Here is a 116,456-nt window from a genome sequence, read left to right as displayed (position 1 = left end):
GATATGTAGGTTAGGTGGATTGGCCATGCAAAATTGTCCCTTAGTGTCCCAAAGATGCGCAGGTTAGGTGGGATTGGCCATCTAAATTGTCCCTTAGTGTCCCAAAGATGTGCAGGTTAGGTGGATTGGCCATGCTAAATTGTCCCTTCGTGTCCCAAAGATTCACAGGTTAGGTGGGATTGGCCATGCTAAATTGCCCCTTAGTGTCCAAAGATGCACAGGTTAGGTGGGATTGGCCATGCTAAATTGCCCCTTAGTGTCCAAAGATGCACAGGTTAGGTGGGATTGGCCATGCTAAATTGCCCCTTCGTGTCCCAAAGATGTGTTGATTAGATGGATTGGCCATGCTAAATTGTCCCTTAGTGTCCCAAAGATGTGCAGGTTAGGTGGATTGGCCATGCTAAATTGCTCCTTAGTGTCCAAAGATGTGCAGGTTAGGTGGATTGGCCATGCTAAATTGCCCCTTAGTGTCCCAAAGATGTGCGGGTTAGGTGGATTGGCCCTGCTAAACTGTCCCTTAGTGTCAGGGAGATTAGTAGGATAAATATGTGAGGTTATGGGGATAGAGCCTGGGTGGGATTGTTGTCGGTGCAGACTCGATGGGCTGAATGGCCTCCTTCTGCACTGTAGGGATTCTTCAGTGAGCCGGCATGAACTGAGTGGGCTGTCCTCCTGGGACAGAGAGTGATGGGCTAGGATGGGGTATATGCCAGGGGGGTACGGGCTGGTCAGGCTGGAGGGGGATGGCTTGTGGAATCGGGGAATGACATCAGATGAGGGGGATGTTAAGCAGCTTTTGTTCAGATTATAAATGGAATCACTTATTTTCATGCAAGTCTCGACAAGCTGAAGTGGCTGACTTGGCAGGTGTTCATTTTCCCCGTGGGTGCTTGGTTGGAATATCAATGCCTCCTCCATTCCATTCATTATTTCCTCTCAAAGCGTGTTGAAAAGTCTTGCGAAAGTAGCTCAGAGCGCAATTTCCTCCCTGCCTTACAAGAAGGAAGTGGATGCTTACCGTAATAAAGCCTCGCTCTTTGTCACACAGTGCATGAAGCTGCCATTCACTATGAAACTGCGTCTTCTCGTCTCTGTTAAATCCTGTTCCATGCTGAGATTAACTGTTGGTGAGACCAATACAGAGAAATTCAACCCCCCCTGGACTAGAGGGGGGAGACAAATTAGCCTTGTGAGTGTGCGTACACGGTTAGCACTGCTGCCTCACAGCACCAGGGAACTGGGTTCGATTCCCGGCTTGGGTCACTGTCTGCGTGGAGTTTGCACGTTCTCCCAGTGTCTGCGTGGGTTTCCTCCGGGTGTTCCAGTTTCCCCCCACAGTCCAAAGATGTGCAGGTTAGGTGGATTGGCCATGCTAAATTGCCCCTTAGTGTCCAAAGATGTGTAGGTTAGGCGGATTGGCCAAGCTAAATTGCCCCTTACTGTCCAAAGATGTGTAGGTTAAGTGGATTGGCCATACCAAATTGTCCCTTGGTGTCCAAAGATGTGTAGGTTAGGTGGATTGGCCATGTTAAATTGCCCCTTAGTGTCCAAAGATGTGCAGGTTAGGTGGATTGGCCATGCTAAATTGCCCCTTAGTGTCCAAAGATGTGCAGGTTAGGTGGATTGGCCATGCTAAATTGCCCCTTAGTGTCCAAAGATGTGTAGGTTAAGTGGATTGGCCATGCTAAATTGCCCCTTGGTGTCCAAAGATGTATAGGTTAGGTGGATTGGCCATGCTAAATTGCCCCTTAGTGTCCAAAGATGTGTAGGTTCGGTGGATTGGCCATACTAAATTGTCCCTTGGTGTCCAAAGATGTGTAGGTTAGGTGTCACGCAAACACACACACACACACTCACTTCCCAGTAGAAGGTGTCACAGTCCCTCCCTAACAAAGGCACTGGAGTCACGGACGTCACGCAGGCTCGGAGCTGTGCCGGGAATCACAATGGAACACTGATGCTGAAACTTGCCCTATTTTGATGTTAAAGCCTGGAGTCAGAGTATAGCTCTGCAATCTTCATGGTGGAATGTCTGGGACAGGCTCCCCACAGATCAGTAACGAACCAGTATTTACCTGAGTAACTTCAGAGCCCTTTCAGAGCCCCCTCACTGTGCACATTCAGTGTTCTGTTAGTCAGGGAGCCATTCAGAACACCACAGGCACACTTTCCACATCTACCAGATTCATGACTAAGGTTTCTCATCACAACTTTGACTTTTGCTCCTCCAAGCCACTCACCATCCTGACGTGGAAATACATCGACCGTTCCTTCACTGTCGCTGGGTCAAACTTCCCCTCCACAGCACTGTGGGTGTACCGACACCACATGGATTGCAGTGGGTACAAGATGGCGGCTCACCCACCATCTTCCCAAGGAACAATTAAGAATGGGCAATAAATGCTGGCCTAGCCAGTGATGCCAACATCCCAGGAATGAATGATTTTGTAAAAAAAACCAAACCAATGAAATTGACTTGAGTTTAGGTGGATTGGCCATGCTAAGTTCCCTTAGTGTCTAAAAGTGTGCAGGTTAGGTAGATTGGCCATGCTAAATTGCCCCATATTGTCCAAAGATGTGTAAGTCAGTTGGATTGGCCATGTTAAATTGCCCATTAGTGTCCAAAGATGTGTAGGTTAGGGGGATTGGCCATGCTAAATTGCCCCTTAATAGAACATAGAACATAGAAAGCCACAGCACAAACAGGCCCTTCGGCCCACAAGTTGCGCCGATCACATCCCCACCTCTAGGCCTATCTATAGCCCTCAATCCCATTAAATCCCATGTACTCATCCAGAAGTCTCTTAAAAGACCCCAACGAGTTTGCCTCCACCACCACCGACGTCAGCCGATTCCACTCACCCACCACCCTCTGAGTGAAAAACTTACCCCTGACATCTCCTCTGTACCTACCCCCCAGCACCTTAAACCTGTGTCCTCTCGTAGCAACCATTTCAGCCCTTGGAAATAGCCTCTGAGAGTCTACCCTATCCAGACCTCTCAACATCTTGTAAACCTCTATCAGGTCACCTCTCATCCTTCGTCTCTCCAGGGAGAAGAGACCAAGCTCCCTCAACCTATCCTCATAAGGCATGCCCCCCAATCCAGGCAACATCCTTGTAAATCTCCTCTGCACCCTTTCAATGGCTTCAACATCTTTCCTGTAATGAGGTGACCAGAACTGCGCGCAGTACTCCAAGTGGGGTCTAACCAGGGTCCTATAAAGCTGCAGCATTATCTCCCGACTCCTAAACTCAATCCCTCGATTAATGAAGGCCAGTACGCCGTACGCCTTCTTGACCGCATCCTCCACCTGCGAGGCCGATTTAAGAGTCCTATGGACCCGGACCCCAAGGTCCTTCTGATCCTCTACACTGCTAAGAATGGTACCCTTCATATTATACTGCTGCTTCATCCCATTGGATCTGCCAAAATGGATCACCACACACTTATCCGGGTTGAAGTCCATCTGCCACTTCTCCGCCCAGTCTTGCATTCTATCTATGTCTCGCTGCAACTTCTGACATCCCTCCAAACTATCCACAACACCACCTACCTTGGTGTTGTCAGCAAACTTACCAACCCATCCCTCCACTTCCTCATCCAGGTCATTTATGAAAATGACAAACAGCAAGGGTCCCAGAACAGATCCCTGGGGCACTCCACTGGTCACTGACCTCCATGCAGAGAAAGACCCCTCCACAGCCACTCTCTGCCTTCTGCAGGCAAGCCAGTTCTGGATCCACAAGGCAACAGCCCCTTGGATCCCATGCCCTCTCACTTTCTCAAGAAGTCTTGCATGGGGGACCTTATCGAACGCCTTGCTGAAGTCCATATAGACCACATCCACCGCTCTTCCTTCGTCAATGTGTTTGGTCACATTTTCAAAGAACTCAACCAGGCTCGTAAGGCACGACCTGCCCTTGACCAAGCCATGCTGACTACTTTTGATCATACTAAACTTCTCTAGATGATCATAAATCCTGTCTCTCAGGATCCTCTCCATCAACTTACCAACCACTGAGGTTAGACTCACCGGTCGGTAATTTCCCGGGCTGTCCCTGTTCCCTTTCTTGAATATAGGGACCACATCTGCAATCCTCCAATCCTCCGGAACCTCTCCCGTCTCCATCGACGATGCAAAGATCATCGCCAAAGGCTCCGCAATCTCCTCCCTCGCCTCCCACAGTAACCTGGGGTACATCCCATCCGGTCCCGGCGACTTACCAACCTTGATGCCATTCAATAGTTCCAACACATCCTCTTTCTTTATGTCCACATGCTCGATCCTTTCTGTCCACCGCAAACCAGCAGTACAACCACCCAGATCCCTTTCCACCGTGAATACCGAGGTAAAGTATTCATTAAGCAGCTCCGCCATTTCTAACGGTTCCGCACAAACTTTTCCCCCTTCACCTTTTAAGGGTCCTATGCCTTCACATCTCATCCTTTTACTCTTGACATATTTGTAGAAAGCCTTGGGATTCTCCTTAATCTTACCCGCCAAGGCCTTCTCATGACCCCTTCTCGCTCTCCTAATTTCCTTCTTAAGCTCCTTCCTACATCCCGTATACTCCTCTAAATCCTTAACACCTCCTAGCTCTCTGAACCTTCTGTACGCCTCTCTTTTCTTATTCACCAGGTTCATCACAACCTTCGTGCACCACGGTTCCCGTACCCTACCAACACCCCCCTGTCTCATCGGAACGTTGTCATGCAGAGCTCCAGACAAACATTCCTTGAAAATCCTCCACTTTCCTTCGGTACTTTTCCCCAAGAATGCCTCCTTCCAATTTACCTGTCTAATTTCCTCCCTGATGACACTGTATTTCCCTTTACTCCAGAGAAACACTTTCCTAGCCTGCCTGATCCTATCTCTTTCCAATGCTATCGTGAAGGAGATAGAATTATGATTGCTATCCCCAAGATGCTCACCCACCGAGAGATCCTCCACCTGTCCAGGTTCATTAGCCAGCACCAGATCAAGTACAGCCTCTCCTCTAGTAGGCTTGTCCACATACTGTGTCAGGAAACTCTCCTGGACACACCTAACAAACTCCTCTCCATCCAAACCCCTAGCCCTAGGGATATTCCAATCTATGTTTGGGAAATTAAAATCTCCCATCACGACAACTCTGTTATTCCTACATCTCTCCAGGATCTGTTTCCCCATCTGCTCCTCAACATCTCTGTTACTATTGGGCGGCCTATAGAAAACACCCAGCAACGTTACCGACCCCTTCCTGTTCCTAACCTCCACCCACAGAGACTCCGTAGTCAATCCCTCCACGGCGTCCACCTTCTCTACAGCCGTGACACTATCCCTGATCAACAGTGCCACTCCCCCCCCTCTCTTGCCTCCCTCCCTGTCCTTCCTGAAACATCTAAAACCCGGCACCTGAAGCACCCAGTCCTGTCCCTGAGACATCCAAGTCTCCGTAATGGCCACCACATCACAATTCGAAGCAGCAATCCACGCTCTAAGCTCATCCACTTTATTCACTACACTCCTGGCATTAAAATAGACACATCTCAGACCTTCAGCCTGAGCACTTCCCTTCTCCATCACTCGTCTAACCTCCCTCTTACCCTGTTTACATTCCTTATCTATTTGCGAGCTAACCTCCTCGCTCTCAGTCCCCTCATTTCGATTCCCTCCCCCCAACCTTTCTAGTTTAAAGTCTCTCCAGTAGCCTTAGCCAACCTTCCCGCCAGGATATTGGTCCCCCTGGGATTCAAGTGCCACCCGTCTTTTTTAAACAGGTCACACCTGCCCCTAAAGAGGTCCCAATGATCCAAGTACCCAAATCCTTGTCCCTTGCTCCAGTCCCTCAGCCACGCATTCATTCTCCACCGATTCCTGTTCTCACTCTCCCGCGGCACAGGCAGCAATCCCGAGATTACTACCTTTGCATTCCTCTTTCTCAGCTGTCCAAAGATATGCAGGCTAGGTGGATAGGCCGTGCCAAATTGCCCCTAAGTGTCCAAAGATGTGTGGGTTAGGTGGATTGGCCATGCTAAATTGTCCCTTAGTGTCCAAAGATGTGTGGGTTGGGTGGATTGGCCATGCTAAATTGTCCCTTAGTGTCCAAAGATGTGTGGGTTAGGTGGATTGGCCATGCTAAATTGTCCCTTAGTGTCCAAAGATGTGTGGGTTAGGTGGATTGGCCATGCTAAATTGTCCCTTAGTGTCCAAAGATGTGTGGGTTAGCTGGATTGGCCATGCTAAATTGTCCCTTGGTGTCCAAAGATGTACAGGTTAGGTGGATTGGCCATGCTAAATTGTCCCCTGGTATCCAAAGATGTGCAGGTTAGGGGGATGGGCCATGCTTTATTGCCCCATAGTGTACAAATGTGTGTAGGTCAGGTTATTTGCCAGGGTAAATTGCCCCTTAGTGTCCAAAAATATGTGGGTTAGGTGGATTGGACAGGTGTGTGGCATTACAGGATGGGCGTGGGGGGGAGAGGACCTGGAGATGATATTGTGTCAGGGAGTCGATGCAGGCATGATCGGCCAAATGGCCTCTCCTGCACTGCAGGGATTCGGTGCTTCTATTCTATGAGTTGCTGAACCCAGAACATAGAACATAGAACATAGAACATTACAGCGCAGAACAGGCCCTTCGGCCCACGACGCTGCACCGACCAGTTAAAAAAAAACTGTGACCCTCCAACCTAAACCAATTTCTTTTCGTCCATGAACCTATCTACGGATCTCTTAAACGCCCCCAAACTAGGCGCATTTACTACTGATGCTGGCAGGGCATTCCAATCCCTCACCACCCTCTGGGTAAAGAACCCACCCCTGACATCGGTTCTATAACTACCCCCCCTCAATTTAAAGCCATGCCCCCTCGTGCTGGATTTCTCCATCAGAGGAAAAAGGCTATCACTATCCACCCTATCTAAACCTCTAATCATCTTATATGTTTCAATAAGATCCCCTCTTAGCCGCCGCCTTTCCAGCGAAAACAATCCCAAATCCCTCAGCCTCTCCTCATAGGATCTCCCCTCCATACCAGGCAACATCCTGGTAAACCTCCTCTGCACCCTCTCCAAAGCCTCCACATCCTTCCTGTAATGTGGGGACCAGAACTGCACACAGTACTCCAAGTGCGGCCGCACCAGAGTTGTGTACAGTTGCAACATAACGCTACGACTCCTAAATTCAATCCCCCTACCAATAAACGCCAAGACACCATATGCCTTCTTAACAACCTTATCTACTTGATTCCCAACTTTCAGGGATCTATGCACACATACACCTAGATCCCTCTGCTCCTCCACACTATTCAAAGTCCTCCCGTTAGCCCTATACTCAACACATCTGTTATTCCTACCAAAGTGAATTACCTCACACTTCTCCGCATTAAACTCCATCCGCCACCTCTCGGCCCAACTTTGCAACCTGTCTAAGTCTTCCTGCAAACTACGACACCCTTCCTCACTGTCTACCACACCACCGACTTTGGTGTCATCAGCAAATTTGCTAATCCACCCAACTATACCCTCATCCAGATCATTAATAAATATTACAAACAGCAGTGGCCCCAAAACAGATCCCTGAGGTACACCACTTGTAACCGCACTCCATGATGAATATTTACTATCAACCACCACCCTCTGTTTCCTATCCGCTAGCCAATTCCTGATCCAATTTCCTAGATCACCCCCAATCCCATACATCTGCATTTTCTGCAGAAGCCTACCATGGTGAACCTTATCAAACGCCTTACTAAAATCCATATATACCACGTCCACTGCCTTGCCCCCATCCACCTCCTTGGTCACTTTCTCAAAAAACTCAATAAGGTTAGTAAGGCACGACCTACCTGCCACAAAACCATGCTGACTATCACCTATCAATTCATTACTCTCCAAATAACTATAAATCCTATCCCTTATAATTTTTTCCAACATCTTGCCGACAACAGAAGTGAGACTCACCGGTCTATAATTCCCGGGGAAGTCTCTGTTCCCCTTCTTAAACAATGGGACAACATTCGCTAACCTCCAATCTTCTGGTACTATACCAGAGGCCAACGACGACCTGAAGATCAGAGCCAGAGGCTCTGCAATCACTTCTCTTGCCTCCCAGAGAATCCTTGGATAAATCCCATCCGGACCAGGGGATTTATCTATTTTCAGACCCTCCAGAATATCCTGCACATCCTCCTTATCAACTGTAATACTGTCTATTCTACTCCCTTGCAACCCAGTGTCCTCCTCAGCTATATTCATGTCCCCTTGCGTGAACACCGAAGAGAAATATTGGTTCAATGCTTCACCAATCTCCTCCGGTTCCACACATAACTTCCCTCTGCCATCTATAACTGGCCCTAAACTTGCCCTAACCAACCTTCTGTTCTTGACATACCTATAGAACGCCTTAGGATTCTCTTTAACCCTATCCGCCAAAGTCTTCTCATGTCCCCTTTTAGCCCTTCTAAGCTCGCTCTTCAACTCCCTCTTAGCCAATCTAAAGCTTTCTAGTGCACTACCCGAGTGCTCACGTCTCATCCGAACATAAGCCTCCTTTTTCTTTTTAACCAACAAAGAAACTTTTTTGGTGCACCACGGTTCCCTAGAAGGAAAGAAATTACATTTACAATGTGCCTTTCTGTTCCTGGAAAGTGTCCCATAACATTTTCAACTGGCCTCTGAGGCGCAGTCACACACTGAATTGATGGGTGTCCCATTCTCAGACAACAATACTGATTGACCACAATCGCTACTAGTGTACATTACAGCTCATGACTCCCCCTGCTGGAGGTACAACCAATAAACGGACGGGAAAAGGTTCAAAGAATCAAAGAATCCCTAGTGCAGAAGGAGGCCATTTGGCCCATTGAGTCTGCACCGACCACAAACCCACCCAGGCCCTATCCCCATAATCCCACATATTTACCCGGCTAATCCCCTGACACTAATGGACAATTTAGCATGGCCAAACCCCCTAACCTGCACATCTGTGGACACTAAGGGGCTATTTAGCATGGCTAATTCACCTAACCTTCACATCTCTAGACACTAAGGGGCAATTTAGCGTGGCCAATCCACCTCACCTGCACATCTTTTGGACTGTAGGAGGAACGGGAGCACCCGGAGGAAACCCAAGCAGACACGGGGAGAACGTGCAGACTCTGCACAGGCAGTGACCTGAGCCGGGAATTGAACTCAGGCCCCTAGCGCTGTGAGGCAGCAGTGCTAACCACTGTGCCACCGTGCCGCCCCTAACACTGTGCCACCGTGCCGCCCCTAACACTGTGCCACCGGGCCGCACCATTCTGACATTGCTGTGTGGCACTTGCCCACGAATGACTGAAATCGGCCATCGAGGAAGACAAAATGACCATTGAACCATCCCTCCTGCAGGGGGGGCTCAACTCTCACAGGGCAGGAGGAAGTGCGCACATACTTCAGCAAGATTGCGGGGTGAAGGGGTGCAAAATAAAATTGACAACTTCCGTTACGAGGATAGATTGCAGAAGGTGGGATTGTTCTCCTTGGAGGAGAGAAGGTGGAGAGGAGATTCGATCGAGGTGTTCAAAACCCTGAGGGATTATGGGACAGGGTCGATAGGGAGAGACTGTTCCCATTGGTGGAGGAATCAAGAAGCAGAGAAGACACAGGTTTGAGGTGATTGGCTAAAGAACCAAAAGCAACATGAGGAAAAACTTTTTTTCACGCAGCAAGTGGTTCGGGAGGCACAGTGGCACAGTGGTTAGCACTGCTACTTCACAGCTACTTCACAGCGCCAGGGTCCTGGGTTCAATTCCAGCCTCGGCTCTGTGTTGAGTCTGCATGTTCTCCCCGTGTCTGCATGATTTTCCTCCAGGTGCTCCGGTTTCCTCCCACAGTCCAAAGATGTGCAGGTTAGGTGGATTGGCCATGCTAAATTGCCCCTTAGTGTCCAAAGATGTGTGAGTTAAGTGGATTGGCCATGCTAAATTGCCCCTTAGTGTCCAAAGATGTGCAGGTTAGGTGGATTGGCCATGCTAAATTGCCCCTTAGTGTCCAAAGATGTGTGAGTTAAGTGGATTGGCCATGCTAAATTGCCCCTTAGTATCCAAAGATGTGTGAGTTAAGTGGATTGGCCATGCTAAATTGTCCCTTAGTGTCCAAAGCTGTGTGAGTTAGGTGGATTGGCCATGCTAAATTGTCCCTTAGTGTCCAAAGCTGTGTGAGTTAGGTGGATTGGCCATGCTAAATTGTCCCTTAGTGTCCAAAGATGCATTGGTTAGGTGGATTAGCCATGCTAAATTGTCCCTTAGTGTCCAAAGATGCATTGGTTAGGTGGATTGGCCATGATGAATGCTGGAGAATAGGGGGATAGGGTGGTGGATGTCGAGTGCTACTTCGGAGAGTCTGTGCAGACTCAAATGGGCTGAATGGCCTCCTTCTGCACTGTAGGGATTCTATGTTAACCAGGAGCTGGGATGCTCTGGTTGAGGGTGTGATAGGAGCAGGTTCAATCTAGGCATTCGAAAGGGAATCGGATCGTTATCTGAAGAGAAATATGAATTGCAGGGCTCTGGGAAAAGGTTGGGGAGTGAGATGAGGTGGCATGTAGACAGACAAATACTTCTGTGCTGGAACCATTTAAATTCCAGAGAGGGAAGTATCCTACATTCTTAACGTACCAGTTCTTCACCCTCAATTGTGTCCAGCTGAGAGTTATCCAACTTAAAATGTTCTCTTGAATCATTTTCATAGTTTAATGGACAGACAGTTTTTTAAATTCACTCATGGGACATGGGCGTCGCTGGCTGGGCCAGCATTTATTGCCCATCCCTAGTTGCCTGAGGGCAGCTGAGAGTCAACCACATTGCTGTGGCTCTGGAGTCACATGTAGGCCAGACCGGGTAAGGACGGCAGACTCCCTTCCCGAAAGGAACTAGATGGGTTTTTCCAACAATCGACAATGGTTTCATGGTCATCAGTAGATTTTTAATTCCAGCTATTTTTTTATTGAATTCGAATTCCACCAGCTGCCGTGGTGGGATTTGAACCCGGGTCCCCAGAACATCTGGATTAATAGTCCAGCAATAATACCACTCGACCGTTACCTACCCATAATTGTACAAAGCTAACGAGCATTTCACCATGTCAGAAACACGCCAAAGATAGAATTAAGAAGCCAACTTTCTCTTTGTAAACGGGTGTAAGTGTGTGTGTGTGTGCGTGTAGTGTTTGTGTGTGTGTATAGTGTTGTTGTGTTTGTGTGTAGAGTCTTACTGTGTGTATAGAGTTATTGTGTGTATAGTGTTATTGTGTGTATAGTGTTATTTTGTGTATAGTGTTGTTGTGTGTGTGTGTAGTGTTATTGTGTGTATAGTGTTGTTTGTGTGTGTAGTGTTGTAGTGTGTGTGTATAGTGTTATTGTGTGTATTGTGTTGTTGTGTGTATAGTGTTGTTGTGTGTATAGTGTTTATTGTGTGTATAGTGTTGTGTGTATCGTGTTGTTGTGTGTATAGTGTTTATTGTGTGTATAGTGTTGTGTGTATAGTGTTGTTGTGTGTATAGTGTTGTTGTGTGTATAGTGTTTATTGTGTGTATAGTGTTGTGTGTATCGTGTTGTTGTGTGTATAGTGTTTATTGTGTGTATAGTGTTGTGTGTATAGTGTTATTGTGTGTATAGTGTTATTGTGTGTATAGTGTTGTTGTGTGTACAGTGTTATTGTGTGTATAGTGTTATTGTGTGTACGGTGTTAGTGTGTGTACAGTGTTATTGTGTGTATAGTGTTGTTGTGTGTATAGTGTTGTGTGTATAGTGTTGTTGTGTGTATAGTGTTGTGTGTATAGTGTTGTTGTGTGTATAGTGTTTATGGGTTCATAGAAACATGAGCTTTGAAAGAATTCTCCTGGCATTATTGGCTTTCAAACCTCACTCTGAGTGCCACAGATAAAATTTTAAACACGTACCAAGCAAGGGGGATGGTGGCACTGTGCTGTGGGATGTGATTAAGTGTGCAGTAAACTGGTCTGTGCTACAGTCGTCCTCTTTTAGCCTGCCAAGCCCTTCTCATGGTACAGAACGTACTTCCAAAGAAATAGGATGGAAACAAGCACTTGTACCTGGGTATGTTTAACACCCCGTCATGGGGAAGTTGTTCTTGAAGATAATGTTTCGTTAGGGTTGCGTGCTCATTATCAGCCCAGGTACAGGGCAGAGTTTTACATTTCACCTCCTGAGAATGTGTGACTTGGTTTTGGGGCAAACAGGAATGACAGAGAGGTGATCCCTGCCCAATCTTCCAAAAACCCACCATCCTCAAAACCCCTGGCCTCACTCTCCAAGAGACCAGAATTAGACAGATATCTTTGAGGTTGTGAGGTTGAGCCAGCATAATCAAGGACCCCACGCACCCCGGACATTCTCTCTTCCACCTTCTTCCGTCGGGAAAAGGATACAAAAGTCTGAGAACACGTACCAACCGACTCAAGAATAAGCTTCTTCCCTGCTGCCATCAGACTTTTGAATGGACCTACCTCGTATTAAGTTGATCTTTCTCTACACCCTAGCTTTGACTGTAACACTACATTCTGCACTCTCTCCTTTTCTTCTCCCCTATGTACTCTATGAACAGTATGCTTTGTATTGCGCACAAGAAACAATACTTTTCACTGTGTCCCGATACATGTGACAATAATAAATCAAACAATACTTTTCACTGTATCCCAGTACATGTGACAATAATAAATCAAACAATACTTTTCACTGTGTCCCAATACATGTGACAATAATAAATCAAACAATACTTTTCACTGTATCCCAATACATAAGAACATAAGAAATAGGAGCAGGAGTAGGCCATCTGGCCCCTCAAGCCTGCTCCGCCATTCAATAAGATCATGGCTGATCTGATCATGGGTTCAGTTCCACTTACCCGCCCGCTCCCCATAACCCTTAATTCCCCTCTGTCAACCGCACTCGTTATATCCTCAAACAATTCCAGTAAATTAGTCAAACATGACTTTCCCTTAATGAATCCATGCTGCGTCTGCTTGATTGAACCATTCTTTTCCAGGTGTCCTGCTATTTCTTCCTTAATGATGGATTCCAGCATTTTCCCAACTACGGATGTTAAGCTAACCGGCCTGTAGTAACCTGCCTTTTGTCTACCTCCCTTTTTAAACAGTGGCGTCACATTAGCTGTTTTCCAATCAGCCGGCACCTCCCCAGAGTCCAGTGAATTGTGATAAATTACAACTAATGCATTGATATTTCTTCTGCCGTTTCTTTTAGTACCCTGGGATGCATTCCATCCGGACCAGGGGACTTGTCTACCTTTAGTCCCATTAGCCTACCCAGCATTACCTCTTTAGTAATAGTGATCGTTTTAAGGTCCTCACCCCCTACAGTCCCATGACCGTCAATTTTCGGTAAGCTATTTGTGTCCTCCACTGTGAAGACCGACACAAAAAACTTGTTTAAGGCCTCGGCCATTTCCTCGTTTCCTATTATTAAATCCCCCTTCTCATCGTCTAAGGGACCAACATTTACTTTAGCCACTCTTTTCCGTTTTATATATTTGTAAAAACTTTTACTATCAGTTTTTATATTTTGTGCTAGTTTAGTTTCATAATCTATCTTTCCTTTCTTTAACGCTTTCTTAGCAGTTCTTTGTTGTTTTTTAAAGCCTTCCCAATCTTCTAGTTCCCCACTAATTTTGGCTACTCTGTATGCATTGTTTTTTAATTTGATACTCTCCTTTATCTCCTTAGTTATCCACGGCTGGTTATCCCTTTTCTTATATTCCTTCTTTTTCACTGGAATATATTTTTGCTGAGAACTGAGAAAAATCTCCTTAAAAATCCTCCACTGTTCCTCAACTGTCCCTCCAATTAGTCTGTGTGATGCGCGATTAATTCAGACGGGAGGCTAGGACGTACCCGGGAATAAAGGCTTTTATTCACAACAAGATTGGAGCACACTACTTAACAATATTATCCCAGACTAAGGGCTACTAGGAAGTAGCAGTGACCTTTATACTCCTGTAAGAAGGCGGAGCCGAACGGAGTGTACCACATAAACAATAATAACAGGTGGAACACCCAAACCCTAACCCCAACAGTAACAAGAGTAACATATGTACAAGTACCCATAGTGGTAACCATCTATGGTTCACCACATTCACCCCTCCTTTAAAAACAAAAGGCCGGTGGGGTAAGGAGACAATACGAACTGTCCATATGTTCACAAGTTCAGCCGTATCGGAGGTCCGCACCGTCTCTGCGACCTCCGCAGCACTGGCTCCAGTGCCGGTTCTGGTGACCGTGGTGACGACCCTCTCTCCGAGGTGGTGTCCAGTGACTCCTCCAGTTCCTCACACGCTTGTCGACCTCGAGGTGGCGACAATCTCCTGGACTCAGGCAAGCTGTACACGGGAGTAAGAGGATTAAGTTGAGGTCCCGATGCTGCCCGCGCCGTGTCAGGAGGGAAGAGAATGGGCAAAGGAATCCTAACCAGGGGTGCGGGAGTGACAGGGGTTTCCAGGTCCCCTGCAGGCGCTAGATCTCTGATAGAGACCGTGTCCTCTTGCCCGTCAGGATATGCCACATAGGCATATTGAGGGTTGGCATGGAGGAGATGGACCTGTTCGACCAAAGGGTCGGACTTGCGGGTCCTAACATGCCGCCGCAGGAGGACAGGTCCTGAGTACGTCAACCAAGACGGCAGTGAGGTCCCAGAGGAAGACTTCCGAGGGAAGGTAAACATCCGCTCATGTGGGGTAGCGTTGGTTGCCGTACACAGGAGGGACCGGATTGAATGGAGCGCATCAGAAAGTACCTCTTTCCAACAGGTGACTGGAAGACCCCTAGACATTAGCGCCAGTAAAACAGCCTTCCAGACTGTAGCATTTTCTCTCTCGACCTGCCCGTTACCCCTGGGGTTGTAACTCATAGTCCTACTTGAGGCAATTCCCTTAGAGAGCAGGTATTGCCTCAAGTCGTCGCTCATAAACGACGAACCCCTATCACTGTGGATATAACTGGGGTAGCCGAACAGGGTAAAAAGACTCCGCAGGGCTTTGATGACCGTGGCAGAGGACATGTCAGAACAGGGGATGGCAAAGGGGAATCGGGAGTATTCGTCAACCACGTTGAGGAAATACACATTCCGATCTGTCGAAGGAACGGGCCCCTTGAAGTCGACACTCAGTCATTCAAAAGGGCGAGTGGCCTTAATGAGGTGTGCCCTGTCAGGCCGGTAGAAGTGCGGCTTGCATTCAGCACATACCTGGCAGCTTCGAGTTATCGACCTGACATCCTCTATGGAGTAGGGCAGATTCCGAGCCTTTACAAAATGGAAGAGCCGAGTGATCCCCGGATGGCAGAGATCATTGTGGAGGGCCTGTAGCCGGTCCTCCTGCACACTGGCACATGTTCCACGTGACAGGGCATCTGAGGGTTCATTGAGCTTCCCCGGACGGTACATGATATCATAGTTGTAGGTGGAGAGTTCGATTCTCCACCTCAAGATTTTATCATTCTTAATTTTTCCCTTTAACGTGTTGTTGAACATGAAGGCCACGGACCGCTGGTCCGTGAGCAGGGTAAACCATTTGCCAGCCAAATAATGGCGCCAATGCCGTACGGCCTCCACAATGGCCTGAGCCTCTTTCTCCACAGAGGAGTGCTGAATTTCAGGGCCTTGGAGGGTGCGAGAGAAAAAGGCGACGGGCCTGCCCGCCTGGTTAAGTGTGGCGGCCAGGGCGAAATCAGATGCATCACTCTCCACTTGAAAAGAGATGGACTCATCGACAGCGTGCATTGTGGCTTTCGCAATGTTGGCTTTTATCCCTGCAAAGGCTAAGCGAGCCTCTGTTGTTAGGGGAAAGGAGGTAGACTTGATGAGCGGACGGGCTTTGTCCGCGTAATTGGGGACCCACTGTGCATAGTACGAGAAGAAGCCTAAACATCTTCTCAGTGCTTTGACGCTAGTGGGCAGGGGGAGTTCGAGGAGGGGACGCATACGGTCTGGATCGGGGCCGATGACCCCGTTTTCCACCACATATCCGAGGATTGCTAGGCGGTGCTTGCTAAATACACACTTCTCCTTGTTATAGGTCAGGTTCAGGAGAGCCGCAGTGCGTAAAAACTTCTGGAGGTTTGCGTCGTGGTCCTGCTGGTCATGGCCGCAGATAGTGACGTTGTCCAGGTACGGGAAGGTAGCCCGTAGCCCGTTTTGGTCCACCATTCGGTCCATCTCACGCTGGAAGACCGAGACCCCATTAATGACGCCGAAAGGGACTCTTAAAAAGTGGTAGAGATGGCCATCCGTCTCAAAGGCTGTGTATTTGCGGTCCCTGAGGAGCCGCTGAACCTCAGATCTAATAAAGATCCGATCCTCAGCGCTGTAACGCCTGCTCTTAGTCGCGATGGGCTTACAGCCTGGCACGAGATTTTGGAATAGGGAAGGCGGGGTAATTTTGAGTGTTGAGAGGCCGCATGTGGAGCGCGCTGGACAATTTGGAGGCTGCTGTTCTCCCACTGAAAGTGGAGGGAGTGGCCCATCGTACTGCAGGGTCACACTCTTCAGGTGGACCATAAAGTCTAGCCCCAGGAGTACCGGAGCGCAAAGGTGCGGTAACACGAGGAGCCTGAAGTTCTCGTAGACTGTGCCCTGCACCGTTAAGGTTACCACACAGCTCCCAAGAACGAGGACAGATCGGGACCTCGACGCCATGGAGATTATCTGCCTGACAGTTTGCACACGGAGAGCGCACCGTTTTACTGTATCCGGACGGATGAAACTCTCCGTGCTCCCGCTGTCAAACAGGCAATGCGCCAGGCGCCCGTTTACCTCTATGTCCATCATGGACTTGTCGAGTCTGTGAGGCTTGGCCTGGTCCAGGGTGATTGACGCCACTGTTGGATCCCGAGTGTAACTGCAGGCAGCTGAGATAGCCGACGATGAGGACCCCTGCTGGTCTTCTGCGGCTGGTGTCGACCAAAGTGGCTGCGCCCATGGATCGCACGTGGTCGATGATGTTGAAAACGGCGGCACTCGCAGGTCGCACGTGACTTGCGTCGTCATCATAGGAAATGGCGGTGCCCGTGGATCGCACGTGACTGAAGACATCGACGAGGCCGGAGACGAGGAGATGGATCCTGGGGAGTCACACGCAGCACTGCTGGGCTTGGAAGGGGTCTTTGCTCGGCACACTTTTGCATAGTGCCCTTTCTTTCCACAGGCGGAGCAAAACACCGTCCTGGCCGGACACCTCTGGTGAGGATGCTTCGCCAATCTGCAGAAATAGCACTGTGGGCCTCCAGGAGCTGCCGCAGCAGTCAGGTCTGAAGTTGGGAGCATTATCGCGCAGTTCCGAGGAGCCGCCGAGTACAGTTGAGGCGGTGGCTGTGCTTACCACACTGTTCCCACGAGGTCGGTAGGGTAGGTTTCGAGACTTCTGGAGGCCGTTTCCATTGCATCGGCCAATTCTACCGTCTTAGCCAGGTCCAGGTTACCCTGCTCTAGCAGCCTCAGGTGAATATAGGATGAGCCGATTCCCACCACGAACGTGTCCCGAATAAGACCGTTGGTGTACTGAGTAGCCAACACCTCCTTGCAGTTGCAGGCTCTGGCTAGCTGTTGAAGTTCGCGCAGGTACTGTCCCGTAGTTTCGCCGGGCTGCCGCCGTCGAGTGGCTAATAGGTGACGAGCATGAATTTCGTTCGGCTGTTTATGGTACAGCTTCTTGAGTAATTCGATGGCATCTTTATAATTTTGGGAATCGTGAATTGTTGCATACACAGTGTCGCTCACCCTGGCGTGGAGGACCCGCAATCTGTCGGCGTCGGACTGGACTGCTGTCGAGGCCTCAACGTAATCCTCGAAGCACTTCAACCAATGGTCGAAAGTATTCGACGCACCAGCGGCAGGCGGATCCAAGGTTAGCCGATCGGGCTTTAGCATCTGCTCCATTTTTTTTTCGAACAAAATTTTCAGTATTTTGTTGTGAATAAAATTGATGATAACCATCTATGGTTCACCACACTGTGTTCCCAGTCTACATTAGCCAACTCCACCCTCATCATATGACAATAATAAATCAAACAATACTTTTCACTGTATCCCAGTACATGTGACAATAATAAATCAAACAATACTTTTCACTGTATCCCAGTACATGTGACAATAATAAATCAAACAATACTTTTCACTGTATCCCAGTACATGTGACAATAATAAATCAAACAATACTTTTCACTGTATCCCAGTACATGTGACAATAATAAATCAAACAATACTTTTCACTGTATCCCAGTACATGTGACAATAATAAATCAAACAATACTTTTCACTGTATCCCAGTACATGTGACAATAATAAATCAAACAATACTTTTCACTGTATCCCAGTACATGTGACAATAATAAATCAAACAATACTTTTCACTGTATCCCAGTACATGTGACAATAATAAATCAAACAATACTTTTCACTGTATCCCAGTACATGTGACAATAATAAATCAAACAATACTTTTCACTGTATCCCAATACATGTGACAATAATAAATCAAACAATACTTTTCACTGTGTCCCAATACATGTGACAATAATAAATCAAACAATACTTTTCACTGTATCCCAGTACATGTGACAATAATAAATCAAACAATACTTTTCACTGTATCTCAGTACATGTGACAATAATAAATCAAACAATACTTTTCACTGTATCCCAATACATGTGATAATAATAAATCAAACAATACTTTTCACTGTATCCCAGTACATGTGACAATAATAAATCAAACAATACTTTTCACTGTATCCCAGTACATGTGACAATAATAAATCAAACAATACTTTTCACTGTATCCCAATACATGTGACAATAATAAATCAAACAATACTATTCACTGTATCCCAGTACATGTGACAATAATAAATCAAACAATACTTTTCACTGTATCCCAATACATGTGATAATAATAAATCAAACAATACTTTTCACTGTATCCCAATACATGTGACAATAATAAATCAAACAATACTTTTCACTGTATCCCAATACATGTGATAATAATAAATCAAACAATACTTTTCACTGTATCCCAATACATGTGACAATAATAAATCAAACAATACTATTCACTGTATCCCAGTACATGTGACAATAATAAATCAAACAATACTTTTCACTGTATCCCAATACATGTGATAATAATAAATCAAACAATACTTTTCACTGTATCCCAATACATGTGACAATAATAAATCAAACAATACTTTTCACTGTATCCCAATACATGTGATAATAATAAATCAAACAATACTTTTCACTGTATCCCAATACATGTGACAATAATAAATCAAACAATACTTTTCACTGTATCCCAATACATGTGACAATAATAAATCAAACAATACTTTTCACTGTATCCCAATACATGTGACAATAATAAATCAAACAATACTTTTCACTGTGTCCCAGTACATGTGACAATAATAAATCAAACAATACTTTTCACTGTATCCCAATACATGTGACAATAATAAATCAAATCAAATCAACTCAACGTGAGGCTGGAGGAGATGACACAGAGGTGGAGAGAGATGAGGCGATGGAGCAATTCGCAAACAAGGATCAGAATATTAAAATCAAGGCATTGCTTAACCAGGAAGTTTATTTTTTAGTTTATTTATTCGTGTCACAAGTTGCCTTATATTAACACCGCAGTTACTGTGAAAATCCCCTAGTCGCCACACTCTTGTTCGGGTTACACTGAGGGAGAATTTAGCACCCTAACCAGCACGTCTTTCAGACTGTGGGAGGAAACCGGAGCACCCGGAGGAAACCCACGCAGACACGGGGAGAACGTGCAGACTCCACACAGAGTGTGACCCGAGTGGGGAACGGAAGCTGGGTCCCTGGTGCTGTGAGGCAGCAGTGTGGAATATCTTGACATATTAAAAATCCAGTTGAATAATCACTTCTGCTCTGATCCACTGTTGAGTTGACTCCAGCTCAACAACCTCTGTTAAGCAATGCGATAGGGCGTTCAAATATTTGGAAAGCTTGTCTGTACCTATGTCAAAGTGTGCTGATGTTAAAATATAAGCTTACACAACAGGCAAGAGGAAGGACGAGGTCCATCTCACATGACAAACCGTTATTTCCACTCCCACTGCCTGCAGCCGCTTACTGCTGTGGTTACGTATCGGAAAACAGGCTGTCATGCAGAGAACACTGCGAACAGCCCATTTGCCCACCCCGGTTAACTCAGGAGAAGGATCGGGGAGAGGTAACGGGAGAACCAGTACAAATCTGAGGGAGCTGGCGGAATAGAATCATGGAACCCTTATAGTGCAGGCGGAGGCCATTCTACACCGATTCACTGACAGCGCTCCTTACCCAGGACCTCTCCCTCACCCCACACATTTGCCCCGCTAATCCCTCTAACCTACACATCTTGGGACATTAAGGGGCAATTTAGCATGGCTAATCCACACATCTTTGGACACAAAGGGGCAGTTTAGTATGGCCAATCTCCCTAACCGCCACATCTTTGGACTCTAAGAGGCAATTTAGCATGGCCAATCCACCTAACCTGCACATCTTTGGACACTAAGAGGCAATTTAGCATGGCCAATCCCCCTTACCTGCACATCTTTCGGAGGAAACCAGAGCACCCGGAGGAAACCCACGCAGACACACGGAGAACGTGCAGACTCTGCACAGTCAGTGACCCGAGGCTGGAATTGAACCTGGGTCCCTGGTGCTGTGAGGCAGCAGTGCTAACCACTGGGCCACGTTGCTGCCCCCACTCTGAGAGAATTAGCATCCCAAGTGAACGGTAGTTTTTCACCACAAAACACACCAGTTGACTGCACCCTACAAGTCAAAGGGGCTCGTGCAGCCGAACCAAGTAATAATGAGTAAGTTTTCCGGCTAGGAGACTGATGCGTGATTAATTCACTCGGGAGGCTGGATCGTACCCGGGAAATAAAGGCTTTTATTAGCAACAAGAATAGAGCATACTGCTTAACAATACAATCCCAGACTAAAGGGTCACTAGGCAGCGCAGTGACCTTTGTACTCCTATAGGAAGGCGGAGCCAACCGGAGTGTACCACAGAACAATGCTAACAGGTGGAACACCCCAACCCTAACCCCAACAGTAACAAGAGTAACATATGTACAAGTACCCATAGTGGTAACCATCTATGGTTCACCACAGAGACATGTTAGGGGGACGCGATGGCCTAGTGGTATTATCGCTAGACTGTTAATCCAGAAACTCAGCTAATGTTCTGGGGACCCAGGTTCGAATCCCACCACGGCAGCTGGTGGAACTTGAATTCACTTAAAGAAAGAATCTACTGATGACCATGAAACCATTGTTGGAAAGACCCATCCGGTTCATTAATGTCCTTCAGGGAAGGAAATCTGCCATCCTTACCCGGTCTGGCCTCCATGTGACTCCAGAGCCACAGCAATGTGGTTGACTCTCCACTGCCCTCGGGCAACTAGGGATGGGCAATAAATGCTGGCCCAGCCAGCGACGCCCATATCCCACAAATGAATATTTGATAGAGTTGAGTACTTCTGACTGGATCTGTAAATACTGATGAAGGGAAAGGTTCGCTTGCCTTGGTCCGAGGCGAGGCCACAGCTTTGCAGTGAGCAACCCACAGTAACAAGTGTGGTCACCGCGAGGAGTTTAATCTTTGAACTGCATCACAGTTAGCAGCCATCTGCTGCTATAGATAGAGTCATAGAGGTTTACAGCATGGAAACAGGCCCTTTGGCCCTTTGGCCCAACTTGTCCTAAACTCCTAAACTTATCCCAATTGCCCGCATTTGGCCCATATCCCTCTATACCCATCGTACCCTTGTAACTATCTAAATGCTTTTTAAAAGATAAAATTGTACCCGCCTCTACTACTACCTCTGGCAGCTCGTTCCAGACACTCACCACCCTCTGTGTGAAAAAATTGCCCCTCTGGACACTTTGTATCTCTCCCCTCTCACCTTAAACCTATGCCCTTTAGTTTTAGACTCCCCTACCTTTGGGAAAAGATATTGACTATCTAGCTGATCTGTGCCCCTCATTATTTTATAACCTCTATAAGGTCACCCCTCAGCCTCCTACGCTCCAGGGAAAAAAGTCCCAGTCTATTCAGCCTCTCCTTATAACTCAATCCATCAAGTCCCGGTAGCATCCTAGTAAATCTTTTCTGCACTCTTTCTAGTTTAATAATATCCTTTCTATAATAGGGAGACCAGAACTGTACACAGTATTCCAAGTGTGGCCTTACCAATGTTTTGTACAACTTCAACAAGACGTCCCAACTCCTGTATTCAATGTTCTGACCGATGAAACCAAGCATGCCGAATGCCTTCTTCACCACTCTGTCCACCTGTGACTCCACTTTCAAGGAGCTATGAACATGTACCTCTAGATCTCTTTGTTCTGTAAATCTCCCCAATGCCCTACCATTAACTGAGTAAGTCCTGCCCTGGTTCAATCTACCAAAATGCATTACCTCGCATTTGTCTAAATTAAACTCCATCTGCCATTCGTCAGCCCACTGGCCCAATTGATCAAGATCCCACTGCAATTGGAGATAACCTTCCTCACTGTCCACCATGCCACCAATCTTGGTGTCATCTGCAAACTTACTGACCATGCCTCCTATATTCTCATCCAAATCATTAATATAAATGACAAATAACAGTGGGCCCAGCACTGATCCCTGAGGCACACCGCTGGTCACAGGTCTCCAGTTTGAAAAACAACTCTCTACAACCACCCTCTGGCTTCTGTCAAGTAGCCAATTTTGCATCCATTTAGATACCTCACCCTGAATCCTGTGAGATTTAACCTTATGCAACAACCTACCATGTGGTACCTTGTCAAAGGCCTTGCTAAAGTCCATGTAGACAACATCGACTGCACTGCCCTTCTTGGTTACCCCTTCAAAAAACTCAATCAAATTTGTGAGACATGATTTTCCACTCACAAAGCCACGCTGACTGTCCCTAATCAGTCCTTGCATCTCTAAATGCCTGTAGATCCTAGGTTAGGTGGGAGAGTTGTCTGATAAGGCAGATCAACATGAAGAGTACAGCACAGAAACAGGCCCTTCGGCCAACCTTGTTGTACCCAACATGACGGCAAATTAAACTCATCCCTTCTGCCTGCCCTCTATCCCTTGTATATCCATGTGCTTATCTAAAAACCCCTTAAACCCCACCCCCTATCGTATCTGCCTCCACCACCAACCCGGCAGTGCGTTCCAGACACCTACCGCTCTCTGTGTAAAAAACCCTTTACTCTCTCTCTAACCCCGTGCTGTACCTGTCCTGGGAGTGTTTGATGGGGGACAGTGTAGAGGGAGCTTTACTCTGTATCTAACCCCGTGCTGTACCTGTCCTGGGAGTGTTTGATGGGGACAGTGTAGAGGGAGCTTTACTCTGTATCTAACCCCGTGCTGTACCTGTCCTGGGAGTGTTTGATGGGGACAGTGTAGAGGGAGCTTTACTCTGTATCTAACCCCGTGCTGTACCTGTCCTGGGAGTGTTTGATGGGGGACAGTATAGAGGGAGCTTTACTCTGTATCTAACCCCGTGCTGTACCTGTCCTGGGAGTGTTTGATGGGGGACAGTGTAGAGGGAGCTTTACTCTGTATCTAACCCCGTGATGTACCTGTCCTGGGAGTGTTTGTGGGGACAGTGTAGAGGGAGCTTTACTCTGTATCTAACCCCATGCTGTACCTGTCCTGGGAGTGTTTGATGGGGGACAGTGTAGAGTGAGCTTCACTCTGTATCTAACCCCGTGCTGTACCTGTCCTGGGAGTGTTTGATGGGGGACAGTGTAGAGGGAGCTTTACTCTGTATCTAACCCCGTGCTGTACCTGTCCTGGGAGTGTTTGATGGGGGACAGTGTAGAGGGAGCTTTACTCTATATCTAACCCCGTGATGTACCTGTCCTGGGAGTGTTTGTGGGGACAGTGTAGAGGGAGCTTTACTCTGTATCTAACCCCGTGCTGTACCTGTCCTGGGAGTGTTTGATGCGGGACAGTGCAGAGGGAGCTTTACTCTGTATCGAACCCCATGCTGTATCTGTCCTGGGAGTGTTTGATGGGGACAATGTCGAGGGAGCTTTACTCTGTATCTAACCCTGTGCTGTATCTGTCCTGGGAGTGTTTGATGGGGACAGTGTCGAGGGAGCTTTACTCTGTATCTAACCCTGTGCTGTACCTGTCCTGGGAGTGTTTGATGGGGGACAGTGTAGAGGGAGCTTTACTCTGTCTCTAACCATGTGCTGTCCTTTAGGGAAGGAAATCTGCCGTCCTTACCCGGTCTGGCCTCCATGTGACTCCAGAGCCACAGCAATGTGGTTGACTCTCAACTGCCCTCGGACAACCAGCGATTGGCAATAAATGCTGGCCCAGCCAGCGATGCCCATGTCCCATGAATGAATATTGGATAGAGTTGAGTACTTCTGACTGGATCTGTAAATACTAATGAAGGGAAAGGTTCGCTTGCCTTGGTCCGAGGCGAGGCCACAGCTTTGCAGTGAGCAACCCACAGTAACAAGTGTGGTCACCGCGAGGAGTTTAATCTTTGAACTGCATCACAGTTAGCAGCCATCTGCTGCGTTAATGTTAGGTGGGAGATTCGTCTGATAAAGCAGATCAACATGAACGGGTGGGTGGGAGTGCACTGGAGGTCAGAGAGAGTGAGGCAAAGGGGAAGGATACATAGAACATAGAACAGGACAGCACAGAAACAGGCCCTGCGGCCCACCATGTTGGACCCAACATGACTGCAAATTAAACTCATCCCTTCTGCCTGCTCATGCTCCATATCCCTCTATCCCTTGTATATCCATGTGCTTATCTAAAAACCCCTTAAACCCCACCCCCCTATCGTATCTGCTTCCACCACCACCCCGGCAGTGCGTTCCAGACACCTAGCGCTCCCTGGGTCAAAAACGTACCCTTTACTCTCTCTCTAACCCCGTGCTGTATCTGTCCTGGGAGTGTTTGATGGGGACAGTGTAGAGGGAGCTTTACTCTGTATCTAACCCCGTGCTGTACCTGTCCTGGGAGTGTTTGATGGGGACAGTGTAGAGGGAGCTTTACTCTGTATCTAACCCCGTGCTGTACCTGTCCTGGGAGTGTTTGATGGGGACAGTGTAGAGGGAGCTTTACTCTGTATCTAACCCTGTGCTGTACCTGTCCTGGGAGTGTTTGATGGGGACAGTGTAGAGGGAGCTTTACTCTGTATCTAACCCCGTGCTGTACCTGTCCTGAGAGTGTTTGATGGGGACAGTGTAGAGGGAGCTTTACTCTGTATCTAACCCTGTGCTGTACCTGTCCTGGGAGTGTTTGATGGGGAACAGTGTAGAGGGAGATTCACTCTGTATCTAACCCCGTGCTGTACCTGTCCTGGGAGTGTTTGATGGGGAACAGTGTAGAGGGAGATTCACTCTGTATCTAACCCCATGTTGTACCTGTCCTGGGAGTGTTTGATGGAAGTCATGATGTGGAGATGCCGGCGTTGGACTGGGGTAAACCCGGTAAGAGTTTTAACAACACCAGGTTAAAGTCCAACAGGTTTATTTGGCAGCAAATGCCATTAGCTTTCAGAACGCTGCTCCTTTGTCAGATGGAGTGGATATCTGCTCATAAACAAGGCACAAACAGAGACACAAACTCAAGTTACCGAATACTGATTAGAATGCGAATCTTTACAGCTAATCCAGTCTTAAAGGTACAGACTATGTGAGTGGAGAGAGCATTAGGCACAGGTTAAAGAGATGTGTATTGTCCCCAGACAGGACAGCCAGTGAGATTCTGCAGGTCCAGGCAAGCTGTGGGGGTTATCCAGCCTTCAGGAGAACAATGACCACGACACCACACAACCCTGCCACAGCAACCTCTGCAAGACGTGTTGGATCATCGACATGGATGCCATCATCTCACGTGAGAACAGCATCCACCAGGTACACGGTACATACTCTTGCAACTCGGCCAACGTTGTCTACCTGATACGCTGCAGGAAAGGATGTCGCGAGGCATGGTACATTGGGGAAACCATGCAGACGCTACGACAACGGATGAATGAACACCGCTCGACAATCACCAGGCAAGACTGTTCTCTTCCTGTGGGGGAGCACTTCAGCAGTCACGGGCATTCAGCCTCTGATATTCGGGTAAGCGTTCTCCAAGGCGGCCTTCACGGCACACGACAGCGCAGAGTCGCTGAGCAGAAACTGATAGCCAAATTCCGCACACATGAGGACGGCCTAAACCGGGATCTTGAGTTCATGTCACACTATTGGTAACCCCCACAGCTTGCCTGGACATGCAGAATCTCACTGGCTGTCCTGTCTGGAGACAATACACATCTCTTTAACCTGTGCCTCATGCTCTCTCCACTCACATTGTCTGTACCTTTAAGACTTGATTGGAAATAAAGATTCGCATTCTAATCAGTATTCTGTAAATTGAGTATGTGTCTCTGTAGGCCTTGTTTATGAGCAGATTTCCACTCCATCTGACGAAGGAGCAGCACTCTGAAAGCTAATGGCATCTGCCACCAAATAAACCTGTTGGACTTTAACCTGGTGTTGTTAAAACTCTTACAGTGTTTGATGGGGACAGTGTAGAGGGAGCTTTACTCTGTATCTAACCCTGTGCTGTACCTGTCCTGGGAGTGTTTGATGGGGACAGTGTAGAGGGAGCTTTACTCTGTACCTAACTCCATGCTGTACCTGTCCTCGGAGCGTTTGATGGAGACAGTGTAGAGAGAGCTTTGCTCTGTATCTAACCCCGTGCTGTACCTGTCCTGGGAGTGTTTGATGGAGACAGTGTAGAGAGAGCTTTGCTCTGTATCTAACTCCATGCTGTACCTGTCCTCGGAGCGTTTGATGGAGACAGTGTAGAGAGAGCTTTGCTCTGTATCTAACCCCGTGCTGTACCTGTCCTGGGAGTGTTTGATGGGGGACAGTGTAGAGGGAGCTTTACTCTGTATCTAACTCCGTGCTGTACCTGTCCTGGGAGTGTTTGATGGAGACAGTGTAGAGTGAGCTTTACTCTGTATCTAACCCCGTGCTGTACCTGTCCTGGGAGTGTTTGATGGGGGACAGTGTAGAGGGAGCTTTACTCTGTATCTAACCCTGTGCTGTACCTGTCCTGGGAGTGTTTGATGGAGACAGTGTAGAGGGAGCTTTACTCTGTATCTAACCCCGTGCTGTACCTGTCCTGGGAGTGCTTGATGCAAAGTATTCCATCTTCGAGCCTGGATGAGTTTAAAATTCACCAGAAAAAATATCCAGTCTTCCTAATATTTTATTGAATCAACATTTACATCAGTAAGTTTTTACAAGGGATTTTTTTGCAGGGTTGTGTACAGCGAAGGGGGTTTGCCCTGAAAATGTACAGCGCAGAATGGACAGGGTAACCGAGAGAGCCACAAAGAATAAAATACTTCCTCCATCCCCCACTCAAGACCACGGGTGAAGTGTAGAGGTTAGGTTGGGATGACTCCTGTAGCAATAAGAATGATAAATGTCAAGATGACAGCGACAATGACGACAAGCAAGATAATCATCTTGGTGTTCTTCCACCAGTACTTCCGGGCCACTTTCTGTGAGGTCGTCTTAAAGTTCTCCGACTGCAACAGAACAGGAAAGTAACATAATCAGGGGCTGTTGTACTGAAACAGGGGCTGTTGTTCTGAATCAGGGGCTGTTGTACTGAAACAGGGGCTGTTGTACTGAATCAGGGGCTGTTGTACTGAAACAGGGGCTGTTGTACTGAATCAGGGGCTGTTGTACTGAAACAGGGGCTGTTGTTCTGAATCAGGGGCTGTTGTACTGAAACAGGGGCTGTTGTACTGAATCAGGGGCTGTTGTACTGAAACAGGGGCTGTTGTACTGAATCAGGGGCTGTTGTACTGAATCAGGGGCTGTTGTACTGAATCAGGGGCTGTTGTACTGAAACAGGGGCTGTTGTACTGAAACAGGGGCTGTTGTACTGAAACAGGGGCTGTTGTACTGAATCAGGGGCTGTTGTAGTCACTCTCTTAACAATCACTCATACAGCCATAGAGCTTCACAGCATGGAAACAGGCCCTTCAGCCCAACTTGTCCATGCTGCCCCACCGTTTTATAACCACAGAGCTAGTCCCAATTGCCCACGTTTGGCCCATATCCGGGCCCATATCTGGGGGCGACACGGTGGCACAGTGGTTAGCACTTCCATCTCACAGCTCCAGGGACCCGGGTTCGATTCCCGGGTCACTGTCTGTGTGGAGTTTGCGCATTCTCCCCGTGTCTGCGTGGGTTTCCTCCGGGTGCTCCGGTTTCCTCCCACACTCCAAAGATGTGTAGGTTAGGTGGATTGGCCATGCTAAATTGTCCCTTAGTGTCAGGGGGACTAGCTAGGGTAGATATATGGGGTTATAGGGATAGGGCCTGGGTGAGATTGTGGTCGGTGCAGACTCGATGGGCCGAATAGCCTCCTTCTGCACTGTAGGATTCTATGATACTCTATGAATCCCTCTATACCCAGCGTACCCATGTAACTGTCTAACCGCTTTTTAAAAGACAAAATTGCACCCGCCTCTACTACAAACTCTGGCAGCTTGTTCCAGACACTCACCACCCTCTGAGTGAAACAATTGCCCCTCTGGACCCGTTTGTATCTCTCCCCTCTCACCTTAAACCTATGCCATCTAGTTTTAGGCTACTCTACCTTTGGGAAAAGATAGTGACTATCTCGCTGATCTGTGCCCCTCATTATTTTATAGACCTCTATAAGATCACCCCTCAGCCTCCTACGCTCCAAAGAAAAAAGTCCCAGTCTATCCAGCCTCTCCTTATAACTCAAACCATCAAGACCCATTCACTAACCCTCACACAATGGACAGGTACAGCACGGGGTTAGATACAGAGTAAAGCTCCCTCTACACTGTCCCCATCAAACACTCCCAGGACAGGTACAGCACGGGGTTAGATACAGAGTAAAGCTCCCTCTACTCTGTCCCCATCAAACACTCCCAGGACAGGTACAGCACGGGGTTAAATACAGAGTAAAGCTCCCTCGACACTGTCCCCATCAAACACACCCAGGACAGGTACAGCACGGGATTAGATACATAGTAAAGCTCCCTCTACACTGTCCCCATCAAACACTCCCAGGACAGGTACAGCACGGGGTTGGATACAGAGTAAAGCTCCCTCCACACTGTCCCCAACAAACACTCCCAGGACAGGTACAGCACGGGGTTAGATACAGAGTAAATCTCCCTCTACACTGTCCCCATCAAGCACTCCAAGGACAGGTACAGCATGGGGTTAGATACAGAGTAAAGCTCCCTCTACACTGTCCCCCATCAAACACTCCCAGGACAGGTGCAGCATGGGGTTAGATACAGAGTAAAGCTCCCTCTACACTGTCCCCATCAAACACTCCCAGGACAGGTACAGCATGGGGTTAGATACAGAGTAAAGCTCCCTCTACACTGTCCCCATCAAACACTCCCAGGTCAGGTACAGCACGGGGTTAGATACAGAGTAAAGCTCCCTCTACACTGTCCCCATCAAACACTCCCAGGACAGGTACAGCATGGGGTTAGATACAGAGTAAAGCTCCCTCTACACTGTCCCCATCAAACACTCCCAGGTCAGGTACAGCACGGGGTTAGATACAGAGTAAAGCTCCCTCTACACTGTCCCCATCAAACACTCCAAGGATAGGAACACTGGCAGGACGATGCCACAATCGTCTGTTGTGGTTTTCGGCAGAGGGTGAAATATTCTGGTACCTTGGGGGCAAGAAGGAGGCCATTCAACCCATTAGCTCCATGCTAAGCTTGAGTTCATTTATTGGTGTCACCAGTAGGATTACATTAACACTGCAATGAAGTTATTGTGAAAATCCCCTAGTCACCACACTCCGGCGCCTGTTCGGGTACACTGAGGGAGAGTTTAGCACCTAACCAGCACGTCTTTCGGACTGTGGGAGGAAACCGGAGCACCCGGAGGAAACCCACACAGACACGGGGAGAACGTGTAGACTCTGCACAGACAGTGACCCAAGCCGGGAATTGAACCTGAGTCCCTGGTGCTGTGATACAGCAGTGCTAACCACTTTACCGCCATGCCGCCCATTTGGCCATATTCAAGGCTGTGGGCCAAGTGAATGGGATTAGGTAGGAGGTTAGGCGTGCTGGTGCAGATACGATGGGCCAAAGGGCCTCTTGCATACAACATGATTCGTTGATCTAAGAGGGCCTGTTTAATAATCGCGAGCTTACACTGGCTTGTAGATCCTCGGTCGTTTTCATAAGGTCGTCCAATTTTTCTCCGCGAGCCAGGATACGGTCGACATTTTCAGACATGATGGTCTTTACTCCTTCTACGTCGCTCTGGAGGGACCTGACGCGGTCCGCCTTCACACACCCTTCCTCCTGGCAAGAGAGCACATTATCCATTAACCAGAGCACAGCCGAGCAAAAAACAAAACAGCGGCTACGCGAAGATGGGTTAAAAATGGCCGCCTGCTCTGACGTTCTGCAGTCAAGCACACCTTCTGACCCTGACATCTCAGTCCCTTGTTCACACTTTGACTTGACTTCCTCCCCTCAAGGAGGTCAGGTTAGAATCATTGAATCCACTCTCCGACAGGGCATCGTATCCAGGCCCTATCACAAGATATAGGAGCAGACTCACCTTGGCAAAGTGTGACCTGGAGAACATCTTCAGAGAAGAACCATGAGGGAAGATCTACATCGGGGAACAGCCCTGGCCAGTTCACTCAAAACCGGGTAGTATCTTTTTTCAGTTAAAAATTAAAGTAAGAGTTAAGTGCATTAACGTTAAATGAGTTAAAGTGTTGCAACTGTTGTGAGTTTTGATTGAAATATTGGTGCCTAAAGTGTGGAATAAAGAGAAACGATTCTGAGAAGTGAATTTGAGTCGACTCCTGTCCTTTGCTTTGTCATGCGAAGATAAGTATCTGGGAAGAGGGCTAGGTTTACAGTCGGATAACAGATGGACGGGCCAAAGGGCCTGTTTCTGAGGCTGTAAGTTTGGGGAATTGTAAGACCATAAGGTATAGAACCAGAATTAGCCCATTCGGCCCATCGTGTCTGCTCCACCTTCGATTATGGCTGGTAGGTTTTTCAACCCCATTCTCCTGCCTTTTCTCCATAACCTTTGACCCCCCCTTACCAATCAATAGCCTATCTATCTCTGTCTTAAATACACTCAATGACCCGGCCTCCACAGCCCTCTGTGGCAATGAGTTCCACAGATTCACCAAACCCTCTGGCTGAAGAAATTCCTCCTCATCTCAGTTCTAATCCCAGAAACCCCATGTATTTCCTCCACTAATCACCCTAACCTGCACATCTTTGGACACTAAGGGCAATTTAGCATGGCTAATCCCCCTAACCTACACATCTTTGGATGCTAAGGGGCAATTTAGCATGGCCAATCCACCTAACCCGCACATCTTTGGACACTAAGGGCAATTTAGCATGGCTAATCCCCCTAACCTACACATCTTTGGATGCTAAGGGGCAATTTAGCATGGCCAATCTACCTAACCTGCACATCTTTGGACACTAAGGGCAATTTAGCATGGCTAATCCCCCTAACCTACACATCTTTGGATGCTAAGGGGCAATTTAGCATGGCCAATCTACCTAACCTGCACATCTTTGGACACTAAGGGGCAAGTTAGCATGTCCAATCCACCTAATTTACACATCTTTGGACACTAAGGGGCAATTTATCATGGCCAATCCACCTAACCTGCACATCTTTGGACACTAAGGGGCAATTTAGCATGGCCAATCCGCCTAACCTGAACACGTCTTTGGACACTAAGGGGCAATTTAGCATGGCCAATCCCCCTAACCTACACAGCTTTGGACACTAAGGGGCAATTTAGCATGGCCAATCCCCCTAACCGGACATCTTTGGACACTAAGGGGCAATTTAGCATGGCCAATCCACCTAACCTGCACATCTTTGGACACTAAGGGGCAATTTAGCATGGCCAATCCGCCTAACCTGAACACATCTTTGGACACTAAGGAGCAATTTAGCATGGCCAATCCCCCTAACCTACACATCTTTGGACACTAAGGAGCAATATAGCATGGCCAATCTCCCTAACCCGCACATCTTTGGACACTAAGGGGCAATTTAGCATGGCCAATCCACCTAACCCGCACATCTTTGGACACTAAGGGGCAATTTAGCATGGCTTATCCGCTTAACCTGAACACATCTTTGGACACTCAGGGGCAATTTAGCATGGCCAATCCCCCTAACCTACACATCTTTGGACTCTAAGGGGTAATTTAGCAAGGCCAATCCACCTAACTCGCACATCTTTGGACACTAAGGGGCAATTTAGCATGGCCAATCCACCTAACCCGCACATCTTTGACACTAAGGGACAATTTAGCATGGCCAATCCATCTAACCCGCACATCTTTGGACACTAAGGGACAATTTAGCATGGCCAATCCACCTAACCTGCACATCTTTGGAGTGTGGGAGGAAACCGGAGCACCCGGAGGAAACCCACGCAGATACAGGGAGAACGTGCAAACATCACGCAGACAGTGACCCGAGCCGGGAATCGAACCCGGGTCCCTGGCGCTGTGAGGCTGCAGTGCTAACCACTGAGCCACCATGCAGCAACGTCAGAGGAAAATGCCACTTGGCAGCCTTCCTCAGCCTTGCCAATTCACCATCGGATGCCACAGGAAGTAAACGTGGAAACTGCAACGACATCCTGCATTTTCGTAGCGCCCCTTACCATGGAGAAATTTCCCAAGGGGCTTCACAGTAGAAAAATATATGCTGAATGTGTAGTGTTCAATTGTTCCATGTTTGATTATGTGAGTCTGGGAACTAATCCATGCTCACTGTGTCTGATTGGTTAAACCTGGGCATTTACTCAGAAGAAAGTACAGTAAGAAGTCTCACAACACCAGGTTAAAGTCCAACAGGTTTATGTGGACTCACGAGCTTTCAGAGCACTGCCCCTTCATCAGGTGAGTGGAAACCTGGGTTCACAAACACAGCATAGATAGGCAAAGATATAACTGCACGATAATGATTGGAATGTGAGTCTTTGCAGGTGATCACCCTTCGAGAACACCACCTATCAGGTATACTGTAGATTCTCATGTGACTCGGTCAATGCTTATCTCAGGCACTGCAGGAAAGGATGTCCCGAGGCGTGGTACATTGGCGAGACCATGTGGACGCCATGACAATGGGTGAACGGACACCACGCGACGATCACCAGGCAGGAGTTGTTCCCTTCTTGTCGGGGGAACACTTCAGCAGTCAGGGGCATTCAGCCTTCGATCTTCGGGTAAGCGTTCTCCGGGCGGCCTTCACGGCACACGACAGCGCAGAATCGCTGAGCAGAAACTGATAGCCAAGTTCCGCACACACGAGGACGGCCTCAACCGGGATCTTGGGTTCATGTCACACTGCGTGTAACCCCCACCATTTGGCCTGGAAAATCCTATTAACTGTCCCGGCTTAAGACAATACATACCTCCTTATCTATCTAACAGGAAGCAGAGAGTTGGAATAAATGGGTGCTTTTCTGGTTGGCAGTTGGTGACTAGTGGCGTGCCGCAGGGATCGGTGCTGGGGCCTCAACTGTTTACCATATACATAGACGATCTGGAGGAGGGGACTGAGTGTAGGGTAACAAAGTTTGCGGATGATACAAAGATGAGTGGGAAAGTGAATTGCGTGGAGGATGCGGAAAGTCTGCAGAGAGATTTGGATGGGCTAAGTGAGTGGGCGAGGATCTGGCAGATGGAGTATAACGTTGACAAGTGTGAGGTTATCCACTTTGGAAGGAATAATAGTAAAATGGACTGTTATTTAAATGGTGAAAAATTACAACATGCTGCTGTGCAGAGGGACCTGGGGGTCCTTGTGCATGAATCGCAAAAACTCAGTTTGCAGGTGCAGCAGGTGATCAAGAAGGCGAATGGAATGTTGGCCTTTATCGCGAAGGGGTTGGAGTATGAAAGCAGGGAGGTCTTGCTGCAATTGTACAAGGCACTGGTGAGGCCACAACTAGAGTACTGTGTGCAATTTTGGTCCCCTTATTTGCGGAAGGATATATTGGCCTTGGAGGAAGTACAGAGAAGGTTCACCAGGTTGATACCGGAGATGAGAGGGTTAGCTTATGAGGAGAGATTGAGTAGATTGGGCCTGTACTCGTTGGGAGTTTAGAAGGCTGAGGGGAGATCTTATAGAGACATATAAGATAATGAAGGGGCTCGACAGGGTAGAGGCAGAGAGATTCTTTCCACTTAGAAAGGAAACAAGAACTAGAGGGCACAGCCTCAAAATAAGGGGGAGTTAGTTTAGGACAGAGTTGAGGAGGAACTTCTTCTCTCAGAGGGTAGTGAATCTCTGGAATTCTCTGCTCATTGAAGCAGTGGAGGCTACCTCATTAAATATGTTTAAGTCACAGGTAGATAGATTTCTGATCAATAAGGGAATTGCGGGTTATGGGGATCAGGCGGGTAAGTGGAACTGATCCACTTCAGATCAGCCATGATCTATTTGAATGGCGGGGCAGGCTCGAGGGGCTAGATGGCCTACTCCTGCTCCTATTTCTTATGTTCTTAGCCTGTCATTATTCCTCTCTCCACTCGCACTGTCTGTACCTGGAAAGACTTGATTATCTGTAAAAACTCGCATTCCAACCATTATCCTGCAGTTGTGTCGTGGTCTATGTATGCCGTGTTTGTGAAACCTACCTCTCCAATCGCCGGATGAAGGAGCAGTGCTCCGAAAGCTCGTGATTCCAAATAAACTTTAACCTGGTGTTGTGAGATTTCTTACGGTGCCCAACCCAGTCCAACGCTGGTATCTCCACATCTGAGGAAAGTTAGCAGGCGAGCAGAGGTGAACCTTAGATGCAAGGGAACAAGGGTTTAAGGGATATGTTTAAAACTCTTTAAAGAAAGATCGCGTGCACTTAGAAACTGGTATCACTGCTCAGCGGAAAATCAAATACATAAAATTCGCAGTTAGACAGATGATCAAAAACTTTGTCAAAGAGATGTTGTGAAGTTGGAATGAAATGAAAATCAAAGAAAGGGTTATTAAAGAAGCAGATAGGGGTTTAGTTGCATTGAGGAATTCACACTTGCTGATTAGCCCAGTAGCAGGGTGAAACAGATACCTGATGAAGCAAAGTGGAGCCGAGCAGTCGAGAGAGCTAGATCATAGCCACACCCACTTGCAAAGCAGAGCTATCTCAGAGAGAATCAGGTTGAGGTGCAGGAAAGGAGTCTGTCTGTGTCATGAGTCCAAAGATGTGTGGGTTAGGTTGATTGGCAATGCTAAAATTGCCCCTCAGTGTCCTGAGATGCGTAGGTTAGAGGGATTAGTGGGTAAATGTGTAGGGATACGGGGGTAGAGTCTGGGTGGGATTGTGGTCGGTGCAGACTCGATGGGCCGAATAGCCTCTTTCTGCACTGTAGGGTTTCTGTGATTCTACTCGAATAAGGGTTCCTGAAGGAAAACTACAGGTCCTGTGTGGTAATTATTTGCTGCATTTGGCTCACATTGTCAAAACCTATGGGATGTTGTTTTGGGGAAGGTGGATCCTCGGAGTTCAGGTAAACAGATAGATTTGGATTCGAGATTGGGGCGGCACGGTGGCACAGTGGTCAGCACTGCTCACTCACAGCGCCAGGGACCCGGCTCGGGTCACTGTCTGTATGGGGTCTACACGTTCTTCCTCGTGTCTGCGTGGGTTTCCTCCGGGTGCTCCAGTTTCTTCCCACAGTCCAAAGATGTGCGGGTTAGGTGGATTTAGCATGGCCAATCCACCTAACCTGCACATCTTTGGACACTAAAAGGCAATTTAGCATGGCCAATCCCCCTAACCTACACATCTTTGGACACGAAGGGGCAATTTAGCATGGCCAATCCCCCTAACCTACACATCTTTGGACACAAAGGGGCAATTTAGCATGGCCAATCTCCCTAACCTACAGATCTTTGGACACGAGGGGGCAATTTATCATGGCCAATCCACCTAACATACACATCTTTGGACACTAAAAGGCAATTTAGCATGGCCAATCCCCCTAACCTACACATCTTTGGACACTAAGGGGTAATTCAGCATGGCCAATCCACCTAACCTGCACACATCTTTGGACACTGAGGGGCAATTTAGCACGGCCAATCCACCTAACCTGCAGAGCGTTGGACACTAAGGGGCAATTTAGCATGGCCAATCCACCTAACCTGCACACATCTTTGGACACTAAGGGGCAATTTAACATGGCCATTCCACTAACCTGCACATCTTTGGACACTAAGGGGCAATTTAGCATGGCCAATCCCCCTAACCTACACATCTTTGGACACGAAGGGGCAATTTAGCATGGCCAATCCCCCTAACCTACACATCTTTGGACACTAAGGGGTAATTCAGCATGGCCAATCCACCTAACCTGCACACATCTTTGGACACTGAGGGGCAATTTAGCACGGCCAATCCACCTAACCTGCAGAGCGTTGGACACTAAGGGGCAATTTAGCATGGCCATTCCACCTAACCTGCACATCTTTGGACACTAAGGGGCAATTTAACATGGCCAATCCACCTAACCTGCACATCTTTGGACACTAAGGGGCAATTTAGCATGGCCAATCCCCCTAACCTGCACATCTTTGGACACTAAGGGGCAATTTAGCATGGCCTCCTTCTGCACTGTCGGGATTTGATGGAACGTCCACCATCACGCGGAGTACTGCGGGTTTATCTGAGGTGCATAAACTGGTTTAACCAGAAATTGGTTTCTATCTATTCCAGGCAACAAACAACAAGGCACCATTGATGAAGGAAGATTACTGGGGGAGGTGGTTTCCATTCTTTTGCATGCCTCAGTATAGTAGTTTCCTTTAATAAGATGCCAATCAGGGTTGTACACAAGTGTTTTAACCAAGGTTTAATATATTCCCGTCCTCTAGAAATAAACCCCTGTGTTCGCTGTGCACTTTTTATCGACTTAATAATTTGTGTCACGACTTTTATTGACTTGTGTATTTGTACCCTTTTGTCCTGTATCCCATTTCAAGTCTTATTTTCAAAGTAACCCTGCAAGATTCCATAATGTGCAAACTCCTTTAATTCCGCCAACTTGTCATCCCTCAGATGTTTCTATGTCGCTACTCTTTTTGCCAATTGCGCTCCAGTTTTGCAAACTCACTAAACAAGGGATTAATAATCACGCAAGCTTAAAAATCTCAGTCACACAGTGAAAACTATGTGCAAACCACAGACCCTGATTAAAGCAGACCCAGATAAAAGTCACGGATCATTTAATTGAACGATGTGCAGCTGAAGTTCATGTTTGTCCATTAAAACAATGGAAAGGGAGGTTATAGAACATAGAACATAGAACAGTACAGCACAGAACGGGCCCTTCGGCCCACGATGTTGTGCCGAGCTTTATCTGAAACCAAGATCAAGCTATCCCACTCCCTATCATCCTGGTGTGCTCCATGTGCCTATCCAATAACCGCTTAAATGTTCCTAAAGTGTCTGACTCCACTATCACTGCAGGCAGTCCATTCCACACCCCAACCACTCTCTGCGTGAAGAACCTACCTCTGATAGCCTTCCTATATCTCCCACCACGAACCCTATAGTTATGCCCCTTGTAATAGCTCCATCCACCCGAGGAAATAGTCTTTGAACGTTCACTCTATCTATCCCCTTCATCATTTTATAAACCTCGATTAAGTCTCCCCTCAACCTCCTCCGCTCCAGAGAGAACAGCCCTAGCTCCCTCAACCTTTCCTCATAAGACGAACCCTCCAAACCAGGCAGCATCCTGGTAAATCTCCTCTGCACTCTTTCCAGCGCTTCCACATCCTTCTTATAGTGAGGTGACCAGAACTGCACACAATATTCCAAATGTGGTCTCACCAAGGTCCTGTACAGTTGCAGCATAATCACGCTACCTTGATGTCAAGGTTGATAAACCATTGGTTAGAGATGTAGTTATCATTGCTTGATGATATAACATGTACAAGTTATAAATGGACAACTATACCCTTATGTATGTATGACGTAACCTTAATCAATAACTGTGAGTGGATCGAGATATCTCCTATACTTTTATTGGTATATGTTAATCGAATTTGAAACGAAAATTGCTTGTGTATTTCTGAATTCAGCACTCTGGCTAGTTTGAATGGTTTAGTCAGAGTCCTGTAGCGCTGCAGTTGTCAATAACCCATCTTGCACCATTCTGTGACTTTGTCTGGCTTCCTGAGGGGAATAATAGTTTCAAATACAACAAGAAAAAACATTGCGACAGCCCCGAGACACTTATTAATACCTCCCTGCAGGCCTCCTCAGTACTCAATATCCTGCAACCGATTTGCGACCAGTGCAAGTTTAGAAACTGTTTTTAATTCCAAAGTCTGAATCATTAATGCAAATTGTGAAGGAGTTATAACGAACACAGTGCACCATCATAACCAGGACAAACACTGGCAAAACCACCACCAGAAAATGGCATAACGAACACCATGAGGACAGGGACATGTTTGGCCATGATTGATGCCATCTCGCTCTGTCCGGGTTCAATTTTGAAGGAAACCACTTGGGATGAGGGGGACAAGCAGGGTCTGCCGAGGAACACACGGCTGGGTTGCACGGAAAATCCCACCCTAGATCTGCACAAGCTGCTGAGCATGGATCTTTTACTATTATTATTCTCTTGCTAGCAGACTCCCTCTGTTGGTACAAGCACGTACAGTAGCTTCAAGCAGACAAAATGCACAGTGCAATTCTCAGTACACGACATGCGTGCCCCATTTATCGGCATCTTCCAGGGAGGAAGGGAACACACAGAGAGAGGGGTGGCATGGAGGAAATAAACAGTCAAGATGTTTTATGCAGCATAGAATAACTGAGAAGCAGGCCATTATTAAGGCTACTATGATTGATGTCAACTTCCCTGATCTCAAATGTCAACCCTGGCAAGTTTGTGGTGGTCTTTTCCTTTGATTCCAATGCTGGCAAATGATTGGAGCTCAGCAAAGTCTAGCTTTGCCTCGGAACGTGGTTCGCTTAACCTCAAGCTACTCAGATCATGATGCTTGACATGTTAGGATTGAGCATGTGTTTGCCATGTTAGGGTTGAGCACGTGTTTGACATGTTAGGGTTGAGCACGTGTTTGACATGTTAGGATTGATCACGTGTTTGACATGTTAGGATTGAGCACGTGTTTGACATGTTAGGATTGATCATGTGTTTGACATGTCAGGATTGATCACGTGTTTGACATGTAGGGAATGTTTGGCAGCAGGATGAGGGAGCGGGGAACCACTCACCTAGCTGACCAAATCAAACATGTCAACTGCTGATGAAAGGAGAGGCTGGATCTTTGCGAGAACGTGTCATGTTCTTCTTGGGACAGAAACAGTTCTCTGCTCAGCCAGGGATGTTTAGATTTAGTGCCGGAATTGGCCACGGGCCAATAGCAGGCCACTTCCTCTGCAGCGGAACATGCGGCTGGGGTTGCACAAAAAATCCCACCCCAGAACTGCACAAGCTGCTATTACTATTATTATTCTCTTGCTAGCAGACTCCCTCTGCTGGTACAAGTGTGGATGTAACTTCAAGCAGACAAAATGCGCAGTTCAATTTTCCATACACCACATAAATGACCCATTTTTCAGGCCATGGTGAAACAAAGGAGCAGGATGAGTTGTTAAAAATACTCTAAAATACCGGATTACATGCCCCTACCTCACACTGTCATTATTGTCCCACCCTCTCATCTCTGAGAGAAACGGGGTGGCATGTTCCAAAATTTCCCGCCACTCTCTACAGCCATCTCATAGAAACATAGAAACTAGAAGCAGGAGGAGGCCATTCGGCCCTTCGAGCCTGCTCCCCCATTCATTTTGATCATGGCTGATCATCAATTTCAATATCCTGATCCCCTCCTTCCCCTCCATATCCCTCGATCCCTTTAGCCCCAAGAGCGAAATCTAATTTCTTCTTGAAATCACACAACATTTTGGCCTCAACTACTTTCTGTGGGAGTGAATTCCACACATTCACCACCCTCTGGGTGAAGAAATTCCTCCTCACCTCAGTCCTAAAAGGTTTACCCCTTATCCTCAAACTATGACCCCCTAGTTCTGGACTCCCCCCACCATCGGGAACATTCTTTCTGAATCTACCCTGTCTAACCCTGTTAGAATTTTATAAGTTTCTATGAGATCCCCTCTCACTCTTCTAAACTCCAGTGAATATAATCCTAACCGACTTAGTCTCTCCTCATATGACAGACCTGCCATCCCAGGAATCAGCCTGGTAAACCTTCGCTGTACTCCCTCTATAGCAAGGACATCCTTCCTCAGATAAGGACACCAAAACTGCACACAATACTCCAGGTGTGGCCTCACCATGCCCTATACATCCCTATCCCTATACTCAATCCTCTCGCAATGAAGGCCAGCATACCATTTGCCTTCTTTACTGCCTGCTGCACCATGCTTACTTTCAGCGACTGATGCATGGTAAACCTTCACTGTACTCCCTCGACCGCAATACATGCCCCATAGAATCCACACAGTGCAGAAGGAGGCCATTCAGCCCATTGAGTCTGCACCCACCACAATCCCACCCAGGCCCTATCCCCGTAACCCCACATATTTATTCTGCTAATGCCCTGACACTAATGGTCAATTTTAGCATGGCCAATCAACCTAACCCACACATCTTTGGACTGTGGGAGGAAACCGGAGCACCCGGAGGAAACCCACGCAGACACGGGGAGAACATGCAGACTCCGCATGGACAGTCGCCCGAAGCCGGAATGGAACCGGGTCCCTGGTGCTGTGAAGCAGCAGTACTAACCACTTTGCCACCGTCCCACCCAAAAATGATAGAATCCTACAGTGCAGAAGGAGGCCATTCGGCCCATCGAGTCTGCACCAACCACAATCCCACCCAGGCCCTATCACCATAACCCCATGCATTTACCCTAGCTAGTCCCCCTGACACTAAGGGGTAATTTAGCAAGGCCAATCAAACTAACCCACACATCTTTGGACACTAAGGGGCAATTTAGCATGGCCAATCAAACTAACCCACACATCTTTGGACACTAAGGGACAATTTAGCATGGCCAATCCACCTAACCTACATATCTTTGGACACTAAGGGACAATTTAGCATGGTCAATCCCCCTAACCTACACATCTTTGGACACTAAGGGACAATTTAGCATGGCCAATCCACCTCACCCATACATCTTTGGACACTAAGGGGCAATTTAGCATGGCCAATCCACCTAACCTACACATCTTTGGACACTATGGGGCAATTTAGAAACCAGAGCACCCGGAGGAAACCCACAGACATGGGGAGGACGTGCAGACTCCGCACAGACAGTGACCCAAGCCGGGAATCGAACCCGGGTCCCTGGCACTCTGAGGCAGCAATGCTAACCCACTGTGCTACCACTCTTTTTTCAGACCATGATAAAACAGAGACACCTGCAGGAGCAGGATAACAATACTGAGAAATGCCCCCACCTCGCACTGGCATTATTGCCCCCCCTCTCGACCCTGAGAGAAACAGGGGCTGCATGTTCCAAAGTTGCCAGCCACACTCTGTGGCCAAGTCAATGGGACATTCCTCACAAGCCAGCCCAGGTCTCAAGCTATCTGACCATGAAGGCATCACAGCCGTGGGTGATTCCATCCTTGTTCTTGGCCCACGTGGGAAACCAGCCAGACAGAAGCAGTAGCTTCAGATGGTGCTATTGACCATTCCCATTGGTTGAAGGGTCAGGAATCAAAGGCAGACGATATCAGATGAGTGTCAAAAGGGATGACACAGTGGCACAGTGGTTAGCACTGCTGCCTCACAGCGTCAGGGACCCGGGTTCGATTCCTGGCTTGGGTCACTGTCTGTGTGGAGTCTGCACATTCTCCCCGTGTCTGCGTGGGTTTCCCCCGGGTGCTCCAGTTTCCTCCCACAGTCCAAAGATGTGCGGGTTAGGTGGATTGGCCATGCTAAATTGCCCCTTAGTGTCCAAAGATGTGCAGGTTAGGTGGATTGGCCATGCTAAATTACCCCTTAGTGTCTAAAGATGTGCAGGTTAGGGGAATTGGCCATACTAAATTGCCCCTTAGTGTCCCAAAGATGTGCAGGTTAGGGGAATTGGCCCTGCTAAATTGCCCCTTAGTGTCCCAAAGATGTGCAGGTTAGGGGAATTGGCCATGCTAAATTGCCCCTTAGTGTCCCAAAGATGTGCAGGTTAGGTGGATTGGCTGTGCTAAATTGTCCCTTAGTGTCCCAAAGATGTGCAGGTTAGGGGAATTAGCAGGGCAAATACGTGGGGTTACGGGGGTAGGATCTGTCGGAGAATCAGTGCAGACTCGATGGGCCGAACAGCCTCCTTCTGCACTGCAGGGATTCTATGAACTAACCCGTAAACCTTTAAGAAGTTCAGGACTCTGCTATCACCAACAAATTCCCCTTGGGGAACGTCAGTGGGTTTTGAGGTGAGGTTATTATTCATGCTTGCAAAGTGGCAGCTTCTGGCTGTTTATAAGGCGGTTAGGGCACCGTCTCGCGCTATTCTGATCTCCAAAAATGGCATCAAATTACCCGGAATATAGAGTGAGTGAAATGAATGTGTTCACGTCTCCCAGTCGCCACATAAACCCTGCAGACGCCTTTAATTCCTGGGGACCTGGGCTCAATCCCAGAATTAGCTCTCCTCGAGGAATGTGGCTAATATATATTTGGGAGAAGTTCAAGGGATGGACACAATGCAGAAAGTTAACATGCTGGTACAGCGGGCAATTACGTAAGCAATTGGCATCTCAACCTTTCGAAGCAAGCAGGTTGGAGCATAAGAATAAGGAAGTCTTTCTGCAATTTTGCAGGTACTTTTGTGCGGACACTCTTTGTACACTTTTGGTCTCCTTGCCTAAGGAAGGAGACTCGGACGAGGGTAAAGGTTTACTAGATTGGTTCCTGGGAGGACAGACATTAATCCTTGCATGATGCAATTGAGTCAAATTGAGCTACATTCTCCAGTGTTTACAGGACACGGTGGCACAGCGGTTAGCGCTGCTGCCTCACAGCACCAGGGACCTGGGTTCGATTCCAGCCTTGGGTGACTGTGTGGAGTCTGCATGTTCTCCCCGTGTCTGTGTGGGTTTCCTCCGGGTGCTCCAGTTTCCTCCCACACTCCAAAGATGTGCAGGTCAAAGGGATTGGCCACGCTAAATTGCCCCTTGGTGTCCAAAGATGTATAGATTAGATTGATTGACGACGGTAAAGTGTCCCTTAGTGTCCCAAGATGTGCAGGTTAGGTGGATTGGCCATGCTAAATTGTCCTTAGTGTCCAAAGATGTGTAGGTTAGGTGGATTGGCCATGCTAAATTGCCCCCTTAGTGTCCAAAGATGTGTAGGTTAGGTGGATTGGCCATGCTAAATTGTTCCTTAGTGTCCAAAGATGTGTAGGTTAGGTGGATTGGCCATGCTAAATTGCCCCCTTAGTGTCCAAAGATGTGTAGGTTAGGTGGATTGGCCATGCTAAATTGCCCCCTTAGTGTCCAAAGATGTGCAGGTTAGGTGGATTGGCCATGCTAAATTGTCCCTTAGTGTCCAAAGATGTGCGGGTTACGTGGATTGGCAGGGCAAATACATGGAGTTACGGGGGTAGGTAAGATGTTCTGTTGGAGAAACAGTGCAGACTCGATGGGCCGAATGGCCTCCTTCTGCACTGCAGGGATTCTATGAACTAACCCGTAAACCTTTAAGCAGTTCAGGACTCTGTTATCACCAACAAATTCCCCTTGGGGAACGTCAGTGGGTTCTGAGGTGAGGTTATTATTCATGCTTGCAAAGTGGCAGCTTCTGGCTGTTTATAAGGCGGTTAGGGCACCGTCTCGCGCTATTCTGATCTCCAAAAATGGCATCAAATTACCCGGAATATAGAGTGAGTGAAATGAATGTGTTCACGTCTCCCAGTCGCCACATAAACCCTGCAGACGCCTTTAATTCCTGGGGACCTGGGCTCAATCCCAGAATTAGCTCTCCTCGAGGAATGTGGCTAATATATATTTGGGAGAAGTTCAAGGGATGGACACAATGCAGAAAGTTAACATGCTGGTACAGCGGTCAATTACGTAAGCAATTGGCATCTCAACCTTTCAAAGCAAGCAGGTTGGAGCATAAGAATAAGGAAGTCTTTCTGCAATTTATGGACATAAGAACTAGGAGCAGGAGTAGGCCATCTTGAATCTGCTCCACCATTCAATAAGATCATGGCTGATCTTTTCGTGGACTCAGCTCCACTTACCCACCCGCTCACCATAACCCTTAATTCCTTCACTGTTCAAAAATCTATCTCTGCCTTAAAAACACTCAATGAGGTAGCCTCAACTGCTTCACTGGGCAGGGAATTCCACAGATTCACAACCCTTTGTGTGAAGAAGTTCCTCCTTAACTCAGTCCTAAATCTGCTTCCCCTTATTTTGAGGCCATGCCCCCTAGTTCTGGTTTCACCCGCCAGTGGAAACAACCTCCCTGCTTCTATCTCATCTATTCCCTTCATAATCTTATATGTTTCTATCAGATCTCCCCTCATTCTTCTGAATTCCAATGAGTATCGCCCCAGTCTACTCAGTCTCTCCTCATAAGCCAACCCTCTCAACTCCGGAATCAACCTAGTGAATCTCCTCTGCACCCCCTCCAGTGCCAGTATATCCTTTCTCAAGTAAGGAGACCAAAACTGTACACAGTACTCCAGATGTGGCCTCACCAGCACCTTATACAGCTGCAACATAACCTCGCTGTTTTTAAACTCCATCCCTCTCGCAATGAAGGACAAAATTCCATTTGCCTTCTTAATTACCTGCTGCACCTGCAAACCAACTCCTTGAGATTCCTGCACAAGGACACCCAGGTCCCTCTGCACAGCAGCATGCTGCAATTTTTACCATTTAAATAAAAATTAAAGTTAGAGTTTATTTATTTGTCACAAGTAGGCTTACATTAACACCGCAATGAAGTTACTGTGAAAATCCCCCAGTCGCCACACTCCAGCACCTGTTCGGGTACACCGAGGGGAATTTAGCACGACCAATCCATCTAAACTGCACATCTTTAGGTCAGCACTGTGGCACAGTGGTTAGCACTGCTGCCTCACAGCGCCAGGGACCGGGGTTCGAATCCCAGCCTCGGGTCACTGTCTGTGTGGAGTCTGCACATTCTCCCCGTGTCTGCGTGGGTTTCCCCCGGGTGCTCCGGTTTCCTCCCACAGTCCGAAAGACGTGCTGGTTAGGTGCTAAATTCTCCCTCAGTGTAACCCGAACAGGCGCCGGAGAGTGGCGACTGGGGGATTTTCACAGTAACTTCATTGCAGTGTTAATGTAAGACAAAATAAATAAACTTTGGAGCGTGGGAGGAAACCGGAGCACCCGGAGGAAACCCATGGGGGAGAATGTGCAGACTCCGCACAGACAGTGACCCAAGCCGGGAACCGGACCTGGGTCCCGGGCGCTGTGAGGCAGCAGTGCTAACCCACTGTGCTGCCATACCACCCGTTTTGTAGTCCATTTTGCTGTTATTCCTACCTAAATTTACCAAGATTGAAGTCCATCTGCCAGACCCCCGCCCACTCACTTCAACGTATCGATATCCCTCTGCAGACTTGCAGTGTTGCCACTGAAATGTATAAAATTCTTAATCAGGTTTTTCCTGTCTGGAGAGTTTAGGCTCGAGGCCACGGATGTCCCTCCATTCTGAGACTTAGGAATCTCTGGAATTCTCGACTTTCAAGCACAATAGTTGCCCAATCGTGACGTGAACCCGTTGACTGAGATTTTGAAAGATAGCGAGAGATGTAAGAGTTGAGGACAGGAAGTGCGTAGAAGATTTGGAAGAGTAGAAAGTGCCGGGGCCATCCTTGAACTCACTGATTGGTGGAGTAGACTCAGTAGACCGAATCACAGCATACTACAGTTCAAAAGAGGTCCTTCAGCCCATCGAGTCTGCACTGACGCAAAAAAGGCCCTGACTGGCCCACCTAATCCCACTTGCCAGCACTGGGCCCGTAGCCTTGAATGTTATGACGTGCCAAGTACTCATCCAGGTACTTTTTAAAGGATGTGAGGCATCCCGCCTCCACCCCCCTCCCAGGCAGCGCATTCCAGACCATCACCACCCTCTGGGTAAAGAATTGTTTCCTCAATTTCCCCTAACCCCCACCCCTCACTTTTAACTTGTGTCCCCTCATAACTGACCCTTCAACTAAGGGGAACAGCTGCTCCCTATCCACCCTGTCCATGCCCCTCATAATCTTGTACACCTCGATCAGGTCGCCCCTCAGTCTTCTCTGCTGCAACGAAAACAACCCAAGCCTATCCAACCTCTCTTCATAACTTAAATGCTCCGTCCCAGGCAGCATCCTGGTGAATCTCCTCTGCACCCTCTCCAGTGCGAACACATCCTTCCTATAATGTGGTGACCAGAACTGCACACAGTGCTCCAGCTGTGGCCTCACCAAAGTTCTATACAAGTCCATCATGACCTCTCTGCTTTTGTAATCTACACCCCGATTGATAAAGGCGAGTGTCCCAAAGGCCTTTTTCACCACCCTATTAACCGGCCTTTCCGCCTTCAGAGATCTGTGGACAAACTCGCCAAGGTCCCTTTGTTCTTTGGAACTTCCCAGTGTCAGACCTTTCACTGTATACTTCCTTGTCAAATTACTCCTTCCAAAGTGCATCACCTCACACTTTTCAGGATTAAATTCTATCTGCCACTTATCCACCATTTGGCCATCTTGTCTACATCTTCCTGAGCCCAAGACACTCAACCTCAAAGGCCTACTCCTGTTCTTAGACTGTCGCCAAGTCAGCATTCAGAGGAACTGGGTGTTATGGAAACGGTGTCATGCTTAACGAACTACTGAGGCACTTCTCTGTGTTGCTATGGCAGTGACACAAGATGGCCGCCTCGGAGAACAAAAGTGAACCTCCCAACCGAGCGAGTATCGAGCGCCGTAATCTTAGGCCCGTTTCAGGTCCTTATTCTGTACTGGCTCTTGCTGTGTAACCATGGATACGGACCACCCTCCCTCACCTTGGCCAATGGGATTCCCCCCGAGCGTCTGAATGAAAATTTACAGCAAATTGAGAATTATTTTTAGGAGCGCAGTCATTATGTTGACATCACAGCCAAATGTTAGCCTCACCCAACACACGAGAGAGCAGAAGCCTAGCCCTCTCTCCTGTGGGCATGGTATCACTGTGCTTTTTATTGATTCGTGGGACATGGGCATCGCTGGCTGGGCCAGCATTTATTGCCCATCCGTAGTTGCCCGAGGGCAGTTGAGAGTCAACCACATTGCTGTGGCTCTGGAGTCACATGTAGGCCAGACCGGGTAAGGGCAGCAGATTTCCTTCTCTAAAGGACATTAGTGAACCAGATGGGTTTTTCCGACAATCGGCAATGGTTTCACGGTCATCAGTAGATTCTTAAAATCATAGAGTCATAGAATCCCTACAGCGCAGAGGAGGCTATTTGGCCCATCGAGTCTGCACCGACCACAATCCCATCCGGGCCCTATTCCTGTAACCCCACATATTGACCCTATTAGTCCCCCCAACACTAAGGAGCAATTTAGCATGGCCAGTGAACCTAACCCGCACGTCTTTCGGACTGTGGGAGGAAACCGGAGCACCCGGAGGAAACCCACGCAGACACGGGGAGAACGTGCAGACTCCACACAGGCAGTGACCCAAGCTGGGAACCGAACCCGGATCCCTGATGCTGTGAGGCAGCAGTGCTAACCACTGTGGTGCCCTAATTCCAGGTATTTTTTATTCAATTCAAATTCCACCATCTGCCTGGTGGGATTCGAACCCGGGTCCCCAGAACATTAGCTGAGTTTCTGGATTAATAGTCTAGCGATAATACCACTGGGCCATTGTCTGCCCCCAACTGGATCAGGTTGGTTCCACACAAACTGGAATCAAACCTGGATCTTTTCTGACTTTTTTTTATTCATTGGTGGGACACGGGCGTCGCTGGCTGGGCCAACATTTATTGCCCATCCTGAGTTGCTCCTTGAGAAGGTGGTGGTGAGCCGCCATCTTGAATCGCTGCAGTCCACGTGCTGTGGGTTGACCCACAATGCCGTTAGGGAGGGAATTCCAGGATTTTGACCCAGCGACTGTGAAGGAGCGGCCGACATATTTCGAGATGGTGAGTGCCCTTATGTACCTGCCCATCTGGAAGTCTATATTGTAAAGGATGATGAAGGAAGTGGTGGCATGGTGGCACAGTGGTTAGCACTGTTGCCTCACAGCACCAGGGACCCAGGTTTGATTCCTGGCTTGGGTCACTGTCTGTGAGGAGTCTGCACATTGTTCCACAGGAGCAGGCTGAGGGTAAGGGAGTTTGTTTCTGCATTTGATTGATTTATTTATTTTCCAGTTAAATTTGCGTTAAAAATTGGAGGTTTTTTCCCCAAAACCGGAAGTAGGCCCAGGAGAAACCTGGGAAGGTTTTTGGAGGGTCCCTCATGGTAGGTTGGTGCAAAAGGTTGGATCTCATGGGATAAAGGGGGAGGTGGCTAGATGGGTGGAGAACTGGCTTGGTCACAGAAGACAGAGGGTGGTAGTGGAAGGGTCTTTTTCCGGCTGGATGCCTGTGACTAGTGGTGTTCTGCAGGGCTCTGTATTGGGACCTCTGCTGTTTGTGATTTATATAAACGATCTGGAAGAAGGTGTAACTGGGGTGATCAATAAGTTTGCGGATGACACGAAAATGGCTGGACTTGCAGATAGTGAGGAACATTGTCAGAGGCTACAGAAGGATATAGATAGGCTGGAAATTTGGGCAAAGAAATGGCAGATGGAGTTCAATCCAGATAAATGCGAAGTGATGCATTTTGGTAGAACTAACGTAGGGGGGAGCTATACGATAAATGGCAGAACCATAAAGGGTGTAGATACGCAGAGGGACCTGGGTGTGCAAGTCCACAGATCCTTGAAGGTGACGTCACAGGTGGAGAAGGTAGTGAATAAGGCATATGGCATGCTTGCCTTTATAGGAGGGGGCATAGAGTATAAAAGTTGGGGTCTGATGTTGCAGTTGTATAGAACGTTGGTTCGGCTGCATTTGGAATACTGCGCCCAGTTCTGGTCGCCACACTACCAGAAGGACGTGGAGGCTTTAGAGAGAGTGCAGAGGAGGTTTACCAGGATGTTGCCTGGTATGGAAGGGCTTAGTTATGAGGAGAGATTGGGTAAACTGGGGTTGTTCTCACTGGAAAGACGGAGGATGAGGGGTGACCTAATAGAGGTGTATAAAATTATGAAAGGCATAGATAGGGTGAACGGTGGGAAGCTTTTCCCCAGGTCGGTGGTGACGTTCACGAGGGGTCATAGGTTCAAGGTGAGGCGGGGGAGGTTTAACACGGATATCAGAAGGACGTATTTTACACAGAGGGTGGTGGGGGCCTGGAATGCGCTGCCGGGCAAGGTGGTGGAGGCGGACACACTGGGAACGTTTAAGACTTATCTAGATAGCTACATGAACGGAGTGGGAATGGAGGGATACAAAAGAATGGTCTAGTTTGGACCAGGGAGCGGCATGGGCTTGGAGGGCCGAAGGGCCTGTTCCTGTGCTGTATTGTTCTTTGTTCTTTTGTTATTCTGCCCATATCTGTGTGTGTTTTCTCCGGGTGTTCCGGTTTCCTCCCACAGTCCGAAAGATGTGCGTGTTAGGTGGACTGGCCATTAAATTAACCCTTAGTGTCTCGGGATGTGATAGGCTCGAGGGATTTGCAGGGTAACTAAGCGGGGATCGGGCCTGGGTGGAATTGTGGTTGGTGCAGACTCGATGGGCCAATGGCCTCCTTCTGCACAGCAGGGATTCTATGAATCTATGATTGCCTCCGGAATGGATTTAGGATTTAGGTAGCACAAAAGATGCGTTTTTTCCCTCAATTTATAAAGAGATCACCTCAGGTGAGGAGGAACAGTGGAGTACATAGAACATAGAACAGTACAGCACAGTACAGGCCCTTCGACCCATGAGTAGAGAGTGGAACTTGGATACAGGCTTCACATTTGTACTGTGGAAGATATCTATCCTTATCAACCGAATTGCAAAGGATATATTGGCCTTGGAGGGAGTGCAGAGAAGGTTCACCAGGTTGATACCGGAGATGAGGGGTGTGATTATGAGGAGAGACTGAGCAGATTAGGTTTGTACTCGTTGGAGTTTAGAAGGCTGTAGAGACCTTATAGAGACCTATAAGATAATGAAGGGGCTGGATAGGGTAGAGGTAGAGAGATTCTTTCCACTTAGAAAGGAAGCTAGAACTAGAGGGCACGGCCTCAAAATAAGTGGGGGCCGGTTCAGAACAGAGTTGAGGGGGAACTTCTTCTCTCAGAGGGTAGTGAATCTCTGGAATTCTCTGCCCATTGAAGTGGTGGAGGCTACCTTGTTTAATATGTTTGAATCACGGGTAGATAGATTTCTGATCGATAAGGGAATTAGGGGATATGGGGAGCAGACGGGTAAGTGGAACTAAACCACTATCAGATCAGCCATGATCCTGTTGAATGGCGGGGCAGGCTCGAGGGGCTAGATGGCCTACTCCTGCTCCTATTTCTTATGTTCTTATGAATCCCATCCCAAAATAAAGAAGTCTGTAAAATTATGAGAGGCGTAGATAGGGTTGACATTCAGAATCTTTTTCCTGGAGTTGAAATGTCTAATACTAGGGGGCACGCACTTAAGGCAAGAGGGGAAAGTTCAAAGGAGATGCGAGGGATAAGTTTTTTTACACAGAGAGTGGTAGGTGTCTGGAACACTCTGCCAGGGGTGGTGGTGGAGGCAGATATGATGCGGGGAGGGGGGGGGGGGGGCGGTTGGTTTAAGGGGCTTTTAGATAAGCACATGAATATGCGAGGAATAGAGGGATATGGAGAAGGGCAGGCAGAAGGGATGAGTTTAATTTGGCGCCATGCTCAGCACAGCATGGTGGGCCGAAGGGCCTGTTCCTGTGCTGTACTGTTCTCTGTTCTATCAATGGACTGCACGGTGGCACAGTGGTTAGCACTGCTGCCTCACAGCGCCAGGGACCCGGGTTCGATTCCCGGCTCGGGTCACTGTCTGTGCGGAGTCTACACGTTCTCCCCGTGTCTGCGTGGGTTTCCTCCGGGTGCTCCGGTTTCCTCCCACAGCCCAAAGATGTGTGGGTTAGCAGAGCAAATAAGTGGGGTTATGGGGATAGGGCCTGGATGGGATTGTGCTCAGCTCGGACTCGATGGGCCGAATGGTCTCCTTCAGCACTGTAGGGATTCTATGATTCTATGGAAGCCGACAGAAGGCACGATAATGACTTAGAGAGAGAATCGATAGAATCCTACAGTGCAGAAGGAGGCCATTCGGCCCATCGAGTCTGCACCTACAACAATCCCACCCAGGCCCTATCCCCATGCATTTACCCTGACATTAAGGGTTAATTTAGCATGGCCTAGCCACCTAACCAGCACGTCTTTCGGACTGTGGGAGGAAACCGGAGCGCCCGGAGGAAACCCACGCAGACACGGGGAGAACGTGCAGACTCTGCACAGACAGTGACCCGAGCCGGGAATCGAACCCGGGTCCCTGGCGCAGTGAGGCAGCAGTGCTAACCCACTGTGCTACCGTGCCACCCCGAGTAAAGTGGCTAAACAATTGCTGGACACCTCAAAGCAACTTATCAGCAATGAAGTGCTTCTGGAACTGTCGTCACTGTTATACAGTCGAAATGCTGCTTGCAAGCTGCCACAAACAGCAATGTGATAACCATCTGATCATCTGTTTTTGTGATGTTGAGTGAGGGCGAGATGTTGCCCAGGGAGAGTTTCCCTGCCCTTCTCCAGAATAAGGCCACAGGATTCTCTTACAACCCCCAAACAGCTCAGGCCGCAGTTTAAGATCTCATCTCGGCCCCTCCCTCAGTACAGCACCAGAGAGTCAGTCCTGAGTTTTGCACCCCAGCCTGGGATTAAAAGAGTTTTTTCCTCACATCTCCCCGTCACCCAGAATCTTAAATCTGTGTCCCCCCTCCCCCCCCCCCCCCCCCCCGCCAATCCTTGTCCCATCAGCTAATGGGAACAGCTTCTCATTGCCGATCTGTCATAATCTCGTACACCTTCATCGAATCTTCCCCTCAATCCCCGTCGCTCCAAGGAGAACAACCCCAGCTTCTCCAGCCTCACCTTGGAGTGAAAACCCCCTCGCCCCTGGAACCATTCTGGTAAATCTCCTTCCACACCCTCTCAACGACCGCTCACATCTTCCCGAAAACAATGAGATAATTAAACAAATGATTTTTTTGTTTATTCATTCGTGGGACATGGGCGTCGCTGGCTGGGCCCAGCATTTATTGCCCATCCCTAATTGCCCGAGGGCAGTTGAGAGTCAACCACATTGCTGTGGCTCTGGAGTCACATGTAGGCCAGACCGGGTAAGGACGGCAGATTTCCTTCCCTAAAGGGAACCAGATGGGTTTTTCCAACAATGGTTTCATGGCCATCAGTAGATTCTTAATTCCAGATATTTTTTATTGAATTGAAATTCCACCATCTGCCGTGGCGGGATTCGAACCCGGGTCCCCAGAACTTTAGCTGAGTTTCTGGATTAACAGTCAAGCGATAATACCACTAGGCCTTCGCATAGTGGAGCCACAGCATCTAAGTTAAGTTTGTTTATTAGTGACACAAGTCGGCTTACATTAACACCGCAATGAAGTTACTGTGAAAATCCCCCTAGTCGCCACACTCCTGTTCGGGTTACACTGAGGGAGAATTTAGCACCTAACCAGCACGTCTTTCGGATTGTGGGAGGAAACCGGAGCACCCGGAGGAAACCCACACAGATACGGGGAGAACGTGTAGACTCTGCACAGATCCAAGCCGGGAATGGAACCTGGGTCTCTGGCGCTGTGAGGCAGCAGTGCTAACCACTGTGCCACCCCAATCCAGCACTTTGGTTTAGTATCTCATGTGTTCACTAGTTCTTGACCACTCTGCCAAAAGGGAACAGGTTCTCCCCATTGATTTGTCCAGGTCCATTAGAGGCTGACACTCGAAACGAGTACTGAGGGGGTGCCACACAATCTGTGTGTTGTCTTTTAGTAAGACATTAAGGTCAAGGGGGTGGAGGAATGTTTCCACGTCCAGCCCCGGGCAATTATTAAAGTAGGAGCTCTGGCCCGTGAAAGCAAAGCTGTTATTCTCATCTCAATCGTGTCACACAATGAGGTGACTTCAACTCTTAACGCAACACGGGTGTAACAAATTCCTCTCTGCTGGGAATGAGCAATTAACATTCCATCGGCAGTTGCCAGAACAAATCGCTGGTGTGCCCCAAGTTTACCAAGTGGCGTTCAAGGCGACAGGAGTGAGGTAACGCCAACCACAGTGTGTCTGGCTCAGTAAGTTCCAAAAAGCTGGACAAATAGAATCCCGACAGGGCAGGAGAAGGCCATTCGGCCCATCAAGTCTGCACTGACCACAATCCCACCCAGGCCCTGTTCCCATAATCCCACATATTTACCCTGCTGGTTCCCCTGACGCCAAGGGGCAATGTAGCACGGCCAATCCACCTAACCAGCACATCTTTGGACACTAAGGGACAATTTAGCATCGATAATCACTCTAACCTGGATATCTTTGGATGCTAAGGGGAAATTTAGCCTGGCCAATCCACCTAACCTACACATCGTTGGATAGGAAGGGCAATTTAGCATGGGCAATCCACCTAACCTACACATCTTTGGATACTAAGGGCAATTTAGCATGGCCAATCCACCTAACCTACACATCTTTGGATAGGAAGGGCAATTTAGCATGGCCAATCCACCTAACCTACACATCTTTGGATAGGAAGGGCAATTTAGCATGGGCAATCCACCTAACCTACACATCTTTGGATACTAAGGGCAATTTAGCATGGCCAATCCACCTAACCTGCACATCTTTGGACACTAAAGGCCAATTTAGCATGGCCAATCCACCTAACCTGCACATCTTTGGACACTAAGGGGCAATTTAGCATGGCCAATCCACCTAACCTACACATCTTTGGACACTAAGGAGCAATTTATCATGGCCAATCCACCTACCCTGCACATCATTGGACTGTGGGAGGAAACCGGAGCACCCGGAGGAAACCCACGCAGACACGGGGAGAACATGCAGACTCCACACAGACAGTGACCCGAGGCCGGAATCGAACCCGGGTCCCTGGCGCTGTGAGGCAGCAGTGCTGACCCACTGTGCCACCGTGCCACCCATTTGGACAGGTACATGGAAGAGAAAGTTTGAGAGGGATATGGGCTGGAATAGAACACAAAAGAACAAATGGACAATTGTAATACAGGCGGCCGCAGGAGACACCTTAACTGTCCTGGGCTTCACTCTCCCACGTTGGAGTATAAACAAATGCTGACGTGTCACCCATTTCGGGGCACAGTGTAGAATCAGAGAATCATACAGCACAGAAGGGGCCCTTCAGCCCATCGAGTCTGCACCAACACGCGAGAAACACCTGACCTCCCACCTAATCCCATCCACCAGCACTGGGCCCATTGCCCTGAATGTTGTGACGTACCAAGTGCTCATCCAGGCACTTTTTAAAGGATGTGAGGCGACCCGCCCCCACCACCCTCCCAGACAGCGCATTCCAGACCCTCACCACTCTCTGGGTAAAAAAGTTTTTCCTCACATCCCCCCTAAACTTCCCACCCCTCACCTTGAACCTATGTCCCCTCGTGACTGACCCTTCAACTAAGGGGAACAGCTGCTCCTTATCCACCCTGTCCATGTCCCTCATAATCTTGTACACCTCGATCAGGTCGCCCCTCAGTCTTCTCTGCTCCAGCGAAAACAACCCAAGCCTCCCCAACCTCTCTTCATAACTTAAATCTTCCGTCCCAGGCAGCGTCCTGGTGAATCTCCTCTGCACGCCTTCCCACATCCTTCCGATAGTGTGGCGGCCAGATCTGCACACAGCACTCCAGCTGTGGCCTCAGCAAAGTTCTGTACAGCTCTGAAAAAGCTGCCTCAGTAAAGCGTCTGATACACGGAGAAGAAGCTTTAAGCTCCGAGTACTACTTACAACTGCTGCCATGACTTCCCCACAGCAAGATCAACCCTTGTTCCACTTGTAATCGCAGGCGATTCATGCACTCTGTCGTTCCTCTGAGTTGGGTAAAAAAGTTCTCAATGCACTTCCTGCTTTTTAAATGTCATCATTTTTTTTCACCCAAACTTCCTGCTTCCTACTTAATTACCATGCTGCGTAGACTACCCCTCTGGGTGGCTGCTATTGTGGGCAGATTCTAAAAGGACAGGAATGTGTGGCGAGTTAACCCTTTCAGCACCATCCTGAAATTCATCCTGTACTCAAAATCAAATCTAGTATCAGAGGATGCTGGCAGTGACCCGTCCAGTCTGCGCTGATTCTCCGACAGAGCATCCCACCCAGGACCTGTCCCGGCATCCCACATACATACCCCATTAATCCCTCCTAACCTACTCATCTTTGGACACTAAGGGGCAAATTAGCACGGCCAATCCACCTAACCTGAACATCTTTGGACACTAAGGGGCAATTTAGCATGGCCAATCCACCTAACCCACACATCTTTGGACACTAAGGGGCAATTTAGCATGGCCAATCCACCTAACCTGAACATCTTTGGACACTAAGGGGCAATTTAGCATGGCCAATCCACCTAACCTGAACATCTTTGGACACTAAGGGGCAATTTACCACGGCCAATCCACCTAACCCGCACATCTTTGGACACTAAGGGGTAATTTAGCATGGCCAATCTACATCTTTGAAACACATTTTTGAAATATGCTTCAAATTGTTTGCCTGCCTTTCCTTAAAATTATGTTAGAGAGGTAGATAGATAGATGGGCAGTACGGTGGCACAGTGGTTAGCACTGCTACCTCACAACTCCAGGGACCTGGGTTCAATTCCCGGCTTGGGTCACTGTCTGTGCGGAGTCTGCATGTTCTCCCCGTGTCTGCGTGGGTTTCCTCCGGGTGCTCCGGTTTCCTCCCACATTCCGAAAGACGTACTGATTAGGTGCTAAACTCTCCCTCAGTGTCACCCGAACAGGCGCTGGAGTGTGGTGACTAGGGGATTTTCACAATAACTTCATTGCAGTGTTATTGTAAACCTAACTTGTGCCAATAATAAATAAACTTAAAACTTAATTTACAGAACAGAAAGGAAAGGTCATCTGCATTTTGTAATGAAGTCCATTGCTGAGATGTTGTCAGGTTGAGTTTGTTAGGTTTTCAATCAAGATCCTGTTGATGAGTTTTGTAAGTACCGGATTGGGTTGCGTGTATGTTCTATACAGTCTTTCCTCATTCATTCTTCACCCATTTAGTTTCAGGTGGTTATGGTCAGAGGTAGTGGCAATGGGAAGTGAAAGTCTCGAGATTTCTAGCCATGCATATGGAGTTCTTTGTGTCAGCGTAGCTTAGTTATGCATTACACAGATCAGCTTAAAGACTCACTATTAGTGACTAGTAGGATACTGCAGGGATCTGTACCAGGACCCCAACTGTTCACGCTAAATATTAATGATTTGGAAAAGGAAACTAAATTTGCAGATGATTCAAAGTTGGGTGGCAGGGTGTGAGGAGGATGCAGAGATGCTTCAGCGCGATTTGGACAGGCTGAGGGTGCAGAATAATTAAAGTTTATTTATTAGTGTCACAAGTAGGCTTACATTAACACTGCAATGAAGTTACTGTGAAAATCCCCTAGCTGCCACACTCTGGCACCTGTTCGGGTTACACTGAGGGAGAATTTAGCACCTAACCAGCACGGACTGTGGGAGGAAACCGGAGCACCCGGAGGAAACCCACGCAAACACGGGGAGAACGTGCAAACTCCGCAGAAACAGTGACCCAAGCCGGGAATCGAACCCGGGCCCCTGGCGCTGCGAGGCACCTGTACTAAATAAATAGAAGATAGAAGAACATAGAACAGTACAGCACAGTACAGGCCCTTCGGCCCTCGATGTTGTGCCAAGCTTTATCTGAAACCAAGATCAAGCTATCCCACTCCCTATCATCCTGGTCTGCTCCATGTGCCTATCCAATAACCGCTTAAATGTTCCTAAAGTGTCCAACTCCACTATCACTGCAGTCAGTCCATTCCACACCCCAACCACTCTCTGAGTAAAGAACCTACCACGGACGTCCCTCCTATATCTCCCACCATGAACCCTATAGTTATGCCCCCTAGTAACAGCTACATCCACCCGAGGAAATAGTCTCTGAACGTCCACTCTATCTAACCCCCTCATCATCTTATAAACCTCTATTAAGTCGCCTCTCATCCTCCTCCGCTCTAAAGAGAAAAGCCCTAGCTCCCTCAACCTTTCCTCATAAGACCTACCCTCCAAACCAGGCAGCATCCTGGTAAATCTCCTCTGCACTCTTTCCAGCGCTTCCACATCCTTCTTATAGTGAGGTGACCAGAACTGCACACAATACTCCAAATGTGGTCTCACCAAGGTCCTGTACAGTTGCAGCATAACCCCACGGCTCTTAAACTCCAACCCCCTGTTAATAAACGCTAACACACTATAGGCCTTCTTCACGGCTCTATCCACTTGAGTGGCAACCTTTAGAGATCTGTGGATATGAACCCCAAGATCTCTCTGTTCCTCCACATTCCTCAGAACCCTACCTTTGACCCTGTAATCCGCATTCAAATTTGTCCTCCCAAAATGAATCACCTCGCACTTATCAGGGTTAAACTCCATCTGCCATTTTTCAGCCCAGCTTTGCATCCTATCTATGTCTCTTTGCAGCCTACAACAGCCCTCCACCTCATCCACTACTCCACCAATCTTGGTGTCATCAGCAAATTTACTGATCCACCCTTCAGCCCCCTCCTCTAAGTCATTAATAAAAATCACAAAGAGCAGAGGACCCAGCACTGATCCTTGTGGTACACCGCTGGTAACTGGTCTCCAGTCCGAAAATTTTCCATCCACCACCACCCTCTGTCTTCTATGAGATAGCCAGTTACTTATCCAATCGGCCAACTTTCCCTCTATCCCACACCACCTTACTTTCATCATGAGCCGACCATGGGGGACCTTATCAAACGCCTTACTAAAATCCATGTATATGACATCAACTGCTCTACCTTCATCTACACACTTAGTTACCTCCTCAAAAGAATTCAATCAAATTTGTGAGGCACGACTTGCCCTTCACGAATCCGTGCTGACTATCCCGGATTAAGCTGCATCTTTCTAAATGGTCGTAAATCCTATCCCTCAGGACCTTTTCCATTAACTTTCATGTACCCAACATGACGGCAAATTAAACTAATCCCTTCTGCCTGCTCATGCTCCATATCCCTCTATCCCTTGTACATCCATGTGCTTTTCTAAAAGCCCATTAAACCCCACCCCCCGCACCTCGCATCGTATCTGCCTCCAGCACCACCCCCGGCAGTGCGTTCCAGACACCTACCGCTCCCTGTGTAAAAAACTTACCCTTTACTCTCTCTCTAAGCTTGTGCTGTCCCTGTCCTGGGAGTGTTTGATGGGGGACAGTGTAGAGGGAGCGTTACTCTCTCTCTAACCTTGTGCTGCACCTGTCCTGGGAGTGTTTGATGGGGACAGTGTAGAGGGAGCTTTACTCTGTATCTAACCCCGTGCTGTACCTGTCCTGGGAGTGTTTGATGGGGACAGTGTAGAGGGAGCTTTACTCTGTATCTAACCCCGTGCTGTACCTGTCCTGGGAGTGTTTGATGGGGACAGTGTAGAGGGAGCTTTACTCTGTATCTAACCCCGTGTTGTACCTGTCCTGGGAGTGTTTGATGGGGACAGTGTAGAGGGAGCTTTACTCTGTATCTAACCCTGTGCTGTACCTGTCCTGGGAGTGTTTGATGGGGACAGTGTAGAGGGAGCTTTACTCTGTATCTAACCCCGTGCTGTACCTGTCCTGGGAGTGTTTGATGGGGACAGTGAAGAGGGAGCTTTACTCTGTATCTAACCCCGTGCTGTACCTGTCCTGGGAGTGTTTGATGGGGACAGTGGAGAGGGAGCTTTACTCTGTATCTAATCCCGTGCTGTACCTGTCCTGGGAGTGTTTGATGGGGACAGTGTAGAGGGAGCTTTACTCTGTATCTAACCCCGTGTTGTACCTGTCCTGGGAGTGTTTGATGGGGACAGTGTAGAGGGAGCTTTACTCTGTATCTAAACCCGTGTTGTACCTGTCCTGGGAGTGTTTGATGGGGACAGTGTAGAGGGAGCTTTACTCTGTATCTAACCCTGTGCTGTACCTGTCCTGGGAGTGTTTGATGGGGACAGTGTAGAGGGAGCTTTACTCTGTATCTAACCCCGTGCTGTATCTGTCCTGGGAGTGTTTGATGGGGACAATGCAGAGGGAGCTTTACTCTGTATCTAACCCCGTGCTGTATCTGTCCTGGGAGTGTTTGAGGGGGGACAGTGTAGAGGGAGCTTTACTCTGTATCTAACCCCGTGCTGTACCTGTCCTGGGAGTGTTTGATGGGGACAGTATAGAGGGAGCTTTACTCTGTATCTAACCCCGTGCTGTACCTGTCCTGGGAGTGTTTGATGGGGACAGTGTAGAGGGAGCTTTACTCTGTATCTAACCCCGTGATGTACCTGTCCTGGGAGTGTTGATGGGGACAGTGTAGAGGGAGTTTTACTCTGTATCTAACGCCGTGCTGTACCTGTCCTGGGAGTGTTTGATGAGGACAGTGTAGAGGGAGTTTTACTCTGTATCTAACCCCGTGCTGTACCTGTCCTGGGAGTGTTTGATGGGGGATAGTGTAGAGGGAGCTTTACTCTGTATCTAACCCCGTGCTGTACCTGTCCTGGGAGTGTTTGATGGGGACAGTGTAGAGGGAGCTTTACTCTGTATCTAACCCCGTGCTGTACCTGTCCTGGGAGTGTTTGATGGGGACAGTGTAGAGGGAGCTTTACTCTGTATCTAACCTGGTGCTGTACCTGTCCTGGGAGTGTTTGATGGGGACAGTGTAGAGGGAGCTTTACACTGTATCTAACCCCGTGCTGTACCTGTCCTGGGAGTGTTTGATGGGGACAGTGGAGAGGGAGCTTTACTCTGTATCTAATCCCGTGCTGTACCTGTCCTGGGAGTGTTTGATGGGGACAGTGAAGAGGGAGCTTTACTCTGTATCTAACCCCGTGCTGTACCTGTCCTGGGAGTGTTTGATGGGGACAGTGGAGAGGGAGCTTTACTCTGTATCTAATCCCGTGCTGTACCTGTCCTGGGAGTGTTTGATGGGGACAGTGTAGAGGGAGCTTTACTCTGTATCTAACCCCGTGTTGTACCTGTCCTGGGAGTGTTTGATGGGGACAGTGTAGAGGGAGCTGTACTCTGTATCTAACCCCGTGTTGTACCTGTCCTGGGAGTGTTTGATGGGGACAGTGTAGAGGGAGCTTTACTCTGTATCTAACCCCGTGCTGTACCTGTCCTGGGAGTGTTTGATGGGGGCAGTGAAGAGGGAGCTTTACTCTGTATCTAACCCCGTGCTGTACCTGTCCTGGGAGTGTTTGATGGGGACAGTGTAGAGGGAGCTTTACTCTGTATCTAACCCTGTGCTGTACCTGTCCTGGGAGTGTTTGATGGGGACAGTGTAGAGGGAGCTTTACTCTGTACCTAACCCCGTGCTGTACCTGTCCTGGGAGTGTTTGATGGGGACAATGTAGAGGGAGCTTTACTCTGTATCTAACCCCGTGCTGTATCTGTCCTGGGAGTGTTTGAGGGGGGACAGTGTAGAGGGAGCTTTACTCTGTATCTAACCCCGTGCTGTACCTGTCCTGGGAGTGTTTGATGGGGACAGTATAGAGGGAGCTTTACTCTGTATCTAACCCCGTGCTGTACCTGTCCTGGGAGTGTTTGATGGGGACAGTGTAGAGGGAGCTTTACTCTGTATCTAACCCCGTGATGTACCTGTCCTGGGAGTGTTGATGGGGACAGTGTAGAGGGAGTTTTACTCTGTATCTAACGCCGTGCTGTACCTGTCCTGGGAGTGTTTGATGAGGACAGTGTAGAGGGAGCTTTACTCTGTATCTAACCCCGTGCTGTACCTGTCCTGGGAGTGTTTGATGGGGGATAGTGTAGAGGGAGCTTTACTCTGTATCTAACCCCGTGCTGTACCTGTCCTGGGAGTGTTTGATGGGGACAGTGTAGAGGGAGCTTTACTCTGTATCTAACCCCGTGCTGTACCTGTCCTGGGAGTGTTTGATGGGGACAGTGTAGAGGGAGCTTTACTCTGTATCTAACCTGGTGCTGTACCTGTCCTGGGAGTGTTTGATGGGGACAGTGTAGAGGGAGCTTTACACTGTATCTAACCCCGTGCTGTACCTGTCCTGGGAGTGTTTGATGGGGACAGTATAGAGGGAGCTTTACTCTGTATCTAACCCCGTGCTGTACCTGTCCTGGGAGTGTTTGATGGGGGACAGTGTAGAGGGAGCTTTACTCTGTATCTAACCCCGTGCTGTACCTGTCCTGGGAGTGTTGATGGGGACAGTGTAGAGGGAGTTTTACTCTGTATCTAACCCCGTGTTGTACCTGTCCTGGGAGTGTTTGATGGGGGACAGTGTAGAGGGAGCTTTACTCTGTATCTACCCCATGCTGTACCTGTCCTGGGAGTGTTTGATGGGGACAGTGTAGAGGGAGCTTTACTCTGTATCTAACCCCGTGCTGTACCTTTCCTGGGAGTGTTTGATGAGGACAGTGGAGAGGGAGCTTTACTCTGTATCTAACCCCGTGCTGTACCTGTCCTGGGAGTGTTTGATGGGGGACAGTGTAGAGGGAGCTTTACTCTGTATCTAACCCCGTGCTGTACCTGTCCTGGGAGTGTTTGATGGGGACAGTGTAGAGGGAGCTTTACTCTGTATCTAACCCCGTGTTGTACCTGTCCTGGGAGTGTTTGATGGGGACAGTGTAGAGGGAGCTTTACTCTGTATCTAACCCCGTGCTGTACCTGTCCTGGGAGTGTTTGATGGGGACAGTGTAGAGGGAGCGTTACTCTGTATCTAACCCCGTGCTGTACCTGTCCTGGGAGTGTTTGATGGGGGACAGTGTAGAGGGAGCTTTACTCTGTATCTAACCCTGTGCTGTACATGTCCTGGGAGTGTTTGATTGGGACAGTGTAGAGGGAGCTTTACTCTGTATCTCACCCCGTGTTGTACCTGTCCTGGGAGTGTTTGATGGGGACAGTGTAGAGGGAGCTTTACTCTGTACCTAACCCAGTGCTGTATCTGTCCTGGGAGTGTTTGATGGGGGCAGTGTAGAGGGAGCTTTACTCTGTACCTAACCCAGTGCTGTACCTGTCCTGGGAGTGTTTGATGGGGACAGTGCAGAGGGAGCTTTACTCTGTATCTAAACCCGTGTTGTACCTGTCCTGGGAGTGTTTGATGGAGACGTTGTAGAGGGAGATTCACTCGGTATCTAACCCCATGCTGTACCTGTCCTGGGAGTGTTTGATGGAGACAGTGTGGAGGGATCTTTACTTTGTATCTAACCCCATGCTCTACCTATCCTGGGAGTGTTTGATGGGGACAGTGCAGAGGGAGCTTTACTCGGTATCTAACCCCGTGCTGTACCTGTCCTGGGAGTGTTTGATGGGGACAGTGCAGAGGGAGCTTTACTCTGTATCTAACCCCGTGCTGTACCTGTCCTGGGAGTGTTTGATGGGGACAGTGTAGAGGGAACTTTGCTCTGTTTCTAACCTCGTGCTGTACCTGTCCAGGGAGTGTTTGATGGGGGACCGTGTAGAGGGAGCTTTTCTCTGTATCTAACCCCGTGCTGTACCTGTCCTGGGAGTGTTTGATGGGAACAGTGTAGAGGGAGCTTTACTCTGTATCTAACCCCGTGTTGTACCTGTCCTGGGAGTGTTTGATGGGGACAGTGTAGAGGGAGCTTTACTCTGTATCTAACCCAGTGCTGTACCTGTCCTGGGAGTGTTTGGTGGGGACAGTGTAGAGGGAGCTTTACTCTGTATCTAACCCCGTGCTGTACCTGTCCTGGGAGTGTTTGATGGGGACAGTGTAGAGGGAGCTTTCCTCTCTCTCTAACCTTGTGCTGTACCTGTCCTGGGAGTGTTTGATGGGGGACAGTGTAGAGGGAGCTTTACTCTGTATCTAACCCCGTGTTGTACCTGTCCTGGGAGTGTTTGATGGGGACAGTGTAGAGGGAGCTTTACTCTGTATCTAACCCCGTGTTGTACCTGTCCTGGGAGTGTTTGATGGGGACAGTGTAGAGGGAGCTTTACTCTGTATCTAACCCTGTGCTGTACCTGTCCTGGGAGTGTTTGATGGGGATAGTGTAGAGGGAGCTTTACTCTGTACCTAACCCCGTGCTGTACCTGTCCTGGGAATGTTTGATGGGGACAATGTAGAGGGAGCTTTACTCTGTATCTAACCCCGTGCTGTACCTGTCCTGGGGGTGTTTGAGGGGGGACAGTGTAGAGGGAGCTTTACTCTGTATCTAACCCCGTGCTCCACCTGTCCTGGGAGTGTTTGATGGGGACAGTATAGAGGGAGCTTTACTCTGTATCTAACCCCGTGCTGTACCTGTCCTGGGAGTGTTTGATGGGGACAGTGTAGAGGGAGCTTTACTCTGTATCTAACCCCGTGCTGTACCTGTCCTGGGAGTGTTGATGGGGACAGTGTAGAGGGAGTTTTACTCTGTATCTAACCCCGTGCTGTACCTGTCCTGGGAGTGTTTGATGAGGACAGTGTAGAGGGAGCTTTACTCTGTATCTAACCCCGTGCTGTACCTGTCCTGGGAGTGTTTGAAGGGGGACAGTGTAGAGGGAGCTTTACTCTGTATCTAACCCCGTGCTGTACCTGTCCTGGGAGTGTTTGATGGGGACAGTGTAGAGGGAGCTTTACTCTGTATCTAACCCCGTGCTGTACCTGTCCTGGGAGTGTTTGATGGGGACAGTGTAGAGGGAGCTTTACTCTGTATCTAACCCCGTGCTGTACCTGTCCTGGGAGTGTTTGATGGGGACAGTGTAGAGGGAGCTTTACACTGTATCTAACCCCGTGCTGTACCTGTCCTGGGAGTGTTTGATGGGGACAGTATAGAGGGCGCTTTACTCTGTATCTAACCCCGTGCTGTACCTGTCCTGGGAGTGTTTGATGGGGGACAGTGTAGAGGGAGCTTTACTCTGTATCTAACCCCGTGCTGTACCTGTCCTGGGAGTGTTGATGGGGACAGTGTAGAGGGAGTTTTACTCTGTATCTAACCCCGTGCTGTACCTGTCCTGGGAGTGTTTGATGGGGGACAGTGTAGAGGGAGCTTTACTCTGTATCTACCCCATGCTGTACCTGTCCTGGGAGTGTTTGATGGGGACAGTATAGAGGGAGCTTTACTCTGTATCTAACCCCGTGCTGTACCTGTCCTGGGAGTGTTTGGTGGGGACAGTGTAGAGGGAGCTTTACTCTGTATCTAACCCCGTGCTGTACCTGTCCTGGGAGTGTTTGATGGGGGACAGTGTAGAGGGAGCTTTACTCTGTATCTAACCCTGTGCTGTACATGTCCTGGGAGTGTTTGATTGGGACAGTGTAGAGGGAGCTTTACTCTGTACCTAACCCAGTGCTGTACCTGTCCTGGGAGTGTTTGATGGGGACAGTGCAGAGGGAGCTTTACTCTGTATCTAAACCCGTGTTGTACCTGTCCTGGGAGTGTTTGATGGAGACGTTGTAGAGGGAGATTCACTCGGTATCTAACCCCATGCTGTACCTGTCCTGGGAGTGTTTGATGGAGACAGTGTGGAGGGATCTTTACTTTGTATCTAACCCCATGCTCTACCTATCCTGGGAGTGTTTGATGGGGACAGTGCAGAGGGAGCTTTACTCGGTATCTAACCCCGTGCTGTACCTGTCCTGGGAGTGTTTGATGGGGACAGTGCAGAGGGAGCTTTACTCTGTATCTAACCCCGTGCTGTACCTGTCCTGGGAGTGTTTGATGGGGACAGTGTAGAGGGAACTTTGCTCTGTTTCTAACCTCGTGCTGTACCTGTCCAGGGAGTGTTTGATGGGGGACCGTGTAGAGGGAGCTTTACTCTGTATCTAACCCCGTGCTGTACCTGTCCTGGGAGTGTTTGATGGGAACAGTGTAGAGGGAGCTTTACTCTGTATCTAACCCCGTGTTGTACCTGTCCTGGGAGTGTTTGATGGGGACAGTGTAGAGGGAGCTTTACTCTGTATCTAACCCAGTGCTGTACCTGTCCTGGGAGTGTTTGGTGGGGACAGTGTAGAGGGAGCTTTACTCTGTATCTAACCTTGTGCTGTACCTGTCCTGGGAGTGTTTGATGGGGGACAGTGTAGAGGGAGCTTTACTCTGTATCTAACCCCGTGTTGTACCTGTCCTGGGAGTGTTTGATGGGGACAGTGTAGAGGGAGCTTTACTCTGTATCTAACCCCGTGTTGTACCTGTCCTGGGAGTGTTTGATGGGGACAGTGTAGAGGGAGCTTTACTCTGTATCTAACCCTGTGCTGTACCTGTCCTGGGAGTGTTTGATGGGGACAGTGTAGAGGGAGCTTTACTCTGTACCTAACCCCGTGCTGTACCTGTCCTGGGAATGTTTGATGGGGACAATGTAGAGGGAGCTTTACTCTGTATCTAACCCCGTGCTGTACCTGTCCTGGGGGTGTTTGAGGGGGGACAGTGTAGAGGGAGCTTTACTCTGTATCTAACCCCGTGCTGTACCTGTCCTGGGAGTGTTTGATGGGGACAGTATAGAGGGAGCTTTACTCTGTATCTAACCCCGTGCTGTACCTGTCCTGGGAGTGTTTGATGGGGACAGTGTAGAGGGAGCTTTACTCTGTATCTAACCCCGTGCTGTACCTGTCCTGGGAGTGTTGATGGGGACAGTGTAGAGGGAGTTTTACTCTGTATCTAACCCCGTGCTGTACCTGTCCTGGGAGTGTTTGATGAGGACAGTGTAGAGGGAGCTTTACTCTGTATCTAACCCCGTGCTGTAACTGTCCTGGGAGTGTTTGAAGGGGGACAGTGTAGAGGGAGCTTTACTCTGTATCTAACCCCGTGCTGTACCTGTCCTGGGAGTGTTTGATGGGGACAGTGTAGAGGGAGCTTTACTCTGTATCTAACCCCGTGCTGTACCTGTCCTGGGAGTGTTTGATGGGGACAGTGTAGAGGGAGCTTTACTCTGTATCTAACCCCGTGCTGTACCTGTCCTGGGAGTGTTTGATGGGGACAGTGTAGAGGGAGCTTTACACTGTATCTAACCCCGTGCTGTACCTGTCCTGGGAGTGTTTGATGGGGACAGTATAGAGGGCGCTTTACTCTGTATCTAACCCCGTGCTGTACCTGTCCTGGGAGTGTTTGATGGGGGACAGTGGAGAGGGAGCTTTACTCTGTATCTAACCCCGTGCTGTACCTGTCCTGGGAGTGTTGATGGGGACAGTGTAGAGGGAGTTTTACTCTGTATCTAACCCCGTGCTGTACCTGTCCTGGGAGTGTTTGATGGGGGACAGTGTAGAGGGAGCTTTACTCTGTATCTACCCCATGCTGTACCTGTCCTGGGAGTGTTTGATGGGGACAGTGTAGAGGGAGCTTTACTCTGTATCTAACCCCGTGCTGTACCTTTCCTGGGAGTGTTTGATGAGGACAGTGTAGAGGGAGCTTTACTCTGTATCTAACCCCGTGCTGTACCTGTCCTGGGAGTGTTTGATGGGGGACAGTGTAGAGGGAGCTTTACTCTGTATCTAACCCCGTGCTGTACCTGTCCTGGGAGTGTTTGATGGGGACAGTGTAGAGGGAGCTTTACTCTGTATCTAACCCCGTGTTGTACCTGTCCTGGGAGTGTTTGATGGGGACAGTGTAGAGGGAGCTTTACACTGTATCTAACCCCGTGCTGTACCTGTCCTGGGAGTGTTTGATGGGGACAGTGTAGAGGGAGCGTTACTCTGTATCTAACCCCGTGCTGTACCTGTCCTGGGAGTGTTTGATGGGGGAGAGTGTAGAGGGAGCTTTACTCTGTATCTAACCCTGTGCTGTACCTGTCCTCGGAGTGTTTGATTGGGACAGTGTAGAGGGAGCTTTACTCTGTATCTAACCCCGTGTTGTACCTGTCCTGGGAGTGTTTGATGGGGACAGTGTAGAGGGAGCTTTACTCTGTATCTAACCCCGTGTTGTACCTGTGCTGGGAGTGTTTGATGGGGACAGTGTAGAGGGAGCTTTACTCTGTATCTAACCCCGTGCTGTACCTGTCCTGGGAGTGTTTGATGGGGGCAGTGTAGAGGGAGCTTTACTCTGTATCTAACCCCGTGCTGTACCTGTCCTGGGAGTGTTTGATGGGGACAGTGTAGAGGGAGCTTTACTCTGTATCTAACCCCATCTTGTACCTGTCCTGGGAGTGTTTGATGGGGACAGTGTAGAGGGAGCTTTCCTCTCTCTCTAACCTTGTGCTGTACCTGTCCTGGGAGTGTTTGATGGGGGACAGTGTAGAGGGAGCTTTACTCTGTATCTAACCCCGTGTTGTACCTGTCCTGGGAGTGTTTGATGGGGACAGTGTAGAGGGAGCTTTACTCTGTATCTAACCCCGTGTTGTACCTGTCCTGGGAGTGTTTGATGGGGACAGTGTAGAGGGAGCTTTACTCTGTATCTAACCCTGTGCTGTACCTGTCCTGGGAGTGTTTGATGGGGACAGTGTAGAGGGAGCTTTACTCTGTACCTAACCCCGTGCTGTACCTGTCCTGGGAATGTTTGATGGGGACAATGTAGAGGGAGCTTTACTCTGTATCTAACCCCGTGCTGTACCTGTCCTGGGGGTGTTTGAGGGGGGACAGTGTAGAGGGAGCTTTACTCTGTATCTAACCCCGTGCTGTACCTGTCCTGGGAGTGTTTGATGGGGACAGTATAGAGGGAGCTTTACTCTGTATCTAACCCCGTGCTGTACCTGTCCTGGGAGTGTTTGATGGGAACAGTGTAGAGGGAGCTTTACTCTGTATCTAACCCCGTGCTGTACCTGTCCTGGGAGTGTTGATGGGGACAGTGTAGAGGGAGTTTTACTCTGTATCTAACCCCGTGCTGTACCTGTCCTGGGAGTGTTTGATGAGGACAGTGTAGAGGGAGCTTTACTCTGTATCTAACCCCGTGCTGTACCTGTCCTGGGAGTGTTTGAAGGGGGACAGTGTAGAGGGAGCTTTACTCTGTATCTAACCCCGTGCTGTACCTGTCCTGGGAGTGTTTGATGGGGACAGTGTAGAGGGAGCTTTACTCTGTATCTAACCCCGTGCTGTACCTGTCCTGGGAGTGTTTGATGGGGACAGTGTAGAGGGAGCTTTACTCTGTATCTAACCCCGTGCTGTACCTGTCCTGGGAGTGTTTGATGGGGACAGTGTAGAGGGAGCTTTACACTGTATCTAACCCCGTGCTGTACCTGTCCTGGGAGTGTTTGATGGGGACAGTGTAGAGGGAGCTTTACTCTGTATCTAACCCCGTGCTGTACCTGTCCTGGGAGTGTTTGATGGGGGACAGTGGAGAGGGAGCTTTACTCTGTATCTAACCCCGTGCTGTACCTGTCCTGGGAGTGTTGATGGGGACAGTGTAGAGGGAGTTTTACTCTGTATCTAACCCCGTGCTGTACCTGTCCTGGGAGTGTTTGATGGGGGACAGTGTAGAGGGAGCTTTACTCTGTATCTACCCCATGCTGTACCTGTCCTGGGAGTGTTTGATGGGGACAGTGTAGAGGGAGCTTTACTCTGTATCTAACCCCGTGCTGTACCTTTCCTGGGAGTGTTTGATGAGGACAGTGTAGAGGGAGCTTTACTCTGTATCTAACCCCGTGCTGTACCTGTCCTGGGAGTGTTTGATGGGGGACAGTGTAGAGGGAGCTTTACTCTGTATCTAACCCCGTGCTGTACCTGTCCTGGGAGTGTTTGATGGGGACAGTGTAGAGGGAGCTTTACTCTGTATCTTACCCCGTGTTGTACCTGTCCTGGGAGTGTTTGATGGGGACAGTGTAGAGGGAGCTTTACACTGTATCTAACCCCGTGCTGTACCTGTCCTGGGAGTGTTTGATGGGGACAGTGTAGAGGGAGCGTTACTCTGTATCTAACCCCGTGCTGTACCTGTCCTGGGAGTTTTTGATGGGGGAGAGTGTAGAGGGAGCTTTACTCTGTATCTAACCCTGTGCTGTACCTGTCCTCGGAGTGTTTGATTGGGACAGTGTAGAGGGAGCTTTACTCTGTATCTAACCCCGTGTTGTACCTGTCCTGGGAGTGTTTGATGGGGACAGTGTAGAGGGAGCTTTACTCTGTATCTAACCCCGTGTTGTACCTGTGCTGGGAGTGTTTGATGGGGACAGTGTAGAGGGAGCTTTACTCTGTATCTAACCCCGTGCTGTACCTGTCCTGGGAGTGTTTGATGGGGGCAGTGTAGAGGGAGCTTTACTCTGTATCTAACCCCGTGCTGTACCTGTCCTGGGAGTGTTTGATGGGGACAGTGTAGAGGGAGCTTTACTCTGTATCTAACCCCATCTTGTACCTGTCCTGGGAGTGTTTGATGGGGACAGTGTAGAGGGAGCTTTACTCTGTATCTAACCCTGTGCTGTACCTGTCCTGGGAGTGTTTGATGGGGACAGTGTAGAGGGAGCTTTCCTCTCTCTCTAACCTTGTGCTGTACCTGTCCTGGGAGTGTTTGATGGGGGACAGTGTAGAGGGAGCTTTACTCTGTATCTAACCCCGTGTTGTACCTGTCCTGGGAGTGTTTGATGGGGACAGTGTAGCGGGAGCTTTCATCTGTATCTAACCCCGTGTTGTACCTGTCCTGGGAGTGTTTGATGGGGACAGTGTAGAGGGAGCTTAACTCTGTACCTAACCCCGTGCTGTACCTGTCCTGGGAGTGTTTGATGGGGACAATGTAGAGGGAGCTTTACTCTGTATCTAACCCCGTGCTGTACCTGTCCTGGGAGTGTTTGATGGGGACAGTGTAGAGGGAGCTTTACTCTGTATCTAACCCCGTGCTGTACCTGTCCTCGGAGTGTTGATGGGGACAGTGTAGAGGGAGTTTTACTCTGTATCTAACCCCGTGCTGTACCTGTCCTGGGAGTGTTTGATGAGGACAGTGTAGAGGGAGCTTTACTCTGTATCTAACCCCGTGCTGTACCTGTCCTGGGAGTGTTTGAGGGGGGACAGTGTAGAGGGAGCTTTTCTCTGTATCTAACCCCGTGCTGTACCTGTCCTGGGAGTGTTTGATGGGGACAGTATAGAGGGAGCTTTACTCTGTATCTAACCCCGTGCTGTACCTGTCCTGGGAGTGTTTGATGGGGACAGTGTAGAGGGAGCTTTACTCTGTATCTAACCCCGTGCTGTACCTGTCCTGGGAGTGTTGATGGGGACAGTGTAGAGGGAGTTTTACTCTGTATCTAACCCCGTGCTGTACCTGTCCTGGGAGTGTTTGATGAGGACAGTGTAGAGGGAGCTTTACTCTGTATCTAACCCCGTGCTGTACCAGTCCTGGGAGTGTTTGATGGGGGACAGTGTAGAGGGAGCTTTACTCTGTATCTAACCCCGTGCTGTACCTGTCCTGGGAGTGTTTGATGGGGACAGTGTAGAGGGAGCTTTACTCTGTATCTAACCCCGTGTTGTACCTGTCCTGGGAGTGTTTGATGGGGACAGTGTAGAGGGAGCTTTACTCTGTATCTAACCCCGTGCTGTACCTGTCCTGGGAGTGTTTGATGGGGACAGTGTAGAGGGAGCGTTACTCTGTATCTAACCCCGTGCTGTACCTGTCCTGGGAGTGTTTGATTGGGACAGTGTAGAGGGAGCTTTACTCTGTATCTAACCCCGTGTTGTACCTGTCCTGGGAGTGTTTGATGGGGACAATGTAGAGGGAGCTTTACTCTGTATCTAACCCTGTGTTGTACCTGTCCTGGGAGTGTTTGATGGGGACAGTGTAGAGGGAGCTTTACTCTGTATCTAACCCCGTGTTGTACCTGTCCTGGGAGTGTTTGATGGGGACAATGTAGAGGGAGCTTTACTCTGTATCTAACCCCGTGCTGTACCTGTCCTGGGAGTGTTTGATGGGGACAGTGTAGAGGGAGCTTTACTCTGTATCTAACCCCGTGTTGTACCTGTCCTGGGAGTGTTTGATGGGGACAATGTAGAGGGAGCTTTACTCTGTATCTAACCCTGTGTTGTACCTGTCCTGGGAGTGTTTGATGGGGACAGTGTAGAGGGAGCTTTACTCTGTATCTAACCCCGTGTTGTACCTGTCCTGGGAGTGTTTGATGGGGACAATGTAGAGGGAGCTTTACTCTGTATCTAACCCCGTGCTGTACCTGTCCTGGGAGTGTTTGATGGGGACAGTGTAGAGGGAGCTTTACTCTGTATCTAACCCCGTGCTGTACCTGTCCTGGGAGTGTTTGATGGGGACAGTGTAGAGGGAGCTTTACTCTGTATCTAACCCCGTGTTGTACCTGTCCTGGGAGTGTTTGATGGGAACAGTGTAGAGGGAGCTTTACTCTCTCTCTATCCTTGTGCTGTACCTGTCATGGGAGTGTTTGATGGGGGACAGTGTAGAGGAAGCTTTACTCTGTATCTAACCCCGTGCTGTACCTGTCCTGGGAGTGTTTGATGGGGGACAGTGTAGAGGAAGCTTTACTCTGTATCTCACCCCGTGCTGCACCTGTCCTGGGAGTGTTTGATGGGGACAGTGGAGAGGGAGCTTTACTCTGTGTCTAATCCCGTGCTGTACCTGTCCTGGGAGTGTTTGATGGGAAAAGTGTAGAGGGAGTTCTACTCTGTATCTAACCCCATGCGTATCTTTCCGGGGAGTCTTTGATGGGCATGATGTGGAGATGCTGGCGTTGGACTGGGGTAAACACAGTAAGAGTTTTAACAACACCAGGTTAAAGTCCAACAGGTTTATTTGGTAGCAAATGCCATTCGCTTTCGGAGCGCTGCTCCTTCATCAGAGGGAGTGGAAATCTGCTCTCAGACAGGGCACAGAGACACAAAATCAAGTTATAGAATACTGATTAGAATGAGAATCTCTACAGCCAACCAGGCCGTAAAGATACAGACAATGTGAGTGGAGGGAGCATTAAGCACAGGTTAAAGAGATGTGTATTGTCTCCAGACAGGACAGCCAGTGAGATTCTGCAAGTCCAGCAGGCAAGCTGTGGGGGTTACTGATAGTGTGACATAAACCCAACATCCCGGTTTAGGCCGTCCTCATGTGTGCGGAACTTGGCTATCAGTTTCTGCTCAGCGACTCTGCGCTGTCGTGTGTCGCGAAGGCCACTTTGGAGAACGCCTACCCGAAGATCAGAGGCTGAATGCCCGTGACTGCTGAAGTGCTCCCCCACAGGAAGAGAACAGTCTTGCCTGGTGATTGTCGAGCGGTGTTCATTCATCCGTTGTCGTAGCGTCTGCATGGTTTCCCCAATGTACCATGCCTCGGGACATCCTTCCCTGCAGCGTATCAGGTAGACAACGTTGGCCAAGTTGCAAGAGTAGGTACCGTGTACCTGGTGGATGGTGTTCTCACGTGAGATGATGGCATCTGTGTCGATGATCCGGCACGTCTTGCAGAGGTTGCTGTGGCAGGGTTGTGTGGTGCCGTGATCACTGTTCTCCTGAAGGCTGGGTAGTTTGCTGCGGACAATGGTCTGTTTGAGGTTGTGCGGTTGTTTGAAGGCAAGAAGTGGGGGTGTGGGGATGGCCATGGCGAGATGTTCGTCTTCATCAATGACATGTTGAAGGCTCCGGAGGAGATGCCGTAGCTTCTCCGCTCCGGGGAATTACTGGACAACGAAGGGTACTCTGTCCACTGTGTCCCGTGTTTGTCTTCTGAGGAGGTCGGTGCGGTTTTTCGCTGTGGCGAGTCGGAACTGTCAAGTGTTTGATGGGGGACAGTGTAGAGGGAGCTTTACTCTGTATCTAACCCCATGCTGTACCTGTCCTGGGAGTGTTTGATGGGGGACAGTGTAGAGGGAGCTTTACTCTGTACCTAACCCAGTGCTGTACCTGTCCTGGGAGTGTTTGATGGGGACAGTGCAGAGGGAGCTTCACTCTGTATCTAAACCCGTGTTGTACCTGTCCTGGGAGTGTTTGATGGAGACATTGTAGAGGGAGATTCACTCGGTATCTAACCCCTTGCTGTACCTGTCCTGGGAGTGTTTGATGGAGACAGTGTGGAGGGATCTTTACTTTGTATCTAACCCCATGCTCTACCTATCCTGGGAGTGTTTGATGGGGACAGTGCAGAGGGAGCTTTACTCGGTATCTAACCCCGTGCTGTACCTGTCCTGGGAGTGTTTGATGGGAACAGTGTAGAGGGAGATTCACTCTGTATCTAACCCCATGCTGTACCTGTCCTGGGAGTGTTTGATTGGGGACAGTGTAGAGGGAGCTTTACTCTGTATCTAACCCCGTGTTGTACCTGTCCTGGGAGTGTTTGATGGGGCAGTGTAGAGGTAGCTTTACTCTGTATCTAAACCCGTGTTGTACCAGTCCTGGGAGTGTTTGATGGGGACAGAGTAGAGGGAGATTCACTCTGTATCTAACCCCGTGCTGTCCCTGTCCTGGGAGTGTTTGATGGGGGACAGTGTAGAGGGAGCTTTACTCTGTATCTAACCCCGTGCTGTACCTGTCCTGGGAGTGCTTGATGCAAAGTATTCCATCTTCGAGCCTGGATGAGTTTAAAATTCACCAGAAAAAATATCCAGTCTTCCTAATATTTTATTGAATCAACATTTACATCAGTAAGTTTTTACAAGGGATTTTTTTGCAGGGTTGTGTACAGCGAAGGGGGTTTGCCCTGAAAATGTACAGCGCAGAATGGACAGGGTAACCGAGAGAGCCACAAAGAATAAAATACTTCCTCCTTCCACCACTCAAGACCACGGGTGAAGTGTAGAGGTTAGGTTGGGATGACTCCTGTAGCAATAAGAATGATAAATGTCAAGATGACAGCGACAATGACGACAAGCAAGATAATCATCTTGGTGTTCTTCCACCAGTACTTCCGGGCCACTTTCTGTGAGGTCGTCTTAAAGTTCTCCGACTGCAACAGAACAGGAAAGTAACATAATCAGGGGCTGTTGTACCGAAACAGGGGCTGTTGTACTGAAACAGGGGCTGTTGTACTGAAACAGGGGCTGTTGTACTGAAACAGGGGCTGTTGTACTGAAACAGGGGCTGTTGTACTGAATCAGGGGCTGTTGTACTGAAACAGGGGCTGTTGTACTGAATCAGGGGCTGTTGTACTGAAACAGGGGCTGTTGTACTGAAACAGGGGCTGTTGTACTGAAACAGGGGCTGTTGTACTGAATCAGGGGCTGTTGTACTGAAACAGGGGCTGTTGTACTGAATCAGGGGCTGTTGTACTGAATCAGGGGCTGTTGTACTGAAACAGGGGCTGTTGTACTGAAACAGGGGCTGTTGTACTGAAACAGGGGCTGTTGTACTGAATCAGGGGCTGTTGTACTCACTCTCTTAACAATCACTCATACAGCCATAGAGCTTCACAGCATGGAAACAGGCCCTTCAGCCCAACTTGTCCATGCCGCCCCATCTTTTTTTAACCACAGAGCTAGTCCCAATTGCCCGCGTTTGGCCCATATCCGGGCCCATATCTGGGGCGACATGGTGGCACAGTGGTTAGCACTTCCATCTCACAGCTCCAGGGACCCGGGTTCGATTCCCGGGTCACTGTCTGTGTGGAGTTTGCACATTCTCCCCGTGTCTGCGTGGGTTTCCTCTGGGTGCTCCGGTTTCCTCCCACACTCCAAAGGTGTGTAGGTTAGGTGAATTGGCCATACTAAATTGCCCCTTAGTGTCAGGGGGACTAGCTAGGGTAAATATATGGGGTTATAGGGATAGGGCGTGGGTGGGATTGTGGTCGGTGCAGACCCGATGGGCCGAATGGCCTCCTCCTGCACTGTAGAATTCTCTGATACTCGATGAATCCCTCTGTACCCATCTTACCCATGCAACTGTCTAAATGCTTTTTACAGGACAAAATTGTACCCGCCTCTACGACTAACTCTGGCAGCTTGTTCCAGACACTCACCACCCTCTGTGTGAAAACATTGCCTCTCTGGACCTGTTTGTATCTCTCCCCTCTCACCTTAAACCTCTGCCCTCTAGTTTTAGACTCCCCTACCTTTGGAAAAGATATTGACTATCTCGCTGATCTGTGCCCCTCATTATTTTATCGACCTCTATAAGATCACCCCTAAGCCTCCTATGCTTCAGGGGAAAAAGTCCCAGTCTATCCAGCCTCTCCTTATAACTCAAACCATCAAGTCCCATTCACTAACCCTCACACAATGGACATGTATATAGCACAGGGTTAGATACAGAGTAAAGCTCCCTCTACACTGTCCCCATCAAACACTCCCAGGACAGGTACAGCACGGGGTTAGATACAGAGTAAAGCTCCCTCTACACTGTCCCCCATCAAACACTCCCAGGACAGGTACAGCATGGGGTTAGATACAGAGTAAAGCTCCCTCTACACTGTCCCCCATCAAACACTCCCAGGACAGGTACAGCACGGGGTTAGATACAGAGTAAAGCTCCCTCTACACTGTCCCCCATCAAACACTCCCAGGACAGGTACAGCACAGGGTTAGATACCGAGTAAAGCTCCCTCTAAACTGTCCCCATCAAACACTCCCAGAACAGGCACAGCACGGGGTTAGATACAGAGTAAAGCTCCCTCTACACTGTCCTCCATCAAACACTCCCAGGACAGGTACAGCACGGGGTTAGATACAGAATATAGCTCCCTCTACACTGTCCCCATCAAACACTCCCAGGACAGGTACAGCACGGGGTTAGATACAGAGTAACGCTCCCTCTACACTGTCCCCCCATCAAACACTCCCAAGACGGGTACAGCACGGGGTTAGATACAGAGTAAAGCTCCCTCTACACTGTCCCCATCAAACACTCCCAGAACAGCTGCAGCACAGGGTTAGATACAAAATAAAGCTCCTCTACACTGTTCCCATCAAACACTCCCAGGACAGGTACAGCGCGGGATTAGATACAGAGTAAATCTCCCTCTACCCTGTCCCCATCAAACACTCCCAGGACAGGTACAGCACGGGGTTAGATACAGAGTAAAGCTCCCTCTGCACTGTCCCCATCAAACACTCCCAGGACAGGTACAGCGCGGGATTAGATACAGAGTAAATCACCCTCTACCCTGTCCCCATCAAACACTCCCAGGACAGGTACAGCACGGGGTTAGATACAGAGTAAAGCTCCCTCTACACTGTCCCCATCAAACACTCCCAGGGCAGGTACAGCACGGGGTTAGATACAAAGTAAATCTCCGTCTACCCTGTCCCATCAAACAGAGTAAGAAGCCAGAAGAGGTACAGCACGGGATTCGATACAGAGTAAAGCTCCCTCTACACTGTCCCCCATCAAACACTCCGAGGACAGGTACAGCACGGGGTTAGATACAGAGTAAAGCTCCCTCGACGCTGTCCCCATCAAACACTCCCAGAACAGCTGCAGCACAGGGTTAGATACAAAATAAAGCTCCTCTACACTGTTCCCATCAAACACTCCCAGGACAGGTACAGCGCGGGATTAGATACAGAGTAAATCTCCCTCTACCCTGTCCCCATCAAACACTCCCAGGACAGGTACAGCGCGGGATTAGATACAGAGTAAATCTCCCTCTACCCTGTCCCCATCAAACACTCCCAGGACAGGTACAGCACGGGGTTAGATACAGAGTAAAACTGCCTCTACACTGTCCCCATCAAACACTCCCAGGACAGGCACAGCACGGGGTTAGATACAGAGTAAAGCTCCCTCTACACTGTCCCCCATCAAACACTCCCAGGACAGGCACAGCACGGGGTTAGATACAGAGTAAAGCTCCCTCTAAACTGTCCCCATCAAACACTCCCAGGACAGGTACAGCACGGGGTTAGATACAGAGTAAAGCTCCCTCTACACTGTCCCCCATCAAACACTCCCAGGACAGGCACAGCACGGGATAAGATACAGAGTAAAGCTCCCTCTACACTGTCCCCCATCAAACACTCCGAGGACAGGTACAGCACGGGGTTAGATACAGAGTAAAGCTCCCTCGACGCTGTCCCCATCAAACACTCCCAGAACAGCTGCAGCACAGGGTTAGATACAAAATAAAGCTCCTCTACACTGTTCCCATCAAACACTCCCAGGACAGGTACAGCGCGGGATTAGATACAGAGTAAATCTCCCTCTACCCTGTCCCCATCAAACACTCCCAGGACAGGTACAGCGCGGGATTAGATACAGAGTAAATCTCCCTCTACCCTGTCCCCATCAAACACTCCCAGGACAGGTACAGCACGGGGTTAGATACAGAGTAAAACTGCCTCTACACTGTCCCCATCAAACACTCCCAGGACAGGCACAGCACGGGGTTAGATACAGAGTAAAGCTCCCTCTACACTGTCCCCCATCAAACACTCCCAGGACAGGCACAGCACGGGGTTAGATACAGAGTAAAGCTCCCTCTAAACTGTCCCCATCAAACACTCCCAGGACAGGTACAGCACGGGGTTAGATACAGAGTAAAGCTCCCTCTACACTGTCCCCCATCAAACACTCCCAGGACAGGCACAGCACGGGATAAGATACAGAGTAAAGCTCCCTCTACACTGTCCCCATCAAACACTCCCAGGACAGGTACAGCACGGGGTTAGATACAGAGTAAAGCTCCCTCTAAACTGTCCCCATCAAACACTCCCAGGACAGGTACAGCACGGGGTTAGATACAGAGTAAAGCTCCCTCTAAACTGTCCCCATCAAACACTCCCAGGACAGGTACAGCACGGGGTTAGATACAGAGTAAAGCTCCCTCTAAACTGTCCCCATCAAACACTCCCAGGACAGGCACAGCACGGGGTTAGATACAGAGTAAAGCTCCCGCTAAACTGTCCCCATCAAACACTCCCAGGACAGGTACAGCACGGGGTTAGATACAGAGTAAAACTCCCTCTACACTGTCCCCCATCAAACACTCCCAGGACAGGTACAGCACGGGGTTAGATACAGAGTAAAGCTCCCTCTACACTGTCCCCATCAAACACTCCCAGGACAGGTACAGCACGGGGTTAGATACAGAGTAAAGCTCCCTCTGCACTGTCCCCATCAAACACTCCCAGGACAGGTACAGCACGGGGTTAGATACAGAGTAAAGCTCCCTCTGCACTGTCCCCATCAAACACTCCCAGGACAGGTACAGCACGGGGTTAGATACAGAGTAAAGCTCCCTCTACACTGTCCCCATCAAACACTCCCAGGACAGGTACAGCACGGGGTGAGATACAGAATAAAGCTCCCTCTACACTGTCCCCATCGAACACTCCCAGAGCAGCTACAGCACGGGGTTAGATACAGAGCAAAGCTCCCTCTACACTGTCCCCATCGAACACTCCCAGGGCAGGTACAGCACGGGGTTAGATACAGAGTAAAGCTCCCTCTACACTGTCCCCATCAAACACTCCCAGGGCAGGTACAGCACAGGGTTAGATACAGAGTAAAGCTCCCTCTAAACTGTCCCCATCAAACACTCTCAGGACAGGTACAGCATGGGCTTAGATACAGAGTAAAGCTCCCTCTAAACTGTCCCCATCAAACACTCTCAGGACAGGTACAGCATGGGCTTAGATACAGAGTAAAGCTCCCTCTACACTGTCCCCATCAAACACTCCCAGGACAGGTACAGTACGGGGTTAGATACAGAGTAAAGCTCCCTCTCCACTGTCCCCATCAAAAACTCCCAGGACAGGTACAGCACGGGGTTAGATACAGAGTAAAGCTCCCTCTAAACTGTCCCCATCAAACACTCCCAGGACAGGTACAGCATGGAGTTAGATACAGAGTAAAGCTCCCTCTACGCTGTCCTCATCAAACACTCCCAGGACAGGTACAGCACGGGGTTAGATACAAAATAAGGCTCCTCTACACTGTTCCCATCAAACACTCCCAGGACAGGTACAGCGCGGGATTAGATACAGAGTAAATCTCCCTCTACCCTGTCCCCATCAAACACTCCCAGGACAGGTACAGCACGGGGTTAGATACAGAGCAAAGCTCCCTCTGCACTGTCCCCATCAAACACTCCCAGGACAGGTACAGCGCGGGATTAGATACAGAGTAAATCACCCTCTACCCTGTCCCCATCAAACACTCCCAGGACAGGTACAGCACGGGGTTAGATACAGAGTAAAGCTCCCTCTACACTGTCCCCATCAAACACTCCCAGGGCAGGTACAGCACGGGGTTAGATACAGAGTAAATCTCCGTCTACCCTGTCCCCATCAAACACAGTAAGAAGCCAGAAGAGGTACAGCACGGGATTCGATACAGAGTAAAGCTCCCTCTACACTGTCCCCCATCAAACACTCCGAGGACAGGTACAGCAGGGGTTAGATACAGAGTAAAGCTCCCTCCACACTGTCCCCATCAAACACTCCCAGGACAGGTACAGCATGGGGTTAGATACAGAGTAAATCTCCCTCTACACTGTCCCCCATCACACACTCCCAGGACAGGTACAGCACGGGGTTAGATACAGGGTAAAGCTCCCTCTACACTGTCCCCCTTCAAATACTCCCAGGACAGGTACAGCACGGGGTTTGATACAGAGTAAAACTCCCGCTACACTGTCCCTATCAAACACTCCCAGGACAGGTACTGCACGGGGTTAGACACTGAGTAAAGCTCCCTCTGCACTCTTCCCCATCAAACACGCCCAGGACAGGTACAGCATGGAGTTAGATACAGAGTAAAGCTCCCTCTACGCTGTCCCCATCAAACACTCCCAGGACAGGTACAGCACGGGGTTAGATACAGAGTAAATCTCTGTCTACCCTGTCCCCATCAAACACTCCCAGGACAGGCACAGCACGGGGTTAGATACAGAGTAAATCTCCCTCTACACTGTCCCCAGCAAACACTCCCAGGACAGGTACTGCATGGGGTTAGATACAGAGTAAATTTCCCTCTACACTGTCCCCCATCACACACTCCCAGGACAGGTACAGCACGGGGTTAGATATAGAATAAAGCTCCCTCTACACTGTCCCCATCAAACACTCCCAGGACAGGTAAAGCACGGGGTTAGATACAGAGTAAATCTCCCTCTACACTGTCCCCATCAAACACTCCCAGGACAGGTACAGCACGGGGTTAGATACAGGGTAAAGCTCCCTCTACACTGTCCCCCTTCAAACACTCCCAGGACAGGTACAGCACGGGGTTAGATACAGAGTAAAGCTCCCTCTACACTGTCCCCATCAAACACTCCCAGGACAGGTACTGCACGGGGTTAGACACTGAGTAAAGCTCCTTCTGCACTGTTCCCCATCAAACACTCCCAGGACAGGTACAGCACGGGGTTAGATACAGAGTAATTCTCTGTCTACCCTGTCCCCATCAAACACAGTAAGAAGACAGAAGAGGTACAGCACGGGGTTAGATACAGACTAAAGCTCCCTCTACACTGTCCCCATCGAACACTCCCAGAGCAGGTACAGCACGCGGTTAGATACAGAGCAAAGCTCCCTCGACACTGTCCCCATCGAACACTCCCAGGGCAGGTACAGCACGGGGTTAGATACAGAGTAAAGCTCCCTCTACACTGTCCCCATCAAACACTCCCAGGACAGGTACAGTACGGGGTTAGATACAGAGTATAGCTCCCTCTAAACTGTCCCCATCAAACACTCTCAGGACAGGTACAGCATGGGCTTAGATACAGAGTAAAGCTCCCTCTACACTGTCCCCATCAAACACTCCCAGGACAGGTACAGTACGGGGTTAGATACAGAGTAAAGCTCCCTCTGCACTGTCCCCATCAAACACTCCCAGGACAGGTACAGCGCGGGATTAGAGACAGAGTAAATCACCCTCTACCCTGTCCCCATCAAACACTCCCAGGACAGGTACAGCACGGGGTTAGATACAGAGTAAAGCTCCCTCTACACTGTCCCCATCAAACACTCCCAGGGCAGGTACAGCACGGGGTTAGATACAGAGTAAATCTCCGTCTACCCTGTCCCCATCAAACACAGTAAGAAGCCAGAAGAGGTACAGCACGGGATTCGATACAGAGTAAAGCTCCCTCTACACTGTCCCCCATCAAACACTCCGAGGACCGGTACAGCACGGGGTTAGATACAGAGTAAAGCTCCCTCTACGCTGTCCCCATCAAACACTCCCAGAACAGCTGCAGCACAGGGTTAGATACAAAATAAAGCTCCTCTACACTGTTCCCATCAAACACTCCCAGGACAGGTACAGCGCGGGATTAGATACAGAGTAAATCTCCCTCTACCCTGTCCCCATCAAACACTCCCAGGACAGGTACAGCGCGGGATTAGATACAGAGTAAATCTCCCTCTACCCTGTCCCCATCAAACACTCCCAGGACAGGTACAGCACGGGGTTAGATACAGAGTAAAGCTCCCTCCACACTGTCCCCATCAAACACTCCCAGGACAGGTACAGCATGGGGTTAGATACAGAGTAAAGCTCCCTCTACACTGTCCCCATCAAACACTCCCAGGACAGGTACTGCATGGGGTTAGATACAGAGTAAATCTCCCTCTACACTGTCCCCCATCACACACTCCCAGGACAGGTACAGCACGGGGTTAGATACAGGGTAAAGCTCCCTCTACACTGTCCCCCTTCAAATACTCCCAGGACAGGTACAGCACGGGGTTAGATACAGAGTAAAGCTCCCTCTACACTGTCCCCATCAAACACTCCCAGGACAGGTACTGCACGGGGTTAGACACTGAGTAAAGCTCCCTCTGCACTCTTCCCCATCAAACACGCCCAGGACAGGTACAGCATGGAGTTAGATACAGAGTAAATCTCCCTCTACACTGTCCCCATCAAACACTCCCAGGACAGGTACAGCACGGGGTTAGATACAGAGTAAAGCTCCCTCTACACTGTCCCCACTAAACACTCCCAGGACAGGTACAGCACGGGGTTAGATACAGAGTAAATCTCTGTCTACCCTGTCCCCATCAAACACTCCCAGGACAGGCACAGCACGGGGTTAGATACAGAGTAAATCTCCCTCTACACTGTCCCCAGCAAACACTCCCAGGACAGATACTGCATGGGGTTAGATACAGAGTAAATCTCCCTCTACACTGTCCCCCATCACACACTCCCAGGACAGGTACAGCACGGGGTTAGATATAGAATAAAGCTCCCTCTACACTGTCCCCATCAAACACTCCCAGGACAGGTACAGCACGGGGTTAGATACAGGGTAAAGCTCCCTCTACACTGTCCCCATCAAACACTCCCAGGACAGGTACAGCACGGGGTTAGATACAGGGTAAAGCTCCCTCTACACTGTCCCCATCAAACACTCCCAGGACAGGTACAGCACGGGGTTAGATACAGGGTAAAGCTCCCTCTACACTGTCGCCATCAAACACTCCCAGGACAGGTACAGCACGGGGTTAGATACAGAGCAATTCTCTGTCTACCCTGTCCCCATCAAACACAGTAAGAAGACAGAAGAGGTACAGCACGGGGTTAGATACAGAGTAAAGCTCCCTCTAAACTGTCCCCATCAAACACTCCCAGGACAGGTTCAGTACGGGGTTAGATACAGAGTAAAGCTCCCTCTAAACTTACCACATCAAACACTCCCAGGACAGGTACAGCACGGGGTTAGATACAGAGTAAAGCTCCCTCTACACTGTCCCCATCAAACACTCCCAGGACAGGTACAGCACGGGGTTAGATACAGAGTAAAGCTCCCTCTACACTGTCCCCATCAAACACTCCCAGGACAGGTACAGCACGGGGTCAGTGATGCGTGACAATCAAGCACGTGGAACAAGGCTTCAGTATCGAAGGCTTTTATTGTCTAACCATGGAACTACTAACACGAATACACCAGTTCAGACTGAAGGGGTCCTGCCGGAGCAGAGGGTCTTATACCTCTCCTCCGGAGGCGGGGCCCCACCGGGATGTGCCATAATAACATTAACAACAGGTAAACACCCTAACCCAACAACATTGTACAACCCCCACAGTGACAACACCCTAACCCAACAGTAACATAAGAACAACCCCCAGTGGTAACCAACGATGGTTCACCACATTCACCCCTCCTTTATAAACAAGGCCGGCGGGGTGCAAAAAAAACAGGTCATATATGTACAAAATTCACAAGTCCAGACGGTCTGGAGGACCGCACCGTTGCTGTGATCTCCTCAACACCGGTTGTGAAACCGGAGCAGATGCTTGCGGTGGCGTTCTCTCCAAAACAACGTCCGGCTGTCCCCTCAAGGACTCCCGGGCCGGTTGGCCCTGGTGAGGCGATGGTGCAGGGGATCCTGGAACCTTCGGTGGTGGCGCCGATCTCCGAGTCTCAGGCAAGCTGTACATGGGAGTAGAACTGTTATGCACTGGTCCCGGTGCTGACCGCGCCACGTCTGGGGAAGAAATGAGTAGTAGGGGATCCGTGACAGGGGGTATGGGAGCGACAGGAGTTGCTACGTCCCCTGCGGGCACCAGGTCTCTAATGGAGACAGTGTCCTCTCGCCCGTCAGGATATGCCACATAGGCATACTGAGGGTTGGCGTGGAGGAGTTGGACCGGTTCGACCAAGGGGTCGGACCTGCGAGCCCTCACATCTCGCCGCAGAAGGACGGGTCCTGGGTACACCAACCAGGCTGGTAATGAGATCCCCGAGGACGACTTCCGAGGGAATGAGAACATCCTCTCGTGGGGAGTAGCATTGGTTGCTGTACACAGGAGGGAGCAGATAGAATGGAGCGCATTTGGAAGGACCTCCTGCCAACGGGAGACTGGAAGGCCCCTGGATTTCAGTGCCAGTAGGACAGCCTTCCAGACTGTAGCATTCTCCCTTTCCACCTGTCCGTTACCCCTAGGGTTGTAGCTCGTGGTTCTACTAGAGGCAATCCCGAATGAGAGCAGGAATTGCCTCAAGTCGTTGCTCATGAACGACGAGCCCCTGTCGCTATGAATGTAGCAGGGGTACCCGAACAGGGTAAAAAGCTCACTGAATGCCTTGATGACGGTGGCAGTCGACGTGTCCGCACAGGGGACAACAAACGGGAACCGGGAGTACTCGTCTATTATGTTGAGGAAATAGACGTTCCGGTCCGTTGAGGGAAGGGGGCCCTTAAAATCCACACTCAGCCTCTCAAAAGGGCGAGTGGCCTTGACCAATTGTGCCCGGTCTGGTCGATAAAAGTGTGGTTTGCATTCTGCGCAAATCCGACAGCTTCTCGTCACTGACCTGACATCCTCCACCGAGTAGGGCAGGTTGCGGGCTTTGACGAAATGGTAGAGTTGGGTGACTCCAGGATGACACAAGTCATTGTGGAGGGCCTTCAAGCGGTCCTCCTGCATGATGGCGCATGTTCCACGCGAGAGGGCATCCGAGGGCTCATTGAGCTTCCCTGGACGATACATAATATCGTAATTATAGGTGGAGAGCTCAATTCTCCACCGCAAGATCTTATCGTTCTTGATCTTGCCCCTCTGCGTGTTGCTGAACATAAACGCCACGGATCGTTGATCCGTGATCAGAGTGAACCGCTTCCCCGCCAGGTAATGGCGCCAGTGTCTGACTGCCTCCACAATGGCCTGAGCCTCCTTCTCCACCGCTGAGTGCCGAATTTCGGGGCCTTGAAGGGTGCGGGAAAAGAACGCGACGGGCCTGCCTGCCTGGTTTAGTGTGGCGGCTAGGGCGAAATCAGATGCATCACTCTCCACCTGGAAAGGGATGGATTCATCCACCGCGTGCATCGTGGCTTTCGAAATGTCGCTTTTCAAAGCCTTGAAGGCCAATTGGGCCTCCGGCGTAAGTGGGAAGGTCGTGGACTTGATGAGCGGACGAGCTTTGTCCGCGTAGTTGGGGACCCACTGCGCATAGTACGAAAAGAACCCGAGGCATCTCCTCAGTGCTTTCATGCTAGCGGGCAAGGGAAGTTCAGTAAGGGGGCGCATACGGTCTGGATCAGGGCCAATGACCCCGTTTTCCTCCACGTATCCGAGGATGGCTAACCTGCGCGTACGGAATACGCACTTCTCCCTGTTATAGGTCAGATTCAGGCGAGATGCGGTGCGCAGAAAGTGTTGGAGATTCGTGTCATGGTCCTGCTGGTCATGGCCGCAGATGGTGACGTTATCCAGGTACGGGAATGTAGCCCGCAACCCGTTCTGGTCCACCATTCGGTCCATAGCACGCTGGAAGACCGAGACCCCATTGGTGACACCAAATGGAACCCTGAGGAAATGGTATAGACGACCATCCGCCTCAAAAGCCATATATTGTCGGTCCTCTGGGCGGATGGGGAGTTGATGGTAGGCGGACTTAAGGTCTATGGTAGAGAACACTCGGTACTGCGCAATCTGATTGACCATATCAGAAATGCGCGGGAGAGGATACGCATCCAGCTGCGTATAACGGTTAATGGTCTGACTGTAGTCGATGACCATCCGAGGTTTGTTCCCGCTTTTGACTACCACGACCTGCGCTCTCCACGGACTAGCACTGGCCTGTATGATCCCTTCCTTGAGGAGCCGCTGAACCTCAGGTCTAATAAAGATCCGGTCCTCAACGCTGTAACGCCTACTTTTAGTAGCGATGGGCTTGCAGCCTGGTACCAGATTCTTAAATAGGGATCATAGAAACCCTACAGTGCAGAAGGAGGCCATTTGGCCCATCGAGTCTGCACCAACCACAATCCCACCCAGGCCCTACCCCCACATATTTACCCGCTAATCCCTCTAACCTACGCATCCCAGGACTCTAAGGGGCAATTTTTAACCTGGCCAATCAACCTAACCCGCACATCTTTGGACTGTGGGAGGAAACCGGAGCACCCGGAGGAAACCCACGCAGACACGAGGAGAATGTGCAAACTCCACACAGACAGTGACCCGAGCCGGGAATCGAACCCAGGACAGTGGAGCTGTGAAGCAGCAGTGCTAACCACTGTGCTACCGTGGTGTACTGATTTTCAGAGTGGAAAGATTGCATGCGGGGCGCTTTGGGCAATTTGGAGGCTGCGGCTGATTCCCTACTGCCAGTGAAGGGAGTGGCCCACCGTACTGTAGGATCACACTCTTCATGTGGACCATAAAATTTAGTCCGAGGAGAATTGGCGCACAAAGGTGAGGTAACACAAGGAGCCTGTATTGCTCGTAAATTGTGCCCCGTACCTCTAGAGTTACCATACATCGTCCTTGGATCGGTACAGACCGGGACTGTGATGCCATGGAAATTGTCTGCTTGGCAGGGAGAACCCGGAGTCCACACCTTTTAGCAGTTTCAGGGTGTATGAAACTCTCGGTGCTCCCACTGTCAAACAGACAATTCACAGCTCGACCATTTACCTTTACATCCATCATTGAATTCTCAAGCCTGTGGTGCTTAGTCTGGTCCAGGGAGATCGACGCCACCGTTGGCCCCTGGGCATCAGTGCATGCTGCCGATGTTGATGCTGAGGACCCCTGCTGGTCGCTCCTAGTCGTCGTGGACCATGATGGCCGCCCCCATGAATCGCACGTGGGCGAGGGCGCCAAACGCAGCGACTCCTGGTGGTCTTCCTCCTCCTCCGTCAGCCACGATGGCGCCGTCCTGGATTCGCACGTGGTCGGACCTCGTGGGTACTGCGATGCCGAAGGAGATTGTCTCCGTTCTGGAGGGTTACAAGCTGCACTGCCGTTTTTGGACTTCGACCTGCAGACTTTACCGTAGTGGCCTTTTTTACCGCACTGGCTGCAGATTGCCGTTCTTGCCGGACACTGTTGCCGTGGATGCTTGGCCCCACCGCAAAAATAGCATCGCTGGCCACCTGGAGCTGCCGCCGTCGTCGGATCGATCTGGGAGCGCGGGTTTGCGGGGCGAGGAGGGAGCTGAGCTTGCTCTTGCCACGTTGACTCCACGTGGTCCTCGGGGTACAGCGCCAAGCTTTTCGACGCCGCTTCCAGCATCTCAGCCATCTCCATCGCTTGGGTCAAGTCGAGGTTCCCCTTTTCCAGTAATTTAAGCCGGATGTACGAGGACCCTACCCCTGCTACGAACGCGTCTCGGGCGAGGTCGTACATGTATTGTTCGGCTGATACGTCTTTACAATCGCAACCCCTGGCAAGCTGCAGGAGCTCATTGGCGTAGTCCTCCATGGTTTCGCCCGATGCCGACGTCGTGTAGCGAGGAGGTAACGAGCGTGTATCTCGTTGGGTGGTTTCGTGTATCGTTTCTTCAAGAGCTCGACGGCCCTCGGGTAAATGGGAGCCGCACGAATCGCGAGATAAATCGTGTCGCTTACCCTTGCGTGGAGGACTTGGAGTTTGTCGCTGTTTGTAGTAATAGCCACAGAGGCAGCCAGGTAGTCTTCGAAACACTTCCACCAGTGGTCGAAGGTGTTAGCGGCACCGACCGCACGTGGGTCCAACGCCAGACGATCTGGTTTCAAGATCTGTTCCATACTCTTTTTTTTGTACAGCTGAGAGTTTTCTGTTAGACAATAAAATTGATGCGCGACAATCAAGCACGTGGAACAAGGCTTCAGTATCGAAGGCTTTTATTGTCTAACAATGGAACTACTAACACGAATACACCAGTTCAGACTGAAGGGGTCCTGCCGGAGCAGAGGGTCTTATACCTCTCCTCCGGAGGCGGGGCCCCACCGGGATGTGCCATAATAACATTAACAACAGGTAAACACCCTAACCCAACAACATTGTACAACCCCCACAGTGACAACACCCTAACCCAACAGTAACCTAAGAACAACCCCCAGTGGTAACCAACGATGGTTCACCACAGTCAGATACAGAGTAAAGCTCCCTCTACACTGTCCCCCATCAAACACTCCCAGGACAGGCACAGCACGGGATTAGATACAGAGTAAAGCTCCCTCTACACTGTCCCCCATCAAACACTCCCAGGACAGGCACAGCACGGGATTAGATACAGAGTAAAGCTCCCTCTACACTGTCCCCCATCAAACACTCCCAGGACAGGTACAGCACGGGGTTAGATACAGAGTAAAACTCCCTCTACACTGTCCCCATCAAACACTCCCAGGACAGGCACAGCACGGTGTTAGATACAGAGTAAAGCTCCCTCTACACTGTCCCCCATCAAACACTCCCAGGACAGGCACAGCACGGGGTTAGATACAGAGTAAAGCTCCCTCTAAACTGTCCCCATCAAACACTCCCAGGACAGGTACAACACGGGGTTAGATACAGAGTAAAGCTCCCTCTACACTGTCCCCCATCAAACACTCCCAGGACAGGCACAGCACGGGATTAGATACAGAGTAAAGCTCCCTCTACACTGTCCCCCATCAAACACTCCCAGGACAGGTACAGCACGGGGTTAGATACAGAGTAAAGCTCCCTCTACACTGTCCCCATCAAACACTCCCAGGACAGGTACAGCACGGGGTTAGATACAGAGTAAAGCTCCCTCTAAACTGTCCCCATCAAACACTCCCAGGACAGGTACAGCACGGGGTTAGATACAGAGTAAAGCTCCCTCTAAACTGTCCCCATCAAACACTCCCAGGACAGGCACAGCACGGGGTTAGATACAGAGTAAAGCTCCCTCTAAACTGTCCCCATCAAACACTCCCAGGACAGGTACAGCACGGGGTTAGATACAGAGTAAAACTCCCTCTACACTGTCCCCCATCAAACACTCCCAGGACAGGCACAGCACGGGGTTAGATACAGAGTAAAGCTCCCTCTACACTGTCCCCATCAAACACTCCCAGGACAGGTACAGCACGGGGTTAGATACAGAGTAAAGCTCCCTCTACACTGTCCCCATCAAACACTCCCAGGACAGGTACAGCACGGGGTTAGATACAGAGTAAAGCTCCCTCCACACTGTCCCCCATCAAACACTCCCAGGACAGGTACAGCATGGGGTTAGATACAGAGTGATGCTCCCTCTATACTGTCCCCATCAAACACTCCCAGGACAGGTACAGCACGGGGTTAGATACAGAGTAAAGCTCCCTCTGCACTGTCCCCATCAAACACTCCCAGGACAGGTACTGCACGGGGTTACATACAGAGTGAAGCTCCCTCTACACTGTCCCCATCAAACACTCCCAGGACAGGTACAGCACGGGGTTAGATACAGAGTAAAGCTCCCTCTGCACTGTCCCCATCAAACACTCCCAGGACAGGTACTGCACGGGGTTAGATACAGAGTGAAGCTCCCTCTACACTGTCCCCATCAAACACTCCCAGGACAGGTACAGCACGGGGTTAGATACAGAGTGAAGCTCCCTCTACACTGTCCCCATCAAACACTCCCAGGACAGGTACAGCACGGGGTTAGATACAGAGTAAAGCTCCCTCTACACTGTCCCCCATCAAACACTCCCAGGACAGGTACAGCATGGGGTTAGATACAGAGTAAAGCTCCCTCTACACTGAGCCCCATCAAACACTCCCAGGACAGGTACAGCACGGGGTTAGATACAGAGTAAAGCTCCCTCTACACTGAGCCCCATCAAACACTCCCAGGACAGGTACAGCACGGGGTTAGATACAGAGTAAAACTCCCTCTACACTGTCCCCATCAAACATTCCCAGGACAGGTACAGCACGGGGTTAGATACAGAGTAAAGCTCCCTCTACACTGTGCCTGTCAAACACTCCCAGGACAGGTACAGCACGGGGTTAGATACAGAGTAAAGCTCTCTCTACACTGTCCCCATCAAGAACTCCAAGGATAGGAATACTGGCAGGATGATGCCATGATCGTCTGTTGTGGTTTTTGGCAGAGGGTGAAATATTCTGGTGTCTTGAGGGTAAGAGGGTGGCCAATCAACTCATTGGCTCCATGCTAAGTTTAAGTTTATTTATTAGTGTTACTAGTAGGCTGACATTAACACCGTAATGAAATTCCTGTGAAAATCCCCTCGTCGCCACAGTCCGGCGCCTCTTCGGGTTACACTGAGGGAGAATTTAGCACCTAACCAGCGCGTTTTGTGGACTGTGGGAGGATACCGGAGCACCCGGAGGAAACCCCCGCAGAGACGGGGAGAATGTGCAAACTCCACACAGACAGTGACCCAAGCCAGGAATCGAACCTGGGCCCCTGGCTGTGATACAGCAGTGCTAACCACTGTGCCACCATGCCGCCCATTTGGCCATATTCAAGGCTGTGGCCCAAGTGAATGGGATTAGGTAGGAGGTTAGGCGTGCTGGTGCTGATATGATGGGCCAAAGAGCCTCTTGCGTACTCCATGATTCATTGATCTAAGAGGGCCCGTTTAATAATCGCGAGCTTACACTGGCTTGTAGATCCTTGGTCGTTTTCATAAGGTCGTACACTTTCTCTCCGCGAGCCAGGATACGGTCGATATTTTCAGACATGATGGTCTTTACTTCTTCTACGTCGCTCTGGAGGGACCTGATGCGGTCCACCTTCACACACCCTTCCTCCTGGCAAGAGAGCACATTATCCATTAACCAGAGCACAGCCGAGCAAAAAACAAAACAGCGGCTACGCGAAGATGGGTTAAAAATGGCCGCCTGCTCTGACGTTCTGCAGTCAAGCACACCTTCTGGACCCTGACATCTCAGTCCCTTGTTCACACTTTGACTTGACTTCCTCCCCTCAAGGAGGTCAGGTTAGAATCATTGAATCCACTCTCCGACAGGGCATCGTATCCAGGCCCTATCACAAGATATAGGAGCAGACTCACCTTGGCAAAGTATAACCTGGAGAACATCTTCAGAGAAGAACCATGAGGGAAGATCTACATCGGGGAACAGCCCTGGCCAGTTCACTCAAAACCGGGTAGTATTTTTTTTCAGTTAAAAATTAAAGTAAGAGTTACGTGCATTAACGTTAAATGAGTTAAAGTGTTGCAACTGTTGTGAGTTTTGATTGAAATATTGGTGCCTAAAGTGTGGAATAAAGAGAAACGATTCTGAGAAGTGAATTTGAGTCGACTCCTGTCCTTTGCTTTGTCATGCGAAGGTAAGTATCTGGGAAGAGGGTTAGGTTTACAGTCGGATAACAGATGGATGGGCCAAAGGGCCTGTTTCTGAGGCTGTAAGTTTGGGGAATTGTAAGACCATAAGGTATAGAACCAGAATGAGCCCATTCGGCCCATCGAGTCTACTCCACCTTCGATTATGGCTGGTAAGTTTTTCAACCCCATTCTCCTGCCTTTTCTCCATAAAGAGGGAAATTTGGCCGATTGGATAAATAACTGGCTATCTCATAGAAGACAATGGGTGGTGGTGGATGGAAAATTTTCAGACTGGAGACCAGTTACCAGCGGTGTACCGCAGGGATCAGTGCTGGGTCCTCTGCTTATTTGTGATTTTTATCAATGACTTGGAGGAGGGGGCTGAAGGATGGGTCAGTAAATTTGCTGATGACACCAAGATTGGTGGAGTAGTGGACGAGGTGGAGGGCTGTTGTAGGCTGCAAAGAGACATAGATAGGATGCAGAGCTGGGCCGAAAAATGGCAGATGGAGTTTAACCCTGATAAGTGCGAGGTGATTCATTTTGGTAGGACAAATTTGAATGCGGATTACAGGGTGAACAGCAGGGTTCTGAGGAATGTGGAGGAACAGAGAGATCTTGGGGTTCATATCCACAGATGTCTAAAGTTTGCCACTCAAGTGGATAGAGCTGTGAAGAAGGCCTATAGTGTGATGGCGTTTATTAACAGGGGGTTGGAGTTTAAGAGCCGTGGGGTTATGCTGCAACTGTACAGGACCTTGGTGAGACCACATTTGGAATATTGTGTGCAGTTCTGGTCACCTCACTATAGGAAGAATGTGGAAGCGCTGGAGAGAGTGCAGAGGAGATTTACCAGGATGCTGCCTGGTTTGGAGGGTAGGTCTTATGAGGAAAGGTTGAGGGAGCTAGGGCTTTTCTCTTTAGAGCGGTGGAGGATGAGAAGTGACTTAATAGAGGTTTATAAAATGATGAGGGGGATAGATAGAGTGGAAATTCAGAGACTATTTCCTCGGTGGATGTAGCTGTTACGAGGGGGCATAACTATAAGGTTCATGGTGGGAGATATAGGAGGGATGTCCGTGGTAGGTTCTTTACTCAGAGAGTGGTTGGGGTGTGGAATGGACTGCCTGCTGTGATAGTGGAGTCGGACACTTTAGGAACTTTCAAGCGGTTATTGGATAGGCACATGGAGCACACCAAGATGATAGGGAGTGGGTTAGCGTGATCTTGGTTTCGGACAAAGCTCGGCGCAACATCGAGGGCCGAAGGGCCTGTACTGTGCTGTACTGTTCTACGTCTATGTCTAACCTTTGACCCCCCTTACCAATCAAAACCTATCTATCTCTGTCTTAAATACACTCAATGACCCGGCCTCCACAGCCTTCTGTGGCTGTGAGTTCCACAGATTCACCAAACCCTCTGGCTGAAGAAATTCCTCCTCATCTCAGTTCTAATCCCAGAAACCCCATGTATTTCCTCCACTAATCACCCTAACCTGCACATCCATGGACACTAAGGGGCAATTTAGCATGGCCAGTCCACCTAACCCGTACATCTTTGGACACTAAGGGGTAATTTAGCGTGACAAATCTACCTAACCTACACATCTTTGGACACTAAGGGGCACGTTAGCATGGCCAATCCACCTAATCTACACATCTTTGGACAATAAGGGGCAATTTAGCATGGCCAATCCACCTAATCTACACATCTTTGGGCAATAAGGGGCAATTTAGCATGGCCAATCCACCTAATCTACACATCTTTGGACAATAAGGGGCAATTTAGCATGGCCAATCCACCTAATCTACACATCTTTGGACACTAAGGGGCAATTAAGCATGGCCAATCCATCTAATCTGCACACCTTTGGACTGTGGGAGGAAACCGGAGCACCCGGAGGAAACCCACACAGACACGGGGAGAACGTGCAAACTTCACACAGACAATTACCCGAGCCGGGAATCGAACCCGGGTCCCTGGCGCTGTGAGGCTGCAGTGCTAACCACTGTGCCACCGTGCAGCAACGTCAGAGGAAAATGCCACTGGGCAGCCTTCCTCAGCCTTGCTAATTCACCATCGGATGCCACAGGAAGTAAACGTGGAAACTGCAACGACACCCTGCATTTTCGTAGCGCCCGTTGCCATGGAGAAATTTCCCAAGGGGCTTCACAGCAGAAAAAGATATACTGAATGTGTAGTGTTCAATTGTTCCATGTTTGATTATGTGAGTCTGGGAACTAATCCATGCTCACTGTGTCTGATTGGTTAAACCTGGGCGTTTACTCAGAAGAAAGTACAGTAAGAAGTCTCACAACACCAGGTTAAAGTCCAACAGGTTTATGTGGAGTCACGAGCTTTCAGAGCACTGCTCCTTCATCAGGTGAGTGGAAACTTGGGTTCACAAACACGGCATGTATAGGCAAAGATATAACTGCAAGATAATGGTTGGAATGTGAGTCTTGACAAGTAATCACTCTTCGAGAACACCACCTATCAGGTATACTGTAGATTCTCATGTGACTCGGTCAATGCTTATCTCAGGCACTGCAGGAAAGGATGTCCCGAGGCATGGTACATTGGTGAGACCATGTGGACGCCATGACAATGGGTGAACGGACACCACGCGACGATCACCAGGCAGGAGTTGTTCCCTTCTTGTCGGGGGAACACTTCAGCGGTCACGGGCATTCAGCCTCTGATCTTCGGGTAAGCGTTCTCCAAGGCAGCCTTCACAACACACGACAACGCAGAATCGCTGAGCAGAAACTGATAGCCAAGTTCCACACGCATGAGGACGGCCTAAACCGGGATATTGGGTTCATGTCACACTCCGTGTAACCCCCACCATTTGGCCTGGAAAATCCTACTAACTGTCCCGGCTGGAGACAGTTCACACCTCTTTAACCTGTGATTAACCCTCTCTCCACTCGCACTGTCTGTACCTGGAAAGACTTGATTATCTGGAAAGACTCGCATTCCAACCATTATCCTGTAATTGTGTCGTGGTCTATACATGCCGTGTTTGTGAAACCTACCTCTCCAATCGCCGGATGAAGGAGCAGTGCTCCGAAAGCTCGCGATTCCAAATAAACTTTAACCTGGTGTTGTGAGACTTCTTACGGTGCCCAACCCAGTCCAACGCTGGTATCTCCACATCTGAGGAAAGTCAACAGGCGAGCAGAGGCGAACCTTAGATGCAAGGGAACAAGGGTTTTAGAGATATGTTTAAAACTCTTTAAAGAAAGATCGCGTTCACTTAGAAACTGGTATCACTGCTCAGCGGTAAATCAAATACATAAAATTCGCAGTTCGACAGATGATCAAAAACTTTGTCAAAGAGGTGTTGTGAAGTTGGAATGAAATGAAAATCAAAGAAAGGGTTAATAAAAGAAGCAGACAGGGGTTTAGTTGCATTGAGGAATTCACACTTGGTGATTAGCCCAGTAGCCGGGTGAAACAGATACCTGATGAAGCAAAGTGGAGCCGAGCAGTCGAGAGAGCTAGATCATAGCCACACCCATTGCAAAGCAGAGCTATCTCAGAGAGAATCAGGTTGAGGTGCAGGAAAGGAGTCTGTCTGTGTCATGAGTCCAAAGATGTGTGGGTTAGGTTGATTGGCCAAGCTAAAATTGCCCCTCAGTGTCCTGAGATGTGTAGGTTAGAGGGATTAGTGGGTAAATGTGTAGGGATATGGGGGTAGGGCCTGGGTGGATTGTGGTTGGTGCAGACTCGATGGGCCGAATGGCCTCTTTCTGCACTGTAGGGTTTCTGTGATTCTACTCGAATAAGGGTTCCTGAAGGAAAACTACAGGTCCTGTGTGGTAATTATTTGCTGCATTTGGCTCACATTGTCAAAACCTATGGGATGTTGTTTTGGGGAAGGTGGATCCTCGGAGTTCAGGTTAACAGATAGATTTGGATTTGAGATTGGGGCGGCACGGTGGCGCAGTGGTCAACACTGCTCACTCACAGCGCCAGGGACCCGGCTCAGGTCACTGTCTGTATGGGGTCTACACGTTCTTCCTCGTGTCTGTGTGGGTTTCCTCCGGGTGCTCCGGTTTCCTCCCACAGTCTGAAAGATGTGCAGGTTAGGTGGATTGGCCATGCTAAATTGCCCCTTAGTGTCCAAAGATGCGCTGGTTAGGTGGATTGGCCATGCTAAATTGTCCCTTAGTGTCCAAAGATGTGTAGGTTAGGTGGATTGGCCATGCTAAATTGTCCCTTAGTGTCCAATGATGTGCAGGTTAGGTGGATTGGCCATGCTAAATTGTCCCTTAATGTCCAAAGGTGTGTAGGTTAGGTGGATTGGCCATGCTAAATTGCCCCTTAGTGTCCAAAGATGTGTAGGTTAGGTGGATTGGCCATGCTAAATTGTCCCTTAGTGTCCAAAGATGTGTAGGTTAGGTGGATTGGCCATGCTAAATTGTCCCTTAGTGTCCAAAGATGTGCAGGTTAGGTGGATTGGCCATGCTAAATTGTCCCTTAGTGTCCAAAGATGTGTAGGTTAGGTGGATTGGCCATGCTAAATTGTCTCTTAGTGTCCAAAGATGTGCAGGTTAGGTGGATTGGCCATGCTAAATTGTCCCTTAATGTCCAAAGATGTGTAGGTTAGGTGGATTGGCCATGCTAAATTGCCCCTTAGTGTCCAAAGATGTGTAGGTTAGGTGGATTGGCCATGCTAAATTGTCCCTTAGTGTCCAAAGATGTGCAGGTTAGGTGGATTGGCCATGCTAAATTGTCCCTTAGTGTCCAAAGATGTGCAGGTTAGGTGGATTGGCCATGCTAAATTGTCCCTTAGTGTCCAAAGATGTGTAGGTTAGGTGGATTGGCCATGCTAAATTGTCCCTTAGTGTCCAAAGATGTGCAGGTTAGGTGGATTGGCCATGCTAAATTGTCCCTTAGTGTCCAAAGATGTGCAGGTTAGGTGTATTGGCCATGCTAAATTGTCCCTTAGTGTCCAAAGATGTGCAGGTTAGGTGGATTGGCCATGCTAAATTGTCCCTTAATGTCCAAAGATGTGTAGGTTAGGTGGATTGGCCATGCTAAATTGCCCCTTAGTGTCCAAAGATGTGTAGGTTAGGTGGATTGGCCATGCTAAATTGTCCCTTAGTGTCCAAAGATGTGCAGGTTAGGTGGATTGGCCATGCTAAATTGTCCCTTAGTGTCCAAAGATGTGCAGGTTAGGTGGATTGGCTATGCTAAATTGCCCCTTAGTGTCGGGGGATTAGCTCGGGTAAATACATGGGGTTATGGGGATAGGGCCTGGGTGGAATTGTGGTCAGTACAGACTCGATGGGCCAAATGGCCTCCTTCTGCACTGGAGGGATTCTATGATAAATAAGCATACTGTCAGGGCAGCCATTTTTGTAGTTCATTCTAAATGTTGTTCTTCACTGCTGCTTCTTTTGTGTGTTTTGAAGTTTGATAAACATTTATTATTTAAATAATTTACAACAAGACTGACCACTTTCCATAGAATTCATAGAATCCCTACATACGGAAGGAGACCATTCGGCCCATTGAGTCTGCATCAACACACTGACAGAGTATCTTACACAGGACATCTCCCCTGGCTGATCCCCACAGTCCCACGAATTCAGCATGGCCAATCCACCTAACCTGCACATCTTTGGGCACTAAGGGGCAATTCAGCATGGCCAATCCACCTAACCTGCACATCTTTGGGCACTAAGGGGCAATTTAGCATGGCCAATCCACCTAACCTGCACATCTTTGGGCACTAAGGGACAATTTAGCATGGCCAATCCACCTAACCTGCACATCTTTGGGCAGTAAGGGACAATTTAGCATGGCCAATCCACCTAACCTGCACATCTTTGGGCACCAAGGGACAATTTAACATGGCCAATCCACCTAACCTGCACATCTTTGGGCACTAAGGGGCAATTTAGCATGGCCAATCCACCTAACCTGCACATCTTTGGGCAGTAAGGGACAATTTAGCATGGCCAATCCACCTAACCCACACATCTTTGGACACTAAGGGGCAATTTAGCATTGCCAATCCACCTAACCCGCACATCTTTGGACACTAAGGGGCTTTTTAGCATGGCCAATCCATCTAACCCGCACATCTTTGGATATCTCCTATACTTTTATTGGTATATGTTAATCGAATTTGAAATGAAAATTGCTTGTGTATTTCTGAATTCAGCACTCTGGCTAGTTTGAATGGTTTAGTCAGAGTCCTGTAGCGCTGCAGTTGTCAATAACCCATCTTGCACCATTCTGTGACTTTGTCTGGCTTCCTGAGGGGAATAATAGTTTCAAATACAACGAGAAAAAACATTGCGACAGCCCCCGAGACACTTATTAATACCTCCCTGCAGGCCTCCTCAGTACTCAATATCCTGCAACCGATTTGCGACCAGTGCAAGTTTAGAAACTGTTTTTAATTCCAAAGTCTGAATCATTAATGTAAATTGTGAAGGAGTTATAACGAACACAGTGCATCATCATAGCCAGGACAAACACTGGCAAAACCACCACCAGAAAATGGCATAACAAACACCATGAGGACAGGGACATGTTTGGCCATGATGCACGCCATCTCGCTCTGTCCGGGTTCAATTTTGAAGGAAACCACTTGGGGTGAGGGGGACAAGCAGGGTCTGCCGAGGAACACACGGCTGGGTTGCACGGAAAATCCCACCCTAGATCTGCACAAGCTGCTAAGCATGGATCTTTTACTATTATTATTCTCTTGCTAGCAGACTCCCTCTGTTGGTACAAGTGTGGATGACAGCTGCTCCTTATCCACTCTGTCCATAGAACATAGAACAGTACAGCACAGAACAGGCCCTTCGGCCCACGATGTTGTGCCGAGCTTCATCTGAAACCAAGATCAAGCTATCCCACTCCCTATCATCCTGGTGTGCTCCATGTGCCTATCCAATAACCACTTAAATGTTCCTAAAGTGTCTGACTCCACTATCACTGCAGACAGTCCATTCCACACCCCAACCACTCTCTGCGTAAAGAACCTACCTCGGACATCCTTCCTATATCTCCCACCATGAACCCTATAGTTATGCCCCCTTGTAATAGCTCCATCCACCCGAGGAAATAGTCTTTGAATGTTCACACTATCTATCCCCTTCATCATTTTATAAACCTCTATTAAGTCTCCCCTCAATATCCTCCGCTCCAGAGAGAACAGCCCTACTCCCTCAACCTTTCCTCATAAGACCTACCCTCCAAACCAGGCAGCATTCCTGGTAAATCTCCTCTGCACTCTTTCCAGTGCTTCCACATCCTTCTTATAGTGAGGTGACCAGAACTGCACACAATATTCCAAATGTGGTCTCACCAAGGTCCTGTACAGTTGCAGCATAACCCCATGGCTCTTAAACTCCAACCCCCTGTTAATAAAAGCTAACACACTATAGGCCTTCTTCACAGCTCTATCCATTTGAGTGGCAACCTTCAGAGATCTGTGGATATGGACCCCAAGATCTCTCTGTTCCTCCACAGTCTTCAGAACCCTACCTTTGACCCTGTAATCCAGATTTAAATTTGTCCTACCAAAATGAATCACCTCACATTTATCAGGGTTAAACTCCATTTGCCATTTTTTGGCCCAGCTTTGCATCCTATCTATGTCTCTTTGCAGCCTACAACAGCCCTCCACCTCATCCACTACTCCACCAATCTTGGTGTCATCAGCAAATTTACTGATCCACCCTTCAGCCCCCTCCTCTAAGTCATTAATAAAAATCACAAATAGCAGAGGACCAAGCACTGATCCCTGTGGCACTCCGCTAGCAACCTGCCTCCAGTCCGAAAATTTTCCATCCACCACCACCCTCTGTCTTCGATCAGACAGCCAGTTACCTATCCAATCGGCCAACTTTCCCTCTATCCCACACCTCCTCACTTTCATCATAAGCCGACCATGGGGGACCTTATCAAACGCCTTACTAAAATCCATGTAAAATCCATGTCGCTCATAATCTTGTACACCTCAATCAGGTCGCCCCTCAGTCTTCTCTGCTCCAACGAAAACAACCCAAGCTTATCCAACCTCTCTTCATAACTTAAATGTTCCATCCCAGGCAGCATCCTGGGGAATCTCCTCTGCACCCCTTCCCACATCCTTCCGACAATGTGGCGGCCAGAACTGCACACAGCACTCCAGCTGTGGCCTCAGCAAAGTTCTGTACAGCTCTGAAAAAGCTGCCTCAGTAAAGCGTCTGATACACGGAGAAGAAGCTTTAAGCTCCGAGTACTACTTACAACTGCTGCCATGACTTCCCCACAGCAAGATCAACCCTTGTTCGACTTGTAATCGCAGGCGATTCATGCACTCTGTCGTTCCTCTGAGTTGGGTAAAAAAGTTCTCAATGCAATTCCTGCTTTTTAAATGTCATCATTTTTTTTCACCCAAACTTCCTGCTTCCTACTTAATTACCATGCTGCGTAGACTACCCCTCTGGGTGGCTGCTATTGTGGGCAGATTCTAAAAGGACAGGAATGTGTGGCGAGTTAATCCTTTCAGCACCATCCTGAAATTCATCCTGTACTCAAAATCAAATCTAGTATCAGAGGATGCTGGCAGTGACCCGTCCAGTCTGCGCTGATTCTCCGACAGAGCATCCCACCCAGAACCCGTCCCGGCATCCCACATACATACCCCATTAATCCCTCCTAACCTACACAGCTTTGGACACTACGGGGCAATTTCCCATGGTCAATCCACTTAACCTACACATCTTTGGACACTAAGGGGCAATTTAGCATGGTCAATCTACCTAACCCGCACATCTTTGGACACTAAGGGGCAATTTAGCATGGCCAATCCACCTAACCTGCACATCTTTGGACACTAAGGGGCAATTTAGCATGGCCAATCCCCCTAACCTGCACATCTTTGGACACTAAGGGACAATTTAGCATGGCCAATCCCCCTAACCTGCGCATCTTTGGACACTAAGGGGCAATTTAGCATGGCCAATTCACCTAACCTGCACATCTTTGGACACTAAGGGACAATTTAGCATGGCCAATCCACCTAACCTGCGCATCTTTGGACACTAAAGGGCAATTTAGCATGGCCAATTCACCTAACCTGAACATCTTTGGACACTAAGGGGCAATTTAGCTTGGCCAATCTACATCTTTGAAACACATTTTTGAAATATACTTCAAATTGTTTGCCTGCCTTTCCTTAAAATTATGTTAGAGAGGTAGATAGATAGATGGGCAGTACGGTGGCACAGTGGTTAGCACTGCTGCCTCACAACTCCAGGAACCTGGGTTCAATTCCCGGCTTGGGTCACTGTCTGTGCGGAGTCTGCACATTCTCCCCATGTCTGTGTGAGTTTCCTCCAGATGCTCCAGTTTCCTCCCACATTCCGAAAGACGTACTGATTAGGTGCTAAACTCTCCCTCAGTGTCACCCGAACTGGCACTGGAGTGTAGTGACTAGGGGATTTTCACAGTAACTTCATTGCAGTGTTAATGTAAACCTAACTTGTGCCAATAATAAATAAACTTAAAACTTAATTTACAGAACAGAAAGGAAAGGTCATCTGCATTTTGTAATGAAGTCCATTGCTGAGATGTTGTCAGGTTGAGTTTGTTAGGTTTTCAATCAAGATCCTGTTGATGAGTTTTGTAAGTACCGGATTGGGTTGCGTGTATGTTCTATACAGTCTTTCCTCATTCATTCTTCACCCATTTAGTTTCAGGTGGTTGTGGTCAGAGGTAGTGGCAATGGGAAGTGAAAGTCTCGAGATTTCTAGCCATGCATATGGAGTTCTTTGTGTCAGCGTAGCTTAGTTATGCATTACACAGATCAGCTTAAAGACTCACTATTAGTGACTAGTAGGATACTGCAGGGATCTGTACCAGGACCCCAACTGTTCACACTACATATTAATGATTTGGAAAAGGGAACTAAATTTGCAGATGATTCAAAGTTGGGTGGGAGGGTGTGAGGAGGATGCAGAGATGCTTCAGCGTGATTTGGACAGGCTGAGTGTGCAGAATAATTAAAGTTTATTTATTAGTGTCACAAGTAGGCTTACATTAACACTGCAATGAAGTTACTGTGAAAATCCCCTCGCCGCCACACTCCGGCACCTGTTCGGGTTACACTGAGGGAGAATTTAGCACCTAACCAGCACGTCTTTTGGACTGAGGAAGGAAACCGGAGAACCCGGAGGAAACCCACGCAGACACGGGGAGAACGTGCAGACTTCGCACAGACAGTGACGCAAGCCGGGAATCGAACCCGTGTCCCTGGCACTGTGAGGCCACTGTGCTAACCGCTGTGCCACCGTGCTGCCCCAGATGTTTTACTGCAGTTGTACAGAGCCATGGTGAGGCCACACCTGGAGTATTGTGTGCAGTTTTTGTGTCCTTATCTGAGGACGGATGTCCTTGCTATAGAGGGAGGACAGCGAAGGTTTACCAGGCTGATTCCTGGGATGGCAGGTCTGTCATATGAGGAGAGACTAAGTCAATAAGAATTATATTCACTGGAGTTTAGGAGAATGAGAGGGGATCTCATAGAAACTTATAAAATTCTAACAGGGTTTGACAGGGTAGATTCAGAAAGAATGTTCCCGATGGTGGGGGGAGTCCGGAACTAGGGGCCAAAGTTTGAGGATAAGGGGTAAACCTTTTAGGACTGAGGTGAGGAGAAATTTCTTCACCCAGAGGGTGGTGAATGTGTGGAATTCACTCCCACAGAAAGTAGTTGAGGCCAAAACGTTGTGTGATTTCAGGAAGAAATTAGATTTTCGCTCTTGGGGCTAAAGGGATCGAGGGATATGGGGGGAAGGGGGAATCAGGATATTGAATTTGATGATCAGCCGTGATCAAAATGAATCGCGGAGCAGGCTCGAAGGGCTGAATGGCCTCCTCCTGCTTCTAGTTTCTATATTTCACATTATCATTGTTAATGTTCCCCCCCCAATCCAACAATAACACTGTAATCCATGCATGATTCCATATTGGATTTACTGGGTGGGTAACAGTGAGGCAGAGTGTCTTGAACTACAGAAAGATATAGGCGAGATGGTCAAATGGGCGGATAAGTGGCAGATGGAATTTAACCCTGGAAAGTGTGAGGTGATGCACTTTGGAAGGGGTAATTTGACAAGGAAACACTCAATGAATGGTCTGACACTGGGAAGTTCTGTGGAACAAAGGGACCTTGGCGTGTTTGTCCACAGATCTCTGAAGGTGGAAAGGCAGGTTAATAGGGTGGTGAAAAAGGCCTATGGGACACTCGCCTTTATCAATCGGGGTATAGATTACAAAAGCAGAGAGGTCATGTTGGAGTTGTATAGAACTTTGGTGAGGCCACAGCTGGAGCACTGTGTGCAGTTCTGGTCGCCACATTATAGGAAGGGTGTGATTGCACTGGAGGGAGTGCAGAGGAGATTCACCAGGATGCTGCCTGGGACGGAGCGTTTAAGTTATGAAGAGAGGTTGGATAGGCTTGGGTTGTTTTCATTGGAGCAGAGAAGACTGAGGGGTGACCTGATCGAGGTGTTCAAGATTATTGGGGGCATGGACAGGGTGGATAAGGAGCAGCTGTTCTCCTTAGTTGAAGGTTTGATTTGATTTGATTTATTATTGTCACATGTATTGGGATACAGTGAAAAGTATTGTTTGATTTATTATTGTCACATGTACTGGGATACAGTGAAAAGTATTGTTTGATTTATTATTGTCACATGTACTGGGATACAGTGAAAAGTATTGTTTGATTTATTATTGTCACATGTACTGGGATACAGTGAAAAGTATTGTTTGATTTATTATTGTCACATGTATTGGGATACAGTGAAAAGTATTGTTTGATTTATTATTGTCACATGTATTGGGATACAGTGAAAAGTATTGTTTGATTTATTATTGTCACATGTATTGGGATACAGTGAAAAGTATTGTTTGATTTATTATTGTCACATGTACTGGGATACAGTGAAAAGTATTGTTTGATTTATTATTGTCACGTACTGGGATACAGTGAAAAGTATTGTTTGATTTATTATTGTCACATGTATTGGGATACAGTGAAAAGTATTGTTTGATTTATTATTGTCACATGTATTGGGATACAGTGAAAAGTATTGTTTGATTTATTATTGTCACATGTATTGGGATACAGTGAAAAGTATTGTTTGATTTATTATTGTCACATGTATTGGGATACAGTGAAAAGTATTGTTTGATTTATTATTGTCACATGTACTGGGATACAGTGAAAAGTATTGTTTGATTTATTATTGTCACATGTATTGGGATACAGTGAAAAGTATTGTTTGATTTATTATTGTCACATGTACTGGGATACAGTGAAAAGTATTGTTTGATTTATTATTGTCACGTACTGGGATACAGTGAAAAGTATTGTTTGATTTATTATTGTCACATGTATTGGGATACAGTGAAAAGTATTGTTTGATTTATTATTGTCACATGTACTGGGATACAGTGAAAAGTATTGTTTGATTTATTATTGTCACGTACTGGGATACAGTGAAAAGTATTGTTTGATTTATTATTGTCACATGTATTGGGATACAGTGAAAAGTATTGTTTGATTTATTATTGTCACATGTACTGGGATACAGTGAAAAGTATTGTTTGATTTATTATTGTCACATGTATTGGGATACAGTGAAAAGTATTGTTTGATTTATTATTGTCACATGTACTGGGATACAGTGAAAAGTATTGTTTGATTTATTATTGTCACGTACTGGGATACAGTGAAAAGTATTGTTTGATTTATTATTGTCACATGTATTGGGATACAGTGAAAAGTATTGTTTGATTTATTATTGTCACATGTACTGGGATACAGTGAAAAGTATTGTTTGATTTATTATTGTCACGTACTGGGATACAGTGAAAAGTATTGTTTGATTTATTATTGTCACATGTACTGGGATACAGTGAAAAGTATTGTTTGATTTATTATTGTCACGTACTGGGATACAGTGAAAAGTATTGTTTGATTTATTATTGTCACGTACTGGGATACAGTGAAAAGGATTGTTTGATTTATTATTGTCACATGTATTGGGATACAGTGAAAAGTATTGTTTGATTTATTATTGTCACATGTATTGGGATACAGTGAAAAGTATTGTTTGATTTATTATTGTCACATGTACTGGGATACAGTGAAAAGTATTGTTTGATTTATTATTGTCACATGTACTGGGATACAGTGAAAAGTATTGTTTGATTTATTATTGTCACATGTATTGGGATACAGTGAAAAGTATTGTTTGATTTATTATTGTCACATGTATTGGGATACAGTGAAAAGTATTGTTTGATTTATTATTGTCACATGTATTGGGATACAGTGAAAAGTATTGTTTGATTTATTATTGTCACATGTACTGGGATACAGTGAAAAGTATTGTTTGATTTATTATTGTCACATGTACTGGGATACAGTGAAAAGTATTGTTTGATTTATTATTGTCACATGTACTGGGACACAGTGAAAAGTATTGTTTGATTTATTATTGTCACATGTACTGGGATACAGTGAAAAGTATTGTTTGATTTATTATTGTCACATGTACTGGGATACAGTGAAAAGTATTGTTTGATTTATTATTGTCACATGTATTGGGATACAGTGAAAAGTATTGTTTGATTTATTATTGTCACATGTATTGGGATACAGTGAAAAGTATTGTTTGATTTATTATTGTCACATGTATTGGGATACAGTGAAAAGTATTGTTTGATTTATTATTGTCACATGTATTGGGATACAGTGAAAAGTATTGTTTGATTTATTATTGTCACATGTATTGGGATACAGTGAAAAGTATTGTTTGATTTATTATTGTCACATGTATTGGGATACAGTGAAAAGTATTGTTTGATTTATTATTGTCACGTACTGGGACACAGTGAAAAGTATTGTTTGATTTATTATTGTCACATGTATTGGGACACAGTGAAAAGTATTGTTTGATTTATTATTGTCACATGTATTGGGATACAGTGAAAAGTATTGTTTGATTTATTATTGTCACATGCACTGGGATACAGTGAAAAGTATTGTTTGATTTATTATTGTCACATGTATTGGGACACAGTGAAAAGTATTGTTTGATTTATTATTGTCACATGTATTGGGATACAGTGAAAAGTATTGTTTGATTTATTATTGTCACATGCACTGGGATACAGTGAAAAGTATTGTTTGATTTATTATTGTCACATGCACTGGGATACAGTGAAAAGTATTGTTTGATTTATTATTGTCACATGTACTGGGATACAGTGAAAAGTATTGTTTGATTTATTATTGTCACATGTATTGGGACACAGTGAAAAGTATTGTTTGATTTATTATTGTCACACGTATTGGGATACAGTGAAAAGTATTGTTTGATTTATTATTGTCACATGTATTGGGACACAGTGAAAAGTATTGTTTGATTTATTATTGTCACATGTACTGGGATACAGTGAAAAGTATTGTTTGATTTATTATTGTCACATGTACTGGGATACAGTGAAAAGTATTGTTTGATTTATTATTGTCACATGTATTGGGACACAGTGAAAAGTATTGTTTGATTTATTATTGTCACATGTATTGGGACACAGTGAAAAGTATTGTTTGATTTATTATTGCCACATGTATTGGGACACAGTGAAAAGTATTGTTTGATTTATTATTGTCACATGTACTGGGATACAGTGAAAAGTATTGTTTGATTTATTATTGTCACATGTATTGGGACACAGTGAAAAGTATTGTTTGATTTATTATTGTCACATGTATTGGGATACAGTGAAAAGTATTGTTTGATTTATTATTGTCACATGTATTGGGACACAGTGAAAAGTATTGTTTGATTTATTATTGTCACATGTATTGGGACACAGTGAAAAGTATTGTTTGATTTATTATTGTCACATGTACTGGGATACAGTGAAAAGTATTGTTTGATTTATTATTGTCACATGTATTGGGACACAGTGAAAAGTATTGTTTGATTTATTATTGTCACATGTACTGGGATACAGTGAAAAGTATTGTTTGATTTATTATTGTCACATGTATTGGGATACAGTGAAAATTATTGTTTGATTTATTATTGTCACATGTATTGGGACACAGTGAAAAGTATTGTTTGATTTATTATTGTCACATGTACTGGGATACAGTGAAAAGTATTGTTTGATTTATTATTGTCACATGTATTGGGATACAGTGAAAAGTATTGTTTGATTTATTATTGTCACATGTACTGGGACACAGTGAAAAGTATTGTTTGATTTATTATTGTCACATGTATTGGGATACAGTGAAAAGTATTGTTTGATTTATTATTGTCACATGTATTGGGATACAGTGAAAAGTATTGTTTGATTTATTATTGTCACATGTATTGGGACACAGTGAAAAGTATTGTTTGATTTATTATTGTCACATGTACTGGGATACAGTGAAAAGTATTGTTTGATTTATTATTGTCACATGTATTGGGATACAGTGAAAAGTATTGTTTGATTTATTATTGTCACATGTACTGGGACACAGTGAAAAGTATTGTTTGATTTATTATTGTCACATGTATTGGGACACAGTGAAAAGTATTGTTTGATTTATTATTGTCACGTGTATTGGGACACAGTGAAAAGTATTGTTTGATTTATTATTGTCACATGTACTGGGATACAGTGAAAAGTATTGTTTGATTTATTATTGTCACATGTATTGGGACACAGTGAAAAGTATTGTTTGATTTATTATTGTCACATGTACTGGGATACAGTGAAAAGTATTGTTTGATTTATTATTGTCACATGTATTGGGACACAGTGAAAAGTATTGTTTGATTTATTATTGTCACATGTACTGGGATACAGTGAAAAGTATTGTTTGATTTATTATTGTCACATGTATTGGGACACAGTGAAAAGTATTGTTTGATTTATTATTGTCACATGTATTGGGATACAGTGAAAAGTATTGTTTGATTTATTATTGTCACATGTATTGGGACACAGTGAAAAGTATTGTTTGATTTATTATTGTCACGTGTATTGGGACACAGTGAAAAGTATTGTTTGATTTATTATTGTCACATGTACTGGGATACAGTGAAAAGTATTGTTTGATTTATTATTGTCACATGTATTGGGACACAGTGAAAAGCATTGTTTGATTTATTATTGTCACATGTACTGGGATACAGTGAAAAGTATTGTTTGATTTATTATTGTCACATGTATTGGGACACAGTGAAAAGTATTGTTTGATTTATTATTGTCACATGTACTGGGATACAGTGAAAAGTATTGTTTGATTTATTATTGTCACATGTATTGGGACACAGTGAAAAGTATTGTTTGATTTATTATTGTCACATGTATTGGGACACAGTGAAAAGTATTGTTTGATTTATTATTGTCACATGTATTGGGATACATTGTTTCTTGCAAGCTGTTACAGACAAAGCATACCGTTCATAGAATACATAAGGGAGAAGGAAAGGAGAGGGAGCAGAATGTAATATTACAGTCATAACTAGGGTGGAGAGAAAGATCAACTTAATGTGTGATAGGACCATTGTAAAGTCTGACGGCAGCAGGAAAGAAGCTGTTCTTGAGTCGATTGGTACGTATCCTCAGACTTTTGTATCTTTTTCCCGACAGAAGAAGGTGGAAGCGAGAATGTCCGGGGTGCGTGGGGCCCTTTATTATGCTGGCTGCTTTGCTGAGGCAGCGGGAAGTGTAGACAGAGTCAATGGATGGGAGGTTGGTTTGCGCGATGGATTCACAACCTTTTGTAGTTTCTTGCAGTCTTGGTCAGAGCAGGAGCCAGACCAAGCTGTGATACACCCGGAAAGAATGCTTTCTGTGGTGTATCTGTAAAAGTTGGCGAGAGTCATAGTGGACATGCCGAATTTCCTTAGCCTCCTGAGAAAGTAGAGGCGTTGGTGGGCTTTCTTAACTATAGTGTCGGCGTGGGGGGACCAGGACAGGTTGTATTGGTGATTTGGACACCTAAAAATTTGAAGTTCCTGACCATTTCCACTTCATCCCCATTGATGTAGACAGGGACATGTTCTCCACTACGCTTCCTGAAGTCAATCTCCTTTGTTTTGTTGACATTGAGTAGAGATTATTGTTGCCGCACCAGTTCACCAGATTCTCTATGTCTTTCCTGAGTGTGGCAGAGTGGCACTGTTGAAGCTTCACTATCATGAGCTGGAGGGCAGAGGCGGGTTTACCGTGAGACACACCATGCCCCTGCACTGGGCCCCGACCAATGGGAGGGCCCAACACTGGACGGTGCTCTGGGCGTCCAATCAGAGCCTGATTACTCCGCGTTTGCTGATAGGCTCAACAAATACAGATGGGCCTATTAGCAGGCAACGCAGAGCAAAATCAGACTCTGATTGGTGGGTCTGAAAGAGCGAGGCGCCAAAACGTAAGGTCGACACCAAGCGAGGGGAGCAGGCGAGGCAAGCAGCAACAGCAATGACCGAGGCCTGGAGCCTTAGCCACGAGGAGTCAACCGGTCAAGTGGCCCTTCAAGAGCCCAAGTGAGTGATAATGAGAGAATGGGAGGGGTGGGGGGTGGGGGGGGAACTGTGAGGAGATGGGGTGAGGTGGGGGGGGTGAGGAGAACGGGAAGAGTGTGTGAGGGGGTTTAGCCAGTATTGCAGACTTGCAGGGAAGGAGACCAGAATTAGACCATTCGGCCCATCGAGTCTGTTCCTCCATTCGATAATGGCTGATAAGTTTCTCAACCCCATTCTCCTGCCTTTTCCCCGTAACCTTTGACCCCCTTACCAATCAAGAGCCTATCTATCTCTGTCTTAAATACACTCAATGACCCGGCCTCCTCTGTGGCAATGAATTCCACAGATTCACCAAACCCTCTGGCTGAAGAAATTCCTCCTCATCTCGGCTCTAAAGGGTCGTCCCTTTACTCTGAGGCTGTGCCCCTCGGATCCGAGTCTCTCCGACTAATGGAAACATCTTCCCCACGTCCACTCTATCCAGGCCTCTCAGGATTCTGTAAGTTTCAATGAGATTCTCCCACATCCTTCTAAACTCCATCAAGTACAGACCCAGAGTCTTCAAATGTTCCTCATATGTCAAGCCTTTCATTCCCGGGATCGTTCTCGTGAACCTCCTCTGGACCCTCTCCAAGGCCAGCACACCCTTCCTTGGATACGGGGCCCAAAATTGCTCACAATACTCCAAATGTGCTCTGACCAGAGCCTTATAAAGCCTCAGCAGTACAGTTAGTGTTTGGTGGTGAATTTGAGCAGTTATGTAATGTATTTACGTAATGCATTCTTTGTAACTGTATAGATTTTATCAGTTTCAACAGCGGAGTTACTGTGTAACTCTGCACACTTCCCTTTTTTCTTCAGTTGGCTAAGGATTAGTTGATTTGCGACTGGACATTTTTCCCGTGTCCTGGACAGTGTCACACCAGTGTCAACGGTAAAAACACTTTCGCAACGACTGTGGGTTAAAGGCAGGACCGTCGGTTGGAGATTCAGCGGAACATAGAACATAGAAACCCTACAGTGCAGAAGGAGGCCATTCGGCCCATCGAGTCTGCACCGACCACAATCCCACCCAGGCCCTACCCTCACATATTTACCCGCTAATCCCTCTAACAACACATCTCAGGGACAATTTTTAACCTGGCCAATCAACCTAACCCGCACATCTTTGGACTGTGGGAGGAAACCGGAGCACCCGGAGGAAACCCACGCAGACACGAGGAGAATGTGCAAACTCCACACAGACAGTGACCCGAGCCGGGAATCGAACCCAGGACCCTGGAGCTGTGAAGCAGCAGTGCTAACCACTGTGCTACCGTGCCGTAGCACGCAAACATCGAAAATAGGAGCAGGAGCAGGCATTCAGCCCTTCTATCCTGCTCCACCATTCAACTGATCATGGCCAATCCTTTATCCCAACGCCATACTCCTGTTCTCTCCCCACAGGCTCCCCAGAACAGAGGGGCGGCAAGGTGGCACAGTGGTTAGCACTGCTACCTCACAGTGCCAGGGACCCGGGTTCAATTCCGGCCTCGGGTCACTGTCTGTGCGGAGTTTGCACATTAACCAATAGTTGCAGCAAGATTTGGATTGAGGTTTTTAAAAGTCTTTTTGAATCTTAGGAATCAGGAAAGGGCCATTTGGCCCATCATGCCTGTGCTGACAGGGGTAAATAAATCCTGCTCCTCTCGGCCCTCAGGCAGTGCTGGAAAGACTGTTGGATCAGGCCATTCGAACTCCTTTTGGAGGCTTTGTCAAAGCTTAAATCTGGAACAGGGAAGGTTAGTTGTGCACCTTCTAATCTGTCTCCGTTAAGCCTGACACGGGGACTGCTCTGGTCTTTGTAGCATCCCATTCATTCCTTTGAATAGGTGAAGATGGCGCTGCTACGATGAATTTCTTTTATTGAACAGGAATCAAAATTAAATCATTACAAAAGTGAACAGAATAAGATCAACATGTTTTTCCAAAAGTAGGGGAGTCTAAAACGAGAGGGCATAGGTTTAAGGTGAGAGGGGAGAGATACAAAAGTGTCCAGAGGGGCAATTTCTTCACTCAGGGGGTGGTGAGTGTCTGGAACAAGCTGCCAGGTAGTAGTAGAGGCGGGCACAATTTTATCTTTTAAAAAGCAGTTAGACAGTAACATGAGTAAGATGGGTATAGAGGGATATGGGCCAAACGTGGGCAATTGGGACTAGCTTAGTGGTTAAAAACTGGACGGTATGGACAAGTTGGGCCGAAGGGCCTGTTTCCATGCTGTAAACCTCTATGACTCTAAAGAGAAAGAACTGGAGAGAAAGAGAGAGACTGGCTTTTCCTGCCAGCCCTGTACTGATCGCACATCGAACTCAAAACATAGAGCTGAAACCACATTATATGTGATGCGTTATCTTGCAATTGAAATTGTTTGGCACATGCTGTCTCTAACTTGGAGAAACCGGCCTTGCAGATGCTGTTTATGAAAAGCTTTGTTTGGTTTATAAAAAGCCTATTTTGCTGGAATTGTACTTTTCAAAAATGCAGCCAATTTTCTAGCTAACCCAGCATGCCTTCCGAGTTTTAAAATGTAGCCAAGTTAAACCTGAGTCAATTAATTTTTAAGCTTGGTATTGAAATGTAATTGCATCGGCAGAAATATCTCAAAATGAAGTCTTTGCATACAGTCTTCCCACATGTCTAACCTCCATCATCCGCCTTTCCCCATGTCCGCTTGGAGATTAATATTCCCATAGAAGCCTCATTCTTCAGTTCAGTTGTACTTCCTTCAATGATAGTAGAAAGCTGTAGAGGTACTTCATCTAGAATATCGAGAAAGACGCCTTAGTGTAAGTAACTTACATTAGATTTATTCTTTGGAATGTGCGCATCTCTGGCCAAGCAAGGCAGTGGGAAGTGTAGACGGAGTCAATGGATGGGAGGCTGGTTTGCGTGATGGACTGGGCTTCGTTCATGACCCTTTGTAGTTCCTTGCGGTCTTGGGCAGAGCAGGAGCCATACCAAGCTGTGATGCAACCAGAAAAAATGCTTTCTATGGTGCATCTGTAAAAGTTGGTGAGAGGTGTAGGGACGTGCCAAATTTCCTTAGTCTTCCGAGAAAGTCGAGGCGTTAACTATAGTGTCAGCACGGGGACACCAGGACAGGTTGTTGGTGATCTGGACACCTAGAAACCTGAAGCTCTCCACCCTTTCTATTGCTTCAAGAAGATGACCATCATCCCAGTACCAAAGGAAAGCCAGACAGCGTGTGTTAATGACTATCGCCCGGTGGCTCTGACATCCATCATTATGAGATGCTTCGAAAGGTTAGTCTTGGCACAAACCAATTGCCTCCTGGATTGCCTGGATCCACTACACTTCACTCCCCGGCCCTGCACTCAACCCTGGAACACCTAGATAACAAAGACACCTATGTCAGACTCTGGATTAAAGCAAATTACTGCAGATGCTGGAATCTGAAACCCAAAGCTTTGACAAAGGGTCATCGGGACTCGAAATGTCAGCTCTTTTCTCTCCTTACAGATGCTGCCTGACCTGCTGAGGTTTTCCAGCATTTCAGACTCCTATTTATTGACTACAACACCATCATTCCTAAAAACTCATCTCCAAACTCCGTGGCCTGGGGCTCGGCTCCTCCCTCTGCGACTGGATCCTGAACTTCCTAACACACACACTGCAATCAGTAAGGATAGGCAACAACACCTCTTCCATGATCACCCTCACCACCGGTACCCCACAAGGCTGTGTTCTCAGCCCCCTACTATACTCCTTATACACTTCTGACTGTGTGGCCAAATTCCCCTCCAATTCGATTTTCAAGTTTCCTGATGACACCACCATAGTGGGTCGGATCTCAAACAATGACAAGACAGAGTACAGGAATGAGATAGAGAATCTGGTGAACTGGTGCGGCAACAATAATCTCTCCCTCAATGTCAACAAAACGAAGGAGATTGTCATCGACTTCAGGAAGCGTAGTGGAGGACATATCCCTGTCTACATCAACAGAGACAAAGTGGAAATGGCTGAGAGCTTCAGGTTTCTAGGTGTCCAGATCATCAACAACCTGTCCTGGTCCCCCCATGCTGACACTATAGTTAAGAAAGCCCCCAACATCTCCACTGTCTCAGGAGGCTATGAAAATCCAGCATGTCTGCTACAACTCTCACCAATTTTTACAGACGCACCATAGAAAGCATTCTTTCCAGATGTATCACAGCTTGGTATGGCTCCTATTCTGCCAAAGACTGTAAGAAACTACAAAGGGTTGTGAATGTAGCCCAGTCCATCACGCAAACCAGCCTCCCATCCATTGACTCCATCTACACTTTCCGCTGCCTCGGGAAAAGCAGCCAGCATATCAAGGACCCCACGCACCCCTGACATTCTCTCTTCCACTTTCTTCCGTCGGGAAAACGATACAAAAGTCTGAGGTCGCGCACCAACCGTCTCAAGAACAGCTTCTTCCCTGCTGCCATCAGACTTTTGAATGGACTTACGTCGCATTAAGTGATCTTTCTCTACACCCTAGCTATGACTGTAACGCTACATTCTGCACCCTCTCCTTTCCTTCTCTATGAATGGTATGCTTTGCATAGCGCGCAAGAAACAATACTTTTCACTGTATCCCAATACATGTGACAATAATAAATCAAACAATACTTTTCACTGTATCCCAGTACATGTGACAATAATAAATCAAACAATACTTTTCACTGTATCCCAGTACATGTGACAATAATAAATCAAACAATACTTTTCACTGTATCCCAGTACATGTGACAATAATAAATCAAACAATACTTTTCACTGTATCCCAGTACATGTGACAATAATAAATCAAACAATACTTTTCACTGTATCCCAATACATGTGACAATAATAAATCAAACAATACTTTTCACTGTATCCCAGTACATGTGACAATAATAAATCAAACAATACTTTTCACTGTATCCCAGTACATGTGACAATAATAAATCAAACAATACTTTTCACTGTATCCCAATACATGTGACAATAATAAATCAAACAATACTTTTCACTGTATCCCAGTACATGTGACAATAATAAATCAAACAATACTTTTCCCTGTATCCCAATACATGTGACAATAATAAATCAAACAATACTTTTCACTGTATCCCAGTACATGTGACAATAATAAATCAAACAATACTTTTCACTGTATCCCAGTACATGTGACAATAATAAATCAAACAATACTTTTCACTGTGTCCCAATACATGTGACAATAATAAATCTAACAATACTTTTCACTGTGTCCCAGTACATGTGACAATAATAAATCAAATCAAAAGCAAAAAGTCAAATCAGATAGGTAGCTCAGATGGTGTAAGGAGCGGTTAAAGATGTCTCCGAATACCCCTGTCAGCTGGTCCATGCAGGATCTGAGCGCTCCTCTGGGTAACCCATCTGGATGTGGAGGTGCCGGCGTTGGACTGGGTCCAACCTATCTGGGCCAGTTGCTTTCCGTGGGTTAACTTTCAAGATGGCCGATCTGATGTCTGCGATGGTGACCTCGGATACAGATTTGTCTGAAGCTTCCTGGGTGGAGGGCGTTCTCTCGCTCAAAACGTGCATAGAATACATTGACCTCATCGGGGAGGGGTGCATTGGTGCCGGCGATTTTACATACCTTCATCTTGTAGCCTGTTATATCTTGCAGACCTTGCCATAGTCGGTGGGAGCCCGTGTGGCTAGCCTGGGACTCTAGCTTGATCCGGCACTGTTCTTGGCATATTGACGGTTCTCTTTAGATTGTATCTGGATTTCTTGTATAGGTCAGTGTCGCCTGACTTGAACGCCTCAGACCTGGACTTCAGCAAGCAGTGGATATCCCTGTTCATCCATGGTTTCCAGTTGGGAAACACATGGATTTGCTTCTTTGGCACACAGTCTTCTACACACTTACTAATGAAGTCAGTTACTGTAGTGGCGTACTCGTTCAGGCTGGTCGCAGAGTTTTTAAATACTGACCAGCCCACTGACTCCAAGCAGTCCCGTAGGAGATCACCCGATTCCTCAGACCAACATTGCACGACTCTCTTTGATGGATTCTCCCGCTTCAGTTTTTGCTTGTAAACCGGGAGCAGGAGCACAGCCTTGTGGTCTGATTTGCCAAAATGTGGGTGGGTGATAGAGCGGTAGGCATGTTTGATATTTGTGTAGCAGTGATCGAGGATATTTGGGTATCTGGTGGAACAGGAGACGTGTTGGTGGTAACTTGGTAGTACGCTCTTGAGCTTGGCCTAATGGAAGTCCCCAGCCACGATGAACAAGGCCTCAGGATGTTTCATCTCAAGGCTATTTGTAGTGGTGTATGTAAAGAAAAGTTTATTTATTAGTCACAAGTAGGCGTACATTAACACTGCAATGAACTTACTGTGAAAATCCCCTAGTCGCCACACTCCAGTGCCTGTTCGGTTACACTGAGGGAGAATTTAGCACCTAACCAGCACGTCTTTCGGACTGTGGGAGGAAACAGGAGCACCCGGAGGAAACCCACGCAGGGAGAATGTGCAGACTCCACACAGACAGTGACCCAAGCTGGGATTCCGAACCCAGGTCCCTGGCGCTGGGAGGCAGCTATGCTAACCACTGTGCCACCGTGCCGCCCCATTTCGTCCAGTGCAACCTTCACATTCGCATGGAGTTAACCACCCGATTGCATTAAGTTCCCTGCCCTGCTATAACCTTCCTAATAACAGATTCTAGTATTTTCCTGATAGCAGATGTTGGGTTAACTATCCTGTAGCTTTCTGCTTAGTGTCAATGAGAGATGGTTAGATCTTGTTGGAGGTGGTCATTGCCTGGCACTTGTGTGGCATGAATGTATTTGCTACTTGTCAGTCCAAGCCTGGATGTTATCCAGGTTTTGCTGCATTTGGATACTGTTTCAGTACTGTGACTGGAAAAAGCTTTGCCCCAAAGTATATATGTTGCGTATACTTACAAACGAATTTACAGTACAACACAAATGTTACTTATGGAGTTTATACTTGTTATACAATTAGTAACATCATATGAATGCAAGGTATGGGTTGCTTTTTGTTGATTTAAGTATGTCCAGTTTGACTGCAAGAATGCTCTAATAATCTTGCCTTTACTGAAGTTTGATTTGAGGCACACTGGTTAGCACTGCTGCCTCACAGTGCCAGAGATCCGGGTTCAATTCTTGGCTTGGGTCACTGTATGTGTGGAGTTTGCACGTTCTCCCGCCATGTCTGTGTGGGTTTCCTCCGGGTGCTCCAGTTTCCTCCCACAGTCTAAAGATGTGTGGGTTAGGTGGATTGGCCATGTTAAATTGCCCCTTAGTGTCCAAAGATGTGCAGGTTAGGTGGATTGGCCATGCTAAATTGCCCCTTAGTGTCCAAAGATGTGCAGGGTAGGTGGATTGGCCATGCTAAATTGTCCCTTCGTGTCTGTCCAAAGACGTGTGGGTTAGGTGGATAGGCTATGCTAAACTGCCCCTTAGTGTCCAAAGATGTGCAGGTTAGATGGATTGGCCATGCTAAATTGTCCCTTAGTGTCCAACGATATGTAGGTTAGGTGGAATGGCCATGCTAAATTGTCCCTAGGGATCGGCCATGCTAAATTACCCCCTAGTGTCCAAAGATGTGCAGGTTAGGTGGATTGGCCATGCTAAATTGTGCCTTAGTGTCCAACGATATGTAGGTTAGGTGGATTGGCCATGCTAAAGTGCC

The 116,456-nt window shown here is 48.1% G+C and overlaps 3 protein-coding genes across 5 annotated transcripts; all 3 read right to left on the bottom strand.

The window, feature by feature from the left end:
• Positions 1–13,895: 13,895 nt before the first annotated feature.
• On the bottom strand, positions 13,896–17,782 carry LOC144509775 (uncharacterized). The gene is made up of 2 exons (XM_078238563.1): positions 16,811–17,782; positions 13,896–14,381 (listed from the first exon to the last, which is right to left on the bottom strand). The coding sequence occupies exons 1-2, from the start codon at positions 17,318–17,320 to the stop codon at positions 14,373–14,375; spliced, it is 519 nt and encodes a 172-aa protein (XP_078094689.1). The 5' UTR covers positions 17,321–17,782; the 3' UTR covers positions 13,896–14,372.
• A 9,520-nt stretch (positions 17,783–27,302) lies between these two features.
• Positions 27,303–55,425, bottom strand: LOC144510076 (vesicle-associated membrane protein 8-like). Of its 2 annotated transcripts, XM_078239314.1 has the most exons (3): positions 55,234–55,425; positions 30,292–30,444; positions 27,303–27,645 (listed from the first exon to the last, which is right to left on the bottom strand). In XM_078239314.1, the coding sequence occupies exons 1-3, from the start codon at positions 55,243–55,245 to the stop codon at positions 27,502–27,504; spliced, it is 309 nt and encodes a 102-aa protein (XP_078095440.1). In that variant the 5' UTR covers positions 55,246–55,425; the 3' UTR covers positions 27,303–27,501. The 2 variants fall into 2 exon arrangements, with proteins under 2 accessions (XP_078095440.1, XP_078095439.1); XM_078239313.1 differs by lacking the exon at positions 55,234–55,425 and having other exon boundaries at positions 30,292–30,468.
• An 18,434-nt stretch (positions 55,426–73,859) lies between these two features.
• LOC144510077 (vesicle-associated membrane protein 8-like) lies at positions 73,860–99,617 on the bottom strand. Of its 2 annotated transcripts, XM_078239316.1 has the most exons (3): positions 99,437–99,617; positions 90,489–90,641; positions 73,860–74,202 (listed from the first exon to the last, which is right to left on the bottom strand). In XM_078239316.1, exons 1-3 carry the CDS (start codon positions 99,446–99,448, stop codon positions 74,059–74,061), a joined length of 309 nt encoding a protein of 102 aa, XP_078095442.1. In that variant the 5' UTR covers positions 99,449–99,617; the 3' UTR covers positions 73,860–74,058. The 2 variants fall into 2 exon arrangements, with proteins under 2 accessions (XP_078095442.1, XP_078095441.1); XM_078239315.1 differs by lacking the exon at positions 99,437–99,617 and having other exon boundaries at positions 90,489–90,665.
• Between the last annotated feature and the right edge of the window lie 16,839 nt (positions 99,618–116,456).

This window comes from Mustelus asterias, chromosome 22 (genome assembly GCF_964213995.1).
Source record: "Mustelus asterias chromosome 22, sMusAst1.hap1.1, whole genome shotgun sequence".
NCBI lineage: Eukaryota > Metazoa > Chordata > Chondrichthyes > Carcharhiniformes > Triakidae > Mustelus > Mustelus asterias.
The sequence above is the reverse complement of the archived record's forward strand: the minus strand, read 5'-3'. Positions and strand labels throughout refer to the sequence as shown.

Coding starts and splice junctions, on each gene's coding strand:
- LOC144510076 (XM_078239313.1), bottom strand. CDS start 30,468: ATGGATAATGTGCTCTCTTGCCAGGAGGAAGGGTGTGTGAAGGCGGAC. Junction 27,646..30,291: donor CCGAGGATCTACAAGCCAGT/GTAAGCTCGCGA, acceptor GTTCTGTTGCAG/TCGGAGAACTTTAAGACGAC.
- LOC144510077 (XM_078239315.1), bottom strand. CDS start 90,665: ATGGATAATGTGCTCTCTTGCCAGGAGGAAGGGTGTGTGAAGGTGGAC. Junction 74,203..90,488: donor CCAAGGATCTACAAGCCAGT/GTAAGCTCGCGA, acceptor GTTCTGTTGCAG/TCGGAGAACTTTAAGACGAC.
- LOC144509775 (XM_078238563.1), bottom strand. CDS start 17,320: ATGCTCCCAACTTCAGACCTGACTGCTGCGGCAGCTCCTGGAGGCCCA.